We start from the raw sequence: 144,179 nt of genomic DNA, 5'->3' as shown, positions 1-144,179 counted from the left end.
AGTTCACTAGTTCACAGGTTATCGGAGTAAAATCAGGCCATTCAGCTCATATTCGGTGAGTACAGGCCCAGTGCCGACAAACGCTCATCATATGCTAACCCACTCATTCCTGGGATAATTCTTGTAAACCTCCTCTGGACCCTCTCCAGAGCCAGCACATCCTTCCTCAGGTATGGGGCTCAGATATGACCTGACCAGCAACTTATAGACTCTCTGAGAGTCAGGGTAAAGAGAAACAAGAGATGTCGACGGTGATGTAGAGAGATATAAACTTGTAATTCCTGTTGTCACTTATTTAACTTCATTCATTCAATTAATTCAAGAGACTGTATTTGCAATCAAATGACAGTCTCCCAGACAATGGGTTTTCCAACGTCTGATACCCATCAATGCAAGTATTCATTCAAACACCGCTTTCTCTTTTACAGCCGAGAAGAGAGATATTGTCTTCCTCGTGGATGAATCTCCTGCGATGGGGAGATCGTTTCTCTACGCACGTAAATTTATTTCGGAGATAATTTACAGTCTCAGCATCGGGCCCGACACAGATCAAGTCGCTGTGGTGCAATACAGTTCCAATCCAAGGCTCCAATTTGTCCTCAATGCTCATTCAACAAAAGGTGAGCTTTTGAGTGCAGTAAAAAATCTACGATTTAAAGCAGGAAGGCCCCTCAACACGGGCGCGGCGCTGGAGTTCGTCACGAGGAACGTCTTCGTCCCGGCCGCGGGCAGCAGGAGAGACGCTGGAGCCACACAGATCCTGGTGCTGATCACAGCCTGGAGATCCAGGGACAATGTCGGGCCGGCAGCGGAGGCAGTGAGACGGGCTGGCATCGTGCCCATTGCCATCGGGGCCAAGAACGCAGACACATCGGAGATGCAGCAAATCACTTCCGACCCGGACTCTGTTTTCAAACTGAACGACTTCCAGGAATTGCAATCTATTCAACAGCAGCTGCTGTCTAAATTTCAATCAGTGCCTGTGATAGAACAACCAATTCCGCCAACTGAAGGTAAATATCATTGACAGATTTAACCTGCACAATTAGCACAAGCAAAAGGGATGTTACAAGTTCATGCCCTAAGTTAGGTTAAAATATAAGAAAGCGTGTTTGTAAATGTCATTTATTGTTGTGTTCAAATTGACTGGTTGCCACCATTGGACTCGGATCCTTGCGTCCAAATTAATGCAATGGTCACTGCATGACTTCTACAGGATGAGAGCTACACAGTTTCTGGCTCACTTCTCCAAACATTACTTTGCTCCCATACTTCCAAGTAGGCGAGTTACTTCAGTACATTGACCTGTATTTTCACAGGGATGGTTGAGGTTACTGCAATATTGTGAACTACATTGAGTAATGGAAGCATTGTATGAGTAAAAGGAGGGTATTCAGTTTGTTGCAAAGTAATGTGAATCCACACAGACAACACCCGTTGTCTGTACAGCCAACACCCGTAGTCAGGTGTTGAGGGCATGCAGCGTAGGTTTACTGGGTTAATTCCCGGAATGGCGGGACTGTCGTATGTTGAAAGACTGGAGCGACTAGGCTTGTATACACTGGAATTTAGAAGGATGAGAGGGGATCTTATCGAAACGTATAAGATTATTAAGGGGTTGGACACGTTAGGGGCAGGAAACATGCTCCCAATGTTGGGGGAGTCCAGAACCAGGGGCCACAGTTTAAGAATAAGGGGTAGGCCATTTAGAACGGAGATGAGGAAAAACCTTTTCAGTCAGAGAGTTGTGAATCTGTGGAATTCTCTGCCTCAGAAGGCAGTGGAGGCCAGTTCTCTGAATGCATTCAAGAGAGAGCTAGATAGAGCTCTTAAGGATAGTGGAGTCAGGGGGTATGGGGAGAAGGCAGGGAACATCGGGAACATTTTTCTGCATCTAACCTGGCCAATCCCTTAAGAATTTTATATGTTTCTATAAGATACCCTCCCATCCTTCTGAATTTCAGTGAATACAAGTCCAGTCGATCCATTCTCCCGTCATACGTCAGTCCCGCCATCCCAGGGATTAACCAGGTGAACCTACGCTGCACTTCCTCAATGGCAAGAATGTCCTTCCTCAAATTAGGAGACCAAAACTGCACACAATACTCCAGGTGTGGTCTCACCAGGGGCCTGTACAACTGCAGTAGGACCTCCTTGCTCCTTTACTCAACTCCTCTTGTTATAATAATAATAATAATAATACATTACATTTATATAACGCTTTTCATATACTCAAAGACGCTTTACAGGGATTTAGAGAACATAGGGAAGTGAATAAATAGATAAATAAGTAAACGAACAGAGAAAGGAGACAGAAGGTGAGGTGACCTTCAGTGGTTGAAGGCAGTACTGAACAGGTGAGACTTCAGTGATGTTTTGAATGTGGTGAGTGTGGAGGAGTCTCTGACGGTTTGAGGTAGTGAGTTCCATAGGGTGGGAGCAGCGATGGAGAAAGCCCTGTCCCCCCAGGATCTGAGTTTGGTCCGGATGTGGGGGGATAGGAGATTGGCAGCAGCAGAGCGGAGGGTGCAGGTGGGAGTGTGCCTGTGGAGGAGGTCAGTCAGGTAGGATGGGGCCAGGTTATGGAGGGCTTTGTAGGTCATGAGGAGGATTTTGTACTGGATTCTCTGGGGGATAGGGAGCCAGTGGAGTTTGAAAAGGACGGGGGTGATATGGTCACGGATCGGGGTGTGGGTGAGTAGACGGGCAGCAGAGTTTTGAATGTATTGAAGTTTACTGATGATTTTTGAGGGTGAGCCATAGAGGAGGCTGTTGCAGTAGTCCAGACGGGAGGTGATGAAGGCGTGGATGAGGGTTTCTGCAGCTGTGGAGGAGAGGGATGGACGGAGACGGGCGATGTTTTTGAGGTGGAAGAAGGCTGTCTTTGTGATGTGTTTGATGTGTTTGTCGAAGGAGAGGGTTTGATCAAAGATGATTCCAAGATTCCGGATGTGAGGGGAGGTGGATACTGGGAGACCATCAATATTGAGGATGAAGTTTTGGGTGGATTTGGTGAGCGTTTTTGGACCAATGATGATGATTTCAGATTTGTTGCAGTTGAGTTTGAGGAAATTTGATTGAAGCCAAGATTTTATTTCAGTGATGCAGTTTGTCAGTGTAGAGTGTGTGGTGGGGGAGATTGACTTGGTGGAGATGAGGAGCTGGATATCATCGGCGAAGCAGTGGAAGTTGAGACCATGACGGCGGATTAATTGACCAAGGGGGAACAGGTAGAGGATGAAGAGGAGGGGGCCAAGGACTGAGCCTTGGGGGACACCTTGGGGGAGGGGAGCGGTGGGGGATTTACAGTTGTTAATGGAGATGAACTGGTGTCTGTCAGAGAGGTAAGATTTGAACCAGGATAGGGCTGTGCCGGTGATGTTAAAGGAGGTTTCAAGTCGGGTGAGGAGAATGGAGTGATTTATGGTGTCAAAGGCGGCGCTGAGGTCAAGTAGGATGAGGATGTTGAGGTTGCCAGCGTCGGAGGAGAGGAAAAGGTCGTTTGTGATTTTGAGGAGCGCAGTTTCAGTACAGTGGTTGGAGCGGAATCCGGATTGGAAAGTTTCATACAGGTTATGAAGGCCAACATGCCATTAGCTTTCTTCGCTGCCTGCTGTACCTGCATGCTTACTTTCAGAACATACAACGACACAGCACATGAACATGTCCTTGGCCCACAATGATGATATGCTGGAGCTGATGCCAAGTTAATCTAGTCTGTCTGCACAAGCTCAATATCTCACCATTCCCCGCATATTCATGTGCATATCTAAATTCTCAAACATCACCATTATATCTGCTTCCAACACTTCCCTGGTTGAAGAAGGGTCCCGACCCGAAACGTCACCCATTTCTTCTCTCCCGAGATGCTGCCTGACCCTCTGAGTTACTCCAGCATTGTGCGTCTACCTTTGATTTGAACCAGCAACTGCAGTTTTTTTATCCTGCACATTTTGCCGCTCCACTGCGAATTCTCCTCAAGGTATGTCAACTTTGAAGAGGTTCTCCTCTTCTCTCCGACGAGAGTTCAGCAACATCCTCTCTCACTGCCCCCCCTCTATGATTCCTCCTGCCTTCCGACTCTACGAGCACGTTTTGACCCAGACTCGCTACCACGGCCACGTTTAGATTTTTTTAGATTTAGAGATACAGCGCGGAAACAGGCCCTTCGGCCCACCGGGTCCGCGCCGCCCAGCGATCCCCGCACACTAACGCTATCCTACACACACTCGGGACAATTTTTACATTTTACCCAGTCAATTAACCTACATACCTCTACGTCTTTGGAGTGTGGGAGGAAACCGAAGATCTCGGAGAAAACCCACGCAGGTCCCGGGGGGAACGTACAAACTCCGTACAGACGGCGCCCGTAGTCAGGATCGAACCTGAGTCTCCGGCGCTGCATTCGCTGTAAGGCAGCAACTCTACCGCTGCGCCACCGTGCCGCCACAGGACTTGCCTGCACCTCCATCTTTTACCTCGTGGTTGCCAGACATCCCAGTTCCGACCCAACCCGGACTATAGGTTCCGACAAAAATCTGACGAAGGGTCTCGACCCGAAACGTCACCCATTCCTTCTCTCCTGAGATGCTGCCTGACCCGCTGAGTTACTCCAGCATTGTGTGTCCACTTCCCTGGCAGTGTTTTCCAGGCACCAATGCAAACCTGCATTGCTCCCTTGTTTAAGGAACACAATGGAGATAATTCAGCAAATTCTAAGCTGGTGAGCATTATATCAGTGGCAGGGCAGATTCATAAGTTCAGAACTTCATCAGTGAGCAAAAGAGGTGGAGGAGTTGTTCTTCTAGGCAGGGACTGTCACGGGCAGGACTCAGGCAGTATTTGGCTGGGTAAATGTAAACAAAATTGTCCCTAGTGGGTGTAGGATAGTGTTAATGTACGGGGATCGCTGGGCGGCGCGGACTTGGTGGGCCGAAAAGGCCTGTTTCCGCGCTGTATATATATGATATGATATGATATGATAATCTGTGTAAAAAAACTTGCTCCTCTCATCTCCTCTCAACTTAAATTTGACATTTCCACTCTGGGAACAAGCTTCTGACTGTTAATCTAATCTATGCCACTCATAAAATTATAAACTTTTATCAGATCTCCCCTCAGCCTCTGACCCCAGAGAAAACAAAATAAGTTTCTTCAACTTCTCCTTTTGGCTAATACTCTCTCATTTCAGGCAACTGACTGGTGAACCTCTTGTTTACTCTCTTCAAAGCCTTCACATTGTTCCTGCAATGGGCAATCAGAACTGCACACCATACTCCAAATGTGGCCTAACCAGGGGTTAATGTAGCTGCAACTTGACTACCTGACCTTTATACTCAGTCCTCTCCTGTATGTTCTATAGGGGGAGGTCAGGGCTTATGGGGAGAAGGCAGGAGAATGAGGTTCAGAGGAAAAGATAGGTCAGCCATGATTGAATGGCGGAGTAGACTTGATGGGCCGAATGGCCTAATTATGCTCCTAGTCCTTATTACCTAAAGAGCCCTCCAGTATGTACTGCCTGAGTCCCGCCCGTGACAGTCCCTGCCTAGAAGAACAACTCCTCCACCTCTTTTGCTCACTGATGAAGTTCTGAACTTATGAATCTGCCCTGTCACTGATATAATGCTCACCAGCCTAGAATTTGCTGAATTATCTCCATTGTGTTCCTTAAACAAGGGAGCAATGCAGGTTTATAATAATCAAGCAGCAGCAGTGGACAGGACGGTTGACAGTGAATTGCAATTGTCACAACATTGAAAGAATTCCTACAGAGGAAATCATCTATATACTAAAACTCTCGTTTGTTATCTTGTTTGTGACTGTACTTCAGCCAAAACGGTACACGATAGCGCGACAACTTTAGGCCCACCTTACTCACCGTTGTCACTTTAGTGATAATGTAAGTAGTTTTATTGAAATCGGTCTTATATTTTAAAAGTTATTCACATTTTAAAGTTTAAAAGGAGGGGAGGGGAGGAGGGAGGGGGAGGGGGGAGTGGGGGAGAAGGGAGATGGGAGGGGGGGTTGAGGAGAGAGGGGAGGATGGGGAAGGACAGGGTGCTGCACCAATGCAGGAGAGGTTTGGGCCCAACGGGTCCACTTGGTCTAGTAAGATTTAAATTTCTGTTGTGAGATTAGTTTATATTCACAATGCAAATACTGCAATTTCATTGATGAAACTCACACAGGAGGAGTCACTCACATATTATTACCTGAATTTTGTGGCTTAGCTCATCAGAGATTTTTGACCAAATTTGTGAAAACAGTTAACATTCATTAGCCTCACTTTTATTTTGATGGCATCATTTAAGGAGATGAGAAGGGATTTATTTATTAAGTGAATCTGTGGAATTCATTGCCACAGACGGCTGTGGAGGCCAAGTCAATGGATATTTTAAAGGAGGAGAATGACAGATTCTTGATTGATTGGTAATGGTGACAGGGGTTGTGGGGAGAAGGCAAGAGAATGGGGTTGAGAGGGAAAGATAGATCAGCCATGATTGAACGGTGGAGTAGACTTGATGGGCCAAATTGCATTATTCTGCTCTGAGAACTTATAGACAATAGACAATAGGTGCAGGAGGAGGCCATTCAGCCCTTCGAGCCAGCACCACCATTCAATGTGATCATGGCTGATCATTCTCAATCAGTACCCCGTTCCTGCCTTCTCCCCATACCCCCTGACTCCGTTATCCTTAAGAGCTCTATCTAGCTCTCTCTTGAATGCAGTCAGAGAATTGGCCTCCACTGCCTTCTGAGGCAGAGAATTCCATGAACTTATGAACTTATAACATGAGTGAGTCTATATGTGCAATGAGGAAATATTCATTTCATTGGATAATCTGTCAGAAAGCTTGCAAGTAATGTTCTGATGCATATTGTAAAATGGCTGATAGACTTGTGCAAAGCATAAGGTCCATCTGTTCCAACCAACTGTAACAAAGAGAGTTGTGAATTTGTAGAATTCTCTGCCACAGAGGGCAGTGGAGGCTAAATCACTGGATGAATTTAAGAGAGAGTTAGATAGAGCTCTGGGGGCTGGTGGAATCAAGGGATATGGGGAGAAGTTGGGCAAAGGTTACTGATTGTGGATGATCAGCCATGACCACGCTGGCTCGAAGGGCCGAGTGGCCTCCTCCTACACCTATTTTCTACGTAACTCAAGAGGAATCAGATAGAGATGCTTAGGAAACCCCATTACCCTGAATTCCATCATATGATTATGAATGATGGATGATTATTATTGTTATGTCACCAGAGAAGATGAGGAATATTCCTGTTCTTGCAGTTTCTCAAGTTTTGTATGATTTCTGCTCGTTTTATATAACCTAGTGTGTTTTTATTTCTTTAGTTACAATTGCAGCCGAGATCCAGAGGGATATCGTGTTTCTGATTGACGAATCCGACTTTGTTGGGAATTCAAATCTGCCGCCAGTCCGTGAGCTGATCTCAGCGGTGATCGAGAGGCTTGACATCGGAAGTGACAGGGTGCGAGTCGGCCTGGTGCTGTACGGCAACAGTGCAGAAACAGAGTTTTATCTCAACACCTACTCGAGAAAAGACGAAATTCTCTCCGTGCTGAGATCCCTCAGCCTTCAAGGGGGTCGGACACTCAACACTGGGAAGGCATTGGAATTTGTCCTCAGATCCCACTTCACCAGATCTGCAGGCAGCAGAAGAGAGGACGGAGTCCCCCAGTTTTTGGTGCTCATCACTGGGGGGAGGTCTGGAGATGACGTCAAGCGAGGTGCAGACGCACTGAAGCAGAGCAATGTGGTAACCCTCACTGTTGGATCAGGGTCTGCTGACCCTGCTCAGCTCAGGGAGATAGCCTCTCAACCTAGCCTGGGCTTCAGCGTGAGGGATTTCCATTCTCTGCCAGGCTTACAGGAGCAGGTGATAGCATCAATACAAAAGCTGCACCTTCAAACAGTACCCAATGAAGAAACAACACTGCCCATTAAAGAAACAACAGTGCTCATTGAAGTGCCACTCGTTACAACCACCAAAGGTATTTCAATCCCAACCTCGTTGCCTTGAAGTGATTGCTAACGTTACCTTTATTTCACCGGGGTTCGCCAAACGAATCTACTGCTATCGTTCTCCACCTCCGTGTTGTGGAAATTCCTTACGATGACCTTCAATAGGGGGCGTGGAACGATTATCCAGCACAGATGGTGATTCGGCCACGGTGAACATTTGGGGAAATGTGTAATAAGGTACCAAGAATGGCAGCAGCTGGGCTTGGATAGAAGAAGGAAAAGGATATTCTGAATGCTTCTTCTATCCAGCTGGGCTTGGATAGAAGAAGGAAAAGTATATTCTGAATGCTTACTCCTTCTTGTGACTGTGTGGGATTCCCACAGGAGCTCTGGTTTCCTCCCACATCTCAAAGCTGTGTTGATTATCCATGATTAATTAGTGCAATTTAATGGCAGAACATATTCTTCATTCAAGAAGAGAAGTAGGGAGAATCCGGTAAGCCTGACGACCGTGGTAGACAAACTATTTGAGAGGAAATTTCAGGATAGGGTTTACTCCCATCTGGAGACGAATGGATGAATTAAGGCTAGTCAGCATGGCTTTGTACGTGGCAGTTCATGTCTCCATGACTTATTTGAGGAGTTTGTGAAGGGGATCGATGAGGGAAGGGCAGAGCATTTGGTAAAGACCTCATGGTGGGCTGATCCAGTGTGAAGAAGGGTCTCGACCCGAAACGCCACCTACTCCTTCTCGCCAGAGAGGCTGCCTGTCCCGCTGAGTTACTCCAACATTTTCTGTCTATCTTCAAAAGATTAAGATGCATACCATTATAAACAGTGCTTTGATCATGTGGTTTCATAACTAGCTTTCTGATAGAAGACAGAGGGGTGTGGTGGAAGGAAATTTTCATTTTTTCAAAACGTGGTCATCTGTAAAGCACTGTTTTGTATCCTGAAAAGGAATGGGAATTATGTAAATATCAATCTTTTTTTTTACAGTATCTTATTTTCAGCTGAGGCAGGTAGGATTAAGTTGTGCCTTTTGATTAATGAAATTAGGCTGAAACTCCAGTAAATATGGATGCAAAGTGCAGCCAATGGCACACTGTTTGTAGATTACTCAGTTTAGCATCTGATAGATGTTGTGAAAAGTAGTGTTTTCATACAAGGCCGAGAGGACTGTGAAATATTGAGAACTAAGCGGATTAATCAAGAGAGTGATTATTCACAAAATGCTGGAGTAACTCAGCAGGTCAGGCAGCATCTCAGGAGAGAAGGAATGGGTGACGTTTCGGGTCGAGACCCTTCTTCAGACATTCCTTCTCTCCTGAGACGCTGCCTGACCTGCTGAGTTACTCCAGCATTTTGTGAATAAATACCTTCGATTTGTACCAGCATCTGCAGTTATTGTCTTATATAATCGAGAGAGTGATGTTGCATGGTCGGTTTTAACATCCGGTATATGATTTTCACTAACACTATGCTATGTAAAATGCCCTGATCTAACACATCAATGCTTCAATACCTGCAGCCAGCAAGAGAGACATCATCTTCCTGATAGATGGCACTCCTGGCATGGGAAGAGGTATCCGCCAAGTGCGCGAATTTCTGATGAAGATAATTCCCGAGCTCGACATCGGACCCGAGAAGGATCTCATCGCTTTGGTGCAGTACTCTTCTGACTCACGAGTTGAATTTTACCTCAACACTTTTTCGACCGGAGGCGAGGTTTTGAATGCCGTAAAAAGGATACAGCTCAAGTTGGGGAGGCCCCTCAACACGGGCGCCGCGCTGGAGTTCACCACGAGGAACGTCTTCACCCCGGCCGCGGGCAGCAGGAGAGACGCTGGAGCCACACAGATCCTGGTGTTCATCACGGCCGGGAGATCCAGGGACAATGTTGGGCCGGCAGCGGAGGCCGTGAGACAGGCTGGCATCGTGCCCATTGCCATCGGGGCCAAGAACGCAGACACATCGGAGATGCAGCAGATCACTTCCGACCCGGACTCTGTTTTCAAGCTCATCGACTTCCAGGAACTGCAATCTATTCAACAGCAGCTGCTGTCTAAATTTCAACCAGTGCTTCCTACAGAGGAAACAGATGTTCCCAGTGAAGGTACAAGACTTCAATGAGTTAAAAAAAATCACTGCATTGAATGAATTTTAAATTCAACAAAATAAATGCAATTAACTTGCTTCCAATGGTAGGCGACGCTGTAGTTGGGGGTGCAGACAGGAGATTGTGCGGCAGTGGTCGAGACTCCGGGATGGTGTGCTGCCTCCCTGGTGCCAGGGTCCAACACGTCTCGGATCAGCCAGAGATGGTCATGCATGTTGGCACAAATGACATAGATAGGAAGGGGAACGAGGTTCTACAACATAAGTATAGGGAGTGAGGTAAAAGGATGGAAAGCAGGACAAAAGATAATAGACAATAGACAATAGGTGCAGGAGTAGGCCATTCGGCCCTTCGAGCCAGCACCGCCATTCAATGTGATCATGGCTGATCATCCACAATCAGCTTGACAACATCCTTCCTATAACATGGTGCCCAGAACTGAACCCAATACTCTGAATGCAGCCTCACCAACGTCTTACATGACTGCAACATGGCCTTCCAACTTCTATACTCAATACTTAGTTAAATATCATTTGATTAACAATGATACCAAATGTAGACTTCAATATAAATGATTAACCTTCCATCACTTGCTCTTGGTGAAAACCTGGCTCTAATTGTAGATTATAGACAATAGACAATAGACAATAGGTGCAGGAGGAGGCCATTCGGCCTTTCTAGCCAGCACCGCCATTCAATGTGATCATGGCTGATCATTCTCAATCAGTACCCCGTTCCTGCCTTCTCCCCATACCCCCTGACTCCGCTATACTCTAGCTCTCTCTTGAATGCATACAGAAAATTGGCCTCCACTGCCTTCCGAGGCAGAGAATTCCACAGATCCACAACTCTCTGACTGAAAAAGTTTTTCCTCGTCTCAGGACCTGCAGGGTAGTGATCTCGGGATTGCTTCCAGCACCTCGTGCCAGTGAGGGTAAGAACAGCAAGATAGGGGAGATGAATGTGTGGCTGAGGAGTTGATGCAGGGGGGCAGGGATTTAGATTTCGACACCATTGGGATCTCTTCTGGGGCAGAGGTGACCTATACCAGAGAGATGGGCTGCACCTTCACTGGAGGTGGTACCAACATCCTGGCAGGCAGTGGGGTGCTAATGCTACACAGGTGGATTTAAACTAGTTTGGCAGTGGGGTGGGATCTTAGACAGGACAGAGGCGGTGAGAGGTTAAAGGTTGGTGTGGAGGGTGATGGGAGAAAGTATGGAGGACAGGATAAGGCAGGGAGCGAGTTGGTTTAAACTGCACGTATTTTAATGCAAGGGGCCTGACGGGTAAGGCAGATGAGCTTAGGGCGTGGGACGTTGTAGCCATGATTGAAACATGGTTAAGGGAGGGGCAGGACTGGCAGCTCAATGTTCCGGGGTACAGGAGCTTCAGGAGAGACAGGGGTGAGGGGAAAAGAGGAGGGGGTGTGGCGTTATTTGTGAAGGAGAATGTCACGGCAGAGGTCAGAGATGACATTACGCACGGTTCATCTAGCGAGGCGATGTGGATGGAAGCTGAGGAACAAGAAAGGGGTGGTCACCTTGTTGGGGGTTCCTCAAGTAATCAATGGGAATTAGAAGAACAAATATACTTGGATACTGCAGGCAGCTGTATGTGTATTAAGGTTGTGATAGTCGACGATTTTAACTTTCTCGATATTTTTTTAGATTTAGATTTAGAGATACAGCGCAGAAACAGGCCCTTCGGCCTACCGGGTCCGCGCCGCCCAGCGATCCCCGCAAACTAACACTATCCTACACACACTAGGGACAATTTTTACATTTGCCCAGCCAATTAACCCACAAACCTGTACGTCTTTGGAATGTGGGAGGAAACCGAAGATCTCGGAGAAAACCCACGCAGGTCACGGGGAGAACGTGCAAACTCCGTACAGATGGCACCCGTAGTCAGGATCGAACCTGAGTCTCCGGCGCTGCATTCGCTGTAAGGCAGCAACTCTACCGCTGCGCCACCGTGCCGCACACGACTAAGAATGACACAGTGCAAAAGGTTTAGACGAGGTGGAATCCTTCAAATGTGTTCAAGAGAGTTTACTCCGGCAATATGTCAAAGCCATAACACTGGAGACGGCAACACTTGATCTAGACTTGGGAAATTGAGAGGGGCAAGTGGATGAAGAGTTCGTGGTTGAGCCTTTTGGGAACTGCGACCACTGTTCTATTAGGTTTAAGATAGTTATGGATAGGGACAGTGTGGGCCCACAAGTTAAAATTGGGGCAAGGCCATCTTTGAGGGTCTGAGACAAGAACTCACTCGAGTTGATCAGTATCAGTTGATGAAGGAAAAGGAATGTCAGGAAAGTGGGATGTTCTTAAACGTGTGCTGACAAGAGCTGAGGACATGCACGTCCTTGTTGGAGTGAAGGGCAAGGCAGGCAAACGTGAGGAAGATTGGCTGGCAAGGGAAAATTAAGCTTTGGTCAAGAGTAAAAAGGAGGCATGGTACGGGTATAGGCAGCTGGGATCAAGTGCATCCCTGCGGATTTTCAGGAGCTAAGGAGCAAACTTAGAAAGAAAATCGGAAGGGCAAAAAGAGGAGAGGAGATAGCTCAGGCGGATGGCATCAGGATAATCCCAAGAGATTTTAGATTTTTAGATTTTTTTTTTAGATTTAGAGGTACAGCGCAGAAACAGGCCCTTCGGCCCACCGAGTCTGCGCCGCCCAGCGATCCCCGCACATTAACACTATCCTACACACACTAGGGACATTTTTTACATTTACCCAGTCAATTAACCTACATACCTGCACGTCTTTGGAGTGTGGGAGGAAACCGAAGATCTCGGAGCAAACCCACGCAGGTCACGGGGAGAACGTACAAACTCCGTACAGACGGCGCCCGTAGTCGGGATCGAACCCGAGTCTCCGGCGCTGCATTCGCTGTAAGGCAGCAACTCTACCGCTGCGCCACCGTACAAATACCTCAAGGAGACACTGGTATCCAGAGAGAGAAAGCGATCACAAAGGTGTCAAAGCGGTCACCTATGTATGATGCCGCAGGAGATGGGCAAGGTCCTCAATGAGTATTTCCCCTTTGTTTTTACTGTGGAGTAAGTCAGGAGGATGGACAAACTTGGGGTAGTTACTGGAGGTTTTGAGGTCAGTCAGTATTGCGGTCGCAGAGGTGCTGATGGTCCACGCTAGTATGAAGGTGGACAAATCTCCCGGCCTGATCAGATATATCCGAGGACATTGTGGGAAACTAGAGGGGAAATTGCAGGAGCCCTGGCTGAGATTCATTATTAAAGGCGAGATGCCGCAAGACTGGAAGGTGCCAAATGTTGTGCCTCTACTCAAAAAGGGCTGCAGGGAAAAAGTTCGATACTACAGGCCAGTGAGTTTAACATCTGTGGTGGGAAGCTAACTAGAGAGTGTTAGGAGTGATTGAATATATACTCATTCTGATGGACAAGAGCTGACAAGCGCCGTCTGTACGGAGTTTGTACGTTCTCCCCGTGACCTGCATGGGTTTTCTCCAAGATCTTCGGTTTCCTCCCACACTCCAAAGACGTACAGGTATGTCGGGTAATTGACTGGGTAAATGTAAAAATTGTCCCTAGTGTGTGTAGGATAGTGTAATGATCAGCCATGATCACATTGAATGGCGGTGCTGGCTCGAAGGGCCGAATGGCCTCCTCCTGCACTTATTGTCTATTGTCTATTGTCATAATAGTGATAGTCAGCATGGTTTTGTATGTGGGAGGTCGTGTGTCACTAATCTGATTGCGATTCTTGAGGATGTGACCAAAACGGTTGATGAGGGCAGAGTTGTAAATGTTGGATAAATGGATTTCAGAGGCATTTGACAAGGTTCCGCATGACAGGCTGCTCTGGAAGGTTAGATCGCAAAGATTCAAAAGGAGAGATAGCTGAATGGATAGAAAATTGGCTTCATGGAAGGAAGCAGAGGGTGATGGTGGAAGGATGCTTCTCGGACTGGAGGCCTGTGACTAGTGGTGTGCCTCAGGGTTCGGTGCTGAGCTCATTGGCATTTTCATCTATATCAATAATTTGGATGGGAACGTACATGGCATGGCAGAAAGTTTGCAGATGGCACAAAAGTGGGTGGTATTGCAGATGGTGAAGACGGTTGTCAAAATTTGCAGCAGGATCTTGATCGGTTGGGCAGGTGGCTGAGGAATGGTTGATGGGATTTAATACTGAGAAACGTGAGGTGTTGCAAATGCTGTGAATCTAAATAGGTTTGTCTGAATAGAGCTAGATAGAGCTCTAGGGGCTAGTGGAATCAAGGGAAATGGGGAGAAGGCAGGCATGGGTTACTGATTGTGGATGATCAGCCATGATCACAATGAAAGGTGGCGCTGGCTCGAAGGGCCAAATGGCCTCCTCCTACACCTATTTTCTATTTTTTATGTAATATTGCATATTTCCAGATAACCACAAAATGCTAGTTGCTTTTTCATATTCTGATGAAACTGGATCTATTTGCACGTTTCTGAATAAAGAGGGTCCCATTAGATCATTTGTGCTGTGTTTGATGAGTTTGTGCTGCTTCTTGTAGAAGCTCCATACACTGAAATGTCAGAGTTGCTCTTTCAGATGTAATTCACCATAATACAGAATTTGTGTGGATAATGCAACTTGCTTTAATTACTTCAGCACAGAAATTGGATTAAATCTCGACTACAACCTCTGCAAATAATTCACCGTAAATTGAATCCGCTGCTCTAGATGTCAACGTATTTACATCGGCGAAACCAAACGCAGGCTCGGCGATCGCTTCGCTCAACACCTGCGCTCGGTCCGCGTTAACCAACCTGATATCCCGGTGGCCGAGCACTTCAACTCCCCTTCCCACTCCCAGTCTGACCTTTCTGTCATGGGCCTCCTCCAGTGCCATAGTGAGGCCCACCGGAAATTGGAGGAACGGCACCTCATATTTCGCCTGGGCAGCTTGCAGCCCAGTGGTATGAACATTGACTTCTCCAACTTTAGATACTTCCTCTGTCCCTCTCTTCCCCTCCCCCTTCCCAGATCTCCCTCTATCTTCCTGTCTCCACCTATATCCTTCCTTTGTCCCGCCCCCCTGACATCAGTCTGAGGAAGGGTCTCGACCCGAAACATCACCCATTCCTTCTCTCCTGAGATGCTGCCTGACCCGCTGAGTTACTCCAGCATTTTGTGAATAAATACCTTCGATTTGTACCAGCATCTGCAGTTATTTTCTTATAAATTGAAGAGTGCATCGCATTTAAAGCTTCCCATGCACAATGGCCTACTCCTTGCGCCATGGCCCAATGCATTTCCCCCCTTCTCCCTATCTCTCCAACCCCCGGCCATTCTTCCTCATCCCTGTAGCAGCTTTTTAGCAGTCACTAGACCAAGTGGACCCGTTGGGCCCAAACCTCTCCTGCATTGGTGCAGCACCCTCTCCTCAACCCCCCCTCTCCCAATCCCTCCTCCCCCTCCCTCCCCCTACTATTCCCCCCTCCCCATCCCTCTTCCCCCTCCCTCCCCTTCCTATTCCCCCTCCCCCCCCCCTCCCCTCCCCCTGCAGTTCCTTCCAACACTTAACAATAGGAATTGTTGGACAATCTCCAGGGTCAAAGGGGTGATTTAATCACAGGAATATTGTCCCACCCTGACGTTGATTTTATTTTTTCCAGTTGTACCAAAGGAAATGAGCCCGAGGGACGTTGTGTTCCTGATCGATGGATCAGACAATATCGGAAATGCTAATTTACCTCATGTCCGTGATTTTATGATCAGAGTAATTCAGCACCTGGCCATCGGGCGTGATGAGGTGCGGGTGGGTCTGGCTCAGTACAGCGACGATGCAGAAGCTGAGTTCTACCTGAACACTTACTCAACAGAGGCCGAGCTTCTGTCTCACATCAAAAGCCTCAGTCTGAGAGGCGGGGCAGCAGCCAACACTGGCTCTGCACTGGACTTTGCCAGTAAATACTATTTCAATAGCTATTCTGGAAGTCGAATAAATGAAAATGTCCCTCAGTTTCTGCTGCTGGTCACTGGTGGGAGGTCCAGTGATGATGTGGAGGAGGCAGCAAACGTGCTGAAGCGAGCTGCGATCATGACCGTCGCCATTGGGGTGAGGAACGCAGACCCAACCCAGTTGACAGAGATGGCAATTGATCCAAGTTTGGTCTTCAGTGTAAATGAATTCCACTCTCTGCCAGATGTCCTGAATGGATTGATCACGCCTCTGACAAAGCTGTCTGTCCCAACCATAATTATTGAAGAGCCAACAGCCACACCTGAGGAGGAACTTGTTATCACGACTGAAGGTACCTCAATTGTGTTGTGCGTTTTCTTTTTACAGTTGTTATCGCCGTAATACAGAAATATAATTTATGAACAATTTCAGATTGATCCAATATTCCTATGTCTCAGTACACCGGACAAAGGAGGAGATGTGGCAGGACTGCGTTATGTAGGTTCATGAATTCTTCCCTTATTTTTGTAGATTATCTCTCTGGTCTTTCCCCCCCGTATTTCTGAATCCACTTTCCACATTCCAATACTCTTGATACAAGATAATCTGCGTGTAATTTATCAACTGCATTTCTTCTTTTGTGTTTCGGAAAAATAACAGTACTTATATTTTACTGGTATTGTAGGAAGCAGTGGGTGGTAAAGGTGGAAGGATGTTTCTTTGATAATAGACAATAGACAATAGACAATAGGTGCAGGAGGAGGCCATTCGGCCCTTCGAGCCAGCACCACCATTCAATGTGATCATGGCTGATCATTCTCAATCAGTACCCCTTTCCTGCCTTCTCCCCATACCCCCTGACTCCGCTATCCTTAAGAGCTCTATCTAGCTCTCTCTTGAATGCATTCAGAGAATTGGCCTCCACTGCCCTCTGAGGCAGAGAATTCCACAGATTCACAACTCTCTGACTGAAAACGTTTTTCCTCATCTCAGTTCTAAATGGCCTACCCCTTATTCTTAAACTGTGGCCCCTTGTTCAGGACTCCCCCAACATTGGGAACATGTTTCCTGCCTCTAACGTGTCCAACCCCTTAATAATCTTATACGTTTCGATAAGATCTCCTCTCATCCTTCTAAATTCCAGTGTATACAAGCCTAGTCGCTCCAGTCTTTCAACATATGATAGTCCCGCCATTCCGGGAATTAACCTAGTAAACCTACACTGCACGCCTTCAATAGCAAAGAAAAGACTGGAGATCATGAGTAGTCGTGGCCCTCAGGGATCAGTGCCGTGACCATTGCTGCTTGCATCTGAATCAACAAATTGACGACAATGCGCAAGGCGTGCTGAAGTTTGCCGATGACATTAAAGCACCTTTGACCATTGAATATTAAAATAGATGGCGTTGTAGGCAGTGAAGATGATCATTAAGAATTTATATCAGGATCTTGATCAGCTGGGTTAATAGATTTTAATTCAGATAACCATGAAGTATCACATTTTGGGAAGTCAACAACCTTTACAGTGAATGGTGGGTGTTGCAGGGCAGAGTATGGCGGATGGAGATTAACCCGAGCAAATGTGAAGTGATGAATGAATGAATGAATGAATGAATGAATGAATAAGTTTATTGGCCAAGTATGTGCAGATACAAGGAATGTGCCTTGGTGCTCCGCTCACAAATGACAACACAAACATACAGTAAACAATTAAGAATAAAGCATAAACACATCAAAACAATAAGGATACACCATTACGGTCTAAACATGTGGGTGAAAATAAACCAGAGCAAAAAGGAGACTACAGACTTTGGTTATTGAGTGGAACTATCACTCGTGGAAAAAAGCTGTTTTTATGTCTGGCTGTGGCTGCTTTGACAGTCCGGAGTCGCCTTCCAGAGGGAAGTGCTTCAAAGAGTTTGTGGCCAGGGTGAGAGGGGTCAGAGATGATCTTGCCCGCTCGCTTCCTGGCCCTTGCAGTGTACAGTTCGTCAATGGGGGGAAGGTTGCAGCCAACAACCTTCTCAGCTGTGCGAACGGTCCGTTGTAGCCTCCGGATGTCGTGATTAGTGGCTGAGCCAAACCAGACCACGATGGAGAAGGTGAGGACAGACTCAATGATAGCAGTGTAGGATTGGACCATCATTGCCTGTGGCAGATTGTGTTTCCTCAGTTGCCGCAGCAAGTACATCCTCTGTTGGGCCTTTGTGACTGTGGAGTCGATGGTGGCCCCCCCATTTAGGGTTTAAGTGATGATGCACTTTGGGAGATTGAATATAATGGGAAAGTACACGGTTATTGGCAAGATCCTCAACAACATTGATGTGCAGAGGGATCTTGTGGACCAATCTCATAGCTCACCGAAAGTGGGAGCACAAGGGAATAGGGTGGAGAAGCAGGCAGATGGCAGGCTCGCATTCATTGCCAGGGACTTCTTCTTCTTCTGTCGTACGTCTTTTAGACCTGCAGCTCCGTTGAGGTGAGCCAGGCCAACGTGTCATCGTCCGGGTCAATCAGACCTCGTTCACCATTCGGTGGGCGGTATTTGGGGCAACTGGTGACCATGTGCTCCACTGTCTATGTTGGGTCCCCACACTCACAGAAGGCACCGTCCACGAGACCCCACCTCTTCATCGCTACTCCATAACGTCCAACGCCTGTCCTCAAGCGATTGCCAGGGACATTAAATACAGGAGTCAGAAAGTCATGATGCAGCTCTGTAGATCTTATCGAAACGTATAAAATTATTAAGGGGTTGGACACGTTAGAGGCAGGAAACATGTTCACAATGTTGGGGGAGTCCAGAACAAGGGGCCACAGTTTAAGAATAAGGGGTAGGCCATTTAGAACGGAGATGAGGAAAAACTTTTTCAGTCAGAGAGTTGTGAATCTGTGGAATTCTCTGCCTCAGAAGGCAGTGGAGGCCAATTCTCTGAATGCATTCAAGAGAGAGCTAGATAGAGCTCTTAAGGATAGCGGAGTCAGGGGGTATGGGGAGAAGGCAGGAACGGGGTACTGATTGAGAATGATCAGCCATGATCACATTGAATGGCGGTGCTGGCTCGAAGGGCCGAATGGCCTCCTCCTGCACCTATTGTCTATTGTCTATTGGTTAGGCCACATTTGGAGTACTGTGCGCAGTTCTGGACGCCCTATTACGGGGGATTTGGAGAGAGTGCTGCGGAGGTTCATCTCGATTCAGCGATGATTGTAAGGTTGCAGCTACAGGGAGTGGTTGGATTGACCTGGATTGTTTTCTCTGGCATGTTGGAGGTTGAGGGGAGACTTGAATGAAGTATATAAAATGATGAGGGGCATAAATGGGGGAGACAGCTGAAATGTTTTACCCATGGTGAAGGTGTCCAACACAAGAGGCCACAGCTATACGGTGACAGGGCAAATGTTTCACGGAGAGGTGTTAGTTAGTCAGTTTAGTTCCTTGTCACGTGTACCAAGGTACAGTGTAAAGCTTTTGTTGCGTGCTAACCAGTCAGCAGAAAGACAATACATGATTACAATCGATCCATTTACTGTGTACAGATGCATGATAAGGGAACAACGTTTAGTGCAAGGTAAAGCCAGCAAAATCCGATCAAGGATAGTCCGAGGGTCACCAAAGAGGTAGATTATAGTTCAGCACAGCTCTCTGGTTGTGGTAGGATGATTCAGTTGCCTGATAGCAGCTGGGAAGAAACTGTCCCTGAATCTGGAGGTGTGCGTTTTCACACGTCCATAACTTTTGCCCGATGGGAGAGGGGAGAAGAGGGAGTGGCCAGGGTGCGACTGGTCCTTGATTATGCTGCTGGCCTTGTGTGAGGTATAAATGGAGTCAATGGAAGGGAGGTTATGGCATGTCTTCTATGTGTCACACCAATTTCTGCAGATGCACCACAGAAAGCATTCTATCAGGATGCATTGCAAGTTCATTTGGTTTATGTTCACATTCTCCTTCGTTGCAAAGTTGTATTCTGCACTCTTGTCCCTTCCTTATTTTGCAGCTGTGGTAATCGTGTGTTTTGATTGTACTCATGCTTGGCATTTTAACTGTAACTCGGTGCAGGTAACGACAATAAATCAACACTAATAAATAATGTTAGATTCAGTCCAGCAATACTCTATCGTTCATTAACATTTATGTGCAGTTCCCAGGGAGGAGAGGAAACCCAAGAGAGATATTGTGTTCCTAATCGATGGCTCTTCCAGTATGGGGAGATCATTTATGCACGTCCGTGAATTCCTGATGAAAATAATCAATCATTTGGACGTTGGGCCAGATGAAGATCAAGTCGCTGTGGTGCAATACAGTTCTGACGCAAGACTTGAATTCGGCCTCAATGTCCATTCAACAAAAAGTGTGCTTTTGAGTGCAGTAAAAAGGCTACGATTTAAAACGGGGAGGACACTCAACACTGGCGCGGCGCTGGAATTCGTCACGAGGAACGTCTTCACCCCGGCCGCGGGCAGCAGGAGAGACGCTGGAGCCACACAGATCCTGGTGCTCGTTACAGCCGGGAGATCCAGGGACAATGTCGGGCCGGCAGCGGAGGCCATGAGACGGGCTGGCATCGTGCCCATTGCCATCGGGGCCAAGAACGCAGACACATCGGAGATGCAGCAGATCACTTCCGACCCGGACTCTGCTTTTAAACTGAACGACTTCCAGGGTTTTCAAACCATTGAACAGCAGTTGCTGTTTAAATTTCAACCAATGTCCGTGACTGAGGAAGCTGAGGAAATTCTTCCCACCGAAGGTAATAGTCTTTGACGAGGTGTGATTAATTTGTGTGATTATTCAAGTCTACGGAAGAAATTGTGAAATATAGAAATGTGATTTGTATTGTAGCTGATCAAACACAGTTAGCCTTTTTCAACATATTAAATGCATAACTCCGTAGCTGGAGATATCAGCACATTCGAACAGCGTTCAAAGCCACCATGGTAGTTTGTAGGGTTATTTCAGAACACTGTTAATATTGTGCTGTTGCTAATGTCAATTAATGCATTAAAACATGTGAGTACTGTAATTCAGAGGTAGGAATAGGATGTGGAACTTCAGGCGTTTGGCATAGGAAGGAACTGCAGATGCTAGTTTAAACTGAAGATGCTGGAGTAACTCAGTGGGACAGGCAGCATCTCTGGAGAGAAGGAATGGGTGACATTTCGGGTCGGGACCCTTCTTTAGACTGAGAGTCAGGGGAAAGGAAAACGAGAGATATAGACGATGATGTGGAGAGATATAGAACAATGAATGAAAGATATGCAAAAAAGTGACGATGGTAAAGGAAACAGGCCATTGTTAGCTGTTTGCTAGGTGAGAACGAGAAGCTGGTGCGACTGGGGTGGGGGAGGGATGGAGAGAGAGAGGGAATGCAGGGGTTACTTGAAGTTAGAGAAATCAATGATCATACCATTAGGTTGCAAGCTGACCAAGCGAAATATGAGGTGCTGTTCCTCTAATTTGCATCTGACCTCACCCTGACAATGGAGGAGGCTCAGGACAGAAAGGTCAGATTAGGAATGGGTAGGGGAGTTAAAATGTTTGGCAACCGAGGCATTTGGCTCTGTCCTTGTTTTGCCCCAAATCAGTGGTTTTGCCCACTCTTCAATCTTTTCTCACTGCTACCTTTCCCACAAGATCCATTGTTTAAAATACAAAAACATGGTTAACCTATGTTAGCCATGGGAATTGCTGTACTGGAGTTTGATAAGTAATTTTTCTGACTGGGACATATTTTTATATCGATGCTGTCAGAATTAGGAAAAGTGTTGCAATTAAGTATGCAATAAATTGTTGTCTTAATGCCCAATGGTCAGTGATCATGAATGTTAGAAATTTGAGGAACTTGCTTTGTGTATACTTTGAGAAACGTCTCTTATTTTAAGCTCACAGTTCAATTGGGTACATACAAGATATAAGTGACAATATGAGTAGATCACCTACTTGGAAAAATATGAACAGATTTGATTTAGTGTCAGGCTCAGATGGAGATCAAAAAGACAACGAGAATATCTGGCAATGGTCTTCCAGAATTTAGGAGATTTTGTAATTCAAACTTCATTTTTTTAATAGGTGCACCATTTTTTCCAGTTGTTGCAAAGGAAATGAGCGAGAGGGACGTTGTGTTCCTGATCGATGGATCAGACAATATCGGAAATGCTAATTTACCTCATGTCCGTGATTTTATGATCAGAGTAATTCAGCACCTGGCCATCGGGCGTGATGAGGTGCGGGTGGGTCTGGCTCAGTACAGCGATGATGCAGAAGCTGAGTTCTACCTGAACACTTACTCAACAGAGACCGAGCTTCTGTCTCACATCAGAAGCCTCAGTCTGAGAGGCGGGGCAGCAGCCAACACTGGCTCTGCACTGGACTTTGCCATGAAGTACTACTTCACCAGTGCTGCTGGAAGTCGGATCAAGGAGAACGTTCCCCAGTTTCTGCTGCTGGTCACTGGTGGGAGGTCCAGTGATGATGTGGAGGAGACGGCAAACGCACTGAAGCGAGCTGCGATCATGACCTTCGCCATTGGGGTGAGGAACGCAGACCCAACCCAGTTGACAGAGATGGCAATTGATCCAAGTTTGGTCTTCAGTGTAAATGAATTCCACTCTTTGCCAGATGTCCTGAATCAATTGATAATGCCACTGACAATGCTGAGTGTCCCAACAGTGATTATTGAGGAACCGACAAGCAAACCTGAGGAGGAAACTATTACCACAACAGAAGGTGATGTATTTCCGTATGTGTATATTTGCGTTGTGTACATTTGCTTTTCTGGACATGGCTAGAATTTTTAGCATATTTACGAAGATTAAACACGTCCTTGTGAATTGTTCCAACGCTTGCAAACACACATTGCAAAATTAAAGGACGTTCCTTTAGGAAGGAGATGAGGAGGAATTTCTTTAGTCAGAGGGTGGTGAATCTGTGGAATTATTTGCCACAGAAGGCTGTGGAGGCCAAGTCAATAGGTGCACCATTAAGGCAAGATAAATAGATTCTTGATTAGTATGGGTGTCAGGCGTTGTGGGGAGAAGCCAGGAGAATGGGGTTTGGGGGGGGGGGAAAGATAGATCAGCCATGGTTGAATGGCAGCGTAGGCTTGATGGGCCTAATAGCCTAATTCTGCTCCTGTCACTTATTGACCTTATGACCAATTGGGAATGAATGGGATTCAGTTCCATGTCCACTTCCTTGTATTCATTCACCATGATACTAAATTACAGGAGCTGCCTTCAGATGTTTCTTGGCACCAGAACATCCCCAATGTTTGTAGATCCTTTTCAAAAACACTTTTAAGAGTCAGAAGTGATTGGTGATACAGTCAACAACACCACCCCTCGACAAGCTTGAAAGATGCAAGTAAACCTCTGACCACAGGGTACTGGACATGGTCAGTAATATGGGGATTGAACACAATTGTCTTCCATTTGTGACCATTTCACGGCATCAATTCACATTAACATATCGAAATCTGTGTTTGATGTCACTACTTCCAAATCAAATTAATTTTGCTCATTTGTTTAGTTTAGTTTAGTTTAGAGATACAGCACGGAAACGGGCCCTTTCGACCCACCGGGTCCGCGCCGACCAGCGATCCCCGCACATCAACACTATCCCACACACACTAGGGACAATTTTAAATGAATACCAAGCCAATTAACCTACAAACCTGTACGTCTTTGGAGTGCGGGAGGAAACCGAAGATCTCGGAGAAAACCCACGCAGGTCACGGGGAGAACGTACAAACTCCGTACAGACAGTAGTCGGGATCGAACCCGGATCTCTGGTGCTGCAAGCGCTGTAAGGCAGTAGAGTTGTGCCACTAGTTTCAAAGGGGCTGATCGAATGGGAACCATTTGGACAATTAAGTGGCCTCCTGCTTGCTGTTACTGATTCCAAATATACTTGATTAACTGAATTGAAATTGACATTTTGATCTTGAGTCTCCAGGTAATTATTTCAGGATTGCTAATGCAGTAATATAACAAATATGCCACCGTACTTTAAAAAACATGCCTGCAACAAGGTATTGGCATATAATCAGGTATAAATAGGATATATCTCAGTTTCATGTACTAATTGGCCATTAACCACTTTATATTAAATGTATTGACATCAATTAAAATAGCAACTGCTCATCCACTAATATTAGCAGAGGCTTTTAAGGTGTAATAATATGCTCTTAGAAAGCACCATGTTATAGCAGTTATAAAATTGTAATTTTAAAAATAATTTCTTCTGTTATCATTCGCTTGTTAAATATTTTCACTCAAAATTAAAAACAAAAAATGATGTAAGTGGTCAGATAAACAGTCAACAGAGGGTAAAATGGAATTACAATTCGGTTTAGTTTATTGTCAGGTGTGCTGAGGCACAGTGAAAAGCTTTTGTTGCGTGCTATCCAGTCATGCATGATTAGAATCGAGCCTTTTACAGTGTATAGATACATGACGTTTAGTGGAAGGTAAAGCCAGCAAAGTCTGATCAAAGATAGTGCGAGGGTCACCAAAGAGGTAGATAGTAGTTCAGCACTGCTCTCTGGTTGTGGTAGGATGATTGGTCGCCTGATAACAGCTGGGAAGAAATGTTTCAAGTCATTGAAAGTCATTTCAACAGAGCTGAGTATTTGCACAGTTTTCATTCCAGATTTCCATTTCCACATCTTTACCCAAGTATTTACAGCAGTTTTTTGTCACTGGTTATCGGCAGGACTTTGAACATGGGATGCTTGGCTTCACAATATAGCAGCTGAGGTAGCTTCACACTTGTTTTACACATTGATCCAAATATTTATATAACGCATTTAACACTATTAATTTCATTTTGAACTTCTTTAGCCAGGAAGAGAGACATTGTCTTCCTAATCGATGGCTCCCCTGGAATGGGGAAATCGTTCCAGCAAGTCCGCCAGTTTCTATTGAAGATAATCGAGGAGTTTGACGTCGGGCCCGACACAGATCAAGTCGCTGTGGTGCAATACAGTTCCGACGCAAGGCTCGAATTTGGCCTCAACGTTCATTCAACGAAAGATGAGCTGTTGAGCGCGATACCAAAATTGAAGCTGAAAACGGGACGGCCCCTCAACACGGGCGCGGCGTTGGAGTTCGTCACGAGGAATGTCTTCACCCCGGCCGCGGGCAGCAGGAGAGACGATGGAGCCGCACAGATCCTGGTGCTCGTCACGGCCGGGAGATCCAGGGACAATGTCGGGCCGGCAGCGGAGGCCGTGAGACAGGCTGGCATCGTGCCCATTGCCATCGGGGCCAAGAACGCAATCACGTCTGAGATGCAGCAGATCACTTCCGACCCAGACTCTGTTTTGATCCTAGGCGATTTTAAGGATTTGTCAACTGTTCGACAGCAGCTTTTGTCAATGGTTGGAGCTGTGTTTGTAATTGAAGAATCAACTCCTCCCATGGAAGGTAAACATTTTTGCAGGATTTTGTTCCAAGATGGGGTACATACTGTAGGCTAAACTAACAGTTTTGAAATGAGACTCTGCACACAGAATTAGTTCCTGCCATCATAATATTGTGTTTGGAACATGTTATTTACTCAAAAGATAATTATCTCTCCAGGTAAAGAAGAGACGGGGCCGTGAGATCATTTCTTACACTTCAGTTGAGGAATCTTGTACATGAGAGTTAGGTTTGCAATTCATATGAATTTCCATTTTATTTTTTTTCGTAACTGGAACCATCAAGTCAAGTCAAGTCAATTTTATTTGTATAGCACATTTAATAACAACCCACGTTGACCAAAGTGTTGTACATCAGTTCAGGTACTAAGAAACGAACATACAATGGCACACAAACATAACAGCACATACATAAACAGTTCACAGCGCCCCCTCAGAGGGCCTCAAACGCTAGGGAGTAGAAATAGGTTTTGAGCCTGGACTTAAAGGAGTGGATGGAGGGGGCAGTTCTGATGGGGAGAGGGATGCTGTTCCACAGTCTAGGAGCTGCAACCGCAAAAGCGCGGTCACCCCTGAGCTTAAGCCTAGACCGCGGGATAGTGAGTAGCCCCAAGTCGGCCGACCTGAGGGACCGAGAGATAGAGTGGTGGGTTAGGAGATTTTTGATGTGGGGGGGCAAGCCCGTTTAGGGCTTTGTATGTGAAATAGAGTATGTGCATAGAGTAATGCAGCACAGAAACAGGCCTTGCTGCCGAACTAGTCTAAGGCCACCAAGGTGCCTACCTGAGCAAGTGGTTGGCTGCAATGGCCCATATCCACCCAAACCTTTCCTATTCATGTACTTGTCCAAATGCTTTATAAATATCATAGAAATATAGAACATAGAAACATAGAAAAATGGGTGCAGTAGTAGGCTATTCGGCCCTTCGAGCCAGCACCGCCATTCACCGTGATCATGGCTGATCATCCACAATCAGTACCCCGTTCCTGCCTTCTCCCCATACCCCCTGACTCTGCGATCATTAAAAGCTCTATCTAACTCTCTCTTGAAAGCATCCAGGGAATTGGCCTCCACTGCCTTCTGAGGCAGAGAGTTCCACAGCTTCACAACTTCAAAAGTTTTTCCTCGTCTCCGTTCTAAATGGCCTACCCCTTATTCTTAAACTGTGGCCCCTTGTTCGGGACCCCTCCCCCCCCTTCCATATATTAGTTAGATATTGATCCATAGTTAGATATTGATCTTCAGGCTAAGAATCAAGGTAAATGGGGAGAAAGCAGGAATGGGGTACTGATTCTGGATGATCAGCCATGATCATATTGATTATTACGATTATTAAGGGATTGGACACATTAGAGGCAGGAAAAATGTTCCCAATGTTGGGGGAGTCCAGAACAAGGGCCCAATGATTTTAGTTTTGTTTAGTTTAGAGATACAGCGCGGAAACAGGATCTTCGGCCCACCGAGTCCGCGCCGACCAGCGATCCCCGCACACGAACACTATTCTACACACACTAGGAACAATTTACATTTACACCAATTAACCCTACAAACCCGTGCGTCTTTGGAGTGTGGGAGGAATCCGAAGATCTCGGAGAAAACCCTCGCAGGTCACGGGGGGAATGTACAAACTCCGTACAGACAGCACCCGTGGTCAGGATCGAACCCGGGTAAGGCAGCAACTAAGAAAGATAAATTTCTATATGTAAAAATAATAAAGGAATAAGGGAAAAGAGGATGAATATGGTATCGAGATGGATGATAAGACAGATTTTATTGAATGACAGAGAAAGCTTGAATTGCCATTTGAGCCACTTTTAGCTGGTATTTTCTGTTTCTGTGTTTTACATATGGCATCATGATATGATTTGCGGTGAGTTATGACCCTGTTATTTTTTTCCAGTTGTTCCAGAGGCAGTGGACAGGAAAGACATTGTCTTCCTTATTGATGGATCTGCTACCATTGGGAATGTCAACTTTATGCACATCCGTGAATTCATCACAAGATTAGTGGATAAGTTGGACATTGGAAGGAATGGAGTGCAAGTAGGCGTGGCCCAGTACAGCGATGGCGTGAGAACAGAATGCCACTTGAACAGCTACTCAACAAAATCCGAACTTATGAACCACTTGAAAGGACTCAAGGTGAAAGGGGGCAGGACGGTCAACACTGGGGCGGCATTGAAGTACGTCCTGGGGAATCACTTTACCAAAGATGCGGGAAGCAGGAGGGATGAGGGTGTTCCTCAGATCTTGGTGCTGCTCACTGGTGCAAGGTCCAGAGATGACGTCAAATCACCGGCGGACGACTTGAAGCGAGCTGCAATAAAGACTTTAGGTGTAGGAGCGAAGTACGCCGATACAACACAGCTGATGGAGATTGCAAGTGACCCAAGTTTGGTTTTCAAAGTAAAGGAGTTCCGCTCCCTGCCTGAGATAGAGAGTCAGGTGTTGACACCATTATCCACAATAGCCAAGGTGCCCTTGGTGCCTTTGACAACAACAACAACAACAACAACAACAACAACGATTGCTCCAACGGTTGCTGCCCCCACAGGTATCTGAATGCTTTACAGTCATGTTGAATTATAATTGCTCACGTTGTTTTTACAAGTTGAATTACCAGAGCCAGAGGGCCACAGCGGTAGAGTTGCTACCTTAGAGCACTTGCAGTGCCAAAGACCCCAGGTTCGATCCCAACTACATAGAAACATAGAAAATAGGTGCAGGAGTAGGCCATTCGACCCTTCGAGCCGGCACCGCCATTCAATATGATCATGGCTGATCATCCAACTCAGTATCCCGTATCTGCCTTCTCTCCATACCCCCTGATCCCTTTAGCCACAAGGGCCACATCTAACTCCCTCTTAAATATAGCCAATGAATTGGCCTCAACTACTCTCTGTGGCAGAGAATTCCACAGATTCACCACTCTCTGTGTGAAAAAAAACGTTCTCATCTCGGTCCTAAAAGACTTCCCCCTTATCCTTAAACTGTGACCCCCTTGTTCTGGACTTCCCCAACATCGGGAACAATCTTCCTGCATCTAGCCTGTCCAACCCCGGGTGCCTTTGACAACAACAACATCGATTGCTCCAACGGGTGCTGTCTGTACGGAGTTTGTACGTTCTCCCCGTGACCTGCATGGGTTTTCTCCGAGATCTTCGGTTTCCTCCCACACTCCAAAGAGTATATAGGTTAATTGGCTGGTATGTAGGTTAATTGGCTGGGCAAATGTAAAAAAAAAAAATTGTCCCTAGTGTGTGTAGGATAGTGTTAATGTGCAGGGATCGCTGGTCGGCGCGGACTAGGTGGGCCGAAGGTCCTGTTTCCGCGCTGTATCTCTCTAAATCTCTAAATCTAAATGTAAACAAAAGCTTAATTTAACATTGTATAACAGTATGAATGACTTAGGAACAACATGATTTTCCATCAGGAAGAAATGAGTTCCTCATATTCTACTCCATTGTTGATGCGTTCAGTCTATCTATGTGAACACATTCACTCTATCTATGTTACCTCTCGATCTCTTGCTCAATTCTACATATTTTCGTAAGGTCCTACGGTCAATTTGATTATTTTCTCTCAGAATCTGATCAGTTAACTGGCCTCACAAATTAATAACTGTTGCCTTGCATGCAAAGGAACTACGTATCAATTCCCCACAGCTCTGATGGAGGTCATTGTCATAATGTCATAATTGCCAGATGTCATAAGATCATAAGTGACAGGGGCAGAATTAGGCCATTTGGCCCATCACGTATACTCCGCCATTCAATCATGGCTGATCTATCTCTCCATCCTAACCCCATTCTCCTGCCTTCTTCCCATAACCCCTGACACCCGATGATGTACCATCCTCTCGGTTGTCATGAGCCAACTTGGACTGAAGGCTCATCAACCATTTATCAATTTATAAATTGTCCAATTATCAATTTATAAATGCGGTGGAAAAAAGAAGCCTCAAATAGACCTCCGGAGAACATAGCTTGTCAAAACCTAGCAATCTGAAGACATCCCCATTAATCTAGTGCTTTCCCCTTGCCAAATTCCTATTCTAAGGGAGAGGTTGTTTCTAATTCCATGTAGCATATGATTTTTCCATCCACATTAATCCATTGATTAATAAGAGCACATTTTCAAAATCAATAATGGCAGGTTTGGGAACCAATGATTATGAGATTAGGATGGGTGTATCAGTGGAGTTGACTCAGTACAAGATAAGACACCACAATTTTATTACCTCAGGACATAACCATTCCGACATTCCTCTGTCCAGCTTTGCATTCTCCAATCTCCATCATTATCAGCTCATCCCAAACACTATTTCTTGCATCCTGACCCACATTAACCCCTTTCATTTATCACCCTTTGTGTGCCATGAATCATTTTGGCTCCCAATCCAGCATTGAGTGCAATTTAAAATTCTTAATGCTTGTGCCTTTATCATCACGACCTTCTCTGTCCTTGTAACCATCCTGCGGGCTTTAAGATCTAAATATACAGTCCCTCTGACATTGGCCCCTCATGCAGTCCAACTTTCCCAATCCCTTGCATGGTATCTGTCCCTTCATTTATCTCTGAGCTCTGTGGCTCTGTTCTTTTCATTCCCATCCTATTCTCCTCATCTCCTTCAATAATCTCCTGAAAGCCAAACTCCGAGACTGACTATTGCATCATGTAACCTCCTATCACCAATGTGCCTTGTGTCAAACTCTGGTAATTAATGTTCCTTAGGATTATGTTAAAGGTGCTAAATAGCTGCCTTTGCTGTTGTACAAATGGCTTTATAGACAATAGACAATAGGTGCAGGAGGAGGTCATTCGGCCCTTCGAGCCAGCACTGCCATTCAATGTGATCATGGCTGATCATTCTCAATCAGTACCTCGTTCCTGCCTTCTCCCCATACCCCCTGACTCCGCTATCCTTAAGAGCTCTATCCAGCTCTCTCTTGAATGCATTCAGAGAATTGGCCTCCACTGCCTTCTGAGGCAGAGAATTCCACAGATTCACAACTCTCTGACTGAAAACGTTTTTCCTCATCTCAGTTCTAAATGGCCGACCCCTTATTCTCAAACTGTGGCCCCTGGTTCTGGACTCCCCCAACATTGGGAACATGTGTCATGCCTCTAACGTGTCCAACCCCTTAATAATCTTATACATTTCGATAAGATCCACTCTCATCCTTCTAAATTCCAGTGTATACAAGCCTAGTCGCTCCAGTCTTTGAGCAGTATCATTCATGAACAGAGTCAACTAGGTATTAATCGATTTATTCACAAAATGCTGGAGTAACTCAGCAGGTCAGGCAGCATCTCGGGAGAGAAGGAATGGGTGACGTTTCGGGTCGAGACCCTTCTTCAGACTAGGTATTAATATAGGTTTCAGTATAATCTGTTCTAGGAACATCATTTGGATACAGTTGTGGGGAGAGGAGTGGAGGAATGTATGCTATGGGAATAAAACCACACAAGAAGGTCTCTTGCATGTCACTTTAATAAAGAAAACAGTCAAGAAGAGGAGAATGAAAAGTATGTTGTTACGAGTTCCCAATGTTCAGTTCAGTTTAGTTTATTGTCCCGTGTACCGAGGAACAGTGAAAAGCTTTTGTTGCGTACTAACCTGTCAGCAGAAAGACAATACATGATTACAATCGAGCCATTTACAGTGTATAGATACATGATAAGGGAATACTGTTTAGTGCAAGGTAAAACCAGCAAATTCTGGTTAAGGATAGACTGAAGGTCACCAAAGAGGTAGATAATAGTTCAGCACTGTTCTCTGGTTGTGGTAGGATGATTCAGTTGCCTGATAACAGCTGGGAAGAAACTGTCCCTGAATCTGGAGGTGTGCGTTTTCACACTTCTGTACCTTTTGCCCGATGGGAGAGGGGAGAAGAGGGAGTGGCCAGGGTGAGACTCGTCCTTGATGATGTTGCTGGCCTTGCCGAGGCAGCGTGAGGTGTAAATGTAGTCAGTGGAAGGGTGGTTGGTTTGTGTGATGGTCTGGGCTGCATCCACAATTTGCTGCAATTTCTTGGTGTCTTGGATGGAGCTGATCCCAAACCAAGCTGTGATGCATCCCGATGAAATGCATTCTATGGTGCATCTGTAGAAGTTGTCACCTGTCGAAGTGTTATCTAGAGTGAGGCCTACTGCTACTTTTGTAGAATATCAAGTGGAGTTGAGTATAGGAGCAAAGAGGTCCTACTGCAGTTGTACAGGGCCCTAGTGAGACCACACCTGGAGTACTGTGTGCAGTTTTGGTCTCCAAATTTGAGGAAGGATATTATTGCTATTGAGGGAACCTAGGTTTACTAGGTTAATTCCCGGAATGGCGGGACTATCATATGTTGAAAGACTGGAGCGACTAGGCTTGTATACACTGGAATTTAGGATGAGAGGAGATCTTATGGAAACATATAAGATTATTAAGGGGTTGGACACGTTAGAGGCAAGAAACTTGTTCCCAATGTTGGGGGAGTCCATAACAAGGGGCCACAGTTTAAGAATAAGGGGTAGGCCATTTAGAACTGAGATGAGGAAAAACTTTTTCAGTCAGAGAGTTGTGAATCTGTGGAATTCTCTGCCTCAGAAGGCAGTGGAAGCCAATTCTCTGAATGCATTCAAGAGAGAGCTGGATAGAGCTCTTAAGGATAGTGGAGTCAGGGGGTATGGGGAGAAGGCAGGAACGGGGTACTGATTGAGAATGATCAGCCATGATCACATTGAATGGCGGTGCTGGCTCGAAGGGCCGAATGACCTCCTCCTGCACCTATTGTCTATTGTCTATTGTCTATATATGATCTTGAGTGAATCATAACTCATTTTTTTCCAGTTGTTCCAGAGGCAGTGGACAGGAAAGACATCGTGTTCCTTATTGATGGATCTGCTACCATTGGGAATGTCAACTTTATGCACATCCGTGGATTCATCATCAAATTAGTGGATAAGTTGGACATTGGAAGGAATGGAGTGCAAGTAGGCATGGCCCAGTACAGCGATGGCGTGAGAACAGAATGCCACTTGAACAGCTACTCATCAAAATCCGAACTTATGAACCACTTGAAAGGACTCAAGGTGAAAGGGGGCAGGACGGTCAACACTGGGGCGGCACTGAAGTACGTCCTGGGGAATCACTTTACCAAAGACATGGGAAGCAGGAGGGATGATGGTGTCCCTCAGATCTTGGTGCTGATCACTGGTGCAAGGTCCACTGATCACGTCAAGTCACCGGCAACTGCCCTGAAGACAGCTGGTGTGATGATCTTTGCCGTTGGAGCAAGGAAAGCAGATCCAGCACAGCTGACGGAGATTGCAAACGACCCCAGTTTGGTGTTCAGAGTGAGGGAATTTAACTCCCTGCCACAGCTCCAGGACCAGGTGTTGGCCACATTATCAACACTGCCCACTGTACAACCAACCACTGCACAGCCGATTGTAACCAGCACGCAAGGTATTAATATTATAGTTGCTGAGTAGTAAGTATCAATACATATAAAGCTCTTTCACATCAGACTGCGTTTAGATTTAGAGATACAGTGCAGAAACAGGCCCTTCGGCCAACCGGGTCCGCGCCGCCCAGTGATCCCCGCACATTAACACTATCCTACACCCACTAGGGACAATTAAAAAAAAAACATTTGCAAACCTGTACGTCTTTGGAGTGTGGGAAGAAAACGAAGATCTCGGAGAAAACCCACACAGGTCACGGGGAGAACGTACAAACTCCGTACAGACGGCGCCCGTAGTCAGGATCGAACCCGAGACTCCGGCGCTGCATTCGCTGTAAGGCAGCAACTCTACCGCTGCGCCACCGTGCCGCCACTCTACAAATAGATGTGTATGTTATGGATACTAAAATGACAAAATTGACCACATGCAGAGAAAATGGGGAATAGACCTGCAGAGCGACATCTTGGCATCATGTTCAGCAGATATTATTTGACAAAGGGCCTTCTCCTGTGCTGCCCTGGCCTGTGTTCAGTTGGGCAGGTGGGCTGAGGAATGGTTGATGGAATTTAATACTGAGAAACGTGAGGTGTTGCACCTGCACAGTTTAATGCTGTGAATCTAAATAAGTTCTTCTGAATATTACAGATTTCCAGATAACCGCAAAATGCAAGTCGCCGTTTGATATTATCTCTTATGAAAATCAATCTACTTGCACGTTTTCTGAATAAAGAGTGTCCCAATAGAGCAGTTTGTTGTGCTTGTGCTGGCTTTCTTGTAGAAGCTCCATACATTGAAATATCAGAGCTGCTCTTTCAGATGTAATTCACCACAGTACAAAAATGTGCGGTGTTGCATTTTGGGAAGTCGAACATGGACAGGACCTACTCAGTGAACGGTAGGGCTCTGGGGAGTGTGGTGGAGGAGGGATCTAGGAGTGCAGGTGCATGGTTCCTTGAAGGTGGAGTCGCAGGTAGATAGGCTGGTCAAAAAGGCTGTTGGCACATTGGCTTTCATCGGTCAGAGTATTGAGCAAAGATACTAGAGGAGCAAGATGGACCACTCCGTTGAAGTCGCCTATACTGAAGTGTAGTACGCAAAGGAGCATAACGTCCGCCATTTTAGTAAGCAAAACCCGCCTCTCGCAGTGTAATCAGTGTTTTGGGGGAACAGTTTGTGTGATGATACCATTAAAATGCAGAATATATCTCATCTATCAATTCACAGATTTTTGTTATTTTTCCTTTTAAATGTTTCTGCCTACCAAAATGGCGCCATAACATACTACGGTTTTTAGGGTCAAGTGGCCTATCTTGCTCTGCTCTATTATCTTTGGTATTGAGTATAGAAGTTGGGAGGTCATTTTGCAGTTGTCTCAGACGTCGGTGAGGCTGTATTTGGAGTATTGTGTTCAGTTCTGGGCACCATGTTACAGAAAAGATGTTGTCAAGCTTGGAAGGGTGGGAAAGATTTACGAGGATGTTGCCAGGACTGGAGGGTCTGAGCTACAAGGAGAGGTTGAGTAGACTGGGACTCTATTCCTTGGAGCGCAGGAGGATGAGGGGTGATAGAGGAGTATAAAATAACGAGAGGAATAGATTGGGTAGATGCACAGAGTCTCTTGCCCAGAGTAGGGGACCATAATAAGACAATGAAATGTATGGTAAGAAAATGAAAAAACACAACAAAAAATAAGACTTAAAGAATAGTACTAAAGACTATCGTGTGAACATTATTTGATATTTTATTATTGCATTCTTTAAATTTGATTAAAAAAATTAAAATCAATAGATCCAATAAATTGAATCCTATGCCATTTGAGTCATAGTCATGCAGCATGGAAACAGGGCATTTGGCCCAACTCATCTTTGTCAACTAAGATCACCCCACAAGTTAATTCCATTTCCCTATGTTTGGCCCATATCCTTCTTATCCTTTCTTAACCATGTACCTATCCAAATGTCTTTTAAATGTTACTAGACCAAGTGGACCCGTTGGGCTCGAACCTCTTCTGCATTGGTGCAGCACCCTCTCCTCCCCCACTCCCCCCTCCCCCTCCCCCTCCCTCCCCCCTCTCCCGTCCCCTCCCCATCTCCCTCCCTCCTCCCTCCTTCCTTCCCCTCCCTCCATCCTCCATTCCCCCCTCCCCTCCCCCTCCCCCTCTCTCCACCCCTCCCTCCACCCCCTCCCCATCCCCTCCCCCTCCCCTCCCCTTCCCCTCCCCCCCTTCCCCTCCCCCCCACTCCATCCCCCTCAACCCCCTTTCTCCCTCCCTCGCTCCCTCCCTTCCTAGGAGATAGATTTAAACTTTAAAATGTGAATAACTTTAAAAATATAACACCGATTTCAATGAAACTTCTTCCATTAGCACCAAAGCGACGACGGTGAGTAAGGTGGGCCTAAAATTGTTACCGTTTTGGCTGTAGTTCAGAAACAAACAAACAAACAAACGGGAGTTGTAGTATATAGATTAATGTACCTGCTTCAACTGCTACCTCTGATAGCTCTTTCATATGCGTAAAAGTTGGCAAAAGAGCTAGGTGGTATAAGATTACATGGGAGCTCTTGGTCAGTGGCATGTAGGTCATAACACATCAGATTTCCTTTAAATATATTGATGACTTTTGGTTCTGTTGCCCTGATTTGGGTGAAAGTAAGTTATGTAATTCTCCTCGATCCCTTCTAATCAAGAACCTTAACTCCACATCTACCAATCTTGGATCGCTCTGCTAATATCTTTGTTGCACCCTGTCTATGTCTCTTATGATTGCAAACGTCACCATTTTATCTGTAATTCGTTCTCCTCTGTTCCCAAGAACAAATCTCCTTACTGGACAATCTATCCTCTGGAGCAAAATTCTCTATCTCGACAATTCAAAAATCTTGTGAATCCCTTCCGTACCATTTTGAAAGTGTGAGTTGAATCTCTACAAAAACAGTGCTGTGAGTGGAACACCATGGATGATGTCAAATCCATACGGATGATGTCAAATCCATACGGATGATGTCAAATCCATACGGATGATGTCAAATCCATACGGATGATGTCAAATCCATACGGATGATGTCAAATCCATACGGATGATGTCAAATCCATACGGATGATGTCAAATCCATACGGATGATGTCAAATCCATAGCACTAAAGCTGGAGAGAAGAAAAGTAATAAGAAATTCAGCAAGTATTTAAATTATAAATAATTTAATAATTAATACCGAGCACGGTGGCGCAGCGGTAGAGTTGCTGCCTTACAGCGAATGCAGCGCCGGAGACTCAGGTTCGATCCTGACTACGGGCGCCGTCTGTACGGAGTTTGTACGTTCTCCCCGTGACCTGCGTGGGTTTTCTCCGAGATCTTCGGTTTCCTCCCACACTCCAAAGACATACAGGTGTGTAGGTTAATTGACTGGGCAAATGTAAAAATTGTTCCTAGTGGGTGTAGGATAGTGTTAATGTGTGGGGATCGCTGGGCGGCGCGTACTCGGTGGGCCGAAGGGCCTGTTTCCACGCTGTATCTCTAAATCTAATTCTGTTACGGTCTAAATACAAGTTTGACAAATGCTATAATATATTACAGAGTTGCTTCTTTACTCCAGTAGAACTGTCTGTGTTATTATTATTATACCAACTGCATCTGCTATGGTTAATGTTAGGTTTTATTTTCCAGTTTTGCCAAAAATATTGGGAAAGAAAGACCTCGTCTTCCTTATTGATGCATCGGATAATGTCCGGAACACAGAGTTTCTTCACGTCCGTGATTTCATCACTTGGATAATCGGGAATCTTGGAGTTGGAAGTGATGGAGTTCAAATAGGTCTGGTACTGTACAGCAATGATGCAGAGACCGAATTCTACCTGAACACTTATTCTTCTGAAGATGAAATTGTGTCTCACGTGCAAGGGCTCAGACAGAGGGGGGGGTTGCCACTCAACACAGGGGCAGCTCTGGACTACGTTCTCACACAACACTTCAGCAGGTCCTCGGGAAGCAGGAAAGACGAGGGAGTTCCTCAGATACTGGTACTGATCGTGGCTGGAAGATCCAGAGATTACCCCAGGCATTCGGCCGATGCACTGAAGCGAGCGGCTGTCACTGTCATTGTCGTGGGAACCAGGGACACAGACCCCGAGCAGGTGAAAGAGATCGCAAGCCAGCCCAGATTGAGCCACAGCGTGGAGGAATTCCGCTCTCTGCCCGACGTACAAGACCAGCTGGTGGCGTCCTTGTCGACTCTGCCCGTTGTACGAGAGACCGCTCGCCAGCCGACTGTTCCCATCAGACCAGGTACCCCACTTAATCCGCTACCCCCATTCTCCTGCCTTCTCCCCGTAACCCCTGACACCTGCACTAATCAAGAATTTGCCTATCTTAACCTTAAAAATATCCACTGACTTGCCCTCCACAGCCTCCCGTGGAAAATAATTCCACAGATTCACCGCCCTCTGACTAAAGATCTGCTCAAAGTCTTGAAACATTGGCGCCACAGCCCTGACAATGAACACAGGCCTTCTCACAACTCTGCAAACGCACCCAGCATTTCATCGTGCAGACGCTTTGAGCTGGACACTCTCTCCACACTGTCCCCATTGATAAGGATCGGTGCGTATTCCCCGTTGTGTGACCTACTTTGTGTGATCTCTTCTCAAGCTGAGGTAGCACACGCTATTGCCTGCCCCATTCAAGTCTTCACCTGAATTATGTGCAACCAAACAAAATATGAAGCAGAGGCCTGTTGTGGTGAGGCCTGTTGTGTGTCCCCGACAACTCTCACCAACCTCTACAGATGCACCACAGAAGGCGTTTTATCAGCGTTTTATCACAGCTTGGTTTGGGAACAGCTCCATCCAAGACCACAAGAAATTGCAGAAAATAGACCCCAGCCCCCAGACTGCACCTCTAAGACTGAGATTGTTTAGAGATACAGCGCAGAAACAGGCCCTTCGGCCCACCGAGTCCGCGCCGCCCAGCGATCCCCGCACACTAACACTATCCTACACCCACTACGGACAATTTTTACATTTAACAAGCCAATTAACCTACATACCTGTACGTCTTTGGAGTGTGGGAGGAAACCGAAGATCTCGGAGAAAACCCACGCAGGTCACGGGGAGAACGTACAAACTCCGTACAGACGGCGCCCATAGTCGGGATCGAACCTGAGTCTCCGGCGCTGCATTCGCTGTAAGGCAGCAACTCTACCGCTGCAAGCCAGGCTCCAGGGAGAAGCCCTGTCTCCAAAGTGTTTACTTCACAACAACTTCTCCTTTAAACCCCCACACTCTGGCTGATTGCAATCCATGCTCCGAGCCCACTTACCAAAAGAACCTATGCTTGCTGACCTGCAGTGATTGCAGGTTAAGCAAAGCTTTACTGAGACAACGATAATTACAATTGCATTGGAAACATTAGAAAGGGGGCTCAATATTCATGACCAGCTGGGCAAACAGGGGCCATTGCAAATGATTCCCTGGCTATGACTAAACAGTTTTTAACGTAGCCAGAGGAAATGTCTGAAGTATCGAAGGCGAGAGAACAATACACTAGTCAGACACAAAATGCTGGAGTAACTCGGTGGGACAGGCAGCATCTCTGGAGAGAAGGTATGGGTGGCGTTTTGGGTCAATAGACAATAGACAATAGACAATAGGTGCAGGAGTAGGCCATTCAGCCCTTCGAGCCAGCACCGCCATTCAATGCGATCATGGCTGATCACTCTCAATCAGTACTCCGTTCCTGCCTTCTCCCCATACCCCCTCACTCCGCTATCCTTAAGAGCTCTATCCAGCTCTTTCTTGAAAGCATCCAACGAACTGGCCTTCACTGCCTTCTGAGGCAGAGAATTCCACACCTTCACCACTCTCTGACTGAAAAAGTTCTTCCTCATCTCCGTTCTAAATGGCCCACCCCTTATTCTTAAACTGTGGCCCCTTGTTCTGGACTCCCCCAACATTGGGAACATGTTTCCTGCCTCTAATGTGTCCAATCCCCTAATTGTCTTATATGTTTCAATAAGATCCCCCCTCATCCTTCTAAATTCCAGTGTATACAAGCCTAATTGCTCCAGCCTTTCAACATACGACAGTCCCGCCATTCCGGGAATCAACCTAATGAACCTACGCTGCACGCCCTCAATAGCAAGAATATCCTTCCTCAAATTTGGAGACCAAAATTGCACACAGTACTCCAGGTGCGGTCTCACCAGGGCCCGGTACAACTGTAGAAGGACCTCTTTGCTCCTATACTCAACTCCTCTTGTTACGAAGGCCAACATTCCATTGGCTTTCTTCACTGCCTGCTGTACCTGCATGCTTCCTTTCAGTGACTGATGCACTAGGACACCCAGATCTCGTTGAACATCCCCTCTTCCTAACTTGACACCATTCAGATAATAATCTGCCTTTCTATTCTTACTTCCAAAGTGAATAACCTCACACTTATCTACATTAAACTGCATCTGCCATGTATCCGTCCACTCACACAACTTGTCCAAGTCACCCTGCAGCCTTATTGCATCTTCCTCACAATTCACACTACCCCCCAGCTTAGTATCATCTGCAAATTTGCTAATGGTACTTTTAATCCTTTCATCTAAGTCATTAATATATATCGTAAATAGCTGGGGTCCCAGCACCGAACCTTGCGGTACCCCACTGGTCACTGCCTGCCATTCCGAAAGGGACCCATTTATCCCCACTCTTTGCTTTCTGTCTGTCAACCAATTTTCTATCCATGTCAGTACCCTACCCCCAATACCATGTGCTCTAATTTTGCCCACTAATCTCCTATGTGGGACCTTGTCGAAGGCTTTCTAAAAGTCGAGGTACACCACATCCACTGACTCTCCCCTGTCAATTTTCCTAGTTACATCCTCAAAAAATTCCAGTAGATTTGTCAAGCATGATTTCCCCTTCGTAAATCCATGCTGACTCGGAATGATCCTGTTACTGCTATCCAAATGCTCAGCAATTTCGTCTTTTATAATTGACTCCAGCATCTTCCCCACCACTGATGTCAGACTAACTGGTCTATAATTACCCGTTTTCTCTCTCCCTCCTTTCTTAAAAAGTGGGATAACATTTGCTATCCTCCAATCCACAGGAACTGATCCTGAATCTATAGAACATTGAAAAATGATCTCCAATGCTTCCACTATTTCTAGAGCCACCTCCTTAAGTACCCTGGGATGCAGACCATCAGGCCCTGGGGATTTATCAGCCTTCAGTCCCATCAGTCTACCCAAAACCATTTCCTGCCTAATGTGGATTTCCTTCAGTTCCTCCATCACCCTAGGTTCTCCGGCCCCTAGAACATTTGGGAGATTGTGTGTATCCTCCTCAGTAAACACAGATCCAAAGTAACGGTTTAACTTGTCTGCCATTTCTTTGTTCCCCATAATAAATTCCCCTGCTTCTGTCTTCAAGGGACCCACATTTGCCTTGACTATTTTTTTCCTCTTCACGTACCTAAAAAAACTTTTGCTATCCTCCTTTATATTATTGGCTAGTTTACCCTCGTACCTCATCTTTTCTCCCCGTATTGCCTTTTTAGTTAACTTTTGTTGCTCTTTAAAAGAGTCCCAATCCTCTGTCTTCCCACTCTTCTTTGCTATGTTATACTTCCTCTCCTTAATTTTTATGCTGTCCTTGACTTCCCTTGTCAGCCACAGGTGTCTCTTACTCCCCTTAGAGTCTTTCCGCCTCTTTGGGATAAATTGATCCTGCAACCTCTGCATTATTCCCAGGAATACCTGCCATTGCTGTTCTAACGTCTTCCCTGCTAGGGCCTCCTTCCAGTCAATTTTGGCCAGCTCCTGCCTCATGCCTCTGTAATCCCCTTTGCTATACCGTAATACCGACACTTCCGATTTTCCCTTCTGCCTTTCCATTTGCAGAGTAAAACTTATCATGTTGTGATCACTGCCTCCTAATGGCTCTTTTACCTCTAGTCCCCTTATCAGATCAGGATCATTACACAACACTAAATCCAGAATTGCCTTCTCCCTGGTAGGCTCCAGTACAAGCTGTTCTAAGAATCCATCTCGAAGGCACTCTACAAACTCTCTTCCCTGGGGTCCATTTCCAACCTGATTTTCCCAGTCTACCTGCATGTTGAAATCTCCCATAACCACCGTTCTTCAGCTTGACCAGTCACCATGCAGCACACCAACGCCTCTACTTCCTCAGAGGCATCAGAAGTTCGGCATGTCCCCGACAACTCTCACCAACTTCTACAGATGCACCGCAGAAAGTGTTTTATCAGGACGCATCACAGCTTGGTTTGGGAACAGCTCCATCCAAGACCGCGAGAAATTGCAGAAGATTGTGGACGCAGCCCAGACCATCACACAAACCAACCTCCCTTCCATTGACTCCATCTACACCTCACGCTGCCTCGGCAAGGCCAGCAGCATAATCAAGGACCAGTCGCACCCTGGCCACTCCCTCTTCTCCCCTCTCCCATGGGGCAAGTGGTACAGAAGTGTGAAAACGCACACCTCCAGATTCAGGGACAGTTTCTTCCCAGCTGTTATCAGGCGACTGAATCATCCTACCACAACCAGAAAGCAGTGCTGAACTACTAGCTACCTCTTTGATGACCCTTGGACTATCCTTGATCAGACTTTGCTGGCTTTACCTTGCACTAAACGTTATTCCCTTATCATGTATCTGCACACTGTAAATGGCTCGATTTTAATCATGTATTGTCTTTCTGCTGACTGGTTAGCACGCAACAAAAGCTTTTCACTGGACCTCGGTACAGGTGACAAGAAACTAAACTAAACTATACCATACTAAACCAACTGGTCTCATCAAACTCGGTGACATTTCCAAACTGGGAAGAGTAGTCAATTTAATGGGAATAGAGTTGATGGGGCAGGAAAAGGGTCAAGATGAGTTCTGGAAGGGCATTAAGGGAGATAGGAGGCAGGGAGAAGATGTAAACTCATTGTTGTGGCAGGGAAATTACAGAGGCCTGTGTTTTAGAGTTAGAAGACCAATGCTGAGACCATAAGGACCAGTTTTACATTTGAGCGGAATAGCCTGCTTTTTGCTATATATTTTATGAATGCTATGAAACAAATTGTTAAACTAATCTACGGCAGCCAACATGGCTAACTATTGTAACCAGTTAAATTATATAAATATATAATAACTTCCAACTTTAGATAGTTCCTCTGTCCCTCTCTTCCCCTCCCCCTTCCCAGTTCTCCCACTGTCTTCCTGTCTCCACCTATATCCTTCCTTTGTCCCGCCCCCCTGACATCAGTCTGAAGAAGGGTCTCGACCCGAAACGTCACCCATTCCTTCTCTCCCGAGATGCTACCTGACCTGCTGAGTTACTCCAGCAGTTTGTGAATAAATTATATATACATATATTTGTTTCAATTCTAGTGGAAGGAGCAGTAAAAAGAGACATCGTCTTCCTTATTGATGCATCGGATAATGTCCGGAACACAGAGTTTCTTCACGTCCGCGATTTCATCACCAGGATAATCGGGAATCTTGGAGTTGGGAGTGATGGAGTTCAAATAGGTCTGGTACAGTACAGCAATTATGCAGAGACTGAATTCTACCTCAACACTTATTCTTCCGAAGATGAAATTGTGTCTCACGTGCAAGGGCTCAGACAGAGGGGGGGGTTGCCACTCAACACAGGGGCAGCTCTGGACTACGTCCTCACACAACACTTCAGCAGGTCCTCGGGAAGCAGGAAAGACGACGGCGTTCCTCAGATACTGGTGCTGATCGTGGCTGGAAGGTCCAGAGATTACGCTAGGCATTCGGCCGATGCTCTGAAGCGAGCGGCTGTCACTGTCATTGTCGTGGGAACCAGGGACACAGACCCCGAGCAGGTGAAAGAGATCGCAAGCCAGCCCAGCTTGAGCCACAGCGTGGAGGAATTCCGCTCTCTGCCCGACGTACAAGACCAGCTGATGGCGTCCTTGTCGACTCTGCCCGTTGCACGAGAGACCGCTCGCCAGCCGACTGTTCCCATCAGACCAGGTACCCCACTTAATCCGCTGCGTTTGTCGTGTACCTTCTTCACGTTGTCTTTGTTGGGTAACACCTTCAACAACGACGGAGGCTTTAGTGCTGGATAGAAAATTCTAGTACCTCTGGCATCGAGAAACATTGAGAATGTTTCTGTGGAAATATGTATTTATAAAGTTAGAATGTCACTGAGGTAAGCATTTCTTGACTGAATGAACAAATGTGCAACGGTCCTGATGCTGAAGGTGCTGTGTTAGATTAGGTGTCATTACATCTCTTAATGTCGTTAATGCAAGTTTTTATTTGATCAACGTTTTCATGTCGTCAGGTAACTTCGTGTAAGGTAACTTAATAGACAATAGACAATAGGTGCAGGAGTAGGGCATTCGGCCCTTCGAGCCAGCACCGCCATTCACTGTGATCATGGTTGATCATTCTCAATCAGACGAAGGAGTTCAACTCTCTGAGTTTCAAGAGAGAGCTGGATAGAGCTCTTAAGGATAGCAGGAGTCAGGGGGAGAAGGCAGGAACGGTGTAGATTGTTTTAATTTAAAAAAAAATTTTTTTTTTAATTAATTAAAAAAATCTACCCCTTTCCTGCCTTCTCCCCCTGACTCCAGCTATCCTTAAGAGCTCTACTTAGCTCTCTCTTGAAAACATCCATAGAATTGGCCTCTGCTGCCTTCTGAGGCAGAGAATTCCACAGATTTGCAACTCTGTGACTGAAAAGAGTTTTTCCTCATCTCCGTTCTAAATGGCCTTGTGTTGATTTTCGATCTACATGGCACTTGAAGGCAGTAGCTCTACCGCTGCGCCACAGTGCCTCCATGTTGCGTTTCAACTAATCAATGACACATGGAAATGGAAGGTTTCGGTGACCTTAGAGCGTGGATTGATGCCTGGGACGATGATGCTGTGCCCATTGTGGACACTTGGTACGTGGCTGGCAGCTCAATGTGGAGGGGTTGCAATGATCCAGATGTGACTGAGAGGGAGGTAAAAGAGGTGGCAGTGTTGCGCGACCGGTGGGGAGACTGTCATGGTGGCGCTCGGTGAGGACATACTGGAGGGTTCGTCCACCAAGGCGTGGTGTGGGTGGTGCTTAGAAATAAGGAAGGCTCAAGCAATCTAGTGAAGATAGACACAAAGTGCTGGAGTAACTCAGCAGGCCAGGCAGCATCTCTGGAGAGAAGGAATGGGTGACGTTTCGGGTCGAGACCCTCCTTCAGACTGGGTCTGAAGCTTGATCTACAATCTAATGAGATTATGCTATAGGTCACTCCATAGCAAGCGGGAGGTAAAGGGACAGATATATAGATCACAGAAAGATGCCAAAGCAACACTGTTGTCTTCGTGGGTGACTTTAACTTCATAGAACATAGAACATTGACAATAGGTGCAGGAGGAGGCCATTTGGCCCATTGAGCCAGCACCCCCATTCATTGTGATCATGGCTGATCATCCACAATCAGTAACCCTGCCTGCCTTCTCCCCATATCCCTTAATTTCGCTAGCCCCTAGAGCTCTATCTAACTCTCTTTTAAATTCATCCAGTGAATTGGCCTCCACTGCCCTCTGTGGCAGAGAATTCCACAAATTCACAACTCTGGGTGAAAAAGTTTTTTCTCACCTCAGTTTTAAATGGCCTCCCCTTTATTCTAAGACTGTGGCCCCTGGTTCTGGACTCCCCCAACATCGGGAACATTTTTCCTGCAACTAGCTTGTCCAGCCCTTTTATAATTTTATGCGTCTCTATAAGATCCCCTCTCATCCTTCTAAATTCCAGTGACTACAAGCCCAGTCTTTCCAATCTTTCCTCACATGACAGTCCCGGCCATCCCGGGGATTAACCTCGTGAACCTACGCTGCACTGCCTCAATAGCAAGGATGTCCTTCCTTAAATTCGGCAATTTCCCCAATACTGTCCGGGACTTGTTCAGAGACAAAGGCTTAAATGGGGCATCATTTGTGTGGTTTCATGAAACAGGACATGGATAGTCCAACTCGAGAAGGGAACATACTGGACATTGTATTGGGGAAAGAGCTGGGCCATGATCGGCATGTCAGCAGATGAGCACTATGGGGATAGTGATCACAGCTCTGCAAGTTTGACTGTGTTGGAAGGAACTGCAGATGCTGCTTTAAACAGAAGATATACACAAAATGCTGGAGTAACTCAGCAGGACAGGCAGCATCTCCGGACAGAAGGAATGGGTAACGTTTCGGGTTGAGACCCTTCCACAGACCGAGACTCTTCAGTCTGAAGAAGGGTCTCGACCCCAAACATCACCCATTCCTTCTACCCAGAGATGCTGCCTGTCCCGTTGAGTTTAGATTTTAGATTTAGATTTAGAGATACAACGCAGAAACAGGCCCTTCGGCCCACCGAGTCCGCGACGCCCAGCGATCCCCGCACACTAACACTATAAAACACACACTAGGGACAATTTTTACAATTGTCCAGCCAATTAACCTACATACCTGTACGTCTTTGGAGTGTGGGAGGAAACTAAATATTTCGGAGAAAATCCACACAGGTCACGGGAAGAACGTACAAACGTACAGACGGCGCCCGTAGTCAGGATCGAACCTGAATCTCCGGCGCTGCATTAGCTGTAAGGCAGCAACTCTACCACTGCACGACCGTGCTGCCAGTGGAAGCAATTGTTGACGTGCAAGTCCCCATCCGACATTTGGGAGTCGTTTACAGGCCAGTCGATCGATGTTCAGTCATTGCATGATCCGGCTCCACTTTTCCTTGATCGTTGTTACGTTCTTACATATCTTTAATTAATTTGTTCCATATCACTCTTATGTCACCGTCCATATCACTCATTTCCCTTTCCTCTGACTCTCAGTCCGAAGAAGGGTCTCACCCCGAAACATCACCTGTACCTTTTCTCCAGAGATGCTGCCTGTCCCGCTGAGTTACTCCAGCTTTTTGCCATGATATGGACCAGGGAAATTGCAGGTGCTGTTAAATCTGAGCGTGTGAGGCAATGCACTTTGGGAAGTCAAATGTTAAGAGAATGTTTATAGCTAATGGCATGACCCTTAACGGCATTGATGTACAGAGAGATCTTGGGGTCCAAGTTCATTATGTCATGAAAGTAACAACGCTAATAGATGAAGTGGTAAAGAAGGCATATGGTATGCTTGTTTTCATAGGTCAGGGTTTTGAGTAGAAGAGTCAGGACATCATGATGCATATTTATAGGACATTGGTTAGGTCACATGTGGAGTATTGTGTGCAGTTCTGGTCACCCCATTACAAAAAGGACGTCAAGGCTTGGTATAGAGGAGGTTTATTGGAACGTTGACATGGATTAAGGGGCATGAGCAACAGGGAAAGGTTGGACAAACGTAGATTGTTTTCTCAGGTAAGCTAAAGATTTTGGGAGACCTGATAGAAGTAGAGTAAAATCATGAAAGACCTAGATATGGCAGACGATCAGAATCTTTCTCCCAGGGAGGAAATATCAAATACTTGGGGGCATAGTTTTAAGATGAGAGGGGCCAGGTTTAAAGGAGAAGTGCGGAGGAAGCTTTTTAGACAGAGGGTGGTAAGTGACTGGAACCTGCTTTAGGGGGTGGTAGTTGAAGCAAATTCGCTAGTGGTATGTAAAAGACTTTTGGATCGGCACATGGATATGCAGGGAATGGAGGGGTAAGGATCATGTGCACGTAGATACGTGATGGTCTTGGCATCATGTTAGACACACAATTTGGTTTGAATAGACTGTCCTATGTTCTATCAATGTTCTATAATGGAGGCAGCTTAGTGGACATTGTCTGTATGGACTTTAGCAAGGCCTTTGACAAGGTCCTGAATGGTGAGCTAGTTTGGAAGGTTTGATCACGGCACGGTGGCGCAGCGGTAGAGTTGCTGCCTTACAGCGAATGCAGCGCCGGAGACACAGGTTCGATCCCGACTACGGGCGCCGTCTGTACGGAGTTTGTACGTTCTCCCCGTGACCTGCGTGGGGTTTCTCCGAGATCTTCGGTTTCCTCCCACACTCCAAAGACATACAGGTATGTAGGTTAATTGGCTGGGTAAATGTTTTTTTAAAAATTGTCCCTAGTGTGTGTAGGATAGTGTTAGTGTGCGGGGATCGCTGGGCGGCGCGGACCCGGTGGGCCGAAGGGCCTGTTTCCGCGCTGTATCTCTAAATCTAAATCTTAAAAAAAAAATCATGTGGAATCCAAGGTGAGCAAGCCAATTGGTTTTGATATTGGCTCTGAGGAATGTCAAAGGGCAGTTGTGTGAGGTTGTTTTCCTGTGACTCGTGGAGTGCTGTGGGCGTCGGTGCTGGGTCAACTGTTGCCTACAAACATGGCCCCTCTCACATCGTTAGTAAACTAGTAGATAACACCAACATTGTGGACATTGAGCAAGAATATGTAAGTTTACAACAAGATCTGGATCAACGGAGAAGGTGGGCCAAGAAATGGCAGATGAAATGTAACTCTGGCATGTTTGAGGTGTCGCACTTTGGCATGGCAAACCAGTGCAGGACTAACACAGTGAATGGTAAAGCTCTGGAGGGCTGTGGAACACAGAGATCTCGGACAATCTAGATCGATGGACAGAGTGGTCTGAAGAGCCTGTTTCCATGCTGTACATGGGAGTATGTGGGCATGGTTCGCTGAAATTGGCGCTCAGGTGGACAGGGTGGTGAAGAAGTCTTTTGGAGATGTTTGGAAGGTATGTGAAAGACAATAGACAATAGACAATAGGTGCAGGAGTAGGCCATTCAGCCCTTCGAGCCAGCACCGCCATTCAATGCGATCATGGCTGATCACTCTCAATCAGTACCCCGTTCCTGCCTTCTCCCCATACCCCCTCACTCCGCTATCCTTAAGAACTCTATCCAGCTCTCTCTTGAAAGCATCCAACGAACTGGCCCCCACTGCCTTCTGAGGCAGAGAATTCCACACCTTCACCACTCTCTGACTGAAAAAGTTCTTCCTCATCTCCGTTCTAAATAGCCTACCCCTTATTCTTAAACTGTGGCCCCTTGTTCTGGACTCCCCCAACATTGGGAACATGTTTCCTGCCTCTAATGTGTCCAATCCCCTAATTATCTTATATGTTTCAATAAGATCCCCCCTCATCCTTCTAAATTCCAGTGTATACAAGCCTAATTGCTCCAGCCTTTCAACATACGACAGTCCCGCCATTCCGGGAATTAACCTAGTGAACCAACGCTGCACGCCCTCAATAGCAAGAATATCCTTCCTCAAATTTGGAGACCAAAACTGCACACAGTACTCTTGGTGCGGTCTCACCAGGGCCCGGTACAACTGTAGAAGGACCTCTTTGTTCCTATACTTAACTCCTCTTGTTATGAAGGCCAACATTCCATTGGCTTTCTTCACTGCCTGCTGTACCTGCATGCTTCCTTTCAGTGACTGATGCACTAGGACACCCAGATCTCGTTGAACATCCCCTCTTCCTAACTTGACACCATTCAGATAATAATCTGCCTTTCTATTCTTACTTCCAAAGTGAAAGGGCCTGTAGAAAGTCAAGATCTTGATTTTCACAAATGCTCCATCAATGCCACCTCATGGGAAAGGATCACAGGAGTGTGCGTTACCTGAAATTGGAGACGTCAATATTCACACCATCATGTTGTAAGCTCTCAAGCGGAAAGTGAGATGTCGTTTGTGTTTGACCGCACTGTGATGGTGGGGAAGTCAAGGACAAATAGGTTAGTCTTTGCTCAGTCCGCCTTAACCAACCTGATCTCCCGGTGGCTGAGCACTTCAACTCCCCCTCCCACTCCCAGTCTGACCTTTCCGTCATGGGCCTCCTCCAGTGCCATAGTGAGGCCCACTGGAAATTGGAGGAACAGCACCTCATATTTCGCTTGGGCAGCTTGCAGCCCAGTGGTATGAACATTGACTTCTCCAACTTTAGATAGTTCCTCTGTCCCTCTCTTCCCCTCCCCCTTCCCAGTTCTCCCTCTATCTTCCTGTCTCCACCTATATCCTTCCTTTGTCCCGCCCTCCTGATACCAGTCTGAAGAAGGGTCTCGACCCGAAACGTCACCCATTCCTTCTCTCCTGAGATGCTGCCGACCTGCTGAGTTACTCCAGCATTTTGTGAATAAATACCTTCGATTTGTACCAGCATCTGCAGATATTTTCTTACACAAATAGGTTAGTGTGGGAATGGGAAGAAGAGTTGAAATGACAACTGCAGGTGGTGTAACATTGTGTAGGAAGGAACTGCAGATGCTGGTTTACACCGAAGATAGACACAAAATGCTGGGACACTTCACTTGAATCTCACACCTGATTATAGTGTAGGATGTGAGATCCCATTTGCATATAGGGGCAAGATTTAAAATATATATTTTGCATTAGTTTATTGTCTTTCGTTATTTATGTGTTTTAAATTACCATTTTGCTTTTTAAATGCTTAAAAGATTTTTTTACCTCTCTAATTGTTTATTTAAATGCCAATCGTCTTGAAACCTCCCACACTCCAAGGATATACAGGGTTGTAAGTTAATTGGCTTGGTGTAAGTGCAAATTGTCCCTAGTGTGTGTAGGATAGTGTTGGTGTGCGGGGATCACTGGTCGGTGCGGACTCGGTGGGCCAATGCCACTTTTTGGTCAGAAAACTGATAAACCATATTTAGCTTTTAAAGTTGGCAAGGCCCGACCTCCAGCTTTGTCATCTATCAAAGCATATCAGAGAATGAGCCCTCAGCACCACATCAACAATAGCCCAATCCTGTTGGGGCCATGCCGTTGAACACAAGGGTGCAAAGAATGACCATCAATGGATTGTGGAATGTCCATTCATGGAATGAAAGAGAATGTCCATTAATGAAGAGAGGAATGTCCATTAAAGGAAAGAAAGAGGATGCCCATTAATGGAAAGAAAAATGGAAAGAGTACTTAAAGTATGATTACGTTCTATCGCATTGCACAATGTTTGCTGGTTCATGGAAGATTTCCTGTTTGCGATGTGTGTTATTTGGAAAGGACACATTGGAAAATGAGTGAAGTTTGTGCTCGCACTGTTGGTTGTGATGAAAGTGGGAAGTCTTCTACTTCTGTGGAAATAGTTACCTAAACTTTTTTTGTCATCTGGGCTGATTGTACACTGCCTGCAATAAATGATGTTGTGTGTCTCTTCCAGCCGGTGCAAACAAGAGGGATATAGTGTTCCTGATCGATGGATCAGACAACGTTGGGGCCGCAAATGCTCAGTTTGTCCGCAGTTTTCTCACCGGCATAATCGAGAACCTCGACATTGGAAGTGACAGAGTTCAGATCGGTCTGGTACAGTACAGCAATTACGCAGAGACTGAGTTCTACCTGAACACCTACTCTTCGGAAGATGAGATCATGTCACACGTGGAAGGGCTTCGGTTAAGAGGAGGAACAACATTGAACACCGGGGCAGCTTTGGACTACGTCCTCAGAAACCACTTCACCAAGTCTTCAGGAAGCAGGAAGGGCAAGGGTATCCCCCAGTTACTGATGCTCATCACTGCTGGAAGATCCAGAGATCATATCAAGCCATCCGCTGATGCGCTGAAGCAAGCTGCCATAACCATCTTTGCCATACGAGCTGGCAACGCGGCCCCAGAACAGCTAACGGAGGTGGCGAGCGACCCCAGTTTGGTCTTCAGCGTGGCGGAGTTTCGCTCTTTGTCACATGTGGTCGAGCGGGTGATGACACCACTGGCTATGCTGACTGCCTCTCAAGTGCCTACCGAAAGTCCAACTGTTCCGAGTAAACAAGGTACTTCAAACTTTCTGTTGTACTCAGTGCTACTCTACCTATTGTCACACTTGTAAAATTCTAAATCACATTCTGCATCAAAACTAGTTGCTTATAATTAATAGCTAATCAGTGCCATCAGCAATGATAATCGCGTGAGCTGCTGGCAACGAGGCTGATTGTATCACATTATATGCATATAAAATTAAAATGAATGGACCAACAAGGGGAGTGTATTCGATGTGCAAAATGCACTCATGGCATCAAGCTTATCCTTAATGTCTTCCCTTATCGTTACAACTCAAGCTGTATTCATAGACATGTGCTCTCAGAGAAAAAAGTAGCCAAGAGTTACAAACGAAAGAACTTTACACAAGGAATAAGCCCAGGAGGTGACTGTTCAGTTGTGTGCATGGCCATTTCCTTTAGAAATTAACTTTGGAAATTGACTCCAGAAAGGCATAAAACTAATATAACTCAGCTCCTCGTTTACCTAAACCAAATTTGGTGTTCCACAGGGTGGGAGCACCTTACAATACAATAGTCAGGAAAGGATGTCATAGGGTCATAGGTAATAGGAGCAGAATTAGGCCATTCAGCCCATCAAGTCTACTCCGCCGTTCCAATCATGGCTGATCGATCTCTCCCTCCAAACCCCATTCTCCTGCCGTCTCCCCGTAACCACTCACACCCGCACTGCTCAAGAATCTATCTATCTCTGCTTTAAAAATATCCACTGACTTGGTCTCCACAGCCTTCTGTGGCAATGAAATCCGCAGATTCACTGCCCTCTGACTGAATGTTACCAGATTCTAGGTTACCAGATTCCGCGGGTGATGGATGCAACATTGAACATCCTCAATTTCAATGGTTGCCGTTAGACACCGATATTGCAAAAGAAATGTGAATATAACTACAGCAGGTGCAAACTCCCACAATTTAAGCATGTTCTGCAGCGATCAATAATTCGTGGCACTACAAATGTGAAGGTACCACTGTCAAACGCGTGATGCCTGATGCCAGTCCAGTTGTGATGAATGTGCAATAATTCATGGTGAGCACTTTGCAATGTCTCATTTCTTAGACAATAGACAATAGACAATAGGTGCAGGAGGAGGCCATTCGGCCCTTCGAACCAGCACCGCCATTCAATGTGATCATGGCTGATCATTCTCAATCAGTACCCCGTTCCTGCCTTCTCCCCATACCCCCTGACTCCGCTATCCTTAAGAGCTCTATCTAGCTCTCTCTTGAATGCATTCAGATAATTGGCCTCCACTGCCTTCTGAGACAGAGAATTCCACAGATTCACAACTCTCTGACTGAAAAAGTTTTTCCTCATCTCAGTTCTAAATGGCCTACCACTTATTCTTAAACTGTGGCCCCTTGTTCTGGATTCTTAAACTGTGGCCCCTTGTTCTGGGACTTTCTCAGTATAACTATTACGTTTGATGAATGTAATTTGTATGCAGAACTAAGTCACGTGGGCATGTGGCTTAAAAAGCATCTAATATTTTGATGAAACTTAGAAATGTTCTTTGTTGATTTAATAGATCAATCTTAATACTGTTTAAAAAAGACCAACTGAAAATATAATGGCACTCAGCTTTGGTTCTTCCTTTGCCAAATGATTAAAAGAATCACGGAGTCATACAGCACATAAACAGGCCTTTAGCCCAGCTCATCCTTGCCAACCAAGATGCCCCATCTAAGATGGTTCCATTTGCCCATGCCCATCAACCTTTTCAATCTATGTACCTGTCCATGTGTCTTTCAAATGCTGCCCTGGTACCGGTCTCACCTACATTCTCTGGCAGCCCGTTCCATATACCATATACTCTGAGTGAAAAAGTTGCCCTTCAAGTTCTGAATTACCCCCTCTCATCTTACACCTATGTTCTATGGTTCTTGATTCTCCAAGGAATACAGTCTTGGGGTGGCCTCCATCTCCCTATAGCTCAGGTCCACAAGTCTTGGCAACATCTTCGTAAATCTTCTCTACACTCCTTCGAGCTTAATGAGGTACTTACGAAGGCAGAGTAGTCAACACTGAACATAATTCTTCAAATGCAGCCTCATCAACATCTTGTACAACTGAGTTGTTTTCATTATCATAGCCAGTGCTCTCAGCAGAGCTAGCTCTCAAACTGCACAATGCAAAGACTCAGGCTCATCTAGAGCGTTCAGGCTTATATTTTTCATTCGTGTGCCTTCACCGGCACACCTAAGGTCCACATTCTTGTCTTCAAAGCTTTCCACAACTCTGCAATACCTTCTGTGATCTTCCTTACAAATAAGACTCGGTCTGAACATGACCATTCTATAACTATACATCCCCTTTCCTTTGTTCCACTCTATCTAAAATGGGGTGTGGGTCTCTTGATGTGTTCAAGAGAGAGTTAGCTATAGTGCTTAGGGCTAACGGAATCAAGGGATATGAGGAGAAAGCAGGAACGGGGTGCTGATTGTGGATGATCAGCCATGATCATATTGAATGGTGGTGCTGACTCGAAGGGCCAAATGGCCTCCACCTGCACCTATTTTCTATGTTTCGATAATAGGAGCAAACAAAATTACATTTTTTGACTAAATATCTAGAAACCTGGAGTATAAAACTGAAGACTAGAGTTTAGATTCCAACATTGCAGGTCGGGAATATGAATTTAAAATTGGAAATCAATGAAAGGAAAAAAAATTTTTAAGTGGTGGCCATGGAAGATATCAAATTATCAAAACAGACAGAAAATGCTGGGAACACTCACAAGTCAAACTGCATCCTTGGGAAGAGAAATTGAGTTAATGTTTAAGGTTGAAAACTGCCCAAAGTTCCCGCATTTTCAGTTTTAATTTCAGAATTCCAGTATTTGCAGTTTTCTTGAATGTCGTCCTGTACATATGTCTCACAAAAGTCCTCCAGAGAGGTAAATCTGACCTCCTTACCTGGCCTCTGAAATGACTAAGCACTCACCTGGGGCAATTGGGGCTTTAGTTTGGTTGAGTTTAGAGGTACAAGGTGGAAATAGGGCCTTCGGCCCATTGAGTCCACACATACCAGTAATCACCCATACACTAGTTCTATCCTACACACCAGGGACAGTTTACAGAAGCCAATTAACCTACAAACCTGCACGTCGTTGGAATGTGGGAGAGAACCAGGGCACTCGGAGGCAATCCATGGACTCAAAGGGAGAATGTACAAATGGGCGCAGCGGTAGAGTTGTTGCCAGAGACTCGGTTCGATTCCGACTACGGGTGCTGTCAGTACGGAGTTTGTACCTTCTCCCTGTGACCTCGTGGGTTTTTTCCCACCGAGATCTGCTGTTTCCTCCCACACTCCAAAGACGTACAGGTTTACAGGTTAATTGGCTTTGTATAAATGTAAATTATCCCTAATATGTAGGATAGTGTTAATAATTCAGGGATTGCTGGTCGGTGCGGACCCGGTGGGCCGAAGGGCCTGTTTCCCTGCTGTATCTCTAAACTAAACTAAACTAAACTAAGTTAAACTCAACTAAACATTGTACAGACAGCACCTGTAGTCAGGATCACATACACAGGTCCCTGCAAGGCAGCAATTCTACTGCTGCACCACAGTGCCACCCTAAATGGAAATAAATGCTGGCCCAGTTGTAAATGCACACATCCCTTGACTGTATGAACCAATGAAACCCTTTTGTCCATGATGTGACATGTCCAACATGGAGGGAAGGGTTGTATTGATTTATTCTGTTTTACATGCCATTATGTGCATCTTCCACCTCTTGCAATGTTTGTGCCTTTCAGCTAACTCCTTCTGAAAATTTCTCATGAATTCTTTGTTCCTTGTTGTCTCCTTCAAATCCTTCCTGGCAGTTGACCTCTTCCAGTAAGTTGGCCGAACTTGTTTACCCTCATTTCTGACCTCTGTTCTTCTTCAAAGTTGTTTTCGGATTTTCCGTGATGTAACAACTCGGGCTATTTAAATGAGAATTGCTACTTACATAACTGTGTACTCATGCAGTGAAAATGTACTGTGAAATATAATGCATATTGTTCCAGTTTTGCCTGACGAAGAGAACAAGAGAGATATTGTTTTCCTTATCGATGGATCTAACAGTATTGGACACACAAATTTTCCCTTCGTCCGCGATTTTCTTGCAAGTATCATTCAAAATCTCAACATTGGAAGTGATAGAATCCAAGTTGGTCTGGTGCAGTACAGCACTTACGCAGAAACTGAATTCTACCTGAACTCCTACCTGTCAAAAGCTGAAATGTTGTCCCACATAAGGGGACTGAGACTGAAAGGGGGGACAAGAATTAACACAGGCGCAGCACTGGACTACGTTTATAGATACCATTTCATCAACTCTGCTGGAAGTAGGAAGCAAAAAGGCGTTCCTCAGATATTGGTCATCCTGACTGGCGGGCGATCCAACGATGATGTGAAGCCACCTGCAGAAACAATGAAGCGAGCCGCGATCATGAATATTGCAATCGGAGTTGGAAACGCTGACTCGGCACAGCTGGAAGGCATCGCAGTAGATCCCAGTTTAGTCTTCAGTTCAAATGCATTCTACTCTTTACCAAATATCGAAGAGGAGTTGACAACAATTTTGTTGACTCTACCAGCCCTCCGAGCAATCCCTGAGGAACCAACTGCTCCAACGAAACAAGGTATTTGATTTTTTTAAAATCTGTTGCGCTTAATGTTCTGTATAAGTTTTGTGCTAGCAAAAGTTTTTTAATACCAGCAAATCCTTCAATCTTGTTCACACTTTAACCAGCAAAAAAAGTAATGTCATGATGATCACAAGAAAATCAAAATGTTGTTAAATTAAGCTGTTATAATAATAATAATAATAATCCATTTATTTTATATAGCGCCTTATCACATGCTCAAAGCGCTTTACAAAAACAATTAACATAGAAACAAACAGACAAACTATCCTGACGGAAAAGCGGCGAATACTCAACGCCAGCGTCCTCTCACGTCAGGGTCCGGCAGTAGACATTAAAAACCACAAGACACATAGATATAATTTTTTACACAAAACAGCCATCACAGTGATTGCTCTAGGCATACCCTCACTGTGATGGAACCTGAATCATCCTACCACAACCAGAGAGCAGTGCTGAACTACTATCTACCTCCTTGGTGACCCTCGGACTATCCTTGATTGGACCTTGCTGGCTTTACCTTGCACTAAACGTTATTCCCTTATCATGTATCTATACACTGTAAATGGCTCGATTGTAATCGTGTATAGCGGAGTCAGGGGGTATGGGGAGAAGGCAGGAACGGGGTACTGATTGAGAATGATCAGCCATGATCACATTGAATGGCGGTGCTGGCTCGAAAGGCCGAATTGCCTCCTCCTGCACCTATTGTCTATTGTCTCTCCGCTGAATAGTTAGCGCACAACAAAAGCTTTTCACTGTACCTCAGTACACTTCACAATAAACTAAACTAAACTAAACTATATGTGGTGGGGAAACTATGGTGTAGAAACTGTTGCTAAAACAAACGTCATGATTTTAGGATATGTGCACATGGCTACTAGAAAGAAATACTTAAGTAAATCATAGCATCTGCAATTGGTTCCTTGATGTATATTGTATCCACATTGAACAGACTGAAGCATCCATTAACAATAAGGCCATACTGACTTACTTTTGAATTTCATCTTATATAATTATCAAAAACTAAAATACACCCATTTCATCTCTTCTGTTCATGTTGTTACGCCTGACAGCTAATGAGAATATTTATATGATAAATAGTTTCCGCTAAATTCAAAATTCAATGGTGGATTACATTGACTTTGGATGAAACGATAAATTGTGCTTGGCTGTCTATTAGTTTAATAGGGAGCCAGGCGCAATTTACTGTACACTCACTGATTTTACACAAGTTACTTTGAAAAACAAATGAGTAGAAACTGCTGGGAATGTAGAAACGGCCCAGTATTATGACACACAATGATATTAAATGTAGACACAAAATGCTGGAGTAACTCAACGGGACAGGCAGCATCTCTGGGGAGAAGGAATGGGTGACGTTTTGGGACATGATCCTTCTTTCCTACACATGATATTAAATGTATTGGGTAAACAATTTGTGCTTTAAATACAATATCTCAAGTCCAGAAATGACTGTTCCACCATTCAATTCGATGATAACTGTTCGGTATAGTTATCTATTCTTTGTTCTCAAAGTCGCAATACGCCTGCCTAACAAAATGCATTCATCTTAGTTACGCCGTTCTCAATTCCCCTCACTTCTCCATTATCACCACACAATGCATTCAAACCCTAGTCAATATTTAGAGTATTGTGTTCAGTTCTCGGCACCAAGTTATGGGAAAGATATTGTCAAGCTTGAAAGGGTTCAGAGCAGATTTACGAGGATGTTGCCAGGACTAGAGGGTCTGAGCTCTAGGGAGAGGTTGAGTAGGCTGGGTCTCTATTCCGTGGAGCGCAGGAGGATGAGGGGCGATAGAGCTCTTAAGGATAGCGGAGTCAGGGGGTATGGGGAGAAGGCAGGAACGGGGTACTGATTGAGAATGATCAGCCATGATCACATTGAATGGCGGTGCTGGCTCGAAGGGCCGAATGGCCTCCTCCTGCACCTATTGTCTATTGTCTATTGATCTTATTGAGGTGTATAAAATAGATCGGGTAGATGCACAAAATCTCTTGCCCAGAGTAGGGGAATCGAGGTCCAGAGGACATAGGTTCAAGGTGAAAGGGAAAAGATTTAATAGGAATCTGAGGGTGACTTTTTTGCACAAAGGGTGGTGGGTGTATGGAACGAATCTATAGATTTTCAATGCCAAACATTATTCACGTTGCTAATTATTTCTAATGTGCCTCCTGGTCAGCCTCATTCTACAGTGAGGCAACAGAGGAGATTCATCAGGACATTGGTTGGGATGGGACATTTTAGTTGTGGGGTGAGACAAGAGAGGCTAGGTCTGCTTTCTCTGGCACTTAAGAGGTTAAGAGGAGACATGACTGAGGTATGTCATATGATGAGGGATGTGAATAGGGTAAACTACACAAAACTTTTATCCATAACAGAGATTCCGTTCAGTTTAGTTCATTGTCACGTGCACCGAGGTACAGTGAAAAGCTTTTTGTTGCATGTTAACCAGTCAGCAGAAAGACAATGCATGATTACAATCGATCCATTTACAGTGTACTGATACAAGATAAGGGAATAACGTTTAGTGCAAGGTAAAGCCAGCAAAGTCCGATCAAGGATAGTCCAAGGATCAACAAAGAGGTAGATAGTAGTTCAGCACTGCTCTCTGGTTGTGGTACGATGATTCAGTTGCCTGATAACAGCTGGGAAGAAACTGTCCCTGAATCTGGAGGTGTGCGTTTTCACACTTCTGTACCTTTTGCCCGAGGGGAGAAGAGGGAGTGGCCAGGGTGCGACTGGTTAGAATATGGGGTAGGAGGTTTAGAAGGGATCTGAGGGCGACCAGATGGCGGTATGTACCTGGAACGCACAGCAGGAGAGAGCTGTGGAAACAGAGGTGCTGATAGCCAAGCACTTGCCAAGTATGTGTAGGAAGGAACTGCAGATGCTGGTTGAAACCAAAGATAGACACAAGGAGGCAGATGACACAAGATGGAACGAAGAAGGGTTTCGACCCGAAATGTCACTTATTCCTTTTCTCCAGAGATGCTGTCTGACCTAACCGAGTTACTCCAGCTTTTTGTGTCCATCTTCACTTGACAAGTACTTGAATTGCTTAGACAGTCAAGGCTACGGGCCAAGTGCTGGAAGATGTGGATGGGTTCTCACCGTTCAATGTAGATGTGGTTGACTGAAGGGAATGTTTCCATGATGTATGACTCTAAGACTCTGTTACTTAACAGGAAAAAAAAACCTCACCAGTATCCACCTATCACTTGCTAGGCTTTGTCCTGCCCCCTTCTCACTTCTAGCTTTCTCCTCCCCCACCCCCCTCCCACCCACCCCCATCCCGACCACAATCAGTCTCAAGGAGGGCCCCGAATTTATTTCTATAGCAGTTTAGCACTTAGAATACATGTTGTATGGCCACCCAGAACATAGAACATAGAGCAATATAACACAGGAACACACCCTTCAGTCTACCCTGTATGCACTGACCAAGATGTTAATTTAAACTGCCCTTACATTGTCCATTCGTATTCCTCTATCCCCTGCATGTTCCAAATGCTTAAATGAAACGTTCTTATTATATTGCTTAATTGAAAAAAGGCCCTTTGGCCCACCATGCCCAGAACCATCACATTGCAAAAGGCACAAAGTGCTGGAGTAACTCAGCGGGTCAGGCAACATCTGTGGAGAACATGGATAGGCGACGTTTCACAGAGTGCTGGAGTAACTCAGCGGGTCAGGCAGCTTCTCCGGAGAACATGGATAGGTAACGTTTCACAGTGTGCTGGAGTAACTCAGCGGGTCAGGCAGCATCTGTGGAGAACATAGATAGATGACGTTTCACATAGTACTGGAGTAACTCAGCGGGTCAGGCAGCATCTCTGGAGAACATGGATAGGTGACGTTTCACAGAGTGCTGGAGTAACTCAGCGGGACGGGCAGCATCTCTGGAGAACATGGATAGGTGACGTTTCACAGAGTGCTGGAGTAACTCAGCGGGTCAGGCAGCATCTCTGGAGAACATGGATAAGTGATGTTTCGGTTTGGGGTCCTTCTTCAGACTGATTGTGGTCGGGATGGGGGTGGCTGGAGGGGGGGGGAGAGGAGATAGCTGGAAGTGAGAAGGCGGCAGGACAAAGACTAGCGAGTGATAGGTGGATACTGGTGAGGGTTTTTTTTTGATCGGCAGAGGAAGGAATATACTTGGTAGGGGAGGGGGGAGGGGAGAAATCTGTAGGTGACTAACGTCTAAACAACCCTCTCTCTCAACACTTGGAACTGCACCAATTTATTCCCTTCCTCCTATATTTCTTCCTCTGGTTGCACAACTCCAGTTTTCTTCCCTCCCACCACAATCCATCTGAGGAAGGTTCCTGAGCCGAAACGTCACCTACCGATGCTGTCCACAGATGTTGCCAGACCCGCTGAGTTACACCAGCAATTTGTGTACTTTTTTTGTAAACCAACATGGGCAATTCTTTGTCTTTCCACCAGTTCACACTTGTTCTATGCTAGCCCACTTTCCTATCCACTCGATACGCACCAGGGACAATTTATAGAGGCCGATTAATCTGCAGATCATCACATCTCTGGGATGTGTGAGGAGACTGAGGCAGAGGGTGGCACAGCAGGAGAGTTGCTGCTTTACAGCGCCAGAGGCCCGGGCCAATTCTGACTACGGGTACTGTCTGTATGGAGTTTGTACGTTCTCCCTGTGACCCCGCGGGTTTTCTCCGGGTGCTCCGGTTTCCTCCCACACTCCAAAGGCGTGCAAGTTTATACAATAGGTTATTGGCTTCTCTAAAATTTTCCCTGGTGTGCATGGTAGTACTTCTTTACATCGGCGAAACCAGACGCAGGCTCGGCGATCACTTCGCTCAACACCTTGGTTCAGTCCACCTCAACCAACCTGATCTCCCGGTGGCTGAGCACTTCAACTCCCCCTCCCACTCCCAGTCTGACCTTTCTGTGTCTCTAAACTAAATAAACTAAGCACGTGGTCACAAGGAGAATGTACAAACTCCACGCAGGCAGTACCCGAAGCCAGGGTTTAACCCGTGCCTCGGGCATTGTGGGCAGCAGCTCTATCAACTGCGTCACTGTGCCACACGTGTATTTGCATCCACCATCTCCCCTTGGAATGCATTCCAGCACCAACCACTTTCTGTGTGAAAAATATGCCTTGTAAACCTCCTTTAGAGTTTCTCCCCCCTTACCTTAAATCTATGCCCTCAAGTGTTTGACACTTCCACCATGGATTAGGGACCCTGATTATCTCCTCTATCTCTGTTTCCCATCGTTTTATATTCAAGTCACCTCTCGGCCTCCAATGCTCCAGAAACAAAGCAACCCATGTTTGTCCAACCTCTGGTGGTGCAGCGGTAGAGTTGCTGCCTGACAGAGCCAGAGACCCGGGTTCCACCCTGACTGCAGTTGCTGTCTGTACGGTGTTTGTACGCTCTCCCACAGGGACCACGTGGGTTTTCTCCGAGATCTTCGGTTTCTCCCAACACTCCAAGGACGTACAGGTTTGTAGGCTAATTGGCTTGGTATAAATGTAAAAATTGTCCCTAGTATGTGTTAATGTGGGGGGATAGAAACATAGAAACATAGAAAATAGGTACAGGAGGAGGCCATTTGGCCCTTCAAGCCAGCACCGCCATTCATTGTGTTCATGGCTGATCATCCGCAATTAGTAACCCGTGCCTGCCTTCTCCCCATATCCCATGATTCCGCTAGCCCCTGGAGCTCTATCTAACTCTCTTTTAAATTCATCCAGTGAATTGGCCTCCACTGCCCTCTGTGGCAGAGAATTCCACAAATTCACAACTCTGGGTGAAAAGGTTTCTTCCCACTGATTCGCAGACTCGTTGGGCTGAAGGGCCTGTTTCCACGCTGTATCTCATAGAAACATAGAAACATAGAAAATAGGGGTAGGAGTAGGCCATTCGGCCCTTCGAGCCTGCACCGTCATTCAATATGATCATGGCTGATCATCCAACTCAGTAACCTGTACCTGCCTTCTCTCCATGCCCCCTGATCCCTTTAGCCACAAGGGCCACATCTAACTCCCTCTTAAATATAGCCAAATGAACTGGCCTCAACTACCTTCTGTGGCAGAGAATTCCACACTCTAAATATCTCTAAACTAAACTAAACCAAACTCTGCCGAAAGATAATAATATCTAATCCAGGCGATCTCCTTGTCAACGATCTCTTCCATACCTTGCCCGAAGCCTCCTTATCCTCCCTACTTGGGAGCAGAGAATGCTGCTCAATTTGTCTAACCTCTTTTGATTTTAATCCGTTTTACTTGGACTGACTCGGTATATTTCTTCCAGTTGTCCCCGAAGCAAGCAAGAGAGACGTGATGTTCCTTGTCGATGGATCAAACAATGTTGGGAGTGCAAATGCTCAGTTTGTCCGCGATTTTCTCATAAGTATCATAGAAAACCTTGACATCGGGAGAGACAGAGTTCAGGTCGGCTTGGTGCAGTATAGCAATTACGCGGAGACCGAGTTCTACCTGAACACTTATTCTTCAGAAGAAGAACTTCTGTCGCACGTGAAAGGACTGAGACTAAGAGGTGGGAGTTCCTTGAACACTGGTGCCGCGCTGAACTATGTGCTCCAGTATCACCTCACACAGTCTGCGGGAAGCAGGAAAGAGGACGGAGTTCCCCAGGTATTGGTGGTGATTACTGCCGGAAGGTCTGGAGACGATATAAGACGCCAAGCAGATGCATTAGAACGAGCTGCCGTACTGACCGTTGTTATAACAGCCAAGAACGCCGATCCAATGGAGTTACAGGACATGTTAATTGACCCAGGTCTGGTCTTCAGTGTGCAGGAGTTGAGCTCGCTGCCAGATGTACAGGAACAATTGATGATATCACTATCAACACTGGCTGCTCCAACCGCAATTCACAAAAAGCCAATGGTGATTACTGAAGAGCACACAGACAAAATCACTGAAGGTACATGAATTTTGTTTGCGATTCAGCTATCGTCAGTCCAGATTCCCTCCCGTTAACCTGATCAGTCTGCAGAAAGGTCCTGACCCAAAACATTCCCTGTTCATTCCCTCTCATAGAAACATAGAAACAGAGAAAATAGGTGCAGGAGTAGGCCATTCGGTCCTTCGAGCCAGCACCGCCATTCAATATGATCTTGGTTGATCATCCAGAATCAGTACCCCGTTCCTGCTTTTTCCTCATATCCCTTGATTCCTTTAGCCCGAAGAGCTAAATCGAACTCTCTCTTGAAAACATCCAGTGAATTGGCCTCCACTGCCTACTGTGGCAGAAAATTCCACAGATTCACAACTCTCTGGGTGAAAAAGTTTTTAGTCATCTCAGTCCGAAATGGCCTACCCCTTATTCCTAAACTGTGACCCCTGGTTCTGGTCTCCCCCAATAAGGGGAACATTTTTCCTGCATGCTTGGGATGCAGGTCCTCCAGATGCTGCCTGAACTGTTGAGTTCGTCCAGCACTTTTATATTTTGCCTCTCATTAAGATAGTCTTTGAACAGTTATTTATATCAATCACATAGGTGAAGATTTAGTATCAGTCTTGGGCCAATCTATATATTTCCTGCTAAACTGTGTTTTGATCTTAAAGTTGGCATCCTAGTCTTCCAATCCTGCTGTTAGCCTCCCCTTACAGCCTAACAATTGTATATATAATTATGCTTCTCCAAATCTGACTTTATGGTATCTCTGAATTTAATGAGCGGCACGGTGGCGCAGCGGTAGATTTGCTGCCTTACACCGAATGCAGCGCCAGAGACTCAGGTTCGATCCTGACTACGGGAGCCGTCTGTACGGAGTTTGTGCGTTCTCCCCGTGACCTGCGTGGGCTTTCTCCGAGATCTTCGGTTTCCTCCCACACTCCAAAGACGTACAGGTATGTAGGTTAATTGGCTGGGCAAATGTTAAAAAATTGTCCTTAGTGTGTGTAGGATAGTGTTAATGTGTGGGGATCGCTGGGCGGCACGGACCCAGTGGGCCAAAGGGCCTGTTTCCGCGCTGTATCTCTAAATCTAAAAAATCTAAAAAGAAGTCTAAATCTAATCAGACAGCAATGGCCAACCCAAAATCTGGAATTTCCTTCCAAAATCTCAACCTCTCTTTACACCTTAAAGACCACCTTAAAACTGAACCCTTGGACCAAGTTACCTGCTACATGAATAGGTTTTGTACATAGAAACATAGAAACATAGAAAATAGGTGCAGGAGTAGGCCATTCGGCCCTTCGAGCCTGCACCGCCATTCAATATGATCATGGCTGATCATCCAGCTCAGTAACCTGTACCTGCCTTCTCTCCATACCCCCTGATCCCTTTAGCCACAAGGGCCACATCTAACTCCCTCTTAAATATAGCCAATGAACTGGCCTCAACTACCTTCTGTGGCAGAGAATTCCACAGACTCACCACTCTCTGTGTGAAGAAATGTTTTCTCATCTCGGTCCTAAAAGACTTCCCCCTTATCCTTAAGCTGTGACCCCTGGTTCTGGACTTCCCCAACATCGGGAACAATCTTCCCGCATCTAGCCTGTCCAACCCCTTAAGAATTCTATATGTTTCTATAAGATCCCCCCTCAGTCTTCTAAATTCCAGCGAGTACAAGCCGAGTCTATCTAGTCTTTCTTCATATGAAAGTCCTGCCATCCCAGGGATCAATCTGGTGAACCTTCTCTGTACTCCCTCTATGACATGGGTCATGGCAGATGTAGAGTTGACTTCCTCTCCCTAACCTTTAAGGTCAGCTTGTGGGAATAACCAGGCAGTGAGGGCAGCACGGTGGTGCAGTAATAGTAGAGTCTGGGTTTTCTCTAGGCGCTCCGGTTTCCTCCCACTTTCCAAAGACGTGCAGATTTGTAAGTTAATTGGCTTCTGTAAATTGCCCCTGGTGTGTATGTATGAATGAATGAATGAATGAATGAATGAATGAATAAGTTTATTGGCCAAGTATGTGCAGATACAAGGAATGTGCCTTGGTGCTCCGCTCACAAATGACAACACAAACATACAGTTAACAATTAAGAATAACGCATAAACACATCAAAACAATAAGGATACAACATTACGGACTAAACATGTGGGTGAAAATAAACCAGAGCAAAAAAGAGACTACAGACTTTTGTTACTGAGTAGAACTGTCACTCGTGGAAATAAAAGCTGTTTTTATGTCTGGCTGTGGCTGCTTTGACAGTCAGGAGTCGCCTTCCAGAGGGAAGTGCTTCAAAGAGTTTGCGGCCAGGGTGAGAGGGGTCAGAAATGATCTTGCCCACTCACCTCCTGAAGGATGCGAAAATGGGATGACATGGATGACATGGATCATGTGCAGCTGATCAATGATCAGTGGGCCGAAGGACCTGTTTCCACACTGCATCTCTAAACTAAACTAAACTATTATACACAATAGACAATAGACAATTGGTGCAGGAGGAGGCCATTCGGCCCTTCGAGTCAGCACTGCCATTCAATGTGATCATGGCTGATCATTCTCAATCAGTACCCCGTTCCTGCCTTCTCCCCATACCCCCTGACTCCGCTATCCTTAAGAGCTCTATCCAGCTCTCTCTTGAATGCATTCAGAGAATTGGCCTCCACTGCCTTCTGAGGCAGAGAATTCCACTTGTGCTTGTGTTTAACCAATTTATTTACCGTCAGGACATTTGACAGGTAGATTGGTGGCGACAGTTTGACAGTCAGGTAAGCGTGGGAATTTTCGCGATGTTTATGGCCATCAGCCATTACATTTAAAGTGGGCTCCAAACCCAGATATGCAACCCAGAAACCAGATATGCATCTCCCTTACATTTTCAAAGAATGCCCACACACTTTTCACAAAAATCCACTTAACCACTTAAAAAAAAAAATTTTTTAATACAGCTATTAGTAAACTGGAAGTAAATCCAGTTTATTCCTTGTTACAGTGAAGCTTGTTTTTTAAGTATCCCATACAAGGTGTTATAGTTCAAAACTCTCAAGTACTTACCGACTTGTCAGTGATTTCAGCGAAAACCAGGACGCCGGAGAAGCATTGACAGGGTGGGAATTTTGCGATGTTTCCGTAGACGGTGTAATCTCCACCTGACTCGGCATTGTCGTGGTCATTGTCGTCGGGTAAAAGAAAAGTTCGGCGATCTGCTACGACTTTGACAGTCGCCGGCAGTCGCCAAAAAGATCGCCTAAGTGGGACAGACCCTTAAGTCATTATTCTGGCTGCTAATTCTATTAATAAGCCAATATACTTTAAATTCACGTATTAGGTGCTACACTGTAGTCTGGCAAATTGATAGGGAAGACAAATTTAAAGGCGATACAAAGGTGTCCCCTTTCGTTTAGTTGAGTTTGTTTAGAGATACAGCATGGAAACAGGCCCTTCGGCCCACTAGGATGGTGCCGACCAGCCATCCCTACAGATTAACACTATCCTGCACACACGAGGGACAATATTTATATTTGCTCAGCCAATTTACCTACACACCTGCACGTCTTTGTAGTGAGGGAGGAAACCGATGATCTCGGAGAAAACCCACGCAGGTCACGGGGAGAACGTACAAACTCCGTACAGACAGCACCCGTAGTCGGGATCGAACCCGGGTCTCCGGCGCTGCATTCGCTGTAAGGCGGCAACTCTACCGCTGCGCCACCCATGTTGTGTACGTAGAGTGTTTCAGTGGACTGTGTCATGATTTTCTTTGGCGAAAAGCCATGTCTTCTGCCCATCTATCAAGAAAAGCAAATTGGAAAAAAAAATTGTTGATTTATTTACGTTTTTTTGGTAGCAGATGAATGAAAATTTGTAAGGGGAAATTTCCGCAACCTGAACTGCCATAATATGGGATCGCCTGTACTTATAACTGACTACAACGGAGTAGTTAGTTGATGTCCCTTGACGTATCTCCTCAAAGCCTGCACACAATAAGCATTTCATTAACTCTCTCCTCCCTCCCCTTCCACCTACATTTCTTCCTCTAGCTTCACAATTCTCAACCGTCATCCTTTTGTCTCGCTCCTTGAGCCTTTTCATCTCTGGCCTTTGTCCAACCACCTGCTTATCAAAACCCCTCCCCTCACCTGTATCAACCATCAACCATTTACCTGCCAGGACTTGTCCTGCCCCCATCTCTCCCATTTTTCATCCCCTATCCCCCCTCCCCTTACAATCAGTCTGAAGAAGGCTCCCGACCCGATACGTCATCTATCCAAGTTCTTCAGAGATGCTGTTTGACCCACTGAGTTACTCCAGCACTTTCTGTCTTCTCCCTTATCTTTTGACATGAATATAGGAAGGTTTTACTTTATTCCACGCCACTTACAATTCTAATGATGACCTTGGTCTTTGAAAGGTTTGATTCCTCACCTTTAATGTTTTATAATTGGTCTCATGTAACCCAGTGTAATTTTTGTACGTGTCTATTTTTCCAGTTCTATCTTCGGCAGAGAGCAGGAAAGACATCGTGTTTCTGATTGACGAATCCGACTTTGTTGGGAATTCAAATCTACCGCCAGTCCGCGAGCTGATCTCAGCGGTGATCGAGAGGCTTGACATCGGAAGTGACAGGGTGCGAGTCGGCCTGGTGTTGTACGCCAACAATGCAGAAACAGAGTTTTACCTCAACACCTACTCGAGAAAAGACGAAATTCTCTCCGTGCTGAGATCCCTCAGCCTTCAAGGGGGTCGGACACTCAACACTGGGAAGGCATTGGAGTTTCTCCTCAGACACCACTTCATCAGATCTGCAGGCAGCAGAAGAGAGGACGGAGTCCCCCAGTTTTTGGTGCTCATCACTGGGGGGAGGTCTGGAGATGATGTCAAGCGAGGTGCAGACGCACTGAAGCAGAGCACTGTGGTAACCCTCACTGTTGGATCAGGGTCTGCTGACCCTGCTCAGCTCAGGGAGATAGCCTCTCAACCCAGCCTGGGCTTCAGCGTGAGGGATTTCCATTCTCTGCCAGGCTTACAGGAGCAGGTGATTGCGTCCTTTGAAAGACCACATGTTCCGGAAGCACCCACCGAAGAGCCAACAGTGCCTGTTGAAGAACCCACGGTGGACAACACCAGAGGTAGCTGAATTACATTGACTTATTCGTAATTCCATCCAAATATCTTGTACACATTGTACTTGTGCTCGTCTTTACCACTGCTTCTGGTCGCTCATTCCAAGTCCCCACTACTTGTGGTGGTGAATGGAATCACTGTTGATAGGCACATCATGATTCAGATGCAGGAAAATGACTGCAGATGCTGGTACAAATCGAAGGTATCACAAAAAGCTGGAGTAACTCAGCAGGTCAGGCAGCATCTCAAGAGGGAATCTCTCCTGAGATGCTGCCTGACCCGCTGAGTTACTTCAGCTTTTTGTGATACTAATGATTCAGATGGATATGTTGAGGTAAAAAGATTTATTCTGTGTTGTGTTGTTATGACTCTCAAGAATTTTAGATTTTTTTTTAGATTTAGAGATGCAGCGTGGAAACAGGCCCTTCGGCCCACCAGATCCGTGCCGCCCAGCGATCCCCGCACACTAACACTATCCTACACACACTAGGGACAATTTTTTTTTTTTTTTACATTTGCCCAGCCAATTAACCTACATACCTGTACGTCTTTGGAGTGTGGGAGGAAACCGATGATCTCGGAGAAAACCCACGCAGGTCACGGGGAGAACGTACAAACTCCGTACAGACGGCGCCCGTACTCGGGATCGAACCCGAGTCTCCGGCGCTGCATTCGCTGTAAGGCAGCAACTCTACCGCTGCGCCACCCATGTTGTGTACGTAGAGTGTTTCAGTGGACTGTGTCATGATTTTCTTTGGCAAAAAGCCATGTCTTCTGCCCATCTATCAAGAAAAGCAAGTTGAAAAAAAGATTGTTGATTTATTTACATTTTTTTTGGTAGCAGATGAATGAAAATTTGTAAGGAGAAATTTCCACAACCTGAACAGCCATAATATGGGATCGCCTGTACTTATAACTGACTACAACGGAGTAGTTAGTTGATGTCCCTTGACGTATCTCCTCAAAGCCTGCACACAATAAGCATTTCATTAACTCTTTCCTCCCTCCCTTTCCACCTACATTTCTTCCTCGAGCTTCACAATTCTCAACCGTCATCCTTTTGTCTCGCACCTTGTGCCTTTTCATCTCTGGCCTTTGTCCAACCACCTGCTTATCAAAACCCCTCCCCTCACCTGTATCAACCATCAACCATTTACCTGCCAGGACTTCTCCTGCCCCCATCTTTCTTCTCCTATCCCCCCCCCCTTACAATCAGTCTGAAGAAGGCTCCCGACCCGATACGTCATCTATCCAAGTTCTTCAGAGATGCTGTTTGACCCACTGAGTTACTCCAGCACTTTCTGTCTTCTCCCTTATCTTTTGACGTGAATGTAGGAAGGTTTTAATTTATTCCACACCACTTACAATTCTAATGTTGACCTTGGTCTTTGAAAGGTTTGATTCCTCACCTTTAATGTTTTATAATTGGTCTTATGTAACCCAGTGTAATTTTTGTACGTGTCTCTTTTTCCAGTTCTATCTTCGGCAGAGAGCAGGAAAGACATCGTGTTTCTGATTGACGAATCCGACTTTGTTGGGAATTCAAATCTGCCGCCAGTCCGCGAGCTGATCTCAGCGGTGATCGAGAGGCTTGACATCGGAAGTGACAGGGTGCGAGTCGGCCTGGTGTTGTACGCCAACAATGCAGAAACAGAGTTTTACCTCAACACCTACTCGAGAAAAGACGAAATTCTCTCCGTGCTGAGATCCCTCAGCCTTCAAGGGGGTCGGACACTCAACACTGGGAAGGCATTGGAGTTTGTCCTCAGACACCACTTCATCAGATCTGCAGGCAGCAGAAGAGAGGACGGAGTCCCCCAGTTTTTGGTGCTCATCACTGGGGGGAGGTCTGGAGATGACATCAAGCGAGGTGCAGACGCACTGAAGCAGAGCACTGTGGTAACCCTTACTGTTGGATCAGGGTCTGCTGACCCTGCTCAGCTCAGGGAGATAGCCTCTCAACCTAGCCTGGGCTTCAGCGTGAGGGATTTCCATTCTCTGCCAGGCTTACAGGAGCAGGTGATTGCGTCCTTTGAAAGACCACATGCTCCGGAAGCACCCACCGAAGAGCCAACAGTGCCTGTTGAAGAACCCACGGTGGACAACACCAGAGGTAGCTGAATTACATTGACTTATTCATAATTCCATCCAAATATCTTGTACACATTGTACTTGTGCTCGTCTTTACCACTGCTTCTGGTAGCTCATTCCAAGTCCCCACTACTTGTGGTGGTGAATGGAATCACTGTTGATAGGCACATCATGATTCAGATGCAGGAAAATGACTGCAGATGCTGGTACAAATCGAAGGTATCACAAAAAGCTGGAGTAACTCAGCAGGTCAGGCAGCATCTCAAGAGGGAATCTCTCCTGAGATGCTGCCTGACCCGCTGAGTTACTTCAGCTTTTTGTGATACTAATGATTCAGATGGATATGTTGAGGTAAAAAGATTTATTCTGTGTTGTGCTGTTATGACTCTCAAGAATTTTAGATTTTTTTTTAGATTTAGAGATGCAGCGTGGAAACAGGCCCTTCGGCCCACCAGATCCGTGCCGCCCAGCGATCCCCGCACACTAACACTATCCTACACACACTAGGGACAATTTTTATTTTTTTTACATTTGCCCAGCCAATTAACCTACATACCTGTACGTCTTTGGAGTGTGGGAGGAAACCGATGATCTCGGAGAAAACCCACGCAGGTCACGGGGAGAACGTACAAACTCCGTACAGACGGCGCCCGTACTCGGGATCGAACCCGAGTCTCCGGCGCTGCATTCGCTGTAAGGCAGCAACTCTACCGCTGCGCCACCCATGTTGTGTACGTAGAGTGTTTCAGTGGACTGTGTCATGATTTTCTTTGGCAAAAAGCCATGTCTTCTGCCCATCTATCAAGAAAAGCAAGTTGAAAAAAAGATTGTTGATTTATTTACGTTTTTTTTGGTAGCAGATGAATGAAAATTTGTAAGGAGAAATTTCCACAACCTGAACAGCCATAATATGGGATCGCCTGTACTTATAACTGACTACAACGGAGTAGTTAGTTGATGTCCCTTGACGTATCTCCTCAAAGCCTGCACACAATAAGCATTTCATTAACTCTCTCCTCCCTCCCCTTCCACCTACATTTCTTCCTCGAGCTTCACAATTCTCAACCGTCATCCTTTTGTCTCGCACCTTGTGCCTTTTCATCTCTGGCCTTTGTCCAACCACCTGCTTATCAAAACCCCTCCCCTCACCTGTATCAACCATCAACCATTTACCTGCCAGGACTTCTCCTGCCCCCATCTTTCTTCTCCTATCCCCCCCCCCCTTACAATCAGTCTGAAGAAGGCTCCCGACCCGATACGTCATCTATCCAAGTTCTTCAGAGATGCTGTTTGACCCACTGAGTTACTCCAGCACTTTCTGTCTTCTCCCTTATCTTTTGACGTGAATGTAGGAAGGTTTTAATTTATTCCACACCACTTACAATTCTAATGTTGACCTTGGTCTTTGAAAGGTTTGATTCCTCACCTTTAATGTTTTATAATTGGTCTTATGTAACCCAGTGTAATTTTTGTACGTGTCTCTTTTTCCAGTTCTATCTTCGGCAGAGAGCAGGAAAGACATCGTGTTTCTGATTGACGAATCCGACTTTGTTGGGAATTCAAATCTGCCGCCAGTCCGCGAGCTGATCTCAGCGGTGATCGAGAGTCTTGACATCGGAAGTGACAGGGTGCGAGTCGGCCTGGTGTTGTACGCCAACAATGCAGAAACAGAGTTTTACCTCAACACCTACTCGAGAAAAGACGAAATTCTCTCCGTGCTGAGATCCCTCAGCCTTCAAGGGGGTCGGACACTCAACACTGGGAAGGCATTGGAGTTTGTCCTCAGACACCACTTCATCAGATCTGCAGGCAGCAGAAGAGAGGACGGAGTCCCCCAGTTTTTGGTGCTCATCACTGGGGGGAGGTCTGGAGATGACATCAAGCGAGGTGCAGACGCACTGAAGCAGAGCACTGTGGTAACCCTCACTGTTGGATCAGGGTCTGCTGACCCTGCTCAGCTCAGGGAGATAGCCTCTCAACCTAGCCTGGGCTTCAGCGTGAGGGATTTCCATTCTCTGCCAGGCTTACAGGAGCAGGTGATTGCGTCCTTTGAAAGACCACATGCTCCGGAAGCACCCACCGAAGAGCCAACAGTGCCTGTTGAAGAGCCCACGGTGGACAACACCAGAGGTAGCTGAATTACATTGACTTATTCATAATTCCATCCAAATATCTTGTACACATTGTACTTGTGCTCGTCTTTACCACTGCTTCTGGTAGCTCATTCCAAGTCCCCACTACTTGTGGTGGTGAATGGAATCAGTGTTGATAGGCACATCATGATTCAGATGGAGGAAAATGACTGCAGATGCTGGTACAAATCGAAGGTATCACAAAAAGCTGGAGTAACTCAGCAGGTCAGGCAGCATCTCAAGAGGGAATCTCTCCTGAGATGCTGCCTGACCCGCTGAGTTACTCCAGCTTTTTGTGATACTAAAGATTCAGATGGATATGTTGAGGTAAAAAGATTTATTCTGTGTTGTGTTGTTATGACTCTTAAGAATTTTAGATTTTTTTTTAGATTTAGAGATACAGTGCGGAAACAGGCCCTTCGGCCCACCGGGTCCATGCCGCCCAGCGATCCCCGCACACTAACACTATCCTACACACACTAGGGACAATTAAAAAAAAAAAACATTTGCCCAGCCAATTAACCTACCTACCTGTACGTCTTTGGAGTGTAGGAGGAAACCGATGATCTCGGAGAAAACCCACGCAGGTCACGGGGAGAACGTACAAACTCCGTACAGGCGGCGCCCGTAATCAGGATCGAACCTGAGTCTCCGGCGCTGCATTCGCTGTAAGGCAGCAACTCTACCGCTGCGCCACCGTGCCGCAACCCTGTTGCTCTTTATTTCTGATCTCCAATGAGAACTCATCTGAACTTTTAACTTAAATTCTCAGGTGTCTGAACTGCTGTGGTTACAGGTTACAGGTTACTTCTCCACTGCCAGTCTATTTTCACTTCTTCCTCTCTAATCCAACAGGCTCTGCTTCTTTAATCTGCTACAAATATTTAAAGCTGCTGCTAATCACAGTAATCACCATCTCATAAAAGTAATCACCATCTCTTTCCGATTACGGTCATAAACTGAAACTGCATTTGGAATGAAATTACTGCCAAGTCTTCTTGGCACGACAGGGGCGAGTGAAAATCTGCCCGTACCTCCTGGTAATTTAGGCAAAACTGCTCAAGGAGAAACAGACTGTTCCGATAAAGGGTCTCAGACTTGAAACATCAACGATTTCTTTCTCCACCGATACTTGCCTGAGCTTCATAGCGAGGGGATTTGAGTATAGGAGCAGGGAGGTTCTGCTGCAGTTGTACAGGGCATTGGTGAGACCACACCTGGAGTATTGCGTACAGTTTTGGTCTCCTAATCTGAGGAAAGACATTCTTGCCATAGAGGGAGTACAGAGAAGGTTCACCAGATTGATTCCTGGGATGGCAGGACTTTCATATGAAGAAAGACTGGATAGACGCGGCTTGTACTCGCTGGAATTCAGACGATTGAGGGGGGATCCTATAGAAACTTACAAAATTCTTAAGGGGTTGGACAGGCTAGATACAGGAAGATTGTTCCCGATGTTGGGGAAGTCCAGAACAAGGGGTCACAGTTTAAGGATAAGGGGGAAGTCTTTTAGGACCGAGATGAGAAAGGTTTTTTTTCACACAGAGAGCGGTGAATCTGTGGAATTCTCTGCCACAGAAGGTAGTTGAGGCCAGTTCATTGGCTATATTTAAGAGGGAGTTAAATGTGGCCCTTGTGGCTAAAGGGATCAGGGGGTATGGAGAAAAGGCAGGTACGGGATACTGAGTTGGATGATCAGCCATGATCATATTGAATGGCGGTGCAGGCTCGAAGGGCCGAAAGGCCTACTCCGCACCTATTTTCTATGTTTCTATGTTTCTATGTATTTTCAGCAATGTCAGTTTTTTAAATTTTTGATTAAGGGGAGTTTTAACATGCTCAACTCCATGAGCACAAAATTCCATTTACAAGGAACTAAATGGATACCACATTGTTTTTTTTACAAAAAGGGCCCACTGTAATACTTTGCAGTGGCTTTCCTATCCTGCATTGTCATAAGTGACAGGAGCAGAATTAGGCCATTCGGCCCATCAAGCCCACTCTGCCATTCAATCGGCTGATCTATCTCTCCCTCCTGACCCCATTCTCCTGCTTTCTCCCCATAACCCCTGTCACCCATACCAATCAAGAATCTATATCTGCCTTAAAAATATCAGTCCATTGCCTTGTCCTCCACAGCTGTCTGTGGTAAAGAATTCCACAGATTCACCACCCTCCGACTAAATAAATTCCTCTACATCTCCTTCCTAAAGGAAGGTCCTTTAATTCTGAGGTGATAACCTCTGGTCCTAGACTCTCCCACTAGTGGAAACATCCGCTCCACATCCACTATCCAGGCCTTTCCCTATTTGGTAAGTTTCAATGAGTTACCCCCTCATCCTTCTAAACTCCAGTGAGTACAGGCCCAGTGCCGTCAAACGTATTGTGTAGATTGGAATAGACATTTGAAAAGGTTCCGCATGGTAGGCTGCTCTGGAAGGTTAGATCTCCTGGGATCCAAGGGGAGACAGCTGAGTGGATAGCAAATTGGGTCCATGGAAGGAAGCAGAGGGTAATGGTGGAAGGTTGCTTCTCAGACTGGAGGCCTGTGACTAGTGGTGTGCCTCAGGGTTCGGTGTTGTTACTGTTTGTCATCTACGTCAATGATTTGGATGAGAACATACAGGGCAAGATTAGCAAGTTTGCTGATGATACAAAAGTGGGTGGTTTTGCAGATAGTGAAGATGGTTGTGAAAGATTACAGCAGGATCTGGATCGATTGGCCAGGTGGGCGGAGGAATGGTTGATGGAATTTAATACCGAGAAGTGTGAGGTGTTATATTTTGGGATGTCTAACAAGGGCAGGACCTACACAGTGAATGGTAGGGCTCTGGGCAGTGTTGTAGAGCAGAGGGATCTAGGAGTGCAGGTGCATGGTTCCTTGAAGGTCGAGTCGCAGATAGATAAGGGGGTCAAAAAGGCTTTTGGCACATTGGCCTTCATCAGTCAGAGTATTGAGTAAAGATGTTGGGAGGTCATGTTGCAGTTGTATAAGACGTTGGTGAGACCGCATTTAGAATATTGTGTTCAATTCTGGGCACCATGTTATAGGAAAGATATTGTCAAGCCTGAAAGGGTTCAGAAAAGATTTACAATGGATGTTGCCAGGACTAGAGGGTGTGAGCTATAGGGAGAGGTTGAGTAGGCTGGGTCTCTATTCCTTGGAGCGCAGGAGGATGAGGGGTGATCTCATAAACGTGTACAAAATTATGAGAGGAATAGATCGGGTAAATCCCCAGAGTCTCTTGCCCAGATTAGGGGAATCGAGGACCAGAGGACAAAGGTTCAAGGTAAAGGGGAAAAGATTTAATAGGAATCTGAGGGGTAACTTTTTCACACAAAGGGTGGTGGGTGTATGGAACAAGCTGCCAGATGAGGTAGTTGAGGCTGGGAATATCCCATCATTTAAGAAACAGTTAGATGGGTACATGGATAGGACAGGTTTGGAGGGATATGGACCAAGCGCAGGCAAGTGGGACTAGTGAAGCTGGGACATTGTTGGCCGGTGTGGGCAAGTTGGGCCAAAGGGCCTGTTTCCACACTGTATCACTCGATGACTCTATGACTAAGATGTCAATGAATATTAAGAGCCCAACCATGGAGAAAATATTAAAAATTGAAAAAATGCAACTTTAAATTGCCCTGATTGGTGCATAAGATTGCTTTATTTATGTGTGTTTGAAATATAGGTTGCATTAAATGAATTATTTCCGCTTTTGATTATTGAATATTAATTTTCATTTTCTACAGCCATGAAGAGAGATATCGTGTTCTTAATTGATGGCACTCCAGGAATGGGGAGATCATTTATTCAGGTCCGTGATTTTCTGATGAAAGTAATCCAGGGGCTTGATGTTGGACCTGACAAGGGTCAGGTTGCCGTGGTACAATACAGTTCCTCCCCAACGCTTGAATTTGGCCTCGATAGGCATTCAACAAAAGGCGCTGTTTTGAACGCGATAAAAGACCTGAGACTGAGAAAGGGGAGGCCCCTCAACACGGGCGCGGCGCTGGAGTTCATCACGAGGAACGTCTTCACCCCGGCCGCGGGCAGCAGGAGAGACGCTGGAGCCGCACAGATCCTGGTGCTCGTCACGGCCGGGAGATCCAGGGACAATGTCGGGCCGGCAGCGGAGGCCGTGAGACGGGCTGGCATCGTGCCCATTGCCATCGGGGCCAAGAACGCAGTCACATCGGAGATGCAGCAGATCACTTCCGACCCGGACTCTGTTTTCAAACTGAGCGACTTCCATGAACTGCAATCTATTCAACAGCAGCTGCTGTCTAAAGTTCAACCAGTGCTTCCTACAGAGGAACCAATAATTATTACTGAAGGTAAAAGCTTTGCCGAATCTTGGAATCATCCTTGATCAAACCCTCTCCTTCGACAAACACATCAAACACATCACAAAGACAGCCTTCTTCCACCTCAAAAACATTGCCCGTCTCCGTCCATCCCTCTCCTCCACAGCTGCAGAAACCCTCATCCACGCCTTCATCACCTCCCGTCTGGACTACTGCAACAGCCTCCTCTATGGCGCACCCTCAAAAATCATCAATAAACTTCAATACATTCAAAACTCCGCTGCCCGTCTACTCACACACACCTCGATCCGTGACCATATCACCCCCGTCCTTTATAAACTCCACTGGCTCCCCATCCCCCAGAGAATCCAGTACAAAATCCTCCTCATAACCTACAAAGCCCTCCATAACCTGGCCCCATCCTACCTGACCGACCTCCTCCACAGGCACACTCCCACCTGCACCCTCCGCTCTGCTGCTGCCAATCTCCTATCCCCCCACATCCGGACTAAACTCAGATCCTGGGGGGACAGGGTTTTCTCCATCGCTGCTCCCACCCTATGGAACTCACTACCCCAAACCGTTAGAGACTCCCCCACACTCACCACATTCAAAACATCGCTGAAGTCTCACCTGTTCAGTACTGCCTTCAACCACTGAAGGTCACCTCACCTACTGTCTCCTTTCTCTGTTCATTTATTTATTTACTTATTTATCTATTTATTAATTTCCCTATGTTCTCAAAATCTCTGTAAAGCGTCTTTGAGTATATGAAAAGCGCTATATAAATAAAATGTATTATTATTATTATTAAGTATTGTATTTTTTAGTTGGTTAAAAGAACAGAAAATTGAAGGAATCTTTTGACATTAAGAAGGGAGGTGATCCTAAATGCAGAGGCACAATATGCTTTTCAATGTATTATGGGATAGAGAACTGGCTGGCAGACAGGAAGCAAAGAGTAGGAATAAACTGGTCCTTTTCAGAATGGCAGACAGTGACTAGTGGGGTACCGCAAGGCTCAGTGCTGGGACCCCAGCTATTTACAATATATATTAATGATTCGGACGAGGGAATTGAATGCAATATCTCCAAGTTTGTGGATGACACGAAGCTGGGGGGCAGTGTTAGCTGTGAGGGGGATGCTAGGAGGCTGCAAGGTGACTTGGATAGGTTAGGTGAGTGGGCAAATGCATGGCAGATGCAGTATAATGTGGATAAATGTGAGATTATCCACTTTGATGGCAAGAACTGGAAAGCAGACTATTATCTGAATGGTGGCCGATTAGGAAAAGGGGAGATGCAACGTGACCTGGGTATCGTGGTACACCAGTCATTGAAAGTAGGCATGCAGGTGCAGCAGGCAGTGAAGAAAGCGAATGGTATGTTGGCATTCATAGCAAGGGAATTTGAGCAGGGAGGTTCTGCTGCAGTTGTACAGGGCATTGGTGAGACCACTGAGGAAAGACATTCTTGCCATAGAGGGAGTACAGAGAAGGTTCACCAGATTTATTCCTGGGATGGCAGGACTTTCATATGAAGAAAGACTGGATAGACTCGGCTTGTATTCGCTGGAATTTAGAAGATTGAGGGGGGATCTTATAGAAACTTACAAAATTCTTAAGGGGTTGGACAGGCTAGATGCAGGAAGATTGTTCCCGATGTTGGGGAAGTCCAGAACAAGGTGTCACAGTTTAAGGATAAGGGGGAAGTCTTTTAGGACCGAGATGAGAACGTTTTTTTCACACAGGGAGTGGTGAATCTGTGGAATTCTCTGCCACAGAAGGTAGTTGAGGCCAGTTCATTGGCTATATTTAAGAGGGAGTTGGATGTGGCCCTTGTGGCTAAAGGGATCAGGGGGTATGGAGAGAAGGCAGGTACGGGATACTGAGTTGGATGATCAGCCATGATCATATTGAATGGCAGTGCAGGCTCGAAGGGCCGAATGGCCTACTCCTGCACCTACTTTCTATGTTTCTATGTAAAAAGACACAAAGTGATAGAGCAACTCAGTGGATCACCATGGGTAGGTGATGTTTCAGGTCGTGACCCTTCTTCAGTCTTCATAACGACCCGAAATGTCACCTACCCATGTTCTTTGGGTTTTGCTGCCTGGCCCACTGAGTTCCTCCAGCACTTTGTGTCTTTTTTACTGAAGTGATAAAGTCTGAAGCTTAGGGGTGAAAGTGCCCAATGAAATCAACTTGCTAATGCAAAGCACGTGACATAATTTGGAGGAAGGAACTGCAGATGCTGGTTTACACTGAAGATGGACACAAAATGCTGGAGTAACTCAGCGGGACAGGCAGCATTTCTGGATAGAAGGAATGGGTGACGTTTCGGGGCGAGACCCTTCAGCAGACTTCATTTCTCTTGACGTTATATATATAAGTGTGACACATAGCAAAGCTGCCTGTTCTGATCCCTGCCACACTCCACTTGTTACAGAATTCATGTCAGCCCAAGTACCCTCTGTCCTCTTATCTCCAAGACAATGTTGGATCCAGTTTGCCTGCACAGCCTGGATCACTTCTGCCTTCACCTTTTGCACCAAATAGCTGGATCTTATCAAAAGCTTCACTCCAGTCCGTATAAACCACACCTGGGGAGAAGGCAGGGGAATTGGGTCAGGAGGGAGAGATAGGTCAGCCATGATTGAAGGGCGGAGTAGACTTGATGGACCGAATGGACTAATTCTGCTCCTATCACTTATGGCCTTATGATCTGCTGCACTGCCTGGATCACTTCAAATTCAGTCAACAAGAATGATCTCGTGGTAAATCTAAGAATGTAAGCACATTGTCAACAACCACACAGCTTGGAAAGGGGCAAGGAGGGGCAATTCTACTCCTTGCACCTCATGAATTACAGTCAAGTAAACGACCTTCTTTGTTGGCAGTTTTAAAGGATATTGTTTTGGTTATTTTAAGGAAAAGGCAATTGATGCGCCACTCTTGGGAGCTGCTAGCTCTTTGTGATAACTTCTCTAAAGAACTTTAACAGGAATCCCAGGGGTAACCTTTTCACACAAAGGGTGGTAGGTGTATGGAACAAGCTGCCAGAGGAGGTAGTTGAAGCTGGGACTATCCCATTGTTTAAGAAACAGTTGGACAGGCACATGGATAGGACAGATTTGGAGGGTTATGGACCAAGTGCAGGCAAGTGGGACTAGTGTAACTGGGACATTGTTGGCCGGTGTGGGCGAGTTGGGCCGAAAGGCCTGTTTTCACACTGTATCACTCTATGACTCTATGACTCTAACTGAATTGAGCATCAGACTATTCATTTGCGGGGCAAATGGCCTCAGCTTAGCTTCAGAAGGGTGTGGGAAATACTTCCGGCTACTCAAATCAATTAGTTATGAAACTCCCACACTCCTTCCTGCATGCCAATCTAAACTCTTCAACACCATCTAAAGATCAACTCTTCACCTAAAAATGGCTGCTCCAAGATCTGCTGTATTAACAATGTATCGGAAAGAATTGTAGATGCTGGTTTAAATCGAAGGTAGACACAAATTGCTGGAGTAACTCAGCGGGAGCTTATAGAAACTTACAGGATCTTATAGAAACTCACAAAATTCTTAAGGGGTTGGACAGGCTAGATGCGGGAAGATTGTTCCCGATGTTGGGGAAGTCCAGAACAAGGGGTCACAGTTTAAGGATAAGGGGGAAGTCTTTTAGGACCGAGATGAGAAAGTTTTTTTTCACACAGAGAGAGGTAAATCTGTGGAATTCTCTGCCACAGAAGGTAGTTGAGGCCAGTTAATTGGCTATATGTAAGAGGGAGTTAGATGTGGCCCTTGTGGCTAAAGGGATCAGGGGGTATGGAGAGAAGGCAGGTACGGGATGCTGAGCTGGATGATCAGCCATGATCATATTGAACGGGGGGCAGGCTCGAAGGGCCGAATGGCCTACTCCTGCACCTATTTTCTATGTTTCTACGTTTCTATGGGACAGGAATGGGTGACGTTTCGGGTCGAGACATTTCTTCAGACATCAGTCACTCATTCCCTCTCTCCAGAAAAGCCGCCTGTCCCGCTGAGTTACTCCAGCATTGTGTATCAACAATGTATTTTGTTTTATAGCTATGATATGGTTCACTATTCTGAAATCTTTGGATTATATTTTAGGTCTAGCCTAACTTGAGATGCTTCTATGTTGCATTTTATTGGGTCAGTTCACATTTGGGGACCTTGCATGACAAGTTGTGTGCTTTTCTCCTCCAGTTATAGGGAAGGAAATGAGCGAGAGGGACGTTGTGTTCCTGATCGATGGATCAGACAATATCGGAAATGCTAATTTACCTCACGTCCGCGATTTTATGATCAGAGTAATTCAGCACCTGGCCATCGGGCGTGATGAGGTGCGGGTGGGTCTGGCTCAGTACAGCGACGATGCAGAAGCTGAGTTCTACCTGAACACTTACTCAACAGAGACCGAGCTTCTGTCTCACATCAGAAGTCTCAGTCTGAGAGGCGGGGCAGCAGCCAACACTGGCTCTGCACTGGACTTTGCCATGAAGTACTACTTCACCAGTGCTGCTGGAAGTCGGATCAAGGAGAACGTTCCCCAGTTTCTGCTGCTGGTCACTGGTGGGAGGTCCAGTGATGACGTGGAAGAGACAGCAAACGCACTGAAGCGAGCTGCGATCATGACCTTCGCCATTGGGGTGAGGAACGCAGACCCAACCCAGTTGACAGAGATGGCAATTGATCCAAGTTTGGTCTTCAGTGTAAATGAATTCCACTCTCTGCCAGATGTCCTGAATCAATTGATAATGCCACTGACAATGCTGAGTGTCCCAACAGTGATTGAAGATCCAACAATGGTGGAGGAGCAAATGGTCACAACTCCAAAAGGTACTGGAAGTGCATTTGTTTTTTTCTTTCAGATATGACATTGCACTTGTACGATTATAATACATTATCATTTCCCAATCCAATAAGATCCATTTCCCTCTCCAAAGTAGTATAAGAAAATAACTGCAGATGCTGGTACAAATCGATTTATTCACAAAATGCTGGAGTAACTCAGCAGGTCAGGCAGCATCAGTCTGAAGAAGGGTCTCGACCCGAAACGTCACCCATTCCTTCTCTCCCGAGATGCTGCCTGACCTGCTGAGTTACTCCAGCATTTTGTGAATAAATCCCTCTCCAATGTGATGTTATTAAAGCTGAGGCAGCTCCGGCAACCTTCCTGGTGAGACAGAAGCACAGCTAGGGTTTCCAACTGTCCCGTATTAGCCGGGACATCCCGTATTTTGGGCTAAATTGGTGTCCCGTACGGGACCGCCCTTGTATTAGGCCCGGGGGCCGAGTGTGTTCGCCTAACCGAGGTTGCCTGGCAACCCGCCTCCCGGCCCGGGCAGCCGCCATTGGTGGAGAAGGAGCACGTGGCCGCAAGCTGGGTGAGGTCACGTGGGGCGCGGGGCTCGGGGCGGTGACGTCACCTTGTCCCGTATTTGGGAGTGAGATAGTTGGCAACCCTAGGCATGACACCATCTCCTGACTGAAACTCAGGCATCAAATAGTTCACTTGAAGGAAGATTAGCTGAAGAGGCCTGCATCTGGACTAGACTCACAAAGCACACATTTGCCAGGACGGAGCGGTGGCACAGTGGTAGAGTTGCTGCATCACAGCACCAGAGACCCAGGTTCGATCCCGACTACGGGTGCTGTCTGTACGGAGTTTGTACGTTCTCCCCGTGACCTGCGTGGGCTTTCTCCGAGATCTTCGATTTTCTCCCACACTCCAAAAACGTCAAGGTTTGTAGGTTAATTGGCTTGGTGTAAATGTAAATTGTCTCCAGTGTGTGTAGGATAGTGTTAATGTTCAGGGATCGCTGGACGGCGCGGACTCGGTTAGTCGAAAGGCTTGTTTCCGCGGCGTATCTCTAAAAGTTTTTTTATTTAAACAAGGAAGACTAATGCACGGAATCTATTGCAAACCAAAATAACTGCCATTCCATGCCGTTGCACTATATTAGGCCCCTCAATATCTGTAGCACTTTACAGTTAATATTCCACATTGCACCTCTCAGTTTAAGTTATTCACATAATTTATATTTGAATTCACATTTGATTTGTGCAGCCAGGAAGAGAGATATTGTCTTCCTAATCGATGGCTCCCCTGGAATGGGGAAATCGTTCCAGCAAGTCCGCCAGTTTCTATTGAAGATAATCGAGGAGTTTGACGTTGGGCCCGATACAGATCAAGTCGCTGTGGTGCAATACAGTTCCGACGCAAGGCTCGAATTTGGCCTCAACGTTCATTCCACGAAAGATGAGCTGTTGAGCGCGATACCAAAATTGAAGCTGAAAACAGGAAGGCCGCTCAACACGGGCGCGGCGTTGGAGTTCGTCACGAGGAACGTCTTCACCCCGGCCGCGGGCAGCAGGAGAGACGCTGGAGCCACACAGATCCTGGTGCTCGTCACGGCCGGGAGATCCAGGGACAATGTCGGGCCGGCAGCGGAGGCAGTGAGACGGGCTGGCATCGTGCCCATTGCCATCGGGGCCAAGAACGCAGACACATCGGAGATGCAGCAGATCGTATATGAACCCAGCCTTGTTATGAAATTGAACGACTTCTCCGACTTGCCAACTATTGAAAAGGAGCTGATAATTAAAGTCAACACCATTGTTATTATTGAAGATGCAAATGCTATAAACACTGAAGGTAAAACATCTTCAATCCATCATGATTTTTATTTTGATGTAAGAATGAAATGGGTTGTTTCCAACTTCTTGAAATACATGATCTTAGAATTAGAAAATGATAGCAACTTCATATGCAGAAGCATGTAATTCTGCTGTCATATGAGCTGGCTCTTTGCACAAGTTGTCTTAATTGTTCCCGCATCCTATTTTTTGTCTGTAATTCCTCAGGCCCAGATGCCTATTTAATCTTTTTAAGTCATTCATGAAATCTGATTCCACTAACTTTCAGGTTAAATAACTGAAATTCTGAAACTCTTAAAGCGAAAGATTCTTTCTTTCGGTTTTCTCCAAGATCTTCGGTTTCCTCCCACACTCCAAAGACGTGCAGGTATGTAGGTTAATTGACTGGGTAAATGTAAAAATTTCCCTAGTGTGTATAGGATAGTGTAAATGTGCGGGGATCACTGGGCGGCGCGGACTCGGTGGGCCGAAAGCCCTGTTTCCGCGCTGTATCTCTAAATCTAAATCTAAAAATCTTTAGTCAATGATAGCTATTCAATCATAGCTATTCACACTCCAGCCAGGTTAAATATTTTTTCTCGAAGATAGACACAAAATGCTGGAGTAACTCAGCGGGTCAGGCAGCATCTCTGTAGAGAAGGAATTGGTGACGTTTCAGGTCGAGACCCTTCCTCCAGACTTTTCCGACCCGAACCGTCACCCATTCCTTCTCTCCAGAGATGCTGCCTGACCCGTTGAGTTACTCCAGCATTTTGTGTCTATCTTTGGTATAAATCAGCATCTGCAGTTCATTCCTACACAAATAAATTCTCTCCATCTGATCTTTCAAATCTTCTCCCTATTCTGAACACTTTTATTAAGCCATCGCTTAATTTTACCTGCTACAGGGAAAACAATATTTTTTAATTCCAAAATCTTCTTATAATGGCGATCCTTCATCTTTCATTATACCAATGAGCCTCTTTTGTACTTTAAGGACTTTTTTGGGGTGGTATTTGAATGGGCTGAACAGACTAGATAAGGTTTAGACAGCACATTGATACGTTCGAAAGGTGTTTATTTTTCATCTTTTGCTTTCTGTTCTGTTTATGCCAAAGTGCACCAAACGTTTATCCACTTTCACTAACAATAGACAATAGACAATAGGTGCAGGAGTAGGCCATTCGGCCCTCCGAGCCAGCACCGCCATTCAATGTGATCATGGCTGATCATTCTCAATCAGTACCCCGTTCCTGCCTTCTCCCCATACCCCCTGACTCTGCTATCATTAAGAGCTCTATCTAGCTCTCTCTGAAAGCATTCAGAGAATTGACCTCCACTGCCTTCTGAGGCAGAGAATTCTACAGATTTACAACTCTCTGACTGAAAAGGTTTTTCCTCATCTCCGTTCTAAATGGCCTACCCCTTATTCTTAAACTGTGGCCCCTGGTTCTGGACTCCCCCAACATTGGGAACATGTTTCCTGCCTCTAACGTGTCTAACCCCTTAATAATCATACGTTCGATAAGATCTCCTCTCATCCTTCTAAATTCCAGTGTATACAAGCCTAGTCGCTCCAGTCTTTCAACATACGACAGTCCCGCCATTCCGGGAATTAACCTAGTGAACCTACGCTGCATGCCCTCAATAGCAAGAATATCCTTCCTCAAATTTGGAGACCAAGGCTTTGTGTAAATAGAGTACAGTGTTTTCCTGCTCATCTATCATTCTGAAAAGCATGTCAAGAACAATATACTCCCATCATACATTACACCATGTATCTGTAATGATTTTGTCCAATTCTCCATCCTGCCAAGTTCGTGATGAAATCTATAATTACTTTCTGCCCTAGAAACAACTTTCCCAATAAACTATAAATGGCTGAGAGACAAGGAACTGCAAGTGCTCATTTACAGGAAAAAACCACACACAAAGTGTTGGAGTAACTCAGTGGGTCAGGCAACATATCTGGAGGACACGGATAGGTGATGATTCGGGTTGCGATCCTTCTTCAGTCTAATTGGAGTAGGGGAGAGACAGCGTTCAGTTAACATGCAAACCTGCGTGTCTTTGGGATGTGGTAGGAAATAAGAGCAAACAAAGAAAAAACATTGCGCTGACAGGGAGAACGTGCAAACTCCACACAGAGTGTCTAAAGAAAGGTCCACAGCGCTCTCTTATAGGAAACTGGAGAAGTTGTTACAGTAGTCTAGGCTGAGATATATTAATCATTGTTCGGCTAATGTTGTACTTCTGTTCAAGAAGGGCTGCCTGAGAACCAGTGTCCAGTGAGCTTAACAACTGTGGTTTGTACGTTACTGGAGGGGACTCTGAGAAACAAGACAGGAAGAGAGATATTGTGTCCCTAATCGACTGCTCCCCTGGAATGGGGAAATCGTTCCAACAGGCCCGCCAATTTCTATTGGAAATAATCGAGGAGTTGGAGGTTGGACCCGACACAGATCAACACAGATTCAATGCAAGACTCGAATTTGGCCTCAATGTTCATTCAACAAAAGATGAGCTTTTGAATGCAATACAATACAATACAATACAATACAATACAACATCTCGGGAATGGGTGACGTTTCGGGTCGAGACCCTTCTTCAGACTAGTCTCGACCCGAAACGTCACCCATTCCTTCTCTCCTGAGATGCTGCCTGACCTGCTGAGTTACTCCAGCATTTTGTGAATAAATACCTTCGATTTGTACCAGCATCTGCAGTTATTTTCTTACAATACAATACAATATCTTTATTGTCATTGTACAAGTACAACGAGATTAAGAATGGCACTTCCATATTAATGCTATAAGATAAATAAATAAATCACAGCGAAAACAAAAACAACAAAGGGAGGGGAAAAACAAGGAAACATGGTAAAGTGCAGAAAAGGTTCATGCAGGGGTGAGTTGTGCCAGATGACCCTGGGGGCAGAGACAGATCACGGCAGGCTCTCAGCAGGACAGATTCAGAGCAGCTATAGCTCTAGGGATGAAGCTGTTCCCTAGTCTGGAGGTGCAGGCATAGAAGGCCTTGTAACGTCTGCCAGATGGAAGTAGTTCAAACAGAGGGTGGCGTGGGTGTGTGGAGTCCTTGTTGATGCTGGTGGCTTTCCTGAGGCAGCGTGCGTTGTAGATGTCCTCCAGGGCTGGCAGCTGTGTCGCAATGATCCTCTGCGCTCTGCAGACGACCTGCTGAAGAGCTCTCCTGTCCGCTGGCATGCAGCTGAGATACCACACACAGATACCGTATGTCAGCATGCTCTCTGTGGTGCAGCGGTAGAAGGTCATCAGAAGCTGTTGGGGCCGACCGGCCTTTTTCAGCGTTCTCAGGAAAATTGAATCCCAAAATCGAAACTGTAAACGGGGGCTGATTAGGGAGAGTCAGCATAGAAACATGGAAACATAGAAAATAGGTGCAGGAGTAGGCCATTCGGCCCATCGAGCCTGCACCGCCATTCAATATGATCATGGCTGATCATCCAGCTCAGTAACCTGTACCTGCCTTCTCTCCATAACCCCTGATCCCTTTAACCACAAGGGCCACATCTAACTCCCTCTTAAATATAGCCAATGAACTGGCCTCAACTACCTTCTGTGGCAGAGAATTCCACAGATTCACCACTCTCTGTGTGAAGAAATGTTTTCTCATCTCGGTCCAATGATTTTGTAGATTTTGTAGATCATGTCCTACGAGTTTGATTTGGTTTTTGAAGAGGTAACCAAAAAGATTGATGAGAGCAAAGCCATCAACATAGTCCGTGTGGACCTTCGAGCCAGCACCGCCATTCAATGTGATCACGGCTGATCATTCTCAATCAGTACCCCGTTCCTGCCTTCTCTCCATACCCCATGACTCCGTTATCCGAGCTCTATCTAGCTCTCTCTTGAATGCATTCAGAGAATTGGCCTCCACTGCCTTCTGAGGGGAGTTAGATTTCATGGGATCCAGGGAGAGCTGGCTAACTGGGTACAGGATTGGCTTCATGGAAGTAAGCAGAGGGTAGTGATGGAAAGTTATTTTTCGGACTGGAGGCCGGTGAAGTCTCGTGTGCCCAAGTGGTCAGCGCTGAGCCCTTGCAGTTTGTGGTTTAGATCAACGATTTGGATAAAAACAAACAAGGCCTGATTAGTAATTTTGCAGCCGACACTAAAGTTTGTGGTGCCGCGGATAGTGAAGGTGGTTATCGAAAATTACAGTGGGCTCTTTATCAGCTGGGCACGTGGGCTGAGGAATGGAGTTTAATGCAGGTAGGGATGGGTGTTACATTTGGGGGAGTCACACGAGGCCAGGACTTTCATATTGAATAGTGCCCTGGGGAGTGTTGTGGAGCAGAGGGATCCAAGGGTATAGGTACATAGTTCCCGAACGTGGCGTCACAGGGCAGTCAAGAAGGCTTTTGGCATGTTGGCCTTCATCACTCAGGGCAGTGAATTTGGACCATTACGTTGAAGTTATACAAGACATTGGTGAGGCCACACTAGAAGTGCTACGTTCAGTTTTGGTCACCCCGCTGTGGGAAGGATGGTCATTTAGCTGGAAAGGGTGCAGAGAAGATTTACCATGTCAGGACCTGAGAGGCCCACCTCTGGGGAAGGTTTGGGCAGGTTAGGGCATCATTACTTGTAGTGCAGGAGGGTGAGGGGTGATCTTCTAGGGGTGTATAAAATCATTAGGGGAATAGACAGGATGAATACACAGTCTTTTACCCAGGGTAAGGCTATGAAGAAACAAGAGGGCATGTGTTTAAGCTGAGAGGGGCAAGATTTAGTTCCACAGTTTAAGAATAAGGGGTAGGCCATTTAGAACTGAGATGAGGAAAAACTTTTTCAGTCAGAGAGTTGTGAATCTGTGGAATTCTCTGCCTCAGAAGGCAGTGGAGGCCAATTCTCTGAATGCATTCAAGAGAAAGCTAGATAGAGCTCTTAAGGATAGCGGAATCAGGGGGTATGGGGAGAAGGCAGGAACGGGGTACTGATTGAGAATAATCAGCCATGATCACATTGAATGGCGGTGCTGGCTCGAAGGGCCGAATGGCCTCCTCCTGCACCTATTGTCTATTGTCTATTGACTATAATTCAAACTTAAGGGGCAACTTTTTGATTCAGTGTGGGGTGAGTATAGGGAACAAACTGCCAGAGGAAGTAGTTGAGGCAAGTACTATAACTACATTTAAAAAACATCTAGACAGGTACACGTACAGGAAAGGCTTGGAGGGGTATGGGGCAAACGCTAGCAAACGGGGAAATAACGTTTGCAAAAACGGCACAAAGTGCTGGAGTAACTCAGCAGGTTAGGCTGCGTCTTTGGAGATCATGGATTGAGTCTGAAGAAGGGTTCTGAGCCAACCGGTTCTATGTTCTCCAGAGAGGCTGCCGAAACTGCTGAGGTACACCAGCACTTTGTGTTGTTTGTACAAGTAAATGGGATTAGTTTAGATGGGTTGGGGTGAGCTTAGCATGGACGAGTTGGGGTGAAGGGCCTCTTTCCATTCTGTATGACTCTATAACCCAAACCATCACCTATCCATGTTCTCCAGAGATGCTGCCTGACCCGCTGAGTTACTCCAGCACTCTGTGAAACGTCACCTATCCATGTTCTCCACAGATGCTGCCTGACCCGCTGAGTTACTCCAGCACTCTGTGAAACGTCACCTATCCATGTTCTCCAGAGATGCTGCCTGACCCGCTGAGTTACTCCAGCACTCTGTGAAACGTCACCTATCCATGTTCTCCAGAGATGCTGCCTGACCCGCTGAGTTACTCCAGCACTGTGTGTGTTATTTCTAACTGCAGAGGCTATTGAGCTCACTACTGCCCCCATGTTGAAGCAACCTTGAATAATCATTCTGAAAAAATCTGTCCATTGCCTCCAATCAAGTGGCAATCTTACATACTTTTTGCCACTTTCCATTTGATTGTCATTTTCCTGCTTCTAAAAAACTTTACACATACTTGTTGAAATCTATCAAAATGTCAGAATCTATAAGAAACTCCAGAACCATTATTATCTGCTGCACTCCTCTGACAATCTTTGTTATTGCATCAAAAAAAATTCAATTCTTATTCTTTAACAATTTTAGTCTTTAGACCTTAGAGATGCAGTGCGGGAACAGGCCATTCGGCCCACCAAGTCCGTGCTGACCAGCGATCACCCCGAACGCTAATCTGCACACGCTGGGGACAATTTTACAACTTACCAAACATTAATTAACCTGGGACAAACCTGCAGGTGGCAGGAAACCAGGGCACCCAGAGAAAACTCACGTGGCCGCAGGGAGAACGTACAAGCTCCGTACAGACTCCGTACAGACAGCACCCATAGTCAGGATCGAACCCGGGTCTCTGGCGCAGTAAGGCAGCAACGCTAACGCTGTGCCACCGTGCCGCCATTTCATGCTGCTCTCATTATTTCACATACACCCATCCAAGCTTTTATTTTTGCAATTATAATAGACAATAGACAATAGACAATAGGTGCGGGAGGAGGCCATTTGGCCCTTCACGCCAGCACCGCCATTGAATGTGATCATGGCTGATCATTCTCAATCAGTACCCCGTTCCTGCCCTCTCCCCATACCCCATACCCATAATGGTACGAATATCTTCCCCATTACTAACGTTAGGCTAAATAGCCTGAACTTCACAGGTGGCTCCCCTAGCCTCTCATAAATAGTGGTAAAGAGTAATAGAAACATAGAGCTGTAGGACACAGGAAGAGATCTTTGGGCCTAACCTCTCCAGGATGACCAAGTTGGCATTCAGGCCTAGATCCATTTCCCTGGATTTGTCCCATATTCCTCCAAACCTTTCCTATCCATATATCTAGTCCAAATGTCTTTTGAAAGTCATAATTGCATCAGCTTCCACAGCTTCCATTGGCAACCCGTTCCAAATATGAACTACCCCGTAAGTGAAAAGGCTCACGTCCCCTGAGCTCCCTCTTAAATCTCTCCCATTGAGGGGGCCTATAATACAGGCCCCATCATGGGGAGAAGGCAGGAACGGGGTACTGATTGAGAATGATCAGCCATGATCACATTGAATGGCGGTGCAGGCTCGAAGGGCCGAATGGCCTCCTCCTGCACCTATTGTCTATTGTCTATTGTCTATCAAAGTGACCACTACCTTCCTGTGTCTATGTTCTATCCACAGAGTCTCACTGGATGATCCCCCAAGAATATTCTCTTTAGACAGTGTAGTTATGTCCTCTCTCATGAAAACGCCATCCGTTCTGACCCCCCCCCCCCCCTGCCACATGATCTCCTAGCTGCATCTCTATCATATCTGTAGCGTGTGCCTACATAGAAACATAGATACATAGAAAATAAGTGCAGGAGGAGGCCATTCGGCCCTTCGAGCCTGCACCGCCATTCAATGTGATCATGGCTGGTCGTCCACAATCAATAACCCGTGCCTGCCTTCTCCCCGTATCCCTTGATTCCACTAGCCCCCTAGAGCTCTATCTAACTCTCTCTTAAATCCATCCAGTGATTTGGTTTCCAGTGATTTGCCTCTGTCCCCTGGAACATTCAGCAGCGTCCCCAGCTCTTCTCTCAGCCATGTTAGGGGGCTGTGGAAGTAATGGGAGGAGGCCCATCAAGTATTTTCCGCCATTCAACCATGGCTGATCCCTCCCTCCCAACCCCATTCTCCTGCCTTCTCCCCATAACCCCTGACACCCGCACTAATCAAGAATCTGTCCATCTCTGCCTTAAAAATATCAATTGACTTGGCCTCCACAGCCTTCTGTGGCAAAGAATTCCACAGATTCGCCATCAGGGGAAACAAGAACCTTGGGTCATCGGTTTAAGTTGAGAGTGGAATGATTGAAAAGGGACTTGAGGGGCAACTTTTTCACACAAGAGGGCAGTGGGTAATGAGTGAGCTGCCAGGGGAAATAGTTGGGGCAGGTACAATACCAACACAGCATACAATAGGGCGGCACGGTGGCGCAGCGGTAGAGTTGCTGCCTTACAGCGAATGCAGCGCCGGAGACCCAGGTTCGATCCTGACTACGGGCGCCGTCTGTACGGAGTTTGTACATTCTCCCCGTGACCTGTGTGGGTTTTCTCCAAGATCTTCGGTTTCCTCCCACACTCCAAAGACGTACAGGTTTGTAGGTTAATTGGCTTGGCAAATGTAAAAATTGTCCCTGGTGGGTGTAGGATAGTGTTAGTGTGCGGGGATCGCTGGTCGGTGCGGACCCGGTGGGCCGAAGGGCCTGTTTCCACGCTGTATCTCTAAACTAAACTAAACTAAACTAAACTAAACTAAACTAAAGTAAACTAAACTAAACTAAACTAAACTAAACACCATTTAAAAGATATTTGGACAGGCACAAGGACATGAAAGGTTGAGAGGGGTTTTGCAGCATCTGTGATGCATCTGAGCTTTTCAGCTTTGGCTACCATGATGAAGGAAGGCTTTTGGATTTGTAGATTCTCCAACCATCTATCCCTTCACCTCTTGTGGAATAAATGGATTCATGTTACTCTGTTTCTTGTGAGTAAAAATGAATCCACAGAATGTGAACCTGTCGTTCACTCTCAGTGTAATTGGGCCTGTCACTGCCAACCCATGTTTCCTTGCTTTTCAGTTTTCATTTTAGGGCAGGGTGCTCTCCAAAGGCAATATTTCTAGATCAACATCTGCTCAAGGTCACCTCTCAGGGATGTCTCTACTGAACATTCAGCTTGGTGACAATAGACAATAGACAACAGGTGCAGGAGGAGGCCATTTGGCCCTTCGAGCCAGCACCGCCACTCAATGTGATCATGGCTGATCATTCTCAATCAGTACCCTGTTCCTGCCTTCTCCCCATACCCCCTGACTCCGCTATCCTTAAGAGCTCTTTCTAGCTCTTTCTTGAATGCATTCAGAGAATTGGCCTCCACTGCCTATTGAGGTAGAGAATTCCACAGATTCACAACTCTCTGACTGAAAAAGTTTTTCCTCATCTCCGTTCTAAATGGCCGACCCCTTATTCTTAAACAGTGGCCCCTTGTTCTGGAGTGTTTGACTTCTTGAGTGCCGTCTGAGTTGCACACATGCAGGTGGAAGGTGATCCACTTAAGAATAAGGGGTAGGCCATTTACATTTAGGACTGAGAAGAGGACAAACTATTTTCACCCAGAGAGTTGTTGATCTGTGGAATTCCCTGCCACAGAAGGCAGTGGAGGCCAATTCACTGGATGTTTTCAAGAGAGAGTTAGATCGAGCTCTTTGGGCTAACAGAATCGAGGGATATGGAGAGAAAGCAGGAACGAGGTTACTGATTTTAGATGATCAGCCATGATCATATTGAATGGCGGTGCTGGCTCGAAGGGCCAAAAGGCCTACTCCTGCACCTATTTTCTGTTTCTGTTTCTAATCCACCACATTCCTGACCTGAGCCTTATAGACGGTGGGAGGAAGTATCAGGAGTCGAGCCAATGATTGCAGAATTCCCAGCTTCTGACCTGCTTTTGGAATCACAGTATTGCATGACATTCAGTTGAATTTCTGGTTAATGATGTTCCGCAGGATGTTGATGCCAGGGCACTCAGTATTGGCGATAATTATTAAAAGTAAATGGTTAGACCCTCTTATGTTAGGCATGGCCATTGTACGGTACTATTGTCTCAAAGTGCAGCTTGCCATTATCCATCCACACCTATAATTTTACTTACAGCCCAGCTTAAAACCTATCGATATGAATTGATACCTCTAACCTCAAGCATGATTTCCCCTACATAAATCCATGCTGACTTTGACCGATCCTGTCACTGCTTTCCAGATGCGCTGCTATTACATCTTTAATAATCAACTCCAGCATCTTCCTCACCAGCGATGTGAGGCTAACTGGTCTCTAATTCCTTGTTTTCTCTCTCCCTCCTTTCTTAAAAAGTGGGGTTACATTAGCTACCCTCCAGTCCACAGGAACTGATCCAGAGTCTATAGAACATTGGAAAATTATCACCAATGCGACCACGATTTCCAGGGCCACCTCCTTGAGTAAACGTAAACGTAATGTTGAAAGACTGGAGCGACTAGGTTTGTATACACTGGAATTTAGAAGGATGAGAGGGGATCTTATCGAAACGTTTAAGATTATTAAGGGGTTGGACACGTTAGAGGCAGGAAACATGTTCCCAATGTTGGGGGAGTCCAGAACCAGGGGCCACAGTTTAAGAATAAGGGGTAGGCCATTTAGAACAGAGATGAGGAAAAACTTTTTTAGTCAGAGAGTTGTGAATCTGTGGAATTCTCTGCCTCAGAGGGCAGTGGAGGCCATTTCTCTGAATACATTCAAGAGAGAGCTAGATAGAGCTCTTAAGGATAGCGGAGTCAGGGGGTATGGGGAGAAAGCAGGAACGGGGTACTGATTGAGAATGATCAGCCATGATCACATTGAATGGCGGTGCTGGCTCGAAGGGCCGAATGGCCTCCTCCTGCACCTATTGTCTATTGTCTATTGGAATGTAATCCAGCTCTTTCTTCCAGAGTAGAACACATTGATTTACCAAGATACCAGGCTTCTCGGTGGTCCATAATGCTATTGTCTATTTCCCTCGGTTTTCTTTTAATATGACACAGACTCATGGAAACTAATATTCAAGTTCTCTATAGTTTATAGAGTATATTTATGATCCTGTCTACTTTCCTATTCTTTAAGCATTAACGGCAGCATAGTGGACTACCTTCATCACTGGTAAGAGCAGATTTTCCTGAATGCATGTAATTAATGCCCATTTTATGTGATCGGTTGTGACTAACACGTTGTGTTCTTTGACAGTTTTGCCTGAGGAAGTGGACAAGAGAGATATCGTATTCCTCGTTGATGGCTCGGAGAACGTTGGAAACACAAATGTACACCTCGTGCACGATTTTATCAGCAATATAATCGAGAGTCTTGATATTGGAGCGGACAGGGTCAGGGTGGGCATGGCACAGTTCAGTCACAATGCCAAGGCAGAATTCTACCTTGATGCGTACTCGACTAAATCGGACATCCTGAATCACATCAAAGGGCTGAGACTGAAAGGGGGCACCACCCTTAACACTGGCTCGGCCCTGGACTTTGTGTTGAGGAATCTCTTTATCAAGAACAAGGGCAGCAGGAAGGAGCAAGGGGTTCCCCAGTTTCTTGTGGTGTTTGCTGGCGGGAGGTCGGCGGAAGCTGTGAAACCCCACGCGGATGCGCTCAAGCGAGACGGCATCACAATCTTTGCAGTTGGAGTACGGAATGCCGACCCGGCCCAGCTGGAGGAGATTGCATCCGATCGCAGTTTGGTCTTCAGCGTGAAGGAATTCCATAATTTGGCCAACGTACGGGAACGGGTGATGACCCCATTGTCAACGCTGAGTGCCCCAACAGTGGCTATCAGAGAGTCGGTAGTCATTAATGAAGAGACAATAATTCCAGGAGAGGAGCCAGTTACTAGTGTGGAAGGTACGTAAACTAGGTTTTGCACTTTAATTATTACGTATTGCATGAGCTCAGTAGCATAGAAACAGAAACATAGAAAATAGGCGCAGGAGTAGGCCATTCGGCCCTTCGATATGATCATGGCTGATCAACCAACTCAGTATCCCGTACCTGCCTTCTCTCCATACCCCCTGATCCCTTTAGCCACAAGGGCCACATCTAACTCCCTCTTAAATATAGCCAATGAACTGGCCTCAACTACCCTCTGTGGCAGAGAATTCCACAGACTCACCACTCTCTGTGTGAAGAAATGTTTTCTCATCTCGGTCCAATGATTTTGTAGATGTTGTAGATCATGTCCTACGAGTTTGATTTGGTTTTTGAAGAGGTAACCAAAAAGATTGATGAGAGCAAAGCCATCAACATAGTCCGTGTGGACCTCAGCGAGGCCTTTGACCAGTTTGACCAGTGATGGGAGGCTTAAGCACTCACCTAGGCTCCTCCGATGTTGAAAAATGCTGGGCAGACACGTCATTGGGGTTATCAAGTGGTCACCTACTTTAGAAACATAGAAATATAGAAAATAGGTGCAGGAGGAGGCCATTCGGCCCTTCGAGCCTGCACCGCCATTCAATATGATCATGGCTGATCATCCAACTCAGTATCCCGTACCTGCCTTCTCTCCATACCCCCTGATCCCTTTAGCCACAAGGGCCACATCTAACTCCCTCTTAAATATAGCCAATAAACTGGCCTCAACTACCCTCTGTGGCAGAGAATTCCACAGATTCACCACTCTCTGTGTGAAAAAAAACTTTCTCATCTCGGTCCTAAAAGACTTCCCCCTTATCCTTAAACTGTGACCCCTTGTTCTGGACTTCCCCAACATCGGGAACAATCTTCCTGCATCTAGCCTGTCCAACCCCTTTAGATTGTGGTAGACTGATTCCCCTTCCTCCCACCCCCCTCCCCAATCTTTGCACATGCCCAATCCTGGTCTTTCCATTCGGCCATTTAATTTCATATTTCATGTGTCTTGGTGTGTTATGGCTGACCAATTTCCCACCTGGGATAAATAAATTCTATCGTATCATATCGCATCCTATCGCAAGTTATGGACTTGTATGGAGATGCATGAATCATGAATTGAGAGACATGGGTTTGAATCCCACCATAGAAGCTGTCAAATTTCAGATAATTATGAATACACCTGGAGTACATCGAAACGATACCAATAATGGCTGCAGTGGAATGGCTGGGATGTAGCAAAAGTCCTTTTGGTTCACTGATGTCCTTCAAAGAAAGCAATCTGCCTTCTTTACCAGCGTATCCAACAAATCATCCTCCAACATTTCCGTCACCTCCAACGGGACCCCACTACTGGCCACATCTTCCCATCCCCTCCCCTTTCTGCGTTCCGCAGAGACCGTTCCCTCCGTAACTCCCTGGTCCACTCGTCCCTTCCTACCCAAACCACCCCCTCCCCGGGCACTTTCCCCTGCAACCGCACGAGATGCAACACCTGTCCCTTTACATCCCCCCCTCAACTCCATCCAAGGACCCAAACAGTCTTTCCAGGTGAGACAGAGGTTCACCTGCACCTCCTCCAGCCTCATCTATTGCATCCGCTGCTCTAGATGTCAACTTATTTACATCGGCGAAACCACACGCAGGCTCGGCGATTGTTTCGCTCAACTCCTTCGCTCAGTCCGCCTTAACCAACCTGATCTCCCGGTGGCTGAGCACTTCAACTCCCCCTCCCTCTCCCAGTCTGACCTTTCTGTCATGGGCCTCCTCCAGTGCCCACCGGAAATTGGAGGAACAGCACCTCATATTTCGCTTGGGCAGCTTGCAGCCCAGTGGTATGAACATCGACTTCTCCGACTTTAGATAGTTCCTCTGTCCCTCTCTTACCCTCCCCCTTCTCAGATCTCCCTCTATCTTCCTGTCTCCACCTATATCCTTCCTTTGTCCCCCCACCCCTGACATCAGTCTGAAGAAGGGTCTCGACCCGAAACGTCACCCATTCCTTCTCTCCTGAGATGCTGCCTGACCTGCTGAGTTACACCAGCATTTTGTGAAATTATATGCCTTCTTTACCCAGTCTTCAAACCTGCATCGTGACTGATTGCCCGGGTGGACAATTAATACTATTGCAGCCCCGTGCACATCCTGTTAATGTGCCATATTGGCGGGGAATAGTTATTTACATTTGCAATTAATGAGCAGATTAGCTCAGATAATCATTTCCTATATTGATTAGCCAAAATGTTGCCTGGCATATTTCTACCGTGCGTTAATGCATGGATCATTTAGAGATTGAATATAATTGGTAGGTATCAGAGAGAAGGACATAGTTAACTTTCATTTTGAACACCTGAGATTTGCAAATTCTTGATGCAGTTTTAAAGGAAGACCTTTGGTTGCCAGTGTGAAAGTGTACAACACGATCAGGTGCTGGTGGTATTCACCTCTATACCTTCCATTCCGTTGACTTCAATGTGGGGAAATACATGCCACTGGTCGTGAATAACATCATTTTAGATTTAGAGATACAGCGCGGAAACAGGCCCTTCGGCCCACCGAGTCCGCGCCGCCCAGCGATCCCCGCACACTAACACTATCCTACACACACTAGGGACAATTTTTTACATTTACCCAGTCAATTAACCTACAAACCTGTAGGTCTTTGGAGTGTGGGAGGAAACCGAAGATCTCGGGGAAAACCCACGCAGGTCACGGGGAGAACGTACAAACTCCGTACAGACGGCGCCCGTAGTCAGGATCGTACCTGAGTCTCCGGCGCTGCATTCGCTGTAAGGCAGCAACTCTACCGCTGCGCCACCGTGACCGCTGACCATCTTTCACCCATTCACACTTGTCCCGTGTTACCCCACTGTTGCATTCCATTCCCTGCACACTCGGGGAAATTTACAGGAGCCAATTAACATCCACACCTGCGCATCCTTTGGATGTGGGAGGAAACCGGAGCACCCAGAGGAACCCCACGCGGTCGCAGGGAGAAGTGCAAATTCCACACAGAGGTCAGGATCAAGCCCGGGTCTCCGGCATTGGGAGGCAGCAGCCGGACCAACCCTCTGAAAGGAAAAGTTCCCCTGAGGTCCCTCTCCCCTTTCACCTGAAGCATCTGGCTTCTAGTTTTAGAATCTTCTGGGAGAAACACTGCGAATGTTCACTTTGTCCATGCCCCTTGCGATCCCATCGAGGTGAACAAGGTCACCTCTCAGCCTCTTACGCTCCAAGGAATAAACTCCCAGCCTATCCAACCTTCCTATAATTCATGCCTGTGGGGCCTGTTTTCGGATGGATGGATCCGTTGACAGAAAGAATATCCCTTTGAAGAAAAGCCACCTAAGCAAGCATACAATATCAAACAAGTACTTTTAAAATGTTCAATAAAATGCAGCTTAAAATGAAATGCTCTTGAGTCATATCCAGCGATTAGAACACGCCAAGTGGACATCCAGTAAATGTTCAGCCTCATTTCGCAGAAGAATTGATAAATAAACCTATATCCTGTCTCCACCTATATCCTTCCTTTGTCCCGCCCCCCTGACATCAGTCTGAAGAAGGGTCTCGACCCGAAACGTCGCCCATTCCTTCTCTCCCGTGATGCTGCCTGACCCGCTGAGTTACTCCAGCATTTTGTGCATAAATACCTTCGATAAATAAACCATGCTGCATATCAATGAGCGATGCTGAAAATGACAGATGTGTGTATTTTCTTTGTAACGTTGCAGTATTGTTTGCATCTTCGACTTTAACTGACGCTTGGTCATTTTATATATTTGTCTTCCCATCCTGTAGTCATGCAGAAAGATATTGCTTTCCTAATTGATGGCACCCTTGGAATGGGGAAAGCGTTCCCTCTCGTCCGCCAATTTCTTGTTCGAGTGCTTCAGGAACTTGACATCGGGCCTGACAGGGATCGGGTTGCTGTGGCACAGTACAGCTCCGATGCGCAGACTGAATTTGCGTTCAACACGTACACGAGCAAGGACGAAGTGCTGGCTGCGGCAACACAGATCAGACGCAAGACGGGAAGAGTCCTCGACACTGGAGGAGCGCTAGAGTATGTTTCAAGGAATATCTTCAGTGCATCTGCTGGCAGCAGGCAAGATGCCGGAGCTAAGCAAATTCTGGTGCTCATCACTGCTGGGAAGTCCAGGAAAGATGTTGGTCCAGCAGCAGATACTATAAAGCAAGCTCACATCGTGCCCATTGTCATCGGAGCTAAGAATGTTGATCCATTGGAGCTACAGCAGATTGCACATTCCTCTGATTTTCTCATTATATTAAAAACTTTCCACTCTATACCAACTTTGCATCAACGGTTGATATCAATGCTGAAATCAGTTTAACCTTTTGAAGGTAAGAATGTTTCACAAGCCAAGGCCATTGGTTGATCATCAGATAAGTGGAATGTTAATTGTCATAGAGTCATCGAGTGATACAGTGTGGAAACAGGCCCATCGACCCAACTTACCCACACCGGCCGACTTGTCCCAGCTACACTAGTCCCACCTACCTGCGCTTGGTCCATATCCCTCCAAACCTGTCCCATCCTGTTTCTCAAATGTTGCGATAGACCGTGCCTCAACTACCTCCTCTGGCAGCTTGTTCCATACACCTTCACCTTAAACCTATGTCGTCTGGTTCTCGATTCACCTACTCTGGGCAAGAGACTCTGTGCAACTACCCGATCTATTCCACTCATGATCTCAGAGGACATAGGTTTAGGGTGAAGGGGAAAATAATTAATAGGAATCCAAGAGGTAACTTTTTCTACACCTCTGCAAGATCCTCATCCTCCTGCACTCCAAGGAATAGAGTTCCAGCCTACTTAACATCGGCCTTAAGCTTAGACCCTCTGGTGCTGGCAACATCGTCATACATCTTCTCTGCACCCTCTCAATAGACAATAAACAATAGGTGCAGGACGAGGCCATTCGGCCCTTCGAGCCAGCACCGCCATTCAATGTGATCATGGCTGATCATTCTCAATCAGTACCCCGTTCCTGCCTTCTCCCCATACCCCCTGACTCCGCTATCCTTAAGAGCTCTATCTAGCTCTCTCTTGAATGCATTCAGAGAATTGGCCTCCACTGCCTTCTGAGGCAGAGAATTCCACAGATTCACAACTCTCTGACTGAAAAAGCTTTTCCTCATCTCCGTTCTAAATGGCCTACCCCTTATTCTTAAACTGTGGCCCCTTGTTCTGGACTCCCCCAACATTGGGAACATGTTTCCTACCTCTAACGTGTCCAACCCCTTAATAATCTTATAACATATAACATATAACAACTACAGCATGGAAACAGGCCTGTCCGGCCCTACCAGTCCACGCCGACCATTCTCCCTGACCTAGTCTCATCTACCTGCACTCAGACCATAACCCTCCAATCCCCTCCTATCCATATACCTATCCAATTTACTCTTAAATAATAAAATCGAGCCAGCCTCCACCACTTCCACCGGAAGCCCATTCCATACAGCCACAACCCTCTGAGTAAAGAAGTTCCCCCTCATGTTACCCCTAAACCTTTGTCCCTCAATTCTGAAGCTATGTCCCCTTGTTGGAATCTTCCCCACTCTCAAAGGGAAAAGCCTACCCACGTCAACTCTGTCCGTCCCTCTCAAAATTTTAAAAACCTCTATCAAGTCCCCCCTCAACCTTCTACGCTCCAAAGAATAAAGACCCAACCTGTTCAACCTCTCTCTGTAGCCTAAGTGCTGAAACCCAGGCAACATTCTAGTAAATCTCCTCTGTAACCTCTCCATTTTGTCGACATCCTTCCTATAATTTGGCGACCAGAACTGCACACCATACTCCAGATTTGGCCTCACCAATGCCCTGTACAATTTCAACATTACATCCCAACTTCTATACTCGATGCTCTGATTTATAAAGGCAAGCATACCAAACGCCTTCTTCACCACCCTATCCACATGAGATTCCACCTTCAGGGAACAATGCACAGTATCGATAAGATCCCCTCTCATCCCCTAAGATCCCCTTTCCAGCTTGACAACATCTTACCAAAAACACAGTCACCCAGAACTGGTCAAAATATCTAAATGCAGCCTCACCTTGTGGGGAGTTCTGATAGAAGTATATACAATTGTGATTCATTTGGATGTTGAGAGGATGTTTCCACTAGTGGGAGAGTCTAGGTCCAGAAGTCATTGCCTCTGAATTAAAGGACATTACTTTAGGAAGGAGATGAGGAGGAATTTCTTTAAACAGTGGGCAATGAATATGTGGAATTCATTGCCACAGAAGACTGTGTCAATTGATATTTTTAAGGCAGAGATAGTCAGAGGTTATAGGGAGAAGGCAGGAGAATGGGGTTAGGAGGGAGAGATAGATCAGCCATGATTGAGTGGTGGAGTAGATTTGATGGGCCGAGTGGCCTAATTATGCTCCTATAACTTATGAACATGAACGTATGAGACAATGTTAGCTCCCACCACGAATCCTTTGAATCAAGTCTTTCACAGGGTCATTCTGTAAATGCTGCAAAGAGGTCGTTCACAACCTGACTCATTTTCTTGGCGATCCTTCAGTTTTCATTGCAGCTGTGGTCTTACCTTCTAGTTGCGGCGGCACAGTGGCGCAGCGGTAGAGTTGCTGCCTTACAGCGCTTGTAGCGCCGGAGAACTGGGTTCGATCCTGACTACGGGCGCCGTCTGTACGGAGTTTGCAAGTTCTCCCCGTGACCACGTGGGTTTTCTCCGAGATCTTTGGTTTCCTCCAAAGACCTAAAAGAGGTCAATTTGAAGAAAGTTCTCGACCCCAAACGTCACCCATTCCTTCTCACTAGAGATGCTGCCTGTCCTCCTGAGTTACTCCAGCATTTTGTGTTCAATGAAGTCCCAGTACTGATTCCTATGGAACATCACTGATGACTGATCCCCCATCAGAAGAAACAGCCCTCAACTACTACCCTCGGGTTCCATGGCCAATCTAATTTTAATTATAATCTATCATGTTATTGTGGAGCCCATTTGATTTTATCTTCTGGATCAGCCTAGCGTGAGGGACCTTTTTGAATGCCTTACTAAAGTTTGTGTTGTGTTATGTTTGTGATGAGTTACCCTCATCAAACAGCTTTATCATTCATTTCCTCCCGCCTAGACTACTGCAACTCCCTATACAGTGGGATCAGTCAATCATCCCTGTCCCGCCTGCAATTGGTCCAAAACGCCGCAGCGAGACTCCTGACGGGTACCCATAAAAGGGACCACATCACCCCGATTCTGGCCTCTTTCCACTGGCTCCCAGTACAGTACAGAATCAACTTCAAGCTCCTCCTATTCACATACAAAGCACTAAACCGGCTTGCCCCCCCATATCAAAAATCTTCTAACCCACCATCTCCAGGTCCCTCAGGTCGGCTGACTTGGGGCTACTGACTATCCCGCGGTCTAGGCTTAAGCTCAGGGGTGACCGCGCTTTTGCGGTTGCAGCTCCTAGACTGTGGAACAGCATCCCTCTCCCCATCAGAACTGCCTCCTCCATCGACTCCTTTAAGTCCAGGCTCAAAACCCATTTCTACTCCCTAGCGTTTGAGGCCCTCTGAGGGGGCGCTGTGAACTGTTTATGTATGTGCTGTTATGTTTGTGTGCCATTGTATGTTCGTTCTTAGTACCTGAACTGATGTACAGCACTTTGGTCAACGTGGGTTGTTTTTAAATGAACTATACAAATAAAATTGACTTGACTTGACTTGAATTATCACCTCCTCAAAAAAGTCATGATCTCCCCTGCATAAAGCCATGCTAACTATTCCTAATAAGAGCATGCTATTCTAGATGTGAGTAATTTATATATCCTTAATCTTTTCCCATAATATCATTCTTCTCTGAAAACGGTTAGTGTCCGCATCTTTCTAAATAGATTGCAGTAGATCAAACAGGCAATCCTATCCACACCCAAAGAACTGTGAGGAAGGGTCTCGACCCCAAAATGTCACCCATTCCTTCTCTCCAGAGATGCTGCCTGACCCGCTGAGTTACTCCAGCATTTTGTGCTTCCTTCGATTTGTACCATGATGATTAAATACTTGCCCTCATTCGAGTTTTATAATTTAGTTTTGAGATACAGCGCGGAAAAAGGCCCTTCGGCCCACCGGGTCCGCGCCGACCAGTGATCCCCGCATATTAACACTATCCTACACACACTCGGGACAATTTTTACATTTGCCCAGCCAATTAACCTTCAAACCTGCACGTCTTTGGAGTGTGGGAGGAAACCGAAGATCTTGGAAAAAACCCACGCAGGTCACGGGGAGAACGTACAAACTCCATACAAACAGCGCCCGTAGTCAGGATCGATCCCGGATCTCTAGCGCTGCATTCGCTGTAAGGCAGCAACTCTACCGCTGCGCCACCGTGCCGCTCAAATCTTAATGTGTTCGTGATTATTTTTAAGCTCTTATCCATGGCTGCCCGAGCACTGGAATGAGTTCAACAACCTTCCCCTTTTCTTAAAAGGGCCTCAAGGAATCTCAAGCATTTGATTCTGCTGAAATCACAATCCATTGCCAACTTCAAAGAAAAAAGCTATAAGTGAACCAGAAATTGAACGAGAATAACTCTTGAGCATAAAACGCATATAAGTGAAGTAAAAGCAATTGTGCAAATTCAGCTGATGGCAACGGGGAGATATGTAACAAGGGAGATTCTTATCGACTTTGATAAAGATGATTATTATAGATTCTTGCAAAAACTCTTCTGGTAGGTTAATCCTCCCTAACTGCCCTTGGAAACATATCTCAGTGCTCATTTTCCAGGATGACACTTAACTGTCTCCTTCCCAAATTATCCTTTATCCCATGTTAATCACTTCTGCACAAATTGCATTCAGTTACTCAGGAATTCAATACAATTCAAATTCAAATTCAAATTCAAATTCAAATTCAAATTCAAATTCAAATTCAAATTCAAATTCAAATTCAAATTCAAATTCAAATTCAAATTCAAATTCAAATTCAAATTCAAATTAAATTCAATTCAATTCAATTCAATTTAATTTCAAATTCAGGTACAATATTTTTTGTGTAACAGGTGATCAAAGCAGCGTTGGATATAGCCTTCAAAAAGGAATTGTAAAGTGCTCAAAAGTTTATTGGGCGACAGGAAAAACCTAGTAAATTGGACTGGATAATGTTTGCAAAAATCCAGCATGAGCTTTGTGGGCCAAATGGCCATTATAATATTGTATCATCTATCCCCTCATGCGGAATATCAATACAGAATTTTCACCTTGAGGATGGTGGGTAGATGGAACGAGTTGCCAGAGAATGTAGTTGAGGCAGGTGCAACAACGGCGTTTAAAAGATGAAATAGGAAGAAACTGCAGATGTTGGTTTAAACCGAAGATAGACACAATAAGCCGGTGAGACAGGGGGATATAGAACAAATGAATGAAAGATATGCAAAAATGTATCGATGATAAAGGGAACAGGCCATTGTTCGTTGTGGGTGAGGTGAAAATGAATTACAGACAATGAGACTCAACAAGACGACTTTGAAGCTCGTACCAATGACTTGGGTGTGGGGGGGGGGGGGATGGAGAGAGATGGGATGCATGCGTTTCTATATGCATACCGTCGATATTTCTCATTTCCCTTTCCCCTGATTCTCAGTCTGAAGAAGGGTCTCCACCCAAAATGTCACCTAGTCCCTTTCTCCAGTGATGCTGTCTGACCCGCTGAGTTACTCCAGCTTTTGGTGTCTATCTAACATTTAAAAGATTTAGGGGGGGAGGGGGATAGACTACGTGGATAAATGGGACTTGCTTGGATGGGGCATTTTGGTCTGCATGGATCAGTTAGGCCACAGGGCCAGTTTTCATGATGTATGACACTACGATGTTATGACTTTAACAGTGGAATTCTAGTCAAATTATTATAGAATAGTGTACGTTGTTGCTTCTCTGCGTGGCTGGCCAGTACTGTATAGTGTTTAAGCTATTGGACTGGCATTAAAATTTGCGACCGTTGATCCAGAGACGAGTTCAAATCGCATTCACGGTTTCTCGGGAATTAGACTTCACAAGTTCACTTATTTCACAAGTTAAAGGAGTAGAATTAGGCCATTCAGCCCATCGAGTCTACTCCGCCATTCAATCATGGCTGGTCTCTGCCTCCTAATCCCATTTTCCTGCCTTGACCCTTGACACCCGTTCTAATCAAAAATTTGTCTATCCCTGCCTTAAAAATATCCACTGACTTGGCCTCCACAGCCCTCTGTGGCAATGAGTTCCACAGATTAACTACACTCTGACTAAAGAAGTTCCTCCTCACCTCCCTTCTAAAAGAGTGCCCTTTAATTCTGAGGCTGTGACCTCTGGTCCTAGACTCTCCCACCAGTGGAAACATCCTTTCCACATCCACTCTATCAATGCCTTTCATTATTCTGTAAGTTTCAATGAGGTCCCCCCTCGACCTTCTAACCTCCAGCGAGTACAGGCCCTGTGCTGTCAAACGCTCAACATTTCAAGTAACTAAATAAATCTAGAATGAAAGGAACTATTAATCAGTGTAACAGTAACCATCAAACAACTGGATTGTTAACAGGAAGCTATCTGCGTCATTAGTTAATAGTCCTTAGAGTAGCAAATTAGCTGTCCACCAACAGTTTAACCTCAATGTGACATTAGACCCACCAGAGAGGTTTAAACTTAACTCCCTCCCCAGTTTAGTTTAGTGATACAGTGCGGAAACAGGCCCTTCGGCCCAACGAGTCCGCACCGACCAGCGATCCCCGCACACTAACACTATCCGACACACACTCGGAACAAGTTACACTTATACCAAGCCAATTAACCTACAAACCTGGAGGTCATTGGAGTGTGGGAGGAAACCGAAGATCTCGGAGAAAACCCTTGCGGTCACGGGGAGAACGTACAAACTCCGTACAGACAGCACCCGTAGTCGGGATCGAACCCGGGTCTCCGGTGCTGCATGCGCTGTAAAGCAGCAACTCTACCGCTGTGCCACCGTGCCAACCAAATCTTAATGTGTTCGTGATTATTTTTAAGCTCTTATCCATGGCGGCCCGAGCACTGGAATGAGTTCAACAGCCTTCCCCTTTTCTTAAAAGGGCCTCAATAGCCCATATCCTGGAACAATTAGGGATATGTAATAAATGCTAGCATTTCCCTGGAATATATTCATCCCTAGAATAATCCCAGTGGATCAATGAATATTGGCCAAATGTTCAACATTGACAGATACCCATTTTGTTCAAAAATCTTACGATTATTGTTGACTGTGTTTACATCTCAAAGTTGAGCTGCTTTCACCTGGTGTAAAGTTTAAATATATAGGTCAATGAATAGTTAGTGTGGGAAGGAACTACAGATGTTGGTTTAAACCAAGGACAGACACTGGAGTAACTCAGCGGGACAGGCAGCATCACTGGAGAGAAGGAATGGGTGATGTTTCGGGTCGAGACCCTTCTTCAGGCTGGAAAGTTAGTGGTGAATAGCTATAATGAATAGTTGGTGTCTTTATTACCTCAGAGCCAAAGTATGCAATACTCCTGATGGGCTGGATTCATTCTCCTCTTATTTAATTCTGGACTTGAGTACAAATTGACCAATGCAATTGTAAATTTCCCCAGTGTGGGACGAATAAAGGAATATATTATATTATTATATTATGCAGAGATACAGCGTGTAAACAGGCCCTTCATCCCACCAAATCCACACTGACCAGCGATTCGGTGGCGTCACGGTGGCGCAGCGGTAGAGTTGCTGCCTTACAGCGAATGCAGCGCCGGAGACTCAGGTTCGATCCTGACTACGGGCGCCGTCTGTACGGAGTTTGTACGCTCTCCCCGTGACCTGCGTGGGTTTTCGCCGAGATCTTCGGTTTCCTCCCACACTCCAAAGACGTGCAGGTATGTAGGTTAATTGGCTGGGTTAATTAAATGTAAAAATTGTCCCTAGTGTGTGTAGGATAGTGTTAATGTGCGGGGATCGCTGGGCAGCGTGGACCCGGTGGGCCGTAGGGCCTGTTTCCGCGCTGTATCTCTAAATCTAAAATCTAAATCTAAAACACTATCCTACACTAGGGACAGTTTTTACATTTATACTAAGCCAATTAACCTACAAACCTATACGTCTTTGGAGTGTGGGAGGAAACCAAAGTTCTTGGACAAAAACCACGCAGGGAGAACGTACAAACTCTGTAGGAGTAAAGAGGTCCTTCTGCAGTTGTATAGGGCCCTGGCACATCTGGAGTATTGTGTACAGTTTCGATCTCCTAATTTGAGGAAGGACATCCTTGTAATTGAGGCAGTGCAGCGTAGGTTCATGAGATTGATCCCTGGGATGGCGGGACTGACATATGAGGAAAGATTGAAAAGACTAGGCTTGTATTCACTGGAGTTTAGAAGGATGAGAGGGGATCTTATAGAGACATATAAAATTATAAAAGGACTGGCGGAGCTCGATGCAGGAAAAATGTTCCCAATGTTGGGGGAGGCCATTTAAAACTGAGGTGAGAAGGAACTTTTTCACCCAGAGAGTTGTGAATTTGTGGAATTCTCTGCCACAGAGGGCAGTGGAAGCCAAATCACTGGATGAATTTAAGAGAGAGTTAGATTGAGCCTTGGTGGCTAGTGGAATCAAGGGGTATGGGGAGAAGGTAGGCACGGGTTACTGATTGTGGACGATCAGCCATGATCACAATGAATGGCGGTGCTGGCTCGAGGGGCAAAATGGCCTCCTCCTGCACCTTTTTGCTATGTTTCTATGTTTCTACATTACAGCCAGGATCGAACCCTGGTCTCAGGTGCTGTACATGCTCTCCCTCTCCGCCCCTTTAAGCTATACTTTCTTAGTTGCAAGTTTTAAGAGACACCATTGACAGAAATCATTGTTCTTGGAATAACACAACTATTCATCCTGATAAATACAATAGAGGGAAATGCTAACAGTATTCAACCAGTTAGGCAGTGCCTGTGGAAAGATAAATGATGTTCACTTTTCAAGTCAATGATTTCTTCTCAGAATATGTTTAGTTAACTGGCCTCAACAAATTAATACCTGTTGCCCTGCATGCACAGGAACTACGTACCAATTCCCCGCAGCTCTGATGTAAGGTCATCGACATGAATAGATAACTCTATCGCTCAGCCAGATTCATAAGGTCATAAGTGATAGGAGAAGAATGAGGCCATTCGGCCCATCAAGTCTAATTTGCCATTCAATCATGGCTGATCTATCTCTCCCTCCTAACCCCATTCTCCTGCCTTCTCCCCGTAACCCCTGACACCCGTACTAATCAAGAATCTATCCATCTCTGCCTTAGAAATATCCACTGACTTGGCCTCCACAGCCTTCTGTGGCAAATAATTCCACAGATTCACCACCCTCTGACTAAAGAAATGAGTGTTCCTAATGTTAGTGCTCTAATGTTACCTGACCTGCTGAGTATTTTCAGTATTTTCTGATTATTTTCTTTAGAATTCCGAAACTGCAGTTTTTTTTAATTGCAGTAAATAGGATGCTAGTTCTTTTCATTTTAAACCACGAGTCTTCTGATATGATGAGAGTATTTTGGGTATGACATTTAGACAAAATGTATAAAGCATGCAGTGAAGGAAAAAATTTGCTTTGTTTTCTGTTGGAGTAACATCACGATTTTAAAACACGTAAGTGTCTATTTGAGTTTGTTATTGTTTAACAAGACAAAGTAACCTGTTAAATTCATGCAGCGCATATCAATTTGATCTGTGGTGAAGTGTGTAGTAGGAAGGGGCAGCAGATACTGGTTTAAACCGAAGATAGACCCAAAATGATGGAGTAACTCAGCGGGACAGACAGCATCTCTGGAGAGAAGGAACGGGTGGCGTTTCGGGTCGAGACCCTGCTTCAGAGTTGATTTGTGAAACTTGATTTGTTATGAAGGAACGTAGAGAATTAAGTATTCATTCTTTTTTTGCTCACAGATCACCTTACTGAATAACCCGACAGAGTGTCCTGCCTCTGAATTATTATATCACATCATTCAAGCTCCTTTTCCCACATTAAGCTGCAAAACAACAACAACAACAACAAAATCCTTGAATGAATCACTTTACTGAACGACTTGAAAACCAGCTATCTTTGGAAGCCACAAGTTTGACAATAATATCCTGCATATCATAGTGATCTGTTATCAGTATCTAAACATCTGGCTTATTTTATACAATTATTTGCAATTTATAGTCAACAGAATTACCTGGGTGTAAAGAACATGGACACAGTGTAAAGAAGCAGGCACTGATATTCAACAAGTTCGATTACTTTATCTGAAATAAAAACAGAAAATGGTGTAAACATTTAGCAGATCAGGCAGCATCTGTAGAAAGAGAAACAGTGTTAACACTATGCTGGTCTGCAAAGGGCCTTGGACTGAAACGGTAAAGCAGATAGCGTGCAATTTATGTTTGGTCCATCAGAAGAAGGATGTGGAGGCTTTGGAGAGGGTGCAGAAGAGATTTTCCAGTGGTTATCATGATCAGAGGGTATTAGCTAGAAGGAGAGGTTGGACAAAAGTGGATTGTTTCCTCTGGAGCATCCAACACTAATGGATATATATATATATATATATATATATATATATATATATATATATATATGATAGGAGTCTATAAAAATTATGAGAGGTATAGATAGGGTAAATAGTCAGGACCTTTTTTCTCAGGGTGGAAATGTCAAAGATTAGTGAGCGTAGTTTTATGGTGTGAGGAAGAAAGTTTAAAGGAGATATGTGGGATAAGTTTTATTTTACACACGCTGATAGGTGACTGAAATGGTTGGTGGTGGAAGCAGATGCACAAGTGACGTTTACGGGGCTTTCAGATAAGTGTGTGAATATGTAGAGAATGGAGGAATATGGATGACCAAAGACGTACAGGTATGTAGGTTAATTGGCTGGGTAAATGTTTTTTAAAAAACTGTCCCTAGTGTGTGTAGGATAGTGTTAATGTGCGGGGATCGCTGGGCGGCACGGACTTGGTGGGCCGAAAAGGCCTGTTTCCGGCTGTATGTGTATGGTATGGTATGGTATGGTACAAGGGATTAGCTTAAATTGGAATCATGGCCGGTGCAGGCATTGTGGGCCTGATCTTGAGCTGCACTGTTCTGTTACAGATGCAGCCTGACCTGCTGAGTGTTTATAAGCAATCTTCTGCAGTTATTTCAGATTTCCAGCCTTTGAAGATTTTTCGATTCCAGTATTTTCCAGTTATTTCAGATTTCCAGCCTTTGAAGATTTTTCAATTCCAGTATTTTTTCAAATTAAAAGGATTATGGCCAATGTGGTCCAGATTGTACATGAAACAATTTCAGCTACAAAGGATTTTCAATTCTGCTTATTTTACTCGGATCGCAATATGTAAGCCAAAGCTACTCCTAATTACGTTCAGTATTTTCAAGTCCAATGTTGTCTGTGCTACTGCCTGCTTGATAAATGATCAGAATTGCTTTTCCCTGCCCGTTCCCTACTTCTGGTCATCACCCCATTTCTAACGCCATCAAATTGGAAAGCAATACTCTCAATACACTGTTGTGAACATTTAAAGTAATAAATAAATTTTTATTTTAAAACACAGTGGCTCAAAGTTTTATTAGCTGCAGTATCTTATCGTTATACTCTGAATAGAAGACTTTCATGCTTTTGGTATTTTGAAAGGGAAGTGAGAATAGACAATAGACAATAGGTGCAGGAGGAGGCCATTCGGCCCTTCGATTCAATGTGATCATGGCTGATCATTCTCAATCAGTACCCCGTTTCTGCCTTCTCCCCATACCCCCTGACTCTACTATCCTTAAGAGCTCTATCCAGCTCTCTCTTGAATGCATTCAGAGAATTGGCCTCCACTGCCTTCTGAGGCAGAGAATTCCACAGATTCACAACTCTCTGACTGAAAAAGTATTTCCTCATCTCAGTTCTAAATGGCCTACCCCTTATTCTTAAACTGTGGCCCCTTGTTCTGGACTCCCCCAACATTGGGAACATGTTTCCTGCCTCTAACGTGTCCAACCCCTTAATAATCATACGTTTCGATAAGATCTCCTCTCATCTTTCTAAATCCCAGTGTATACAAGCCTAGTCGCTCCAGTCTGTCAACATATGATATTCCTGCCATTCCGGGAATTAGTATGTAAGTATGAAACCCAGTAGTGCAGTAATAAACAGGGCCCAGAAACCTACCACTATTAAAGGTAATATTATTAATCAGGCACAAGGTTAAATAACCTCACAGATTGATGGTAAGAACTAATTTTAGTTTCGATTTTTATTTAGAGGTACAGCGCGGAAACAGGCCCTTCGACCCACCGGGACTGTGCCGACCAGCGATCCCCACACATTAACACTATCCCTCACACACTGGGGACGATTTACATTTATACCAAGCCAATTAACCCACAAACTAGCACGTCTTTGGTGTGCGGGAGGAAACCGAAGATCTCGGAGGAAAACTCACGCGGTCACGGGGAGATCGTACAAACCCCGTACAGACGGAACCCGTAATCGGGATCGAACGTGGTCTCTGATGCTGCAAGCGCTGTAAGGCAGCAACTCTACTGCTGCGCCACTGTGCTGCACGTGGGGACTGTACTGGAGTCCATACGATACAATGGGACTATATAAAATGTAACTCAGACTGGGGAGAAGTAATGTGTTTTAGTGCCTAAAACAGGGCCCGGTGATGCAAGTGCATAGTTCCTTAAATGTGGAAACAAATGAAGACAAGGTGGTGAAGATTTCATTGCTTCTCTTCATTGGTTAGGCATTGAGTACAAGAGTTATAGAGTCTGAGTCATACAGCATAGAAATAGGCCCTTCGGCCCAACTTGCCCATGCCAACAAAGAGGCCCCATCTACACTGGTCCCACCTGCCCACATTAGGCCCATATTCCTCTAAACTTTTCCTATCCAAGTATCTGATATTCCTCTAAACCTTTCCTATCCAAATGTCTTTATAATGTTGTTATAATATTTGCCTCATACCTCCTCTGACTGCTAACTCCATATTTACCCACTATCCTCTGTGTGAAAAAGTTACCCCCACAGATTCCTATTAAATCTTTCCCCTCTTACCTTAAACATAACTACTCTGGGTAAATGACTCTGCATTTATCACATTCCCCTCATGATCTTATACACCTCCATAAGATCAGCCCTCATACTCCTGCGCTCTAAGGAATGAGGTCCTAACCTTCTCAACCTCTTCCTGTCGCTCAAGCCTTCAGGTACTAGCAGCATGCTCGTAAATCTTCGCTGAACTCTTTCCAGCTGAACAACATCCTTCCCATAGCAGGGTGACAAAAACTGAACACAATACTCCAAATGGAGCCCCACCAATGTCTTGTCCAACAAGTACTTAACATCCCGACATTTATACTCAATAACCTGACCGTTGAAGGCCAACGCATCAAAAGCCTTCTTGACAAATCCTACCTGTGACACCATTTAAGGAACTACTGTATGTTCCTGCACTCTGCTCTACAACATCCTACAGGGCCCTGGCATTCACCCTGAAGGTCCCAGTGTGCAGGGCAAGTTTTTTTCATACAGAGGGTGAAGAGAGCCTGGAACATGCTGGAGGTGGAGGCTTTTAGATGGGCACATAAATGTGCAAGGAATGGAGTGGTGAGGAGCATGCATTGGTAGACGAGGTTAGTTTATTTAGGTTTAGTTTGGTTTGGATACCCCATCCCTTTAATTTCACTCCAATCATCAGCAAGAAAGCAGAGGAATCCGAGAAACATGATCACCAGGTTCAAGAAACCCGATTCCTTCTCAACAACATCAGGCTCTTGAACACCACAAACACCAGCTAAATCATGAACCATGAACCCCCTGTTGCACACAGCATTTGGGGCTTTTTTGTTGTTGCACTAATATTGTATTTTTAATTTTTAACAACTTTTGTTTATTATATTATCCATGAGCACTGTGTTTACCGACCTGTAATGCTGCTGCAAGTAAGAGTTTAACTTCTGTTTTCGGGTAGTATAAGAAAATAACTGCAGATGCTGGTACAAATCGAAGGTATTTATTCACAAAATGCTGGAGTAACTCAGCAGGTCAGGCAGCATCTCAGGAGAGAAGGAATGGGTGACGTTTCAGGTCGAGACCCTTCTTCAGACTGATGTCAGGGGGGCAGGACAAAGGAAGGATATAGGTGGAGACAGGAAGATAGAGGGAGAACTGGGAAGGGGGAGGGGAAGAGAGGGACAGAGGAACTGTCTAAAGTTGGAGAAGTCGATGTTCATACCGCTGGGCTGCAAACTGCCCAGGCGAAATATGAGGTGCTGTTCCTCCAATTTCCGGTGGGCCTCACTATGGCACTGGAGGAGGCCCATGACAGAAAGGTCAGACTGGGAGTGGGAGGGGGAATTGAAGTGCTCGGCCACCGGGAGATCAGATTGGCCAACGAGGACCGAGCGCAGGTGTTGAGCGAAACGATCACCGAGCCTGCGCTTGGTTTTGCCGATGTAAATAAGTTGACATCTGGAGCAGCGGATGCAATAGATGAGGTTGGAGGAGGTGCAGGTGAACCTCTGTCTCACCTGGAAAGACTGTTTGGGTCCTTGGATGGAGTTGAGGTGGGGGGTAAAGGGACAGGTGTTGCATCTCCTGCGGTTGCAGGGGAAAGTGCCCGGGGATGGGGTGGTTTGGGTAGGAAGAGACGAGTGGACCAGGGAGTTACGGAGGGAACGTTCTCTGCGGAACGCAGAGAGGGGAGGGGATGGGAAGATATGGCCAGTGGTGGGGTCCCGTTGTAGGTGACGGAAATGTTGGTGGATGATATGTTGGATCCGCTGGCTGGTGGGGTGGAAAGTGAGAACGAGGGGGATTCTGTCCTTGTTGCGAGTGGGGGGATGGGGAGCAAGAGCGGAGCTCCGGGATGTAGAAGATACCCTAGTGAGAGCCTCATCTATAATGGAAGAGGGGAAGCCCCGTCTCCTGAAGAATGAGGACATCTCTGATGCCCTAGTGTGAAACACCTCATCCCGGGCGCAGATGCGGCATAAATGGAGGAATTGGGAGTAGGGGATAGACTTTTTGCAGGAGACAGGGTGGGTTCTGTTTTCGGGGATCGCTGGTCAGCGTGGGCTCGGTGGGCCAAATGGCCTGTTTCCACACTGTATCACTAAACTAAACTAATCTAGACAATTAAACTATCGACTCTTAATCCCACATTAATCATTTTTGGTTTTATTCCTTCTATTCCTTCATCAGCATTCCACAGATTATACCGTTCATCTGCACACGAGGGCCAATTTACAGTGGCCTCACACACAGAATTTCATTGGCACGAGGGAGGAAATTGTAGCACCTCAGGGAAACCCTCACAGTCACAAGCGAGAACATGCAGACTCCACACAGACAGCACCCTAGGTCAGGATGGAACGCAGGTCTCTGGTGGCGTGAGGCAGCAGCTCTGGAAACTGCATTATTCCACAGCCCATCAGACGCTAACAGATGAGAACAACTTGTAAACCTTAAGGTACAATGAAATAAAGTCTAAACATTCACTTTTACTGCCAAGGAGAAGACATAAAGTGACCTACACTTCACTGGTGCAGTAAATAGAGAGATGCACAGCGTGGAAACAGGCCCTTCGGCCCACTGAGTCCGCACTGACCAGCAATCCCCGCACACCAACACCATCCTACACACACAAGGGACAATTTTACATTTATACCAAGCCAATTCACCTACATACCTACACGCCCTGAGTGTGGGAGGAAACGGAAGATCTTTGGAGAAAACCCACGCAGGTCACGGGGAGAACGTACAAACTCCGTACAGACAGCACCCGTAGTCGGGATCGAACCCGGGTCTCCGGCGCTGCAAGCGCTGTAAGGCAGCAACTCTACCGCTGCGCCACCGTGGCTGCACAGTCTTCCATCTTAGTTTACAACACTATGAAAAACATTTAACATCGATGTACTTCAGCCTCTACAAGAGGTTACTCTACAATCTGTGCTTTTGAATTACTCATTTACCTTTTATATCACTGTAAAACTCTTTATTATGTCCCCTTATCTAAGGTTAACTTAGTTTTAATTCAATCTTCTTCCCCTGTTCATTTCTTTAAAGGTCTTACCACTTCCCTAATAATTAACTAATTATCCCCGGGCACTTTCCTCTGCAACCGCACGAGATGCAACACCTGTCCCTTTACCTCCCCCCTCAACTCCATCCAAGGACCCAAACAGTCTTTCCAGGTGAGACAGAGGTTCACCTGCACCTCCTCCAACCTCATCTATTGCATCCGCTGCTCTAGATGTCAACTTCTCTACATCGGCGAAACCAAACGTAGGCTCGGCAATCGCTTCGCTCAACACCTTCGCTCAGTCCGCCTTAACCAACCTGATCTCCCGCTGGCTGAGCACTTCAACTCCCCCTCCCACTCCCAGTCTGACCTTTCTGTCGTGGGCCTCCTCCAGTGCCATAGTGAGGCCCACCGGAAATTGGAGGAACAGCACCTCATATTTCGCCTGGGCAGCTTGCATTGACTTCTCCAACTTTAGATAGTTCCTCTGTCCCTCTCTTCCCCTCCCCCTTCCCAGTTCTCCCTCTATCTTCCTGTCTCCACCTATATCCTTCCTTTGTCCCGCCCACCTAAAATCAGTCTGAAGAAGGGTATCGACCCGAAACGTCACCCATTCCTTCTCGCCTGACCTGCTGAGTTACTCCAGCATTTTGTGAAATAAATATCTTCGATTTGTACCAGCATCTGCAGTTATTTTCTTACAATAATTAACTAATGTCATTAGCGTTAAACTTATCATATGCCTTCCATTAAGATTCATTTCAGATTTATTCATCTTACAACCAAGCACTTTAATGCACTCTGATCAAGAAAGAAGTCAGGGTTGATTTTGTATTGCCGAATTACACATTTCCACATTATGTTTAGTTCAATCTATCTTGAGTTGCTTAACCTATTATTGATCGCAACTCCATAGGTTTTAAGATTGTTTTGAATAGAGACAGGTACGGATGTGGCAGGTTGTGGGTGGGTAGGATGGGGTAAAGAAGGCACATGATGTGGTTGCCTTCATTGATTGGGGGATTGAATACAAGATTCAGGATCTCTCTAGGACTTTGGTTCAGCCACATCTAAAGTATCGTGAGCGGTTTTGGTCGCCCCATTACAGAAAAGATTCAGTTTAGTTTAGTTTAGGGATACAGTGTGGGAACAAGCTCTCTGGCCCACCAAGTCCCCACCTACCAGCGATTGGCGCACATTAACTTAACCCTACACACACTAGGGACAATTTACACTTATACCAAGCCAAGTAGCCTACAAACCTGTAGTGTGGTAGGTAGCCTTTGGAGTGTGGGAGGAAACCAGAGCTCCTGTGGAAAACCCACGCAGGTCACGGACAGAACATGCAAACTCCGCACAGACAGCACCCACAGGTCACTGGCGCTGTAAGGCAGAAACTCGACCTCTAAGCCACTGTGCTGCCCCAAGTTAACTCTCAGTTCTCTCTCAGATATCCCTAAGCCACAGAGCCATACAGCAGAGAACAGGCTAATTGGCTCGTTGAGAGGCCCAAAATGCCAGAGTAATTCAACGGGAGAGGCAGCAGCATTTCTGGAGAGAAGCAGTGGGTGACATTTTGGGTGGAGACTAGGGTTGCCAACATCCTCACTCCCAAATAAGGGACAGAGGGTGACGTCACCGCCCTGCGCCCCACATGACAACACCCAGCCAGTGGCCATGTGCTCCCGCTCCAGCAATGGCTGCCGCTTGGGCCAGGAGACGGGTTGCTACGCAACCTCGGGGAGATGGCGTACTTGTAGCTCCTCACGGTCCCTGAACGAACCATTCCCGAAAAGGGTTCGTAGATCCAACCATTCTTTTCGTTCCCTGCCTTTGATGTCTTATCGCTGGTACTGTTGTTGTCCATGCAGATCCCTTCAACCACAACATCATCGTTCGTTCTTCAGGGGTGTCAGTCGCCACCCTTTGTGTTTAGTTTTGGAGATACAGTGTGGAAACAGGCCCTTCGGCCCACCGGGTCCGCGCCGACCAGCGATCCCCGCACATTAACACTATCCTACACCCACTAGGGAAAATTTACAATTGTTTTATCCAAGCCAATTAACCTACAAACCTGCACTTCTTTGGAGTGTGGGAGGAAACCGAAGATCTCGGGGAAAACCCACGCAGATCACGGGGAGAACGTACAAACTCCGTACAGACAGCATCCGTAGTCGGGATGGAACCCGGGTCTCCGGCGCTGCATTCGCTGTAAGGCAGCAACTGTACCGCTGCGTCACCGTGACCGCCGTGTTTCACGAACCTGGGACTGATAGTGCCTTTGTGAATTGCTGCACATGAGTTATTAGTTGATCACTGAGAGCATGCAGGCCGAAGCTGACCTCTACACCATGGCCTGCTTCCCAAGGAGTCGGCAACGGCCGCCCATACACAACCTCCACAGGTGTCAGCCCTGTGGCACTATGGGGGGGGATCACCCTCATCTCAAAGAGACCCAACGGGAGGTCCCTTCTCCAATTCTCCATCAGCTTTGCTAGTTTGGTCTTTCAACATTGTCGGAATTTTAGATTTCTTTTTTAGATTTAGAGATACAGTGCAGAAACAGGCCCTTCGGCCCAACGGGTCCGCACCGCCCAGCGATCCCCGCACATTAACACTATTGCACACCCACTAGGGACGATTTTTACATTTGCCCAGCCAATTAACCTACATACCTGTACGTCTTTGGAGTGTGGGAGGAAACCGAAGATCTCGGAGAAAACCCACGCAGGTCACGGGGAGAACGTACAAACTCCGTACAGACGGCACCCGTAGTCAGGATCGAACCCGAGTCTCCGGCGCTGCATTCGCTGTAAGGCAGCAACTCTACCGCTGCGCCACCCTGCCACCCTTGTTGTCTAATGCAAAAATATTGGCAGACCAGTGCTATAAAATGGGGACCATTGTCAGAGCTGACAGTTGTAGGCAATCCAAACTGGGGAATAATTTCCCTAGGAATGATTCTCACCGTGCTTTCAGCTGTAGCATTTAATAATAATAATAATAATGCATTTTATTTATATAGCGCTTTTCATATACTCAAAGACGCTTTACAGAGATTTAGAGAACATAGGGAAATGAATAAATAGATAAATAAGTAAATAAATAAATGAACAGAGAAAGGAGACAGAAGGTGAGGTGACCTTCAGTGGTTGAAGGCAGTACTGAACAGGTGAGACTTCAGCGATGTTTTGAATGTGGTGAGTGTGGAGGAGTCTCTAACGGTTTGAGGTAGTGAGTTCCATAGGGTGGGAGCAGCGATGGAGAAAGCCCTGTCCCCCCAGGATCTGAGTTTGGTCCGGATGTGGGGGGATAGGAGATTGGCAGCAGCAGAGCGGAGGGTGCAGGTGGGAGTGTGCCTGTGGAGGAGGTCGGTCAGGTAGGATGGGGCCAGGTTATGGAGGCCTTTGTAGGTCATGAGGAGGATTTTGTACTGGATTCTCTGGGGGATGGGGAGCCAGTGGAGTTTATAAAGGATGGGGGTGATATGGTCACCCCATAACTATTTACAGTTGGCCGAGCTTCTTTCTATCCATCGGCTAAATTAATCCACAATTACCAACCGGTTATTATAGCACTGTACCAGCGGCAGCTCTATAAAATCTATTTGTACACACTCAAAGGGTCTGCCGGGCCATTGGCGTCAATCCCTTTGGGCATTTTAACACTTTCCCTGGGTTGTTTCGTTTACAAATTCCGCATTCAGAAGCTTGTTTCAACACTTCCTGGCAGATTGTCGGATGCCACCAGATTTATTTCGCCATTCCTACCACTCCCTCCTTTCCAGTGTGCGTCTGTGAATGGACGTAACTAAGGAGGACAGGCAGGAAGGCATCAGGTACACAAACTTGTCCAAGAGGGGTGGGCCAAAGATCGGTGCGGGAATCTATGGCACATCCCTCTCGTTTCCATAAATCATGTTATAGCGCCGGAGACCCGAGTTCCATCCTGACCACAGGTGCTTGTCTGTACGGAGTTTGTACATTCTCCTTGTGACCTGCGTGGGTTTTCTCCGGGATCTCCAGTTTCCTCTCGCACTCCAAAGGCGTACAGGTTTGTAGGTTAGTTGGCTTGGTGTATGCGTAAATTGTCCCTAGTGTGTGTAGGATAGTGTTGGTGTGCGGGGATCGCTGTTCGGCTCGGTATCAATGGCCTGTTTCCAGGATGTGTATATAAATTAAACTAAATTGATTTTGTTTTCTTTGCGCTACAGGTAGTGAATTCCTATTCTCAACCCTTACATTAAAAAATGATTTTCCCTTTTGTAGCCTCTGAACTCAAACAAATGCTACTGGTGCCCTCTGCAGTAATAATTTGGTGTGACAGGATTTGAAAGACTGGAGCGACTAGGCTTGTATACACTGGAATTTAGAAGGATGAGAGGCGATCTTATTGAAATGTATAAGATTATTAAGGGGTTGGACACGTTAGAGGCAGGAAACATGTTCCCAATGTTGGGGGAGTCCAGAACAAGTGGCCACAGTTTAAGAATAAGGGGTAGGCCATTTAGAACTGAGATGAGGAAAAACTTTTTCAGTCAGAGAGTTGTGAATCTGTGGAATTCTCTGCCTCAGAAGGCAGTGGAGGCCAATTCTCTGAATGCATTCAAGAGAGCTAGATAGAGCTCTTAAGGATAGCGGAGTCAGGGGGTATGGGGAGAAGGCAGGAACGGGGTACTGATTGAGAATGATCAGCCATGATCACATTGAATGGCGGTGCTGGCTCGAAGGGCCGAATGGACTCCTCCTGCACCTATTGTCTAATGTCTATTGTAATCCTGGAACTGTGCTCATATGTGGAACCTTACAGCAACTTCCAAACCTGTGACCTCCAGCATTCAGAACAGCAAGGGGACAATTCATTCAAACACCACCAGCTACAAGCTCCTCTCTCTGTTGAATATGTACCCTGGAAATAAATAAATCACACAACAGTCAGGTCAAGAAGTGGAACTCCCTATCAGGAGCACTAAAGAAGCACTGAGATAAGGAAAGGTTAGGTGTGAAAACGAGACATCAAAAGAGATGGAGTTCAAGAAAAATGCAGTATTGGTCATTGTTAGCTGGGGGAAGGTGACAATTGTTGTACTACGTGGTCCGGTATCTTTTGTACCTTTGTCATGACTCTGGACGGACCACAAGTACACGTGTTTAAAAGGTTATAATGCTGGAGCTTAAATCCAGGCTGTTTATTCCACGGCCACCTGGAACCAGAGTGGCCACCTAATCACCTCATTCTCTTATATACACGTTACTACACAGGCACACAAAGTAGTCCTTGTGATACAACAAAGTAGTCCCAGCAATATCACAACAACAATAAAGCAGAGATAAAATGTAATCGGGGGAGGGATGGAGGGAGAGATGGAAAGCAAAAGTCACTTGAAGTTAGAGAAATCAATATTCATACCGCTGGGGTGTAAGCACAAATTGGTGAAACAGCACCTCATATTTCGCTTGGGCGGTATGAATATTGACTTCTCTAACTTCAAGTTACCCTTGCTTTCCCTGTCTCTCCATCCCTCCCCCTTCCCAGTTCTCCGACCGGTCTGACTGTCTCCCTGATTACATTTTATCTCTGTTTTGCTTTGACGTCACCTTCTCCTAGCTAACAATGATCTATTGGTTAGATTGGTTAGATTGGTTAGAGGGAGTTAGATGTGGCTAAAGGGATCAGGGGGTATGGAGAGAAGGCAGGTACAGGTTACTGAGCTGGATGATCAGCCATGATCATATTGAATGGCGGTGCTGGCTCGAAGGGCCGAATGGCCTACTGCTGCACCTACTTTCTATGTTTCTATGTTTCTATTCTACATTTTCCATAAACTTATCTCTTTTGATGCCTTGTTTTCACACCTTACCCTTCCTTATCACTGTGTCTCCCCCCCCCCCCCCCCCCCCCCCCCCGAGTCTCTGTCTGAAGAAGGGACTCGACCCGAAACGTCACCCATTCCTTCTCTCCAGAGATGCTGCCTGACCTGCTGAGTTACTCAAGAGGCCAGAGTAACTCAGGGGACACAGAGACAAGGAAGGGGAAGTTCCACCAGAGGAACTGTAGCAATGCAAATAGGCAGCTCACCACCACATCTCAATATTAGAAAATAACTGCAGATGCTGGTACAAATCAAAGGTATTTATTCACAAAATGCTGGAGTAACTCAGCGGGTCAGGCAGCATCTCAGGAGAGAAGGAATGGGTGACGTTTCAGGTCGAGACCCTTCTTCAGACTGATGTCAGGGGGGCGGGACAAAGGAAGGATATAGGTGGAGACAGGAAGATAGAGGGAGAACTGGGAAGGAGGAGGGGAAGAGAGGGACAGAGGAACTATCTAAAGTTGGAGAAGTCGATGCCCAGGCGAAATATGAGGTGCTGTCCCTCCAATTTCCGGTGCGCCTCTCTATGGCACTGGAGGAGGCCCATGGCAGAAAGGTCAGACTGGGAATGGGAGGGGAAGTTGAAGTGCTCAGCCACCGGGAGATCAGGTTGGTTAACGCGGACCGAGCGCAGGTGTTGAGCGAAGCGATCGCCGAGCCTGCGCTTGTTTTAGCCGATGTAAATAAGTTGATATCTAGAGCAACGGATACAATAGATGAGGTTGAAGGAGGTGCAGGTGAACCTCTGTCTCTCTCTCTCTCTCTCTCTCTCCCTCCCTCTCTCCCTCCTTCTCTCCCTCTCTGTCCCTCACTCTCCCTCTCCCCTCTCTCTCTCTCCCCCCTCTCTCCCTCTCTCTCTCCCTTTCTCTCTCTCTTTCTCTTTCCCTCTCTTTCTCTCTCTCCCTCTCCCTTCCTCACCTCCATCCCAAGACAGGACATCCTGAGAATGGATGTGAAATAAAAACCTTGCGGGCATTGCCAACATCCCGCATGGTGTCTGTCTGTGTGTGGCAGGGGGGAGAGAGGGAGGGGGGAGAGAGGAAGGGAGAGAGGGAGGGGGAGAGAGGGAGGGGGAGAGATGGAGGGGGAGAGAGGGTGGGGGGAGGGAGAGAGGGGGGAGAGGGAGGGGGAGAGAGGGTGGGGGGAGGGAGAGAGGGGGGAGAGGGAGGGGGAGAGAGGGAGGGAGGGGGGATGGAGGGAGGTAGTTGAGGCAGGCACTATCCCTCTGCTCCACAACACTCCCCGTCTACCTGTGACTCCACGTTCAGGTGAACTGTGTACCTGCGCTCCTAGATCCCTCTGCCCTGTTTTCAGGGAGCTGTGGACTTGGATGCCTAGATCCCTCTGTACATCGATGCTGTTCTGGGTCTTGCCGTTGACTGTAGACTTTCCCCCCTACGACACCTGACACTTGCCCGGTCACTCACCAACTCTCCCCGTGACCTCTCCCCCTCTCTCCCCCTCAGGGAGACCAGCTCCGTGCCAAAAGTTATTCAAAGTTCGATGGTAATTTGCACAGCGGGCAGACTCTGCCAAGACGCGGAGGGATGGTCTGGCGGATAAACAAATTCAGGTGAGTCAGAGTGAGCGAGATCGTTTCTGTACCGTCTGCAGGTGTGTGGAGTTGTGGCTGTGTGGGGAAACAAGGGGCTATCGCAACGTTTCAGACACGTGGACAGGTACATGGATAGGACAGGTTTGGAGGGATATGGGCCAAACGCGGGCAGGTGGGACTAGTGTAGATGGGGCACGTTGGCCGGTGTGGGCAAGTTGGGCCGAAGTTGGACCTCTGTACTGTCCCATCCCACACTCCCACGGTCACACACACACACACACACACACGGTACAGGTTGGCACCGTGGCACAGCGGTAGAGTTGCAGCCTCACAGCGCCAGAGACCCAGGTTCCATCCTGACCACAGTCTCCCCGTGACCTGCGTGGGCTTTCTCTGGGTGCCCCGGTTTCCTCCCACACTCCAAACACGTGCAGGTTTGTAGGTTAATAGGCTTCGGTCAAAATGTAAAATGTAAAATGTCCCCTTATGTGTGTGTAGGATAGTGTCAGTATGCGGGGATCAGTGATCGGCACGGACTGGTGGGTCAGTACACAGTTCCCTGAAAGTGGTGTCACAGGTAGACAGGGAGTGTTGTGGAGCAGAGGGATCTAGGAGCGCAGGTACACAGTTCCCTGAAAGTGGTGTCACAGGTAGACAGGGAGTGTTGTGGAGCAGAGGAATCTAGGAGCGCAGGTACACAGTTACCTGAAAGTGGTGTCACAGGTAGACAGGGAGTGTTGTGGAGCAGATGGATCTAGGAGCGCATGTACACAGTTCCCTGAAAGTGGTGTTAGAGGTAGACAGGGAGTATTGTAGAGCAGAGGAATCTTGGAGCGTATGTACACAGTTCCCTGAAAGTGGTGTCACAGGTAGACAGGGAGTATTGTGGAGCAGAGGGATCTAGGAGCGCAGGTACACAGTTCCCTGAAAGTGGAGTACCAGGTAGTGGATTCAAAAAGGCCTTTGGCAAATCGGCCATCATCAGTCAGAGTATTGAGTATGGAAGTTGGGATGTCATGTTGCAGTTGTATAAGATGTCGGCGAGGCCACATTTAGAGTATTGTGTTCAGTTCTGGGCACCGTGTTATAGGAAAGATGTTGTCGAGCATTTTATCGGGACGTATCACAGCACGGTTTGGGAACAGCTCCACCCGAGACCCGCAAGAAATCGCAGAGTTGTGGATGCAGCCCAGACCATCACGCACGCAAACCGACCTCCCTTCCATCGACTCCATCTACACCTCACGCTGCCTCTGCAAGGCCAGCAGCATCATCAAGGACCAGTCTCATCCCGGTCACTCCCTCTTCTCCCCTCTCCCATCGGACAAGAGGTGCAGAAGTGTGGAGACGCGCACCTCCAGATTCAGGCGCAGTTCCTTCCCGGCAGTTATCAGGCGACCGAACCGTCCTCTCACCAACTAGAGAGCGGTCCTGACTTCCCACCTATCTCATTGGAGACCCTCGGATTATCTATAATAGACAATAGACAATAGGTGCAGGAGGAGGCCATTCGGCCCTTCGAGCCAGCACCGCCATTTAATGTGATCATGGCTGATCATTCTCAATCAGTACCCCGTTCCTGCCTTCTCCCCGTACCCCCCGACTCCGATATCATTAAGAGCTCTATCTAGCTCTCTCTTTGATGCATTCAGAGAATTGGCCTCCACTGCCTTCTGAGGCAGAGAATTCCACAGATTCACAACTCTCTGACTGAAAAAGTTTTTCCTCGTATCAGTTCTAAATGGCCTACCCCTTATTCTTAAACTATGGCCCCTGGTTCTGGACTCCCCCAACATTGGACATTAACGTGTCCAACCCCTTAATAACCTTATATGTTTTGATAAGATCCCCTCTCATCCTTCCAAATTCCAGTGTATACAAGCCTAGTCGCTCCAGTCTTTCAACATATGACAGTCCCGCCATTCCGGGAATTAACCTCGTGAGCCTACGCTGCACGCCATCAATAGCAAGAATGTCCTTCCTCAAATTAGGAGACCAAAACTGCACACAGTACTCCAGGTGCGGTCTCACCAGGGCCCTGTACAACTGCAGTAGGACCTCCTTGCTCCTATACTCAACTCCTCTCACAATGAAGGCCAACCTACCATTGGCTTTCTTCACTGCCTGCTGTACCTGCATGCTTCCTTTCAGTGTCTGATGTACAAGGACACCCAGGTCTCGTTGTACATCCCCTTTTCCTAATCTGACACCGTTCAGATAATAATCTGCCTTCCTGTTCTTGCCACCAAAGTGGATAACCTCTCATCTATTCACATTATACTGCTTCTGCCATGCAGTTGCCCACTCACCCAACCTATCCAAGTCACCCTGCAGCCTCATAGCATCCTCCTCACAGCTCACACTGCCCCCCAGCTTCGTGTCATCCGCAAACTTGGGGGATATTACATTTAATTCCCGATGTCATTTAATTGATGGCCTTAGTGCTGATGAAGGGAACACAGATCCTTTTCCATTTGCAGAGACTTCCGCACCATTTGTACCGTGCACACCGTTTGTTTTGTTTGCTGTTTGAAAAAGCCAATATAGCCGCATCTGAAAGGTTATAAAACTGCTGTTCCTGTAGATGTAGAGGAACTAACATTGTAAAGATGCCTTCAGAAAGAAGTGATTGAGAAAGCTGCTTGCAGCACCACCTGGTGGACATCGACAGTTTGTGCTGCACAGCAGATTGCAAGGAAGAAACAGGAGATGTCAAAGTTTTCAAATATACAGGACGTGATGTTAAAAGCCAAAGTGCCATCTCTTAACTTGCTCCCGGTGGTGATGGGAGGCTTAAGCACTCACCTAGGCTCCTCCGATGTTGAGAAAGGCTAGGCAGACACGTCATTGGGGTTATCAAGTGGTCACCTACTTTAAAAAGATAGAAACATAGCAAATAGGTGCAGGAGTAGGCCATTCGGCCCTTCGAGCCGGCACCGCCATTCAATGTGATCATGGCTGATCATACAACTCAGTATCCCGTACCTGCCTTCTCTCCATACCCCCTGATGCTTTTAGCCACAAGGGCCACATCTAACTCCCTCTTAAATATAGCCAATGAACTGGCCTCAACTACCCTCTGTGGCAGAGAATTCCACAGATTCACCACTCTCTGTGTGAAAAAAAACTTTCTCATCTCGGTCCTAAAAGATTTCCCCCTTATCCTTAATCTGTGACCCCTGGTTCTGGACTTCCCCAACATCGGGAACAATCTTCCTGCATCTAGCCTGTCTAACCCCTTAAGAATTTTGTAAGTTTCTATAAGATCCTCCCTCAATCTTCTAAATTCCAGCGAGTACAAGCCAAGTCTATCCAGTCTTTCTTCATATGAAAGTCCTGCCATCCCAGGAATCAATCTGGTGAACCTTCTCTGTACTCCCTCTATGGCAAGAATGTCTTTCCTCAGTTTAGGAGACCAAAACTGTACGCAATACTCCAGGTGTTTATTCGACGTTTCGCTGACTGGGCCCACAACGTCTCCAGTAGGCTCCAGTAGGCATCTCAGAACCACCCCCCTCTGCATCTTATGCATCTAGCCGGCTTATTTGGGAGGCCAGATGGGGTCTGTCCTCTTCAACCAGAGCCACTGGCTACTCTGCTCTCCCACCCCTGATGTGTCCTTGATAGCCTGGCGTAGGGCTTGTCCGCTGATCAGCGGACAAGCCCTACGCCGATCCCCAGGACCTTCATCAATCTTACGGTAGATGTTGCCACGAATCCCCGACATCCAACTTCTACCGGGCAGATCTTTGCTCTCCAGCCCCGCTGTTCTGCCTCCGCTGCAAGCCCTGTATAGAAACAAGTCAAGAGTCCAGAGTCAAGAGTGTTTTATTGTCATGGGTCCCAGATAGAACAATGAGATTCTTACTCGCGGCAGCGCAACAGAACATGTAAACATAGTACTGGCATCCGTCCATCTGCGGGCGGTGATAGAAACATAGAAACATAGAAACATAGAAAATAGGTGCAGGAGTAGGCCATTCGGCCCTTCGAGCCTGCACCGCCATTCAATATGATCATGGCTGATCATCCAGCTCAGTAGCCTGTACCTGCCTTCTCTCCATACCCCCTGATCCCTTTAGCAAAAAGGGCCACATCTAACTCCCTCTTAAATATAGCCAATGAACTGGACTCAACTACCTTCTGTGGCAGAGAATTCCACAGACTCACCACTCTCTGTGTGAAGAAATGTTTTCTCATCTCGGTCCCAAAAGACTTCCCCCTTATCCTTAAGCTGTGACCCCTGGTTCTGGACTCCCCCAACATCGGGAACAATCTTCCCGCATCTAGCCTCTCCAACCCCTTAAGAATTTTATATGTTTCTATAAGATCCCCCCTCAGTCTTCTAAATTCCAGCGAGTACAAGCCCAATCTATCCAGTCTTTCCTCATATGTAAGTCCCGCCATCCCAGGGATTAATCTGGTGAACCTTCTCTGTACTCCCTCTAAGGCAAGAACGTCTTTCCTCAGGTTAGGAGACCAAAACTGCACACAATACTCCAGGTGCGGTCTCACCAAGGCCCTGTACAACTGCAGCAGAACCTCCCTGCTCCTAAACTCAAATCCTCTTGCTATGAATGCCAACATACCATTCGCTTTCTTCACTGCCTGCTGCACCTGCATGCTTGCTTTCAATGACTGGTGCACCATGACACCCAGGTCACATTGCATCTCCCCTTCTCCCAATCGGTCACCATTGAGGTAATACTCTGCTTTCCTGTTCTTGCCGCCAAAGTGGATAACCTCATTTATCCACATTATATTGCATCTGCCATGCATTTGCCCACTCGCCTAATCTATCCAAGTCACTCTGCAGCCTCCTAGCATCCTCCTCGCAGCTAACACTGCCACCCAGCTTCGTGTCATCCGCACTGGTGATGGTGTGGCTTGGCGTTGTCCTGCTTGGGGAGGGAGGATTTTTCATCTGTGGTCACATCTCACTGTTCCCAGCGAGGATGAAGTGCCCTCTCCATTTGATTTGGCCGCTGAGGTAAATGGGAATACAAACTTGCCCAACATCTGCATTCCCCTCTCCACCTGATAGGCTGATTCCAGAGGAGCGACATGGCTGCTACGTCTGGGGCCTACTCCTGGGGTTGCAGAAGTTGCCGGAAGGCGGACGCACGAGGGATCAGCCGACCGTCTCTGGGGGACTCCGGCTCCAGTGCCTTTGGCTCTCTCTCCTGGGCCTTACCCACAAGGCCGCGGGGTGCTCTCCAACCCATAGCTGGGACCTGGTTGAATGACGTCAGGACGTGTCCACACGCCGGTGGGGCCTGCACGTCACATCTCTGTGGGCCAGAGTTCCTCCCAGATCCCCGCGCAGTTTAGCCTGGGACTGAAGGTGGTCCCAGTTACCATGCGTTGCCAGGAGGAGGCACTGCGAGAGTCTTGATGATGCAGAGGTTGTGTACTGGCAGGGGGAGGCTCACTCACTCCGCTCCCTTTATCACAAAAACTGCTAGCCAGCGGGGTCTGGATTTATACCAGGGCACTGGACACATGCAACACTCTGTGGCTCACACCACCAACACTCACGTAAATATAGTACACTGTAAACAATATGATAACATAGTACAGTGTAAACAATGTGACATAGTACACTGTAAACAATATAACATAGTACAGTGTAAACAACAATATAATAACATAGTACAGTGTAAACAATATAATAACATAGTACACTGTAAACAACAATATAACATAGTACACTGTAAACAACAATATAACATAGCACACTGTAAACAACAATATAACATAGTACACTGTAAACAACAATATAACATAGTACACTGTAAACAATATAACATAGTACAGTGTAAACAACAATATAACATAGTACACTGTAAACAATATAACATAGTACACTGTAAACAACAATATAACATAGTACACTGTAAACAACAATATAACATAGTACACTGTAAACAACAATATAACATAGTACACTGTAAACAACAATATAACATAGTACACTGTAAACAACAATATAACATAGTACACTGTAAACAACAATATAACATAGTACACTGTAAACAACAATATAACATGGTACACTGTAAACAACAATATAACATAGTACACTGTAAACAACAATATAACATAGTACACTGTAAACAACAATATAACATAGTACACTGTAAACAACAATATAACATAGTACACTGTAAACAACAATATAACATAGTACACTGTAAACAATATAACATAGTACACTGTAAACAATATAACATAGTACACTGTAAACAATATAACATAGTACACTGTAAACAACAATATAACATAGTACACTGTAAACAACAATATAACATAGTACACTGTAAACAACAATATAACATAGTACACTGTAAACAACAATATAACATAGTACACTGTAAACAACAATATAACATAGTACACTGTAAACAACAATATAACATAGTACACTGTAAACAATATAACATAGTACACTGTAAACAACAATATAACATAGTACACTGTAAACAACAATATAACATAGTACACTGTAAACAACAATATAACATAGTACAGTGTAAACAACAATATAACATAGTACACTGTAAACAATATAACATAGTACACTGTAAACAATATAACATAGTACACTGTAAACAACAATATAACATAGTACACTGTAAACAACAATATAACATAGCACACTGTAAACAACAATATAACATAGCACACTGTAAACAACAATATAACATAGTACACTGTAAACAATATAACATAGTACACTGTAAACAACAATATAACATAGTACACTGTAAACAACAATATAACATAGTACACTGTAAACAATATAACATAGTACACTGTAAACAATATAACATAGTACACTGTAAACAACAATATAACATAGTACACTGTAAACAACAATATAACATAGTACACTGTAAACAACAATATAACATAGTACACTGTAAACAACAATATAACATAGTACACTGTAAACAACAATATAACATAGTACACTGTAAACAACAATATAACATAGTACACTGTAAACAATATAACATAGTACACTGTAAACAACAATATAACATAGTACACTGTAAACAACAATATAACATAGTACACTGTAAACAACAATATAACATAGTACACTGTAAACAATATAACATAGTACACTGTAAACAACAATATAACATAGTACACTGTAAACAACAATATAACATAGTACACTGTAAACAACAATATAACATAGTACACTGTAAACAATATAACATAGTACACTGTAAACAATATAACATAGTACACTGTAAACAACAATATAACATAGTACACTGTAAACAACAATATAACATAGTACACTGTAAACAACAATATAACATAGTACACTGTAAACAACAATATAACATAGTACACTGTAAACAACAATATAACATAGTACACTGTAAACAACAATATAACATAGTACACTGTAAACAACAATATAACATAGTACAGTGTAAACAATATAACATAGTACACTGTAAACAACAATATAACATAGTACACTGTAAACAACAATATAACATAGTACACTGTAAACAACAATATAACATAGTACAGTGTAAACAATATAACATAGTACACTGTAAACAACAATATAACATAGTACAGTGTAAACAACAATATAACATGGTACACTGTAAACAACAATATAACATGGTACACTGTAAACAACAATATAACATGGTACACTGTAAACAACAATATAACATGGTACACTGTAAACAATATAATAAACGAGCTGGCAGCGACCTGGAATCTCCTAGCAAATCTGCTCCTTTGCTTCCCATTGACCATTTGCCGAAAGTACAAGTCCAACAAGGTGATCATCCCCTTCAAATAGTGTAGGAAAATAACTGCAGATGCTGGTACAAATCGAAGGTATCACAAAATGCTGGAGTAACTCAGCAGGTCAGGCAGCATTTCTGGAGAGAAGGGATGGGTGATGTTTCGGGTCGAGACCCTTCTTCGGACTGATGTCAGGGGGGCGGGACAAAGGAAGGATATAGGTGGAGACAGGAAGATAGAGGGAGAACTGGGAAAGGGGAAGGGGGGAAAAGAGACGGACAGAGGAACTATCTAAAGTTGGAGAAGTCGATGTTCATACCACTGGGCTGCAAGCTGCCCAGGCGAAATATGAGGTGCTGTTCCTCCAATTTCCGGTGGGCCGCACTGTGGCACTGGATGAGGCCCATGACAGAAAGGTCAGACTGGGAGTGGGAGGGGGAGTTGAAGTGCTCGGCCACCGGGAGATCAGATTGGTTAAGGCGGAGTGAGCGAAGGTGTTGAGTGAAATGGTCGCCGAGCCTGCGTTTGGTAGGCAGGAGAAATCACAGAGGGGGAGGGCAATCGTTTCACTCAACACCTTCGCTCGGTCCGCCTTAACTGCAAATTGGAGGAACAGCACCTCATATTTCGCTTGGGCAGCTTGCAGCCCAGCGGTATGAACATCGACTTCTCCAACTTTAGATAGTTCCTCTGTCCCTCTCTTCCTCCGCCCCTCCCCCTTCCCAGATCTCCCACTGTCTTCCTGTCTCCACCTATATCCTTTCTTTGTCCCGCCCCCTGACATCAGTCTGAAGAAGGGTCTCGACCGAAACGTCACCCATTCCCTCTCTCCTAGATGCTGCCTGACCCGCTGAGTTACTCCACCATTTTGTGATCCCCTTTATGTTACTCAACTCGTTCCATATAGCCTCACTGGACAAACCATCTACAATTTCATCAGGACCATTCTCCTTGATCAATACAACATCACCACCATCTCAATCTCTAATGCAGCACCTATATGCTCTCTGCCCCCTTGCCAGGGTTTCCATCATGTCTACAATGCCCCAACCACACATACCTCTCAAGCCTAGAGTCCACTCCAGCATGGCACCTCGCCACTTCCAATGGGCCATTCCACTACATCCTCCCTTCTTTTTATTGACAAAACTGAGTAGGTTAACCCATGATGAGCGTTGGTCAGCACTGGGCCTGCACTCGCTGGAGTTTAGAAGAATGAGGGAGGACCTCATTGAAATGTACAGAATAGTGAAAGACTTGGATAGAGTTCGTGTGGGGAGGGTGTTTCCACTAGTGGGAGAGTCCATGCCTAGAGGTCATAGCCTCCGAATTAAAGGACGTTCATTCACGAAGGAGATGAGGAGAAATTTCTTCAGTCAGAGGGTGGTGAATCTGTGGAATTCTTTGCCACAGAAGGCTGTGGAGGCCAAGTCAGTGGATATTTGTTGAGGGAGAGATAGATAGATTCTTGATTAGTATGGGTGTCACAGGTTATGGGGAGAAGATAGGAGAATGGGGTTAGGAGGGAGAGATAAGATAGATCAACCATGATTGAATGGCGGAGTAGAATTGATGGGCTGAATGGCCTAATTCTACTCCTATTACTTATGACTTTATGACCTTATGAACATTTTGCCAAACTGTTATGACAAGTGCGTATTATGAAACATGAAATATGGGTATTATTATCACCATGTTAACAAGCTCCAATAAAGAAAAGGCCAGTCATCTCCTCTTGATATTCAATGACACCAGCCTCTTGGGTGTTGTCAATGATCTCACCCCGTGAGTATCTTGTGCAGGAAGGATCTATACATGCTGGTTTACACTGAAGATACACACAAAATGCTGGAGTAACTCAGCAGGACAGGCTGCATCTCTGGAGAGAAGGAATGGGTGATGCTTCTGGTCAAGACCTTTCTTCAGACTGAGTTTCTTTGCAAGGGAAAGACAACTTTGGTGGCCCTCTTTCTGAGAAGATGCTCAGAATGTGACCTTTTCAAAACCTACGCTTTGTTTCGTCATGAAGACAGTGCAAGACCTACCAGCATCTGTTATCTCACGGCGGCCAACACTGTCTATGCCAAAGGCCTCTTCCAACATGTCGTGCATCAGTGAGTATTGCACTGGCCAAAGCTTAATTTAACCTGCTATCTCCATGAGGCTCACGACTCCCACCCAACAGGCCCGAATCCACCACATTAGCACCTGTTTGGAGAGGCCACGTTGCTGAATTTTTTTTAAGAAGGAGACAGACACATTTATGAATGCAAAAGGCATTGAGGGAGACAGGAAGTGAGAAGGAATAATGTATTGCGATAGAGGATCGGCCTCGAGTATATTCAATGGTGGCACGGGCTGGAAAGGCTAAATAGTGGAGGTGCTCCCATTTTTTTGCCTTTTATGTTTCCACACCACTGATACATAAGCTCAATTGGAACGTAAACACTTGCTTCCTAACCTGCCTCCAGAATGAGTGAGCACTCACCAATTCCACAACTCTCATGGTATAGACTGTGCATTGTAACAGGTTGCCAAGCTGACAGCTCTAACTCTTCCCCCTGCAACCGCACGAGATGCAACACCTGTCCCTTTACCTCCCCCCTCGACTCCATCCAAGGACCCAAACAGTCTTTCCAGGTGAGACAGAGGTTCACCTGCACCTCCTCCAACCTCATCTATTGCATCCGCTGCTCTAGATGTCAACTTATTTACATCGGCGAAACCAAACGCAGGCTCGGCGATCGCTTCGCTCAACACCTGCGCTCGGTCCGCATTGACCAAACTGATCTCCCGGTGGCCGAGCACTTCAACTCCCCCTCCCATTCCCAGTCTGACCTTTCCGTCATGGGCCTCCTCCAGTGCCATAGTGAGGCCCACCGGAAATTGGAGGAACAGCACTCCAAAGACGTACAGGTTTGTAGGTTAATTGACTGGGTAAATGTAAAAATTGTCCCTAGTGTGTGTAGGATAGTGTTAGTGTGCGGGGATCGCTGGGCGGTGCGGACTCGGTGGGCCGAAGGGCCTGTTTCCACGCTGTATCTCTAAATCTAAAAATCTAAAAAAGCACCTCATATTTCGCCTGGGCAGCTTGCAGCCCAATGGTATGAACATCGACTTCTCCAACTTTAGATAGTTCCTCTGTCCCTCCCTTCCTCTCCTCCTTCCCAGATCTCGCTCTATCTTCCTGTCTTCGCCTATATCCTTCCTTTGTCCCGCCCCCTCCGCTGACATCAGTTTGAAGAAGGGTCTCGACCCGAAACGTCACCCATTCCTTCTCTCCTGAGATGCTGCCTGACCTGCTGAATTACTCCAGCATTTTGTGAATAAATACCTTTGATTTGTACCAGCATCTGCAGTTATTTTCTTATACTAACTCTTCCCCCATGTTGCCTTCACCCTCAGCTGATCAGAAGTGACGACCACCTCCAACTTACAGTGTTATGTCTCAGTTTGGTTCAGAAATACAGCGCAGAAACAGGCCCTTCGGCCCACCGAGTCCGCACCGGCCAGCGATCCTCGCATATGAACACTATCCTACACACACTGGGGCCATTTTAAATTTATGCCAAGCCAGTTAACCTGTACCCAATATAACTTCACTTCTTAAGAAAGGAGGGAGAGAGAAAACGGGGAATTATAGTCCCAGTTAGCCCCACATTGGTAGTGGGGAAGATGCTGGAGTCGATTGTTAAAGGTGTGACAGCAGCACATTTGGAAAACAGTGGTGGGATCGGTCAAAGTCAGCATGATTTTCTCCTCCTTGGCACCCGTCCATCTGCGGGAGGTGATGGTGTGGCTTGGCGTTGTCCTGCTTGGAGAGCGGGATCTTTCACCTGTGGCCACATGTCCTTGTGTGACTGACTAGGCCTCTCCGTGACAGGCAGACCCTTCCACAGTTTCCACAGGTGAGGTGGTCTCTGGTCACAGCATGGATTTATGAAGGGGGAATCATGCTTGACTAATCTTCTGGAATTTTTTAAGGATGTAACAAGTAGAATGGATAAAGGAGAGCCAGTGGATGTGGTGTATCTGGACTTTCAAAAAGCCTTTGACAAGGTTCCATGCAAGAGATTAGCGTGCAAAATTAGAGCACATGGTATTGGGGGTAGGGTATTGACATGGATAGAGAACTGGTTGGCAGACAGGCCGCAAAGAGTAGGAATTAACGGGTCCTTTTCAGAATGGCAGGCTGTGACTAGTGGGGTACCGCAAGGCTCAGTGCTGGGACCCTAGTTTTACCATGTATATTAATGATTTAGACGAGGCAATTAAATGTAACGTCTCTAAGTTTGCGGATGACACAAAGCTGGGTGGTAGTGTGAGCTGTGAGGAGGATGTTCTGAGGCTGCAGGGTGACCTGGATAGGTTGGGTGAGTGGGCAGATGCATGGCAGATGCAGTATAATGTGGATAAATGTGAGGTTATCCTCTTTGGTGGCAAGAACAAGAAGGCAGATTATTATCTGAATGGTGTCAGATTAGGAGAAGGGGAGATGCTTGTACATCAGGCACTGGGTGTGCTTGTACATCAGTCACTGACAGTAAGCATGCAGGTATAGCAGGCAGTGAAGAAAGCCTGTTGGCCTTCATTGTGAGAGGATTTGAGTTTAGGAGCAAGGAGATCCTACTGCAGTTGTACAGGGCCCTGGTGAGACCACACCTGGAGTATTGTGTGCAATTTTGGTCTCCTAACTTGAAGAAGGACATTACTGCTATTGAGGGAGTGCAGCGTAGGTTCACCATGTTAATTCCCGGGATGGCGGGACGAACGTATGATGAAAGAATGGGTCGACTGGGCTTGTGTTTGTCTGAATTTATAAGGATGAGAGGGGATCTTATAGAAACATGTAAAATTCTGAGAGGATTGGACAGGCTAGATACAGGAAAATTGTTTCCGATGTTGGGGGAGTCCAGAACCAGGGGTCACAGTTTAAGAATAAGGGGGAGGCCATTTAGGACTGAGATGAGGAAAAACTTTGTCACCCAGAGAGTTGTGAATCTGTGGAATTCTCTGCCACAGAAGGCAGCGGAGGCCAAGTCACTGGATGTGTTCAAAAGAGAGTGAGATTTAGCTCTTAGGGCTAAGGGAATCAAGGGATATGGGGAGAAAGCCGGAACAGGGTACAGATTTTGGATGATCAGCCATGATCATATTGAATGGCGGTGCTGGCTCAAAGGGCCGAATGGTCTACTCCTGCACCTATCTTTTATGTTTCTATGTTTCTATGGGTGTTCGATGGCACTGGAGCTTAGAAGGATGAGAGGGGACCTCATTGAAACTTACTAATAGTGAAAGGCCTGATAGAGTGGATGTGGAGGTGATGTTTCCACTAGTGGGAGAGTCTAGGACCAGAGGTCACAGCCTCAGAATAAAAAGTCATACCTTTAGAAAGGAGGTGACGAGGAAGGTCTTTAGTCAGAGGGTGGTGAATCTGTGGAATTCATTGCACAGCCAGCTGAGGAGGCCAAGTCAATGGGGGTTTTTAAGGCGGAGATTGACAGATTCTTGTTTAGTAAGAGTGTCAGGGGTTATGGGGAGAGGGCAGGAGAATGGGGTTGAGAGGGGAAGATAGATCAGCTGTGATTGAATGGCGGAGTAGACTCGATGGGACGAATTCTGCTCCAATGGCTTATGAACTTGAGAAGTTTGCGCAGTTTCACAGGAAGCTACGTTAATTGCAAGCTGGCAAAAAGGTCCAAACTGGCTGCCCAATGGAGGATCGCTGTTCACTATAAAAAAACATGGCGCTCTATTATTTCAGCATTCTGAGGGATGGCTTGGCATTTAAGTGGCACTTTTCTGGATATCCCTCAAAGGGCTATGCAGTAAAACAGCCAATTTGCGCAAAGTTTCACATAACTAAAGAGCTGAGTAAACCCAGTGGACAAAATATTATTTTAGGCGAATAATTTCCGACATGTCAATGTCGTTTTTTGTGGCCATAAAAATGCCAGCACAGTTTAGCACTCCTCCAAAAGGCATCATGCAAACAAAGGCAACAGAGAAAAGAGAAAGTTATGCAGCTACTATTCAATTCAATTATATAATCATAATCATAATCATACTTTATTAGCCAAGTATGTTTTGCAACATACGAGGAATTTCATTTGCCATTCAGTCATACCAATAAAAAGCAACAGGTGTGTCTCCTCCAGTCCCAGGACCCGGAAGACTGGAGAGTGACCAATGGTCTTCCTTTGTTTGACCAAAGGAGTAGTCAAAAAATCCAGGGAACTGTCGACCTGTGAGCCTAACGTCAGTGGTAGGGAAACTATTGGTAGGGAAACCATATGGCACCGGGTAGCACCATCGCCACCAGTCTGTCTGTGCTTTCTACTGTTTTTTAATTATTTTATGTGTTAAAGTATGTTTCAGTGTTTCTTGGTATCACAAAATGCTGGAGTAACTCAGCGGGTCAGGCAGCCTCTAGGAGAGAGGGAATGGGAGACCAGAAAAGTCACCCATTCCCTCTCTCCTAGATGCTGCCTGACCCGCTGAGTTACTCTAGCATTTTGTGATATCTTCTATTTATACCAGCACCTGCAGTTATTTTCCTACACATTTCAGTGTTTCTTGGTTTGTTTTATGTGGGGGGTTGAGGGGGGAATTGGGGGAAACATTTTTTCAATCTCTTACCTCAACAGAGATGTGATTTTTCTCCGTGTCGTATCTCCGTCCCCACTGCGGCCTAACATCGAGGAGTTGGCGGCCTTTCCTGGAGACTGGCCCGGCGCTTCATGCCGTGGTCGCGGCGTGGACTTTAACATCGTGGAGCTACGATCCTTTGCCGGGGATCGACTGTGGAGAGCTCCAACCGCGGGGCCTGTGGACTTTAACACCGTGAAGCCCGTGGTCTCTGGTGAGAAGAGGCCGACTCGGGAGCTCCATGCCGCGGAGGGTGTTTCAACCGTCCCGACGCGGGGAGTTTCGATCATCCCGACGAGAGGGCCTCGGACAGTCGGCAGCGGCGACTGCGGTCGGTTCAACAGCCCCGACCGTGGGAGAACAAGGTGATTGGACTTTATTTCCTTCCATCACAGTGAGGAATGTGGAATCCGCTGTGGTGGATGTTTATGTTAGCTTTTATTTTATGTGGCTGTGTGTCTTGTTGCTTTTCTCTTAGTATGGCTGTATGGTCACTCAAATTTCACTGCACCTTAATTGGTACACGTGACAATAAATTGAATCTTGAATCTTCAGTCAGAGAGTTGTAAATCTGTGGAATTCTCTGCCTCAGAAGGAAGTGGAGGCCAATTCTCTGAATGCATTCAAGAGAGAGCTGGATAGAGCTCTTAAGTCAGGGGGTATGGGGAGAGGGCAGGAACGGGGTACTGATTGAGAATGATCAGCCATGATCACATTGAATGGCTCGAAGGACCGAATGGCATACTCCTGCACCTATTGTCTATTAATCTTAACTATTGGAGAAAATTCTTGGAGGTCAGATTTACCCCCATTTGGAAGAGAATGGTCTCTTTTCTCCAAGATGAGCTATAGGCACACCCAACTGTGCTTTGTACACAGCACATTATGTCTCACTAACTTGATTGAGTTTTTTTACGGAGGTGATTGATGAAACCAGGGCAGTGGATGTTGTATGCATGGATTTTAGTAAGGCTGATCCAGAGGGTTAACAATGACTTGGTCGTATGGATTCAGAACTGGCTTATTGATAGAAGACAGTGGGTTGTGGTGGAAGGTAGATATTCTGGTTGGAGGTCTGTGATCAGTTGAGTTCTGCAGGGATCTGTGCTGGGATCACTGTTGTTTGTGATATATATAAATTACCTAGATATAAATGTAGACATAAAGTGCTGGAGTAACTCAGCGGGTCAGGCAACATCTTGTGGGTTTGTGGATAGATTTGTTCCCGAAATACAGCCAAAACGGTACACGATAGCGCAACAATTTTAAGCCCACCTCACTCACCATTGGCCTGCGGTTCAAATGGTTGTTATATTTTAAAAGTTATTCACTTTTTAAACGTTAAAAATCACTTTTTAAACTTTAAAAAATCCCTTTCCCACTTGCCGTGGCCAAGATGGCCGCCAGGGGCGGGACCCGCCCGAGTGACGGGAGTGGCAGCCAATGAGGAAGGGAGTGCCCAAGATGGCCGCCGGGGCGGGACCCGCCCGAGTGACGGGAGTGGTGGCCAATGAGGGGGGGGGGTGGATGAAGAGAGCAGAGGAGGCGGGTCCTGCCTGGTGCTCAGCTACTAAAGAACCTTGGCAGGAGAGTATTGGACCATGACAGCCCGGGATCAGGATGAGTGGCTCCCTTGGAAGAGGTGTGGGCCCAATGGGTCCACCCTTTTCTAGTAGTCACTAAAAGTGGCTGCACCAGTAGACAGGGTGGTAAAGGAAGCAGCAAGGTATGCTTGCCTTCATTGCTAGGCGCATTGAATATAAGAGTCAGGATGTCATGATGCAACTCGACAGGGTTTTGGTGAGGTCGCATTTGACCTATTGTGCGCTGTTCTGGTCACCCCATTAGAGGGAAGACGCGGAGGCTTTGGAGAGGAGGTTTACCAGAATGCTGCTCGGATTCGACAGCTTCAGCCACAGGGAGAGGTTCGATAGACTTGCAGTGTTTTCTCTGGGACGTAGAAGGTTAAGGGGAGACTTGATGGAAGTATATAACATTATGAGAGGCACAGGCAGTGTAGACAGACGGAACCTGTTTCACAGGATGGAATTGGCCAAGAATAGAAGGCAGAGTTACAAGGTGAGAGGGGGGAAGTTTGATGGAGATGCACGGGGCAATGTTTTTGACACAATGCGGTGGGGGCATGGAATAACTGAGGTCCCAGCACTGAGCCTTGCGGTACCCCACTAGTCACTGCCTGCCATTCCGAAAAGGACCCGTTTATTCCTACTCTTTGCTTCCTGTCCGCCAACCAATTTTCTATCCACCTCAACACTGAACCCTCAATACCGTGTACCAATCTCCTATGTGGGACCTTGTCGAAGGCCTTCTGAAAGTCCAGATACAACACATCGACTGGTTCTCCCTTATCCACTCTACTAGTTACATCCTCGAAAAATTCTATAAGATTCGTCAGACATGATTTGCCTTTGGTAAATCCATGCTGACTTTGTCCGATGATTTCACCACTTTCCAAATGTGATGTTATCACATCTTTAATAACTAACTCTAGCATTTTCCCCACTACCGATGTTAGGCTAACTGGTCTATAATTCCCCGTTTTCTCTCTCCCTCCCTTTTTAAAAAGTGGGGTTACATTAGCTACCCTCCAGTCCTCAGGAACTACTCCAGAATCTAAAGAGTTTTGAAAAATTATCACTAATGCATCCACTATTTCTGGGGCTACTTCCTTAAGCACTCTGGGATGCAGCCTATCTGGCCCTGGGGATTTATCGGCCTTTAATCCATTTAATTTACCTAACACCACTTCCCGACTAACCTGGATTACCCTCAGTTCCTCCATCTCATTAGACCCCCGGTCCCCCGCTATTTCCGGCAGACTGTTTATATCTTCCTTAGTGAAGACAGAACCAAAGTAGTTGTTCAATTGGTCTGCCATCTCCTTGTTCCCTATGATCAATTCACCTGTTTCTGACTGCAAGGGACCTACATTTGCCTTAACTAATCTTTTTCTCTTGACATATCTATAAAAGCTTTTGCAGTCAGTTTTTATGTTCCCTGCCAGTTTCCCCTCATAATCTATTTTCCCTTTCCTAATTAAGCCCTTTGTCCTTCTCTGCTGGACTCTGAATTTCTCCCAGTCCTCTGGTATGATACTTTTTCTGGCTAATCTGTATGCTTCATCTTTTGTTTTAATACTATCCTTGATTTCCCTTGTTAGCCACTACCTTTCCTGGTTTGTTCTTTTGCCAAACTGGGATGAACACTTGCTGTAGTTCATCCATGCGACCTTTAAATGCCTTCCATTGCATGTCCACCGTCAACCCTTTCAGCATCAATTGCCAGTCTATCTTGGACAATTCACGCCTCATACCCTCAAAGTTACCTTTCTTTAAGTTCAGAACACTTGTTTCTGTATTGACTTTGTCACTCTCCATCCTAATGAAGAACTCCACCATATTATGATCACTCTTGCCCAAGGGGCCTCGCACAACAAGACTGCTAACTAACCCTTCCTCATTACTCAATACCCAGTCTAGAATGGCCTGTTCTCTCGTTGGTTCCTCGACATGTTGGTTTAGAAAACCATCTCACAAACATTCCAAGAAATCCTCCTCCTCAGCACCCCTGCCAGTTTGGTTCACCCAATCTATATGTAGATTGAAGTCACCCATTATAACTGCTGCGCCTTTAGTGCACGCATTTCTAATTAACTGTTTGATGCCATCCCCAACCTCACTACTGCTGTTAACAGCTTCAACCTCCTGGCAAACACATTTGTCCTGGGCTCATACCCACACCTCTACTTTCTCAGACGTTGAGGAGATTCAGCATGTTGCCCAACACATTATCGCACTTCCACGGGGGTGTGGTGGAGAACACATTGAATGTTTGCATCACCGACTGATTCAGTAACTCAAATGCCCAAGAATGACGGAGGCGGCTGAGAACGGTGGACAATGCCAGGTCCATCACTCGACCTTGCCGCTATCAAGATTCAAGATGTCAAGATCAATTTATTGTCACATATACCAATTAAGGTGCAGTGAAATTTGAGTTACCACACAGCCATACTAAGTGAAAAGCAACAAGACACACAGCCACATAAAATAAAAATGTAACATAAACATCCACCACAGCGGATTCCACATTCCTCACTGTGATGGAAGGAAATAAAGTTCAATCATCTTCCTCTTTGTTCACCCGCGGTCGGGGCTGTTGAACCGTCCTCAGTCGCCGCTGCCGACTGTCCGAGGCCCTCGCGTCGGGATGATCGAAACTCCCCGCGTCGGGACGGTTGAAACTCTCCGCGGCATGGAGCTCCCGAGTCGGCCTCTTCTCACCAGAGACCACGGGCATCACGGTGTTAAAGTCCGCAGGCCCCACGGTTGGAGCTCTCCACAGTCGATCCTCGACAAAGGATCGCAGCTCCACGATGTTAAAGTCCGCGCCGTGCCCGCGGCATGAAGCGCCGGGCCGGTCTCCAGGAAAGGCCGCCAACTCCTCGATGTTAGGCCGCAGTGGGGACGGAGACACGATACGGAGAAAAACCACATCTCCGTCGAGGTAAGAGATTGAAAAAAAGTTTCCCCCAATTCCCCCCTTCCATCCCCCACATAAAGCAAACAAAGAAACACTAAAACATACTTTAACACATACTTAAAATAATAAAGACAGTAGAAAGGACAGACAGATAGTTGGCAAGGCAGCCAGTGCTGGCGGCGCCACCCGGTGGAATCTCAGGGATCTACATGAAGCGCTGGGTCAAGGAAGCATTTAACATCATCAAAAACTCATTCCGCCCTGCCCAAAGCTCTCATCCTGCCGCGACCATTGGGAAGGAACAGGAGCCTGAGAACTCCAGGTTCAAGAACAGCATGATTGATCAGAAAAATGCTGGAGTGACTCAGCAGGACAGGCAGCATCTCTGGAGAGAAGGAATGGATGATGTTTTGGGTCTAGACCCTTCTTCTTCAGACTGAGAGTCGGGGAGAGGGAGACACAGAGACATGGAGGGGTAAGGTGTGAAAACAACAGGTCAAAGGGGACATTGATAAGGGAATGTAGAGTGGTTCATTTTTAGCTGAGGAGAAGGTGACAAAGAGGCATACAATCAGACACATATATCGTGAGGACGGTGAAACTAGTCGGAGAACGAGGGTGGGGGAGGGACAGAGAGGCTCCGGCCTCCCTCGAGTGACTCCACCGATCCTCGCCTCCCCCCGGCCACCAACAGGCCAGGGCCGTCAGCTCACCCGGATTCCAGCCCCAGTTCCACACAGTGTCCGAAGCCAGCTCTCGATCTGAAATATCATCCATCCATGCTTTCCGGGGATGCTGCCTGACCTGCTGAGTTACTCCAGCACTCTGTGTCCTTTTGTGTATTAACCGGCATCTGCAGTTGTTTGGTTCTTCTACTTATACGATGATAACCCTTTACTTGGTCAGAGTGAATAATCGGCAATAATGAATACCATTCCCCCGCTATGGTCCATTATAAGGAGGGTTCAGCAGCCCAGCTTGGAAGTGGCCAGGGGTAGAATCAATAGCCCAGCCTGGAAGTGGCCAGGTAACCAATGTGGGTGTGGGGTAGTTAGACAATAGACAATAGGTGAAGGAGGAGGCCATTCGGCCCTTTGAGCCAGCACCACCATTCAATGTGAATTCAATCATTCTCAATCAGTACCCCGTTCCTGCCTTCTCCCCATACCCCCTGATTCCGCTATCATTAAGAGCTCCATGTAGCTCTCTCTTGAATGCATTCAGAGAATTGGCCTCCACTGCCTTCTGAGGCAGAGAATTCCACAGATTCACAACTCACTGACTGAAAAAGTTTTTCCTCATCTCCGTTCTAAATGGCCTACCCCTTATTCTTAAACTGTGGCCCCTGGTTCTGGACTCCCCCAACATTGGGAACATGTTTCCTGCCTCTAACGTGACCAACCCCTTAATAATCTTATATGTTTCGATAAGATCTCCTCTCATCCTTCTAAATTCCAGTGTACACAAGCCTAGTTGCTCCAGTCTTTCAACATATGACAGTCCCGCCATTCCGGGAATTAACCTAATAAACCTACGCTGCACGCCATCAATAACAAGAATATCCTGCTGTCCTGTTAAGCGATGGAGTTCGGTAGGACCATCTGCTATAGCCAAAATCCATTATAAAGAGGTCCGTAATAACAAGGGTTCACTGTATTTATTTGTAGTGTTGTTGTGTTAATATGCCCGTAAAGCATCTGAAAGGGAGAATGTTACTGTTCCATATTAAACACTGTTGACTCTTAACTCTTGGCAGTAGGGTCTGCCAAACATGCCTCAATATTACTAAAAATCGGAGAGCTAGCTGCTATTCCAATGTAGCATCCACGTGAGGCAGCTTTGCCTGTCAGCTGCGTTCAATCACGAACAACCAGGTTGATTCTGGACCCCAAGAAAGGGAGTTTGTAGAGTCCATTCGAGATGGATTCTTACCACAGCTTGCACTGGAGCCTAGCAGAGAGAAGGCAATTCTGGATTTAGTGTTGTCCAATGAACCAGATTTAATGTACCCTGCAGGTACAGCAGGCACTGAAGAAAGCCAATGGAATGTTGGCCTTCATAACAAGACGAGTTGAGTATAGGAGCAAAGAGGTCCTTCTGCAGTTGTACAGGGCCCTAGTGAGACCGCACCTGGAGTACTGTGTGCAATTTTGGTCTCCAAATTTGAGGAAGGATATTCTTGCTATTGAGGGCGTGCAACGTAGGTTTACTAGGTTAATTCCCGGAATGGCGGGACTGTCGTATGTTGAAAGACTGGATCGACTAGGCTTGCATACATTGGAATTTAGAAGGATGAGAGGAGATCTTATCGAAACGTATAAGATTATTAAGGGGTTGGACACGTTAGAGGCAGGAAACATGTTCCCAATGTTGGGGGAGTCCAGAACAAGGGGCCACAGTTTAGAATAAGGGGTAGGCCATTTAGAACTAAGATGAGGAAAAACTTTTTCAGTCAGAGAGTTGTGAATCTGTAGAATTCTCTTCCTCAGAAGGCAGTGGAGGCCAATTCTCTGAATGCATTCAAGAGAGAGCTAGATAGAGCTCTTTAGGATAGCGGTCAGGGGGTATGGGGAGAAGGCAGGAACGGGGTACTGATTGAGAATGATCAGCCATGATCACATTGAATGGCGGTGCTGGCTCGAAGGGCCGAATGGCCTCCTCCTGCGCATATTGTCTATTGTCTATTGTCTAATAAGGGAACTCAAGCTAAAGGAACCGCTTGGAGGTAGTGACCATAACATGATAAGTTTTAATCTGCAATTTGAGAGGGAGAAGGTTAAATCGGAAGTGTCAGTGTTGCAGTTGAACAAAGGGGACTATGAAGGCATGGGAGAGGAGCTGGCCAAGGCCGACTGGAAAGGGATCCTAGCAGGATTGACGGTGGAACAGCAATGGCAGGAATTTCTGGGCATAATCCGGAAGACGCAGGATCATTTCATTCCAAAGAGGAAGAAAGATTCTAAGGGGAGTAGGAGGCGACCGTGGCTGACAAGGGAAGTTAGGGATGGAATAAAAATAAAAGAAAAGATGTATAACACAGCAAAGAGTAGCGGGAAGCCAGAGGATTGGGAAACTTTCATAGGACAACAGAAGGTAACAAAATGGGCAATACGGGCTGAAAAGCTGAAGTACGAGGGGAAGCTGGCCAAGAATATAAAGAAGGATAGTAAAAGCTTCTTTAGATATGTTAAGAGAAAAAGATTAGTAAAGACAAATGTGGGTCCCTTGAAGGCAGAAACAGATTAAATTATTATGGGGAACAAGGAAATGGCAGAAGAGTTGAACAGGTACTTTGGTTCTGTCTTCACTAAGGAAGACACAAACAATCTCCCAGATGTACTAGAGGACAGAGGATCTAGGGGGACAGACGAACTGAAAGAAATCCACATTAGGCGAGAAATAGTATTGGGTAGACTGATGGGACTGAAGGCTGATAAATCCCCCGGGGCCTGATGGTCTGCAAACGGGGAATTACAGACCATTTAGCCTGACATCGGTGGTGGGGAAAATGCTGGAGTCATTTATTAAAGAAGCAATAACAGCGCATTTGGATGGCAGTAAAAGGATAAGTCCAAGTCAGCATGGATTTATGAAAGGGAAATCCCGCTTGACTAATCTTCTGGAATTTTTTGAGGATGTGACAAGGAAAATGGATGAAGGAAAGCCAGTGGATGTAGTGTATCTAGACTTTCAGAAAGCCTTTGAGAAGGTTCAACACAGGAGATTAGTGAGCAACATTAGAGCACATGGTATTGGGGGTAGGGTGTT

The 144,179-nt window shown here is 46.1% G+C and overlaps 3 protein-coding genes across 3 annotated transcripts in view; all 3 read left to right on the top strand.

Annotated features, from left to right (window-relative positions):
- The first annotated feature begins 66,890 nt into the window (after positions 1-66,890).
- LOC144596377 (collagen alpha-3(VI) chain-like) lies at positions 66,891-80,523 on the top strand. The gene is made up of 7 exons (XM_078404634.1): positions 66,891-66,903; positions 67,041-67,361; positions 68,831-69,469; positions 70,939-71,577; positions 75,330-75,914; positions 80,113-80,433; positions 80,492-80,523. The coding sequence occupies exons 1-7, from the start codon at positions 66,891-66,893 to the stop codon at positions 80,521-80,523; spliced, it is 2,550 nt and encodes an 849-aa protein (XP_078260760.1).
- On the top strand, positions 80,520-108,643 carry LOC144596345 (collagen alpha-3(VI) chain-like). Its single transcript, XM_078404592.1, has 5 exons — positions 80,520-80,745; positions 81,977-82,564; positions 93,325-93,981; positions 97,786-98,349; positions 107,944-108,643. The coding sequence occupies exons 1-4, from the start codon at positions 80,538-80,540 to the stop codon at positions 98,337-98,339; spliced, it is 2,007 nt and encodes a 668-aa protein (XP_078260718.1). The 5' UTR covers positions 80,520-80,537; the 3' UTR covers positions 98,340-98,349; positions 107,944-108,643.
- Positions 108,644-140,620: 31,977 nt separating this feature from the next.
- LOC144596376 (uncharacterized) overlaps positions 140,621-144,179 on the top strand; it is a 164,867-nt gene continuing 161,308 nt past the window's right edge. The window contains exon 1 of the mRNA XM_078404633.1: positions 140,621-140,770. Within this exon, the coding sequence (XP_078260759.1) occupies positions 140,621-140,770 (150 nt within the window). The remainder of the gene's footprint in view (positions 140,771-144,179) is intronic.

This window comes from Rhinoraja longicauda, chromosome 8 (assembly GCF_053455715.1).
Source record: "Rhinoraja longicauda isolate Sanriku21f chromosome 8, sRhiLon1.1, whole genome shotgun sequence".
NCBI lineage: Eukaryota > Metazoa > Chordata > Chondrichthyes > Rajiformes > Arhynchobatidae > Rhinoraja > Rhinoraja longicauda.
This window is presented reverse-complemented; position numbering and strand designations above follow the sequence as displayed.

Coding starts and splice junctions, on each gene's coding strand:
- LOC144596377 (XM_078404634.1), top strand. Junction 75,915..80,112: donor ACCAATAATTATTACTGAAG/GTAAAAGCTTTG, acceptor TTTCTCCTCCAG/TTATAGGGAAGGAAATGAGC. Junction 80,434..80,491: donor CTTCACCAGTGCTGCTGGAA/GTCGGATCAAGG, acceptor TGGGAGGTCCAG/TGATGACGTGGAAGAGACAG.
- LOC144596345 (XM_078404592.1), top strand. CDS start 80,538: ATGACCTTCGCCATTGGGGTGAGGAACGCAGACCCAACCCAGTTGACA. Junction 82,565..93,324: donor AAATGCTATAAACACTGAAG/GTAAAACATCTT, acceptor GTTCTTTGACAG/TTTTGCCTGAGGAAGTGGAC. Junction 93,982..97,785: donor GCCAGTTACTAGTGTGGAAG/GTACGTAAACTA, acceptor CCCATCCTGTAG/TCATGCAGAAAGATATTGCT.